Here is a 128722-nt window from a genome sequence, read left to right on the forward strand (position 1 = left end):
GTCACCCCTTAGCCTTCTCTTTGTTAAACTAAATAGATTGAGATCCTTGAGTCCAACACTATAAGGCAGGTTTTCCAACCCTTTCATCGGTCTTATGGCTCCTTTTTGAACCCTTTCCAATTTATCAACATCCTTTTTGAATTGTGGACACCAGAACTGGACACAGTATTTTAGAAACAGTCGCACCAGTGTGAAGTTATTTTCCAAGTCTAAATGATTTCTATGTTTAGTTCTCACAGAAACCATTGCTGAAAACCCAGGCTGACAGGAATAATTGGAGGCAAATGCAAGCCGCACTTCCACAGATTTATCATTGAGTTCTTCGTACTCTCCTTTAACAGAAATCCTGGTTTGGTAGCATGTGATCACTTGACATTTTAAGAGATTTTCTTGAGCTGAGATACTTAAAGTTGGAATGGAGTCAACTGTTACTGAGAACCAGCTTAGAATCCATTTGGTATCTGGAGATTCATGTTCAACTCCAGGCAAATATTAATCAAAACAGAAATACAATCCATAAAAATTCATTAATATTTGGTCTTTATAAAAGATTCACAGATTCCAAGGCCAGAAGGGATCATTGTGAGAATCCAATCTGACCTCCTGTGTAACACAGGCCAGAGACCTGCCCCCAAATATTTCCTAGAGGATATCAAGTAGAAAACATCCAATCTTGATTTTAAAAATTGCCAGTGATGGAGAATCCACCACGGTAAATTGGTTAATTACACTCACTTTAAAAATTACACCTTATTTCCAGTCTGAATTTGGCTAGCTTCATCTTCCAGCCATTGGATCATGCTATACTTTTCTCTGCTAGATTGAAGATCTTATTCTTAAATATTTGTTCCCCATGTAGATACCTATAGACTGTAATCAAGTCACCCCTTTACTTCCTCTTTCTTAAGCTAAATAGATTGTGCTCCTTGAGTCTGTCACTCTAAGGCCTGGTCTACACTAGAACATTAGGTCAACATAACTACATTTTTCTGGGGTGTGAAAAACACACATTCCAAGTGGCATAGTAAAGCTGATATGGTTAAGATGACGGTTCTTCTGACAGCCTAACTACTGCCTCTCAGAAAAGTGGATTACCTGCACCGATAGGAGAACCCCTTCCATTGGCGTAGATGTTGTCTACACTGAAGTGCCACAAGTGGCGCAGCTGCAGCTGCAGCGTTTCAAGTGTAGACAAACCCTAAGACATGTTTTCTAATCCCTTAAGCACTCTTGTGGCTCTTCTCTAAACCCTCTAATTTATCCACATCCTTCTTGAACTGTGGGCACTAGAACTGGCCATGCTATTCCAGCTGTGGTTGCACCAGGGCTTGATAAGAAAAGATGCATGATTCTCTGCTTCGGTCCCTTTCCCCTATCTGCTTCTGCTAATGATTACCGCACTGGAGGCCTCTCTTTTGCCCTCTGCTCCAGCATGGGGCTTTCAGCTGAGCGACTTCTTGCCGAATGCTTCCATCGACAGAGAGTCTCTCTTCAGGAACAGAGGGCACAGAGAGGCTCCCACCGAGCCCCTGCAGCAGCACAAGATGCAGATACAAAGATAAGATGCAGGAAATTTTTAAGACTTGTTTAATAACATCATAAAAAAAAATTGAAAAAGGCCCATCTATCAAAAAATTTCCCCCAAACATTTGTGACTGGCTCTTCCATGCCCTGGTTCCCCAAGAGAGCCTGAGGCTCATGGTTTGCGACATATTCCAGGATGGTGATTTCAATCCCTGCTTACATAACTGCACATCCTCGTTACATGGCCAATGCAGCCTTGCCCAGCCCCCTGAGATGTTATTCACTTGGCTCTTTTCTAGTCAGGTCACTTATGGGATCTCTGTCTTGCAGGGGCTTTCTGATGGCTAATGAAGGCTGAGAACTGACTGATGTTTTTCACACTCAGGACATTTGTAGGGTCTCTCTCCCATGTAGGATCTCCAGTGTGCAACAAGCTGCAGGTGCCAATTAAAGATATTACCACATTCAGGACATTCACAGGGTTGTTCTCCTGTGTAGATTCTGTGGTGTTCAATAGGGTGTGTCCTCTGGTGGAAGCTCTTCCCACACTCCAGGCACACGTGGGGTCTCTCTCCCATGTGGGGTGTAAGGCTCCAATTCATGCTGATACTTTCCCCACACTCTGGGCAATTATATGGTCTCTCTGCTGTGCAGATTCTCTCATGTCTGAGAATGCACGAGCTGCAGCTGGTGCTTTTCCCATATTCAGGGCACTTCTAGGGTCTCCTTCTTCCATGTGGATTCCCTGGTGCTCAATAAGGTGTGCATGGGGATTGTGGCTTTTCCCACACTCACTGCATTTGTAGGCGTTCCCTCTCATGTGAATCCTCTGCTTGGGGAGGTCTGAGCTGAGACTGATGCTTCTCCCACACTCACTGCATTCGTGAGGTCTCTCACCCTGTGTGGATTCTCTGGTGTAGAAAAGGGGATGATCTGTGAGTGAAGCTTTTCCCACAGTCACCGCACGTGTTGGGTCTCTCTCCCGTGGGGATTCTCTGAATAGTTTCTTTCACTTTCTTGACCACTCTGTTCCTTTCTTTCCTGGCTGGTTTCCCTGCTGCCTTTTTACCCTGTGCTGACTCTCATGGGCTTGTCCCTGCTTCAGATTCTGGGAAATATTCTCTTTGACTCTTCCTGATATCATCCCATGTGGTTCCACTTGCTCAATGCCTTCCTGCTCAGGATCCTCCTCCTTGTTCTCACACACTGTCCCACCTGCTGCTGGCACAGAGAGAGAATCCAGACAGGAGTCATTCATTCCCTGTGCCAGAGGGGAAGGGAACCTCAGAGAGGGGAATGGGAAAGACAGAATCTATGACCCAGGGACCATTGGTGCCAACTGGCAGAGAGCAAAGAGGGTGCATAGGGCTTTACAGGGATCCTCTTGGTTGCATACAGGCATAATAGTTCACCAAAGATTGCATGTGAGGTCTCTACCAAGAGCCAGTAGCCCGTTGGTTTTCATAATCATTGTGAAATGTATGTGTGGATAATATTTAAGGAGTTCTGTATCTATATTATATTGAGAATAATGTTCTGAAGGTCTCTGGAGTTAAGACAGGTCGCCAGGGGATGACATATTTCAGAGATGTTCCTTTCAGGTAGGAGGTAAACTGACACTTATCTCCCTTCTGGCTATTTGTGTGTTGTGTATTGTAGGCCTAGTTGTATACTAAGCCAGGTGCAAACTGAGTGACTGCAAAATCTACAAGGGAAGAAATCTACAGGAAGAAACCAACAGTATGGGGGTTTCCTGTTCTTGACTAAAGAAAAAGGTTTGGTCTGGTATATCCTGGAGTGCAGAAAGACCTATTGAAATCTTCACTGGGGGCCAAATGGACTGCATGCTTGTCTCATGAAAGGAGGGTCACAGCCAGCCTGGCTGGCAAGTGCTGCAGGGATTTTGGGAGAGCAATAACTTTATTAGATATGAGAGTATCTTGTGAATTAAGTCTAGGCTCTAGCATGTGTATGATTATTTTATGGTATATGTAACCATTTGTTCCCAATACTTCTACATGCTACTATTTGAATCTCTGGGCTTTGATAAATAAACTTAGATTTGTTTATAGTGGAATCAAGTATAAGTGCTCTGAGTTAAGCAGAGCAGTGACCTGAGGTGAAACTGGTAAGCTGGAGTGTACTGCTTCTTTGGAGGCAGCAGATGACTATTGCAAGTGTCCCGTGGACTCGGGGGGTGCTCAGAGGACATGGGGGTTGGTGTCTGTCTATTGCTAACCTGCAGGGTGACAGCAGGGCCTGTGAGGCCGAGGGGGCAGAGCTTGTGTGACCTGTGGCTGATGGAGTTGGGGAGCTGACCCTTGTCAGGCACAGACCAAGCTTCCTCACACTAAGGGCAGGTGGTAGCAAGCTGCCTTACAACCCCATCCCCAGGAAGCATCAAAGCACCAGCCCCAAATGACTGCTGGAGAGATCGAGATATCAGGAGCTGATTCCCACAGTCCCTTTCCAATAGGAGACGGAGCCCGGGATCAATTCTGCCTCCACATCCCACCTGAATATAGATGAGGGGAGGGACTATAGGGTCAGAGAGGACTGATTAGAACCCATGAGTGATGTTCACCATGAAGATACAAAAATTGGTTTCTGAGTCAGTTCAGCCAATTCCTCACCTGTGTGGGGATGTGGACACGCCCCTGTGAGGGGGGAGAGACAGTGTCCAGGGTTCTCCCTGTGGTTCCTTCTCAGAAGAGGACCACCCCTCCCAGCTATCCCTTGCCAGTAAGCAGCCTAGTCTTTCGCCCCAGCCCTTAGGCAGGGCAGGCAAGCAAGCAGGTCCGTTCTCAGGAGTGGTGAGGGGGGTGAGGCTCTTTCAGGGTGGCTAGGGAAGGGGGAAGGGGGACACAGGCCCACCCATCTCCACTGCATCCCAGCCCAGGGTCCTAGCAGCCACTGCATCAGCAGGGCTCCTGCCGCAACACGCCAACAGGGTTGCCCCTGACTCAGCCACTGTCTATGGCTATCCCTGGGCATCTTCCTCCCCATACCCCCAGGTACCTGACTCCTCCAGGTCACTGGGGTGTGGTAGTCCCACGAGGCCCTCATCATCAATGGGCAGCAGCTCCAGCAACTCCATGGGTTCCTCCATAGAGGACAGCTCCTCCAGCCCCCAGTTAAGGCCAGTAGGTTCTCCAGGTCCCAGGCTCAGTACTGCTCGGGTCAGCCTTCCTCCGGCTCCCAGGCAGCTCGGGTAGGTCCTCTGCCACTCCCCATCAGCATGGGCCTCTGGCCTGGTTCTAGCTGGGAGCCTCAGGAAGAGACATCCTTCTCCCTCAGCCATCCCACCTGACTGAGCTCACAGGCCGGGGAGGGGGCTGTTAAAGGCCTGGCTCCGCCCCCCCACTTCTGGTCAGGTGGTCTCTGTTTGGCTTCTGAAGGCGTGGGCCCACATACCTGCTTCTGGACAGGTGATCTTCTTCTGGGCTCTACCAGCCAGGGTGAATTTGGCTCTCCCTCTGGGTCTCTCTTGGCTACAGGGGGCCATTGAGGATCTCCCTTTCCTCGTAGCCCTGGAGACCACCTCAGGTTTGGAAATCTGAAATCCTGCCTGGGGAGCAAGGAAACAAGTGTGGATCATGTTAATTAAGAATGGGCTGTTACAGATCCAGCATCTGAGTAGCTCTCCAGTAGCTTCTTCCTCTCCCCCGGCCTACAGGGACTGGGCTATAAATGGTACAATATCCCATGATGCACTGGTTGGGAGAAAGACTACTGAATATTTCCCCCAAACAGGGGGGAGGGGTCCTCTCTGCTGAAGGCTCCCTGCAGGAATCCAGCACCACCAGCAGCAGCAGCAACATAGGACACAGACCCATAGATAAGACCCAGGTGATTTTTAAGCCTAGTTCGATAGCCTCTTACTTAGGAGGTTAAAAACAAGGGCATATCTATTAAACAGTGTCCCCAAACGCTTGTGGCTGGCTCCCCCAGAACCATTCCTGGCTCCCAGTTTGCCATGACTCACACCACTCTACACAATTCTAGTGCGGGATGGCGATTTCATTCTCTGCTTACATAAATACTGCATGTCCTCGTTACATGGCCACTCCAGCCTTGCCCACTCCTGTCAGCTTGGTGCAAATCAGCCAAAGTGCTGTTCATTTGGCCCATTGCAAGTCAGGTCACTTATGGGGTCTTATTGGTGGATTTTCTGATACCTAATACAAACTGAGACGTGACTGAAGCTTTTGCCATCCTCAGGAGATTTGCAGGGTCTCTCTCCAGTGTGGATTCTCAGGTGTTCAGTAAGGTGTGACTTCTTGTGGGAGCTTGTCCTAAACTCTGGGCAGTTCTAGTGTCTCTCTCTCATGTGGATGCTCTCATAGCTGAGAATGCATGAATTGCCGCTGGTGCTTTCCCCACATTCGGGGCATTTGTAAGGTCACTCTTCCAGGTGGATTCCCTGGTGCTCAATAAGGTGTGTCTGGTCATTGTAGCTTTTCCCACACTCGCTGCATTTGTAGGGGTTCCCTCCCATGTGAATCCTCTGATGCTTGGTGAGGTTTGAGCTGAGACTGAAGCTTTTCCAGTACTCATTTCATTTGTGAGGCCTCTCCCCCGTGTGAATTCCCTGGTATAGAAAAAGGGATGATCTGCAAGCGAAGCTTTTCCTGCCATCACCACACGTGTTGGGTCTCTCTCCAGTGGGGATTTTCTGTGTAGTTTCTTTCATTTTCTCAACCATTCTGCTTCTGTGAGTGGATTTTGCTCTTTCTCTTCCCTGACAGGATTCTCTGCTGCCTCTCTGCACTGTGCTGATACTTCTCCCTGATTAGGACTCTGGGAAATGTTCCCTTTGGCTCTTCCTGATATCATCCGATGAAGTTCCACTAGATTAGGGCTTTCCCACCGAAGATTCTCCTCTTTGTTCTCACTCACTGTCCCAACTCCTGGCTGGGCCAGAGAGAGAATAGAATGTGCCAGGGAAAAGGGAATCTCAGCGTGCGGAATGGGAAAGAAGGGGTCAAACCCAAGTAATTGTTCGAGAGATTGAAATATCAGGAGCTGAATTCCCCGGGCCCTTTCAAACAGGAAATAGAGCCCGGGACCTATTCTGTCTCCTTGTCCCATCCAAATGTAAGTGAGGGGCAGGACTATCAGGTCAGAAAGGACTGATGAAAACCCATGAGTGGTGTCTGTCATGAGGGTACATGGTGCCCCCCACTTCCAATCCCCCACTCCCCTGTTCCCTTCACAGGGTGCTCTGCACAGTGTGCCACTGCTCCACTGCCCAGCATAGTGTCTGGTCACCCCCGTGCCCCACATGGTGCCCCCTCCTGTCCCCATGGGGCCCCTAGTGGTGATCCTCCTCTCCTGCACCATGCCCCACTGCTTCCACAGTGCCCCTCACTCCTCCCTTACCCCACACGTAGCCCCTGCTGTCTTTTATCCCTTGCCTCCTGGTATGCCCCCTATGTCCGCCCGCCCCCTGCAGCGCCTTCTTCCTGTCTCCCATGGTCCCTCCCCACTTCCCCTGTTCCATTGCTCCCTCTGCCCTACACGATGCCCCCCCAGTCCTGCTGTCCCTCCCCCAATCCCCTGTTCCCAACAGTTCTCCCCATAGAGCCCCACACAGTGAGCCACTGTTCCTCCCTGCCTTTTTCCCTCGCGTGCTGCACTTCAGCCTCCTCCACGGTGCCCCATGTTGCCCACACATAGAGGCAAGGAGCTGGAATATGGGTTAACGCTCTTTAAAACTTTGGCTGCAAACACGTACTGCTTGAATATTATTTTTTTTTAAATTTAATGTTAACATGTTATAGTAAGGCTAGGCCTTAGTACAGGTTGTCAGAACTTCAAATTTTAAATAGGCTTATTTTTAAAAAGAAAGATGTTAAATAAAAGAAAATCTCAGGTTTAAATTAAAAAAAATATATTTAAAGCATTGATTTTTATCCAGCCTACTGCATTTTGGGGGGTGGGCTAGTGGTAGAAAGGCCTATTCTTTGTGAGTTACCACTGTCCACTGTTCTCCTCACTGTGGTGTGACATGGAATATTGAGCAAAAGGACTTGCTCTGGAATGTCGAAGCAGTGAAAGGTGTGTCCCAGAATGCAGAGGTGTCAAAGGGAAAGGGTGGCATCACAGTCCTTGTCCAGAGAATTGCCACATTCTTTTCTCTACTATCCCCAGTAGTTGTCTGTGACATCCTAATCATTTCCCCCTCCTCCTCTCTTGCCTCTTTGTCCTGCTTTAGAAACTTTCCACCCACTCCCCTGTCTTTTTAACCCTTGGTTAGGATGTGGACACAACTTCTTTGAACCTGTCACCTCTTGGGCGTCTCTTCCTCTGACATAGATTGGACAGCCGTTTGCTCAGTGTCAGCACTCCTGTCACAGGATTGCCATGTCTGTGGGTCCCCCCTGCACCTGTGATGGGAGAGGGGTGGCTGGGGTGTGTGTGTGATGTTGTTACAGTAAAGAGTTCAGATTCCAAAGCCAAAAGGGACCATTGTGAGCATCTAGTCTGACGTCCTGTCTAAAGGCCAGAGACCTGCCCCTGAATCGGTCCTAGAGCAGAGCTTTTAGAAAAACATTCCCTCTTGATTTAAAAATTGCCAGTGATGGAGAATCCACCATGACCCTTGGTAAATTGTCGCAATAGTTTATTACCCTATTATCCAAAATGCATACCTTATTTCTGGTCTGCATTTGTCTAGCTTCAGCTTCCAGCCATTGGATTGTGTTAGCCTTTTTTCTGTCGATGGAAGAGTGCAGTAACAAATATTTGTTTCCCATGTAGGTACTTGCAGACTGTGATCAAGTCACCATTTAATAAATGCCTGGGAAATTATGCAGGCTTCAGGTGGGCTGTGGGTGTTGGGGGAGGGAGGGGGAATGGCAGATGGCCAGCTAAAGAGGAGGCAGCAATGGCAGATGAGTAAATTACCTGTGATGACTGCCCATGGGACAGTGGTGGGGGAGTGAATGGTGGCAGCAGGTTAGTAATTGCATGTGCACCTGTGCAAACTGTCTTTCCTTTGGAGGATGTTACGCCGAGGTGTGTCCCCGAAAGGACTCTGTTCAAAAAGGCAATGGCCAAAGCGGGAAGATAATACTGCACAGCTGTTTTGTCAGGGTGGTGCTCCCACAGCTGGTACAGGGTGGGAGGAAACCACACACTCCATTAGCAGTGCTGAGGGGGCTGCATTCCCCTGCAACGTCCATGCCTGAACAGAGCTCTAGCTTTGGCTCGAGTTCTCTTTCGTAACCCCCGGGGAGCAGCACAAAGTGCCCTGCAAAGTGAATAGAATTTGGCAGTGAACCAAAGAGAAAGGAAATGCCTAAACATGCCTTACAAATGCCCATGTATTGTGAGCTGGGCAAATTACCTCATGGATTCTAAGGCTAGAAGGGACCATTATGATTCTCTGTCTGACCGCCTGCATAACACAGGCCTGCTTGCGTTGGCGCAGATCTTTTATCATACACAGCCAATCTCTCAGTGCCTCATTCTGGCTCAAAGCTGAGGGCATTAATGAAACCAAGAGCCAGGCAATTGATGTGAGTGCCTTTGCCTTCCTATAGCTGCTGTTACAGTAAAAATGCCTTTTCCTTCAAGTTGTCTCCTTGTTCACCTAGGCGGTGCCACTGCCTTGCCTGCAGGGGGATTGGTAGGAGGGTGGTTGTCAGAGCAATAAATAAAAGGGGAGGGGTGGGGGGTTGTATGGTCTCCGGTACAGTGTGTGAGCAATGGGCAGGCTGTTAAAAGCCCAGGAGGTGGAGAGAGGGCAGACCGGCCTGGCGGTGCCCTGACAGTACCTCATATTAAGTTGTTTAAATACCACCAGGCAGTTGTGTTATAGTATCTCCTACACCACTTACTGGAAGTGGCCCTGCCTGTGATTCAGGTGGATCCTGGGCCTTGCTGATGGGATCTCCAGAAACTGTACTGTCCAGCTACTCGAAGTTGCAGCCCCTGTGAGCTCTCCCTGAGGTCCCAACGTTGTCCTTACAGCCCAGCCTGGAACTCCTTTCCCTTACTGTGGCACAGGCTTGCGTCCCATTCGTATTCCCGCCCCTTCATTTAGTCGGACAGCTGTTCATAGCTCTGTGCTTCTTTCAGCTGTGCTTCTTTCCCCAGAGGAGAAACCCAGGACTTCAACATGGGCCCATGTCAATGCATGAGCCAGGGCCACTTGGTAATGAGGAGCATGACCCAGGGTGCGAACTCCCCAGGTGCTGGAATCGCAAAGGGACACTCTGGGCTGCGTGCCAGCATTTAAACAACGAGTAGACATCCAGTCAGGATGACAGGCTCCGGAGCAGCAGAGGGCTCGGAGGCAAACAGACAAGCCAACCCAGGTAGCCAGCAAAGCAGTGTGGGATGGCAAACATGCAGCAGCTGTCTCGGGATGGGCACGCATCCACTGAGCACCTCCCACAGCTCAGCGAATCAGTGTCCAAAGTGGGGTTAGTAACACGTGTTAAAATGCCAGATGATGCACAGCAAAAAGTGCAGTGGTGGCCTGGTACTTTAACACAACCTAACTCATGTTAACCCCCAATACAGTTTAAGCCAGACAAGCCCTAAAGGTGCTTAGACTCGTGTAGCTCATCCCCCTTCCTGTACAGGGCTAACTAGATGACTGTAAGCACCTTCTGGCTGCTATAACTGTGTCCACACTAGCAGACCTACAGTAGCAGTGTAGAGTGCTGTACTTACACCTTTTGACCACCAGGGGCTGCTGTGATGCCAGAAGAGAGGGCAGCTGACTTATGGCTGGAGCAGCCAGCCGCGAAGAGGGAGGGGTTGTGAGGCTGTGTTCCTCACAGCACCCTGTCCGTGGGGCCAGCTGAGAAGGCACAGAATATGGAGGGAACAGTGTGGGGCACATGGGGCTGTTAGGAGGTCATACGGAGTGGGATTCAGAAGGGCTAATGGGGGGATAGACTGAGCCAAGGGCACAGAAGCTAGTAGGGTGACTGGAAGTGGGGGTGCAGGGCCAGATGGGTGTGTGTGAGGGGAGGGGTATTGAGGGGAGGGGGAGTTGTAGGGACATATGGGGATGGAAGGTGCGGGGACAGGGCAGAAGTGCCTGACTGAATGAGAGAAGCTAGGGGTCAGCCAGGGTCCGCATGAGGAAGGGTCCACAACTCTCTAACAATCCCTTTCACCTTTCCCCCAAAAAACTCAACTCTTCCATACTTCTCCCACCCACACCTAACAACCCTCCAGGTTCACTCCCAGGCACCTATGCAGCACCTACTTCCCTCTCCCTCAGCTCCTCTGTTACCCTTGACTCCTCCAACCCGTTGCCCTGCTTCTGAGGGGTGCAGAAAATACGTTTCTGCATTGCAATTTAAATGAATTATTACTCAAAGTTCTCTATTGATATGCCTCGTAAGGATTTTATTCAGGAAGTGGTTTTTGACAAATCTTTTTAGTTGTCTATATTGTTACACATACTTTGCTGACAGGGATTTTGAAATAAATTACCAAAATAACTGAAACTAGTGTAATTATATTGTGTTGTTTTGCCAAATAAAATATGCAGAATTTTAAAATATTGTTCACAGAGTTTTTCATTTTTTTGGCACAGAATTCCCCCAGGAGTAATACCAAACACGCACTGTGCACCTGCCAATCACACAGTTCAGCAGGCCTCAAGAGCAGTTGGACCTTAGAACATTTTGGTTGGATCATCTTAAAGATTCACACTGGCATCTCCACATGCCATCTGAATGGATCAGCTTCTTTCATAGCAAAGAAACACCTGATTAGACAGACCTTTGTAACACATTAGGCACATGGTTCTTCTTCATTACATCTCTATTTAAAAGAAGTTCCTGAGTTTTCTTTCCATCACAAGGACCGGGCTGTCCTGCTCTACCCCTCAGACCAATCCATGCTGAGACAGGACTGCAAGTCCCACCCCTAGATGTCACCCATTGGCTGAAACTGAGGTAGGTGTTGGGGCAAGGTCCTGGCTGGGTCCTACCTGAGAGGCAGGGGGGAGTGGGGGAGAGGCAGGGAGGTTGTCCTGGCTCAATCCCAGTTAGATGTGTGCATGTGTGTGGGGGGGGGGGGAGAGAGACAGAGAGAGAGAGAGAGAGAGAGACCTGGCTGGATCCCAGCTACATGGGGGGGGGGGGGAAGGAATATCCTGGGTGGATCCCTTCTACATGGGGGGTGTCTCCCTAATAGAGTAGGCTGTGACCATCTACTCTAAATTCCCCCACCTGTCTGGTCTTCCCCATGCTGCTGAGCCGAGTTCCACTCCCTGCCCTACACGGTCCCTCTGCTGGGCATCATGGGGACAGGACCACTCCCTGGTCTACATCTGCTGGATCTCCGAGACCTTGGCGGTGGCAGAGGGGCACTGGTGTGAGTGACCTGGTGAGGTTGGTCAATGTAGTAAAGCCTTTGCTGCAGTCAGCACAGCTGTACGGCCGCTCACCCATGTGTGTGTGCTGATGGATTCTCAGGCTTAAGTTGTGTGCAAAGCCCTTGCCGCAGTCGGTGCAGTGGTACGGCCTCTGCCCAGTGTGCGCATGTTGGTGGTTGGTCAGAGTACTGGCATGGCTGAAGGTCTTGCCACAACTGTCACAGCGGTGTGGCCGCTCCCAGGTGTGCGTGCGCTGATGTATTCTCAGCTTTGAGCTCTGTGCAAAGCCCTTGCCGCAGTGTGCATGCACTGGTGCTTGGTCAGTATGCTGGCATGGCCGTAGCTCTTGCCGCACTCAGCACAGCAATACGGCCACTCCCCAGTGTGTGTGCGCTGGTGTACTCTCAGCTGTGAGATCTGTGCAAAGCCCTTGCCACAGTCAGTGCAGTGGTGTGGCTGCTCCCTGGTGTGCGTGTGCTGCACAGATACACAGTGACCAAGATCAGAGCCCTCTCGCTGCACAGACACACACACAGACACACACACACACACACAGATAATCCCTGCCCTGAAGTCCTCACAATCTAAATAGGCAGGAGACAAAAGGCAGGAAGGGAAACCAAGGGTCAGAGAGTGCCAGTGATTTGCCCAAGGTCACTAGGCAAGTCAGTGGCAGAGCTGAGATTTGAATCTGGGTGTCCTGGCACCTATGCCAGCATCCCCACCACTGGTGCACACTGCCCCACTGTACAGCACCAGAAACCCAGCTGCCCATCTGTGCTAGGTAGGAAACCTGCACCTTGTCTTCTGCTGAATCTAGCTCTACTAGGTAGTCTTATGCGAGAGAAATACCATCCCTCCATGCCCAGATCCTGAGGAACTATCCCAGACTGAGGTGTCAATAGAGGAGGTTTTGGAATAAAGCAATAAATGAAATAATAATAAGTCTACAGGACCAGATGGTATTCACCCCAGAGTTCTGGAAGAATTCAGATATGAAATTGCAGAACTGCTAACTATATGTAACCTATCAGCTCGGAACTAGATGATTGGTGGATAGCTAATGTAATGCCAATCTTTTTTTTAAAAAAAGGCTCCAGAGGCGATCCTGGCAATTACAGGTTGGTAAACTGTGACAGGCTGTATTCTCATGTTCACCCTTTTAAGATAAATTTTGTACAAAGTATGTCTTTTCATGTATCATTTGAAAACTCATAATCTGGTGAACACTGTTGTCCTGGTAAAATCTGTGTGGTAACATTGTATGTAAAGTTACAAGATTTTACTGTATGGCATTACTAAGTTTAGAAAAGCAGGTACAGACCAGTTCCTCAGAAACAAGAGGCAATTGATGCTTCAGCCTGATGTCAACATAATCAGATGGGTCATCATCTAGTTAAGCAGCCATTCTTCAGCAGGAAAAAGGGTGTGAGCCAGAAATTTACATATTGGCAAAGACACAGTTGGGGGTGGGGAGTCCATTACACAGATCTGCTGTCACTTGAATCCCAGCTGGAAATAATTCTCAAAGGGAGGAGGAAGGTATAAGAATGGAGAACAAATCCCATAAATTACCTCTTCTCCTCTCCACTCACAGTGACAGAAACATCTGAAAGAACACTGAACTGGGGGACTAGTCCTGGCTGGAGGGCAGCAAGCATGTGATGCGAAAGACCTTTGCTATGAATTCATTTAGCTTGATAAGTTATATGTTAGTTTGCATTTTACTTTTTATTTTTCCTTGTAACCAATCCTGATTTTTATGCCTCGTTATTTGTACTCACTTAAAATCCTCCTTTCTGTAATTAATAGACTTGTTTTATCTAGACCAATGTGTTTGGATTGAAGTGTCTGGAAACTCCACTTGAGATAACAGGGCTTGTGCATATTATTTTCCACTGATGAAATGATGGACCTATAGGAGATAGCATTATGTAGTAGAGAGCTGGGCAGTACGAGATGCACATTTGGGGGGAAGGGTGTGGGACTGAGTGCTTGCTGGTGTTTCCCTGTGATGTAATTCACTAATATCACTCATACTATGTAGCTGGGAGTGATTTACAGGTTGGAGGTAGTGTATGAACTGACTAGTAGTTGTTCTCACAGCAAAGCAGTGTAAAAAGCATCCCAGATTGGAGAACTGAGGGGACACAGATGTTCAACAGTCCAGATTGTATCCTGGGTAATGTCACATAAGCCTAAATTCAGTACCAGGCAAATTGGTTGAAACTATAGTAAATAATATAATTATCAGACACATAGATGAACATGATGTATTGGGGAAGAGTCAACACAGCTTTTGTAAAGGGAAATCATGCATCACCAATCTATTAGAATTCTTTGAGGGGGTTAACAAACATGTTGACAAAGGCAATCCAGTGAATAGAGTGTACCTGGACTTTCAGAAAGCCTTTGACAAGGTCCCCCACCAAAAGATAGAGGAAAGGTTCTCTCATGGATCAGAAACTGGTTAAAAGATAGGAAGCAAAGGGTAGGAATAAATGGTCAGTTTACACAATGGAAAAAGATAAATATTTAGCTCCACCAAGGATTTGTGGTGTTCAACATATTCATAAATGACCTGGAAAAAGAGGAAAACAATGAGGTGACAAAGTTTGCAGATGATACAATATTACTCAAGATAGTGAAGTCTAAACCTGACTGTGAAGAATTACAAAGGGCTCTCATAAAACTGGATGAGTGAGTGACAAAATGGCAGATGAAATTCAATGTTGATAAATGCAAAGTAATGCAGATTGGAAAACATAATTGCAACTATACATATAACATGATGGGGTCTAAATTAACTGTGTTTGTGTGAGAGAGAGAGAGCTTCTGTTTTTGTGTCTGACTTTGTGCCCCATATGTATATGTCTGCATGTGACATAGTTTGTGTGTGTTTGCATCCGTGTGATTTTCTGTGTGGAATTTCGTATATGTGTGTCTGTGTAAGAGTCTCTCTGACTGTGTTTCTCTGCATCCATGTGTTTGATTTTGTGTGTGTGTCCCATTCCCATAATGACCCTGTGGGTCGGCAGTGATGTGCATGAGTGATGATCAGCAGGCCCCAGACAAGGCAGCAGGAGTAATTGAGTAGGACATTAGATAATATCTCCTAGGGATAAACATTTTAAAATCAGCAGGCCTGGATAAGTCACACCCAAGAGTCCTGAAAGAGTTGGCTGAGGAGACATCTGGCCTGCTGATAATTTATAATAAATTGTTGAATACTGGAGAAATTCCAGAAAGCTGGATGTGTGGATGTTGTGCCAATATTAAAAAAAGTGCAAGTGGGATAACCTGTGTAATCATAGACTGGTTGGTATGACATGAATCCCAGGCAAAACAACAGGAAAGTTGATAGGGGATTCGGCTGATAAAGAATTAGGAATGGGAATAGAATTAATGCCAGTCAAGATGGTTTTATGAAAAATAAATACAACACAAACATGATTTCATTGTCTGATGAGATCACAAGTTTGGCTGGTAAAGGGAACTGCATAGACTATTGTAAGGCAACGGTGGGGGAAGTTTCTACTGGGGTCCCATAGGGATCAATTTTAGGTCCAATACTGTTCAGCATTTTTATTAGTAATCAGGATGATGTAAATATAAACGCATTGCTGATTAAATTGATTTCACATGAGAACGACACTATAAACTCTTCTCTTTCCCTCTTCACAACTCCCACTGCCCTGCGTGCAATGCTCCTGCCCGACTGGGCCCTGGAGTGCACTTGAGGCTTTGTTTCCCAGCTCACCTCAGTGCAAAAGCCCTTAACCAACATATCTATATATATCATTTTCACCCGCAGCCCTTACTGACAGCAACACAACAGTCCTGGAAGTTAATAGGCATTTCAATGGTTCCAGTCTTACCACTAGTCATGATATGTGGAGGTTTGCTTTAACTCCCAGGATGCCAAAGTCCTATGATTACAAGCACATTTCAATTTAAAAAACAAACAAACAAACAAAAAAACCTTTTCTAGCCCTCACGGCTAGGAAGAAGGGGTGGAATTGGTGACTCCTAACACCTTAAAACTCAGAAAGTGAGTACAAAAGAAACCTAACAGCTCTGCATTAGCTCACCCACAAGACATGGGTTGGATGCAGGAATCACAGGAGGAGAGTCTCTGCCCTGAGTAACAGATTAATAGATGTCAAAGCCAGAAGGGCCCATTGTGACCGTCCAGCCTGACCTGCATAACGCAGGCTGGAGAATCCCACCATGGAATATCACTTGGGATCAGGTCTTGGTGGCATCTCTGCCCAGCAATGGAGCAGAACCGCCCCATGTTGTCTCACCTTGGCCCTCCCTTCCTCCCAGAACTGCACCCGCGCGCTAAGCTACTCGGTGTCTGACGTCTGTCAGCAGGCGGTGCTGTGCCACACCAGCCAGCTGGCACCAACCTGGGTTGTCAGGCCACGTGGAGTCTCCTGTGCTGGTTGAGGTGCGCCTTCTGGCTGAAGGCCCTCCTGCACACAGGACACGTGAAGGGGCGCTCGCCCGTGTGGGTGCGCTGGTGCCTGATGAGCTTGGAGAACTTGCTGAAGCTTTTCCCGCACTGGAGGCACTTGTTGGGCTTCTTCCCTGCATGGCTGAGGTGATGCGCCTGCAGGTTGGACCTGGAGACGAAGCTCTTCCCACACTGGTGGCAAACATGCGGCCGGTTGGCCGTGCAGACCCCGTGCTTGAGGACAGTGGAGCTTCTGGTGACACTTTTGGGAGTCACGGTGCAGGAGCGGGCCACGCAGTGGTGCGTGATGGAGGTGCTTTGGCAGAGAATCTGGCTGCCGTCGGGGCCCTGGTAGGGCCATTCCCCTGCGTTCAGGGCCTGGTGCTTGCTGGACCGCAGGCCCTGCACTGGAATGGCTTCTCCCCAGAATGGCTCCTCTGGTGCATCTGCAGGGCCAAGAGGGTGAGGAAGCTTTTACCACATTTGGGGCAGAGAGGGCGCTGCTCCCATGTGCTTGGTAGCTGTAGGGAGGGGATATGGGACAGCGTCACCCTCTCAGGAGCTTTTTGCTGCCACCGCCTCAGCTCCTTGCCACCCATTGTGGCTCTGACGTCAGCTGGAACACAGGAAAGCCTGTCATGAGGAGTTGTCTAACTCTGCCCTGTCCTGGGAACCCTCCACCATTATGACAGACGACATCTTTGTAGCACACTGGGAAGCTTCATCCATCACAGCGGTCATTTTACTAACCTTCCCTGTGACAAAGCATGCTGGGAAATAAAATCCACCATGATGGCCACCTAAACAGTCTTGTCATGCTGGGAGAAAGGGCTGAGGGAATATGGTATAAAAACAAATCCTCTTTCAGTTGCCTAGGAAGAAGACTGAACTGAAGTGCCCAGGGTGGAAATCATAGTTTTGGGGTGAAATACCGACCTTTTACCTTTACCCAGCTGTCATTTTCAGCAGGGACAGGACTCAACAGGGAAGGGGAGCACAACAGGGACATCCATAGTGGGTCAGAGAAACCAGCTTCAGTCCCTTATTGTTTGACCTTCGATTCTACTTGGTCAACCACACATAAACCCGTGAGCCTTTTGGACTCAGCCCAAACAGTGTGGAATGGAAAAACATGGAAGGGGGCATTCAGGAATTACAGCCACTAGACCAATATATTTGATGGTATTCCAACCCTCCTGTTCCTGCAGTGGCATTCTCAGACTGCAGTTCTTAGGGCAGTGCATTGCCTTCCAGGCCAATATCTGCACAATGTCTGGAGTGACAGGGGCGCGCAATGCCACCACCTGCAAAATATAACTGTACAAAGTAGTTAGTAAATCAGCTCCATCACAAGTTATTTTCTTTTAATGCCAGGGCGCTGACTCTCTCTCTACGTCTCAGTTCCCCACCTATAAAACCAGGAAAATAATCCTTCCTTTCGTATTGTCTATTTAGATGGTAAACTCTCTGTGGCAGGGACGGTCTCTCACTGTATATCTCAGCAGTGCCCAGTGGCCTGATCCCAGGTACGATGTGTCTATGCAGCCCCTGGCACAACGGGGCTCTGATCTCAGTTAATCATACGATAATAATTCAAAGGGGATACGGCACGCCGTTTTTACGGTGGACAGAGAATGAACTGTTATCGGACACAGCTCAGGAATTTCCATTAGACACAGCTCAGGAATTTCCATTGAGTAGTTGGTTCCTGGCTCTGTGCTCACACAGTCCTTGATTCTCTCCAAACTGTGTAAAAAGGATTTCCCTGCAAACGCTGAGCCGTTCCCAACTGTGGAATCAAAATTGTAAGATTATAATTAGAGCTGAGTGAAAAACTGATTTTATGGTTCACGGGCTGAACAAAAAAAATTTTTTCAAAAATTTGTTCAAACTGAAGAACTTGAAATTGTTTTTGTTTCAGATCAACTGAAACCTTTTGCTTGACTTAAAATGGATTTTTTAAAAAAATGTTTCAATTGTGTTGTTTTTGGGTGTTTTTCACTCTTTTTTTTTTTTTTTTTTTTTTAATCGGACAAACTTGAAAAAAGTAGAAATGAAACATTTCAAAATGGTCAACACAAAACCTTTAGATTTTTTTTAAAAAGTGTTTTCATTGTTTTTTTCAGCTGAAACGACTAACTGAATTCAACCCAAATTCAGGAATAGTTTTGGAGCCACAAAAAATGCATTTTTCAGTAAAAAAAATCATACTCACCCCCCAAAATTCACCCCAATCTAGCTACAACGCCCCTTTGCAGCAGGGCTGGCTCGCTCTGGAGAGGCGGCTGGGGGCATGACAGCCTCTCTGGAGGAACCAGCTGGGGATGGAATACGAGTGGAAGAGCTGCATCCCAGCTCTGTACTCAAGATTTTGGTGGGTCTGAGTTGATCCAATGTTTCTTACCTTTAGTGTGGCCCTTTTTAGGGACGGGAGGGGGATCTGGGACCCACGGCGCCTGCCCTTGCTCCAGGCGGGTGATCACATCTGGCTTGGAAACGTGGAATCCTGTGCGTGGGGGAGAGAAAGGACGGAGGTGATGTGGGTGGGGTTCTCGGCACAGGGGGAAGTGCGATTCCCATGGGAGCGAAGCAGCATCTGGGACCCACTGGGAATGGTGGGACAGGGAAGCCATGTTCCCAGCCAGGGTATGGGTGTGTTGTGGCAGTAGGGGATGGACAGGGTAGTACATCCATTCTCCCCATCCCGACGACAGCCTGGCCAAGGGCCGGTACCAGAGCCCCTCCCCAAAAGCCACATATGAACAAGGACAGGCAGACATGGCACCCCCAGGGAGTTCCTGGGAAGGGGGATTTGCACCAGGCAGGTCCATTCCTGGATCTCCTTTTAGATGGGAAGTGACAGCCTCTCTGTAATGGACACTGAGCATGGGGGGTTGGGAGGGGCTGACCCCTAGAAATAAAGGGACTTGAAGGATGTGCCCACTCAGCCTGGCCTCCTGCCTAACTCGGCCAGAGAATCTCCTCCAGCGATTCCTGCCTCTGGCCCAGTACTCCTGGCTGTGCTAGAGCCGAGCTATGAGAGAGACGCCCCATCTCTCCTGAGGGGGAGGGAATCCACCCGGCTCAAGGGGAGCTCTCCCAATGGTTCATTCCCTTCCCTGGTAAACACGGGCTCCTTATTCCCAGGCTGAATGTGTCTCCCTTCAGCTCCCGGCCAGTGGATCTAGCTCTGCCTTTGTCTGGAGCTTAAAGAGCCCTCTGCTCCCAGCAACCCCTCCTCACGTCGGTGCTTATAGACCGGGATCACATCACCTCTCCACCTCCTCTGGGACAAACTGAACACACAGAGCCTTTAGTCTCTCCCCGGGCTGCTGGCTTCCCGGGGCTGAATTCCAGGCACCCAGAGTTGGCCCCAACTTCCCCTGAGACGCGCAGCCCCCTTACCCAGCGCCCGCAGGCTCCAGTAGTTCATCAGCATGATGTCCCGGTACAGGTCCCTCTGCTTCTCATCCAGCAGCTCCCACTCGGCCTCCGTGAAGGTCACGGACACGTCCTCAAACCGCACTGGCACCCGGGGCTCCCCACTCAGTGCTGGCTGCTCCAGGGACCCTCCCCCTGTCTCCAGCGAGGGTGAGGGATAGGAGTCCGGCTCAGGTAGTGGCACTGGAAACGTTGGAAGGAGGGAACAAAGCTGGGTGCAGCTCAGCTGGTAGCTGACATAGGTCAGCGATGGCCCTGGTGCCTGGCGCCCAGGCCTCCACTGCGCAGCAAGGGCAGGATCCATGGTGGCTGGGGACAAGGGAGGGTCAGTTGGGAGGAAAGGCAGGGGAGATGCAGCCTGGGCTAATGGGGCAGGCACTGGGGTGGGACTCAGGAGGCCTGGGTTCATTTCCTGGCTCCACCACTGAGCTGCCAGGTGAGCCTGGATACGTCACTGCCTCCCTCTATATTCCCTCCCACCTTTTGTCTGTTTAGACAAGAGCGTCCCAGGGCAGGGACTGCATGTGTGCAGTGCCCAGCGTAACGGGATCTCAGTCTAGGTCATCAGGTGTCTGAACAGCTCCTGGCATGACGGGGCCCCAATCCTGTACACAGACAAAGGGGGAGACGCCCTGCTCGAGGGTGGGGAACGAGGCTGGCCAGTCACATCCCCTCCCTGCACTGACTCCAGCAGACTCATGAATTATCCTGTGCCCCCCATATCCCCTCCCTGTCCCTTGTCAGCCCCCCCACTCTGCCCCATACTCTGCTTATTACCTATTTCCTGAAGGGGCTGGGGTGCCTCTCTGGGGACACATGGCAGCTCTTCCTGGGACACACACTCAGGATGGGGCTGCAGCTGCTCTAGTTGGGAGCCAGGATATTCCCATAATGCCCCAGGGGATGCCATCTTCTCTGAGGTCACTTTCTTGCCATTCACACCCACTGTGACCTGGGGAAGAGCCAAACACGTCAGCATGGAGCCGGGCCTGGGACCCTCCAGTCCAGTGGCTCTCAACCTTTCCAGACTATTGTACCCCTTTCAGGAGTCGGATTTGTCTTGTGTACCCTCAAGTTTCACCTCACTTATAAACTACTTGCTTACAAAATCAGACACAAAAATACAAAAGGGTCCCAGCACACTGTTACTGAGACATGGCTCACTTTCGCATTTTGACCATATGATTATGAAATAAATCAACTAGAATATAAATATTGTACTTACATTTCAGTGCATAGTACAGTATATAGAGCAGTACAAACAAGTCACTGGCTGTATGAAATTTTAGTTTGTACGAACTTCGCTAGTGCTTTTTATGTAGCCTCTTGTAAAACTAGGCAGATATCTAGATGAGTTGATGTACCCCCTGGAAGACCCCTGCGTACCCCCAGGGGTACGCGTATCCCTGGCTGAGAACTGCTGCTCTATGGAAAGTAGGGTCTGAGAGGGGAGATGGCAGGGATATGGAAGGGGTACAGACCCAAGGGCCAGCTGGGGGTGCTGCAGGGACTCATGGGAGAGAGAGAGGCCAAGAGTCCTGGCTAGAACCAGGCTGCATCTGTCAAAGTGTCCCCCGGAGACAGCTCTGCCAGTGCCCCTCATTCCCAATCTGCAGCCTCCCGGCCATCCCAGCCCTGGACACAAGTGGGTTAAGCTAACTCGGAGTAAGGCACTCTTATTCCGGAATAAGAGTGTCCACACATATACTTAATCAATAGTTAATCCATTTTAAATCCTCCCTCTCCCCCCAAACCCCCACCCATATACACCACTTTATTCTAGATTAATTACGTGTTTAGACAAGCCCTAATCTCTCACTCAATGGTATTTTTTCCAGCCTTTAAATCATTTTTGTGGCTCTTCTCTGCACCTGCTCCAATTTTTCAACACCCTTTTAAAAACGCTGACCCCAGAACCGGATGCAGTGTCCCAGTATCGATCTCACCAATGCCACATACACAGGTGAAATCACTTTCCTGCTGCTCCTTGCTACTCTCCTGTTTATACATCCAAGGGTCGCATTAGCCCTTTTTGCCACAGCATCACACTGGGAGCTCACGCTGAGTTGCTCATCCACTGACCCATAAATCCTTTTCAAAGCCACTGCTTTCCAGGATACAGTTCCTCATTCTGGGTAAGGTCTGCCTTCCTTGTTCCCAGTATGGCTTTGCATTTGGCACCATTGAATCCAGATCACTCTGTATAACTGTTCTGTCCTCATCATTATTACCCCTTACCAATCTTCGAGTCACCAGCACATTTTATCAGCAGTGATTTTGTATTTACTTCTAGATCATTAATGAAATAAAAGCGCTGGACTGATCCTTGCAGAACGTCACTAGAAACACCATCACTCAATGAAGATTCTCCATTAATGACTGAGATCTATCAGTCAACCAGTTTTTAAATCCATTTAGTGTTTGCTTAACGAATATTTGTATGGTGCTGAATTTTAAATCAAAATGTTGGACAGTACTAAATCAAATACCTTACCAAAGTCTACCTCTATTACATCTACGCAGTTACCTTTTTTGATCCAACTCGTAATCTCATCAAAGAATGAAATCAGATTTGTTTGACAAGACCCATTTTCCACAAAAACCATGCTGCCTGGCATTAGCTATATCCCATTCTTTAATTTTTATCAGACTTTATCTTCCATTCCCTTATTCTGCCCAGGATTGATGACAGGGTACCCTATCAGAGGAACCAGCCTATAATTACCCAGGGCATCCAACTTGCTCTTTTTAAAATATTGGCACAACATTAGCTCTCTTCCAGTCTTCTGGATTTTTCCCCAGTGTTCCAAGATTTATTATAAGTGAATGACAGTGGGCCACAGATCTCCTCACTCAACTCTTTTAGGACTTTTGCGTGTATGTTATCTGGGCCAGCTGATTTTTAAAAGTTTATCACTAGTAATTTTTTTTTTAACATCCTCCTTGGTTACAAATAGTCTGGAAAGTATCTGATCGTCCTTTGTAGGGTTGCCGATTTTTTAATTGCTGAAAACCAGACACTCCTGCCCCGTCCCCGAGGTCCTGCCTCTCCCGGCCGAGGTCCCGCCCCTTGCCCCACCTCTTCCCCTCCGCTTGCTCCTCTCCCCCCACACTTCATCACTTGCTCTGCCCACCCCTTTCCCCCGCCACTCACCTGCTGCTTGCAGAGCCAGGCTGGAAGGAGCTGACAGGGAGCCTGCCTGCCCGCCCACTCGGGACACAGCGGTTGGGCTCTGACTCAGAAAAAGAAGCATAGTTAGCACACTCGGAGCCTTTTAACACTCAGCTTTCCCATTCTCTATCTTTCAATGTACAATGCTATTCAACTTTTCCTAATTTCCCTAAGACCAGGTCTACACTACCACTGATGTCAGCAAAATTTATGTTGCTCAGGCATGTGGGAAAAAAACCACATCCCTGAGCAACGTACGTTTCACCAGCATAAGTGGTAGTGTGCCCAGCGCTATGTTGGTGGGAGACCTTCTCCCACCAACATAGATACCATAGCTCATTGGGGCGGTTTAATTATACTGACGGGAGAGCACTCTACCATTAACACCGAGTGGCTACATAAGAGATCTTACAGCACTGCAGCCTTAATCTCCCCATTGATTTATAATTAAATTAGAGCCTGGTAACATAGTACCAGGAAAATGATGGTGAGGTTTTACTGTTTGATTCGATCTGATCTGTGCAATAGTATTTGCACAAACCCAAGTAGATTTTTAATTACAATTTTCCAGGCATAAAAAAATTAGAACAGAATTCATAAAGGTATATTGAAATCAAATCGTTTATCAAGTCTAAAGGTAAAGACTATGGTCTGGATAAAACCTTTTAAACCTCACTGCCTAAAATGAGGCATTTCAATTGGACACTTTAATAAAGCTAAGTAGGTCTTCAGTCGTGCTGAACAGGCACAAAAATCTCTGAAAACCAGGCTGCTTTTTTCTGTGCGTTTTAATATACAGTTAGGTGCCAAGTTTTAAATTTTTGGACATGTCACCAGATGCTGCATAATCATTTCTTACAACTTTGTATTCTCTTTATACTTCAGGAGACGTTAAAAAACAAAACAAAAACAGGGCAAGAAACTACCTAGCATAGCCACAAAGAACTCTCGTGAGAATGGCAATTGAAATTACTTAAACTTATACTTCTGATCTTTTCTTGCTGCTGCCATAAGCTCCTTGGCGGCTCCTGTCTTCAAAAATCCAGCAAACTCGGCACATGTCATTTTATAGTTGAAGAGCACGAATAACTCAGCTCTCACCACGTCTACTTGGAGCCGATTTCTTTCCCCAGTCCACAAGCTCTTCATAACACTGAAAATGCGTTCCACAAATGCGTTGTTGGGAGGTACAGCAAGCACATGTTGTATAATTTTAAGTAAGTTCGGGGCCTCACAGCGCTTAAAGAATTCTACCCATACCTCACAGACACTGATTCGACTGCGGAGCTCTTGCTGCTGCTGACACAGTGTTGATTCAGCATCCTTTGTCGAACTCTTTAGGGTTGGTAGCACATCATTCAATGTACCCATTTCTGTAAATAATTCATGTTCGTCCACTTGAATGTCCAAGTGTGTAGTCAAAGCACACAATTTGTCTAGCTCAAGAGGTCTGTCCAGATTGAGTGGTGCACACAACTTATAAAAAGAGGTTTTGCTGAAATCAAACCACTTTTCCAGGTACTGTACCATGCGTGTGTAAGCTCGTTGGGCATCTCTGACAAATGTATTCTGCTTGTTAGGCGGTAGTTTCTTCAAGAACTGGGTCACCTTGTCCCCATAGAAGCCTCTCTTTTGTTGATTTTGAATCTCTTTTCTCAGCTTATTGAACGTAGCATAAAGTTCAGTTACCTGAATGTAATCACTTTCAAGAATCTTTATGGTGTTGGTAAATTGGCTCATAATGTTGTGCACAAAGTAGATGTACAGCTCAGGAAGTGTAATAGTTTCATTGTCGGACACTGCGTCCTCTTGCTCAGAAAGAAAGGCCCATATTGCGCGACACACGTTTTCCTCTCCTTTGCTCACAAAGTAAGACTTGAGTGCAGGCCAATTCTTCAGTAACCTGTCTATGGCAGTGAAAAGGGTCAGAAAACATGTAGGTATATGACGTAAGATTTCTGAATATTCTGTCTCCACGAAGTCAAAGAACTCTTTAAGTTCACTAATATTCTTTGCACGGGACGAGAATTCACTGAAAACCTTGATGACCAAGTGCTCTACATCGTAAGAGAGCATTTGCAAGCCATGTTTCGCTGTATTGTGTACTATGTAAGCACTGCAATGCCCTGGCAGAAGGTTCGGTAAATCCAACATTCGTTTTAGGTGCATGAAAACAGACTTGTGTTTTCCAAAACTGACAGATGTGTTGTCTGCTCCATATGCCACAATTTTATTAGGTATCAGACCGACACTTTGAAGACAACTTCTTAAGTTGTTTGCGATTGCCTCTGATGTTTCGTCTACATCTTCGAAAAAGTCTATGATACACGTGCAGCTTCCTTTATCTTTATTAAAGTAACGGATAGCAACCGGGAATAATTTTGTGTTCCCTTTATTAGAAGCACCTGTTACTATTGAGAACGACGTTGATCCAATGTCTTGCACAGCCAGTTTTAATGAATGGGGTGCTAATACATTCTTGATCAAAGTCTCTGCTTTTGTCCTTCCACAGTGAATTTTGGAAGCTATCTTGGAATCAGTGAAAATGGAGCGGTACAGCTTATTTCCACAATCTTGAGAATGGTAGCTGTGGTGATATTTAACTCCATGATATGTTAAAAGCAATTCAGCTGCGCACATGTGTTGTTCTTCGGAGGTATCACTCTTTATGAAGAATTTATCGATAGTACCGGACTGTACCTGTGCTCGTTCTTTGATTTTGTGACCTGCTGTCGCTGCATGATTCTTGATAGCTCTTACGGAATCATACTTAACCGTGAATTGAACGCGACAAATAGAACAATATCCTGCGTCTTCACTTGCCTTTGTAAGCCAATTCTGATACTCTGGGAGTTGCAACCACTTGTCTTTAAAAGAGCACAGACTTCGAATCTTTTTCTTTTCGGGTTCCACCATTTCACCTCGCACCGGTCTGACTGCCGCACACTTTAGCCACCAGATAAAAGATGTCGACTGTGGGTGCCGCGACTAACTACGTAGCGGACTGTTGAGGCCAGCTGACTGGGCACTTAACTCTTTAAAGGCCGACTGCTCCCGACTGCTTGTGGTTGCGCACTAAAAAAAGTTATTCAAAGAGACAATCAAATATATTGTTTTGACAGATATGTTATGCGAATTTCAGGTTTTATTTGTTACAGGACGCTAGAAGAAGATAGAAAATTGTGGTAACTAGACTTTTGGTGTCTGGTCAATACTTGTGAGTGGAGACTGCGCAGGTCCCCTTAAATCTGGACTTTTATATTAATTATATTATATTATCCTCTCTAATTTGTCATAAGATTTTTTCTGATTTCAGTGGAGCTAAAGTTAACATAGGTGTTTTGAGCAGCTTGTGTAATATGCAATTCTGCAAGGACATCTCTGTATATTTGCATCAGTTCAGTTAGCAGCACCCAGGGAACAGCACTAACTGCTGCAGCTGTGCATCAAACATAAAACTGCATGTTTACAGTTTCACCATTTTTCATGGTTGGTAGGGGTATTATTAAGCCATGACAAAATGGTGTGAAAACTATTAGATAATATCATTTACATTTGTCTCAGCTGCTCTCAAGATTAACAAAACAAGGCACTGACATGTTGATATATTAAGTCAACGGTATTAAAATAATATATTCTGAATTTTGTTTTAACCTTTAAGACTATAAAAAAAATCACGCAGAAGAGAGCATGCAAAGAATTTAGTTCATAATCTAATACCACATACTGATCACAGAAAATGTTGATATTTCCATATCAGTTACCAGTCATTCCTTACAATGCACAGTTCTGTATCTTCAAGTGATAGGAAGCTGTACTTGTCAGGTGTTTCTCAGGGCTATCTTCATTTTTCTATACTACATTGACTCTTAACACACAGGATCTGTTGTTCAAACTTTTGCTGCGAGTATGTCTACGCTGCTGGCTCTGTGGCAGTCGGTGCAGTGGAATCAATTGTAGGAGTCGTCTAGAGGCTGCTGGTTGATGCCATTAATCCACCTTCCCGAAAGGGGTCGCAGTGAAGAGGCCGTGGTATGGCAGTGTAGACCAGACCTGAGTGTTGTGCCAGAGAAGTTGGGCTGGGGGCAATTAGGGGGCAGTGGGGCAGAAGGGGGCTTGGTCCCCAGAATGAGGGGTAATTGGGACAGAAGGGGGCTCAGTTGCTGAAGCAAGGGATGGGGATAATTAGGGTGGGGGGCGGACTGTCCCTGGAGTGAGGAGCAGAGGCGGGGCCATTGGCAGAGGCACCATTTGGAGGGGCAAGGTGGGGCTCTAGCCCCATCTTAAATTTCGTACAGGAGGCCTGATCCAGGCTCATGTCCTAGGCCCAGGCAGAGCTCTTAACTGCAGAGCATCCTGAGGCCTGGTCTACATTGCCGCCGGCGGTCGATGGGAGATACGCAAGCTACGTATCTTCCGTCGACGTACTTACATTGCCATACCGCGGCGGCGTCATGGTGCTGTCGATGCAACCTTACTCCTTTCGGGGATGTAGATTATTGGTGTTGACCCATCTGGGATCGAACACTGTGGAACCCACAGTGTAGACATACCCTGAGTGTGGAATGAGAGTTCGCTGCTCTCAGCTTGTGCCCCTGAGACAAGGAGTCCGTATTTTGCTTACAGAGGCAGGGTGATTAAGATAAGAAAGGGATGGCGATCACAGTAAGGATCTGGAAATCTTAGATGAGCCTGTGAAACAGGAAGGGGAGGTGAGTTGGGGGGGAGAGGAGGGTTCAGGTGTATTCAGGCCAAATCCAGAACAAACAACAGAAATTGCATCCACAGAGTCCATAAAGTTGATTTTCTTTTTTTCTCCTGGTAAACAGGATTTCTCTTGAGTTTGACAGTACAGTAATACCCCGATTGCAAACACAGAAATAAAACATCCACAGGGAAAAATCACCACAGAATAAATCTTTTCTTTCCTCTATAAGAATCAGTGGTATTGGAAACATCGCATTTCAGAAAACGCACAGTCTATTTAAAAACCCTTACATTACACATTCCAGTAATCAAAACCCTGATTGGGTCTGTCTCCAGGAGCAACCAGACATTGAAGGAGATGCTTCCCTGCTGTTATTGGTCACTGCATTTGGGCCAAACACCCCTGTCCTGCTGATTATTGTCATGATTTGTATTATTCGCTGGGCACCATCTGTGTGCTCAGCAATGTTCAGAATATGTCAGAAGAGGCAGTCTCTGAGCCAATGCGTATAAAATGTGTAGCCCTGGATAAGATAGTTAAGTATGAAGTGTATAGTTAATGAGCACATATTAATATCTGTGAGTGCAGGTGCTGATGGCAAGAGAAGTTTTACCTGATTAAGGACTGGAAGATTTGATCCTCCAACTTTTCTTCAAGAGGAAAAGCTGCCCAGGGCTCCGGTGCCTGTTTATTTTCTTTTCCTGCCTGCAGTGGCCCTGATAGAGCTCAGAAGACTCAATTTTTTCCCTCAACTTTAAAATGTGGAATTTTCTTCGTGTTTGGTTTTAAATATTCTCCTGTGAGAACTGCAACTCAATCACTGCAGTGTTGTGTTTAAGAGCCTTCTGGAAAGTAACTAGCCGTGCTGCCAGCTCATGGTTTTGTCATGAGTCTCACCAGGATCATTATTGTTTTCCTTAGAGCCCTGGAGCCAAGTGGAGATGAATTGATTTCAGCCTTCAGTCTTAAAGAAAATAAGTTTCTAGCCCTCGTGGCTGTGGAGAAAGCTTGAAAATGTGACTCCCATGCATCCTAAAGGCTCAAAAAGCAGAAGGCAAATAAAAAGAACACCAGATCTATTATTTTTACATAATCTCATGATTTTTAAGACAGTTTTACGATTTTTGATGAGCCTGACTCATGATTTTTGAACATTTGGGGTTGTCAATACCGTGAAAGCGACTTGAAAGTGTCCATTTCATTCCTGTTTAAAGTCAGTTTCTAGTCTAGTATTTATAGTATGGTAACACCCCTATAGCCCCAGGCAGGTGCAGTGTAAACTCACAGAGCCATGCCCTAACTCTGTTTCCAAAAGTTAAATGATGTGGTCCAAGCTTGGTGAACTGCAAGAAGTAAGTAGCCTAAGCCATAGAAAGTCATCTAGATTTTTCTACCATTGTTTCAGTTGTTGTATTCCAGGGGTAGTAACAAAGGGCATTTAAAAAAAATTTAATCAGTATTAGAGGTGAGTGGGTCTAATATTTATTTTTCTTTCTTTATATAGGAATCAGAGATAGCTCATTTCTAAATTATTATCTGCAAAAAATTTTTTGTTTTCAGCTGCCTAAGTAGCCCCTGGAATCGCGGTTAAAGTTGCCCCTACACCAAAATCTGAAATCACGCTATTGGGACGGAAGGGGGCTCGGTCCCCTGAGCGAGTGGCCGGGGTGGGGAAACTGAGGCACGGCGGGGTAGCCCGGATCCCCCATCCCAGGCGGCGCTGCCTACCTTGGTCCTCCGGAGAGGCTGGAGCCAGGAGCGCCCCGGGTCACTCCAGCAGCAGCAGCTGAGCGCCGGCAGCTCCTCCTCCAGCAACGCATCAAAAACCCTCCTGCCGCCTTCGCTGCACGATCGTGATTCGCAATTTGACTGTCTAGCTTCTCCTTTGGCTCCTAATCCACTTTCAACCCTGCTCCAATGCTCCGCCCCGGAGCCGGCTTGGGGGGGGGGTCTCTCCGGTCCCACTCCCAGCCGGGGCTCAGCTCCCCTCTTCCCCGCAGCCAGCCGCTTCCTCCCGGCAGCAGTTCCCCAATTCCCTCCTCTGCTGCGGTTTGATTCTTTCCCTTCCCGCCCTGAGCCGCCTCTCCTATTACTCCGGGTCGGGGGGTGGGCTGGCACAGGAAGGTCCCTTCATTATTCCGTCCCCCCTCCATAAACACCGCCTGTTTTCCCCAGGCACTCAAAGATTTAGCCATCTCTCTCCTCCTCCTGGATGCTTTTAATCCTTCAACTTCCCGACGTCGGGAAACGACTCTTCATAGCCCCATTTGGGGCGTTTTGCTCAAATCCCCAGCTCCTGGAGTCATGTGATTCTGGGAGACTCTCTCCTCCCTCTGGGGTGACCAGATGTCCCGATTTAATAGGAACAATCCCGATATTCGAGGCTTTTTCTCATATAGGCACCAATTGCCCCCCCCCCCATCCTGATTTTTCACTTGCAATCGAGTCACCCTACCTCCCATCCCCCAAAAAGAAATGGCATTTTCTAACCTTGGTGGTTGTAGAATAAAGCTTGAAAATTTCACCCGCATTCCCCGTCAATATTCTGAAACCAGCAGGAGTGGCGGGGGAGGGAGGGAGCGGGCGGAGGGACGGGACATTATCCCCAGTGCCTCTGTTGTTGCCTGGAGTAGCAGCATGGCCAACTCTCTCAACATGACCCGATGTTGTCCTCTAAGTCCCAGCTCCTGGAGTTCTGTGATGACAAGAGAAGCTTGCTTTTTGGGAAAATCCGCTTTCCCCAGTGCTGCTTGGAGACAGTGGTGAAGGGGAAAGGACAGTTCAGTTTGCCCTGGGGCCCCTTTCTGAGAGGGTACCCAAACCGAGTGGTATTGTGTCCTGGCACATGAGGTCATAGTGTTGCCCCTCTGACACGACACGGGCCCAGTCCCAAGGGTCCGGAGCCATCACTGCAGAGTGAGCACAGAGCTGGCTTCCTCTCTAGCCACCCCTCATCCTCTCAGATTTTTGCCCTGGACTTCTGAAAACTTTTGTTCCGTCCTTTCTCCTAGCTCTCCTGGTTAGGGAGAAAAGCTTGAAAACATGACCTGAGTGCGAGCCTAAAGGCTCAGATACAGTGTGCCACAGAAGAGCCTCACATTTATTAGTTTTAGGATCATTGCATGATTTAGGGCCCGCGGGGAGGGGGGAGGGGGCTGGACGCGTGATTGTTCAGTGTTGGGGTTGGCCAGGCTGCCAAAAGGTCCTTGAAACTTTATTTGTCTCTGTGGATCCTCATTCCTTTCTCCCGGAATCTTTGAAATGTTCTTTCCTACAGATAATGGGATTTTCCACTGCATGCTCAGGCTTGGTCTACACCAGTGGCTCTTAACTTTTCCAGATGACTGGACCCCTTTCAGGAGTTGGATTTGTCTTGCAAACCCCCAAGTTTCACCTCACTTACAAACTACTTGCTTACAAAAGTCAGACATCAAAATACAAAAGTGTCAGAGCACAGTATTGCTGAGATATGGCTCACTTTCTCATTTTTACCATATAATTATAAAATAAATGGAGTGGATTATAAATATTGTATTTGCATTTCAGGGTATAATATATAGAGCAGTACAAACAAGTCATTGTCTGTATGAAACTTTAGTGTGTACTGACTTTGCTAGTGCATTTTATGTAGCCTGTTGTAAAATTAAGCAAATACCTAGATGAGTTGATGTACCCCCTGGAAGACCTCTGTGTACCTCCATGGGTACATGTACCCCTGGCTGAGAACCACTGTCTTACTGCAATAGTGCTGTGTGTGTAACCATCGAGACAAAGTACTTCAGGGAGAATGACCCTGAGACAACAAGCACGTCCACCTTACCTGGAATCCAGCCAACTCCCATGGGTCTAACTTCTCCCAGTCTAATTTTCCTTAGCTCTCAGAAACCTCTCTCTCTCCCTTGGGGGTGTGAGCCTCTTTGAGTTCCCCAAAGGTACCGAGCCATCCCTGGGCAAACCTGTCTGACAGGGGCTGAGCCAGGGCATCAAAGTTAATGGATCTGGCATTGTACTTTAAGTGTCTTTGAGAAACATATATCTGGATCCATATCCCCCTTCATGGGTGCCTTTCCTGACACCTCTGCTATCAAGCTGAGTATTAAGACAGTGAACTAACTTCACAGTAGCCGGTCAAGATATAGTATATCTAGAAATGGGTTTCTGTGGCTATATCTTGAGGTGGGTTTCTGACCACGAAAGCTTATGCCCAAATAAATGTGTTAGTCTTTAAGGTGCCACAAGACTCTCGCTGTTTTGCTAAAAACAGACTAACATGGGTACCTCTCTGGAACTATATCTAGATCATTATGGACAGCTCCAAATCTGTCACATCTGCTGTAGCAATTTTAACATCCTCTACGCCAGACTGTAAATTAGGCCAGTATATATATTTTTCCCCATGACAGATTTTCATTCCTGATTTTTGATGGGAGATTTAAAAATGAAATGAAGGTATTTTTTACATTCTGATTCAATGTGAAATTCCCCCTTTGGTTCAAATGATTCAGTGGCAGACTTAAAGAACTCCAGCTCCTTAGCTTTTCAAAGAGAAGATTGAGAAGTGACTTGATTACGGTGTATAAGTACCTTCACGGAGGAAAATCCTGGGTACTGACGGGATCTTTGATCTAGCAGAGAAAGGCAGAACAAGAACCAATGGCTGGGAACTGCAGCCGAACAGATTCAAATTAGATATAATAAGGCACAAATTATTAACACTGAGGGTGATTAACCACAAATGCATAAGGGTAGTGGTGGATGCTCCATCTCTTGATGGCTTTGAATCCAGATGGGACGCCTTTCTGGAAAATGTCAAGCACAAGTAATTAGGCTCAGAACAGAGGTAACTGGGTGAAATTCAATGGCTGTGCTATGCAGGAAGACAGACTAGAATCTAGTGGCCTTGGAATCGATTAATTTATTAAATAAAAAATGTTGGTTTGTTTCCCCTTTTGAAACCGGAATACAGGGGGAAGGTCAAACAATTGGGAGAAAATGGAGGGAAACTACCCCCTTCTCCCCACTTTCTGTTTTTAAAGCCGTTTTCAACTAGAAAAATGTAGGGAAAGGTTATTTGGCTGGTTGGTGTGTAAGTAGCACTCAGTTTTTCCTCAGTCCTGTTGTTTTTCTGACATCCCCCTGCAGGAAAAAGGGTAGGTTCAGAGTAAAATCATGTCAGAGTTCAAGAAGATCCACCTGTTCCTGACCGAGGAGCAGCTGCTGCTACAGAAGCTGGCAAAGGAAGAGAAGGACTTTGTGCAAAGTGTACAGGCAAACCTAGCTAACCTCTCGGAGCAGAGCACTGCCCTAGGCAAACTCATCACAGAGCTGGAGGAGAAGTGCCAGCAGTCATCTCTGGAGCTGCTAGAGGTGAGAGTATGTTAGACATTCAGGTGGGTGGCCGAGCGGCCAAGGGGGTACAGTACAGTACAGCGCAGCAATGTGGGAGATGTAGGTTTTAATCCCAGCCTGCTGCTGTGTGGCTTTTCCTTCTGTGAGCCTCAGTTTCCCCATCTGTTAAATGAGGCTAACTGGTAGAGCTGGTTGGGAAATAACTTGGGATTTTTCCCTTTGCTGAAAAAGATTTTTTTGGGGGTGGGAGTTTGGGAAAAAAACCCCAATGGAACATATTAGGGTTCACCAAAAAAACCTTTTTTGACAAAAAAAGGCAGTGCTGTCAGTTGACAGCAGACCCTGATTCTCCTCCGTTCCCCCTCTGCAGGGTGTGAGGCGTCCGCTGAGCAGGTAGGTGGCCATGGTCCACCTCTGTTCCATTTCTGCAGGGCAGCATGGCTGGGACGGGTCTGTGCAGCTGAACCCAGCAGTATCACAAAACCACAGCTATGGAGGGCTGGAAGGCACCTTGAGAATCATCAAGTCCAGCCCCCTGCGCTGAGGCAGGACCAAGTAAGCCTAGACCATACTTGACAGGGGTTTGTCCCTGTTCTTAACAACCACCAGTGACAGGGATTCCACAACCCCCCTTGGAAGCCTGTTCCAGTGCTAAACAACCTTTAAAGTTTATACCACCCTCCCCCCAACAGAATTCCCAGCACTGTGTTGCTTGTGGGAGTATTTAACACTGTGGGAAAACCTGCCCAAATCTTCCCAGGGTGTGATGGGAGTCAAGGGCTGAACTCCCACAATCCACTCCTGCCGTGAGCGTGGCTGAGGGGTTTTGGGTGCGGGTGAGTCCGTGGCACTGTTTGCTGGGCCCTAGGGTGTTTGCACACAGCTATAGGGTCCATACAGCTATAGGGTTTTGGGCAAGAAGGAAGCACAAGTCCGACCATGCAGACAGACGGTGTGAGGACTGTACGTTTGGATCAGCTATTGTGTCTGAATAAACTGGATTCTGCAGCCACAAAAGCTGGTCTCAGTCCAATGTGAGAAGGGAGCCCCCCTTGCCACCCCACCTAGGGGAAAGGCCCATATCACAAATTGATGCCAACTCCAGGGGTGCTGAGGCACCCATGGAAAAAAAATAGTGGGTGCTCAGCACCCACCCCGGGCACCGTTCTCCGCCGAGTGGCTCTTCCCCCACACAGCTGCTGCGAGCTGTTCAGCTGGCTAAACCTGCTGCCCCTGGATTAGCCTGATCTAATCAGCTATTGGACCATGCCTTCCTGCTGGGGCGGGGAGATGAGTCATCCCCCCTGAGGGAGCTGGGGTCACTGCTCTGGCAGTCAGGGGCCAGGGCCAGGAGGATGGGCCCCAGGGCCATATAACAAACAAACAATCAAAAAGCCTTAGGGATAGGGAGGGACGGGGTGTGTGACTGGTCAGGAAGCACTGGCCCGGGCTGGGCTGGGCTGGGGTTCAGCTCTCAGCCCCGGTTGCTGAGATGCTCACCCACCTGCTAGCCCACCCCTCCTGCAGTGCCTCCTCCTTGGCTACTGCAACTGCATCTATTCTGTGCGGGCAGCCCACAGTGAACGACCTCGACCGCTCGACCGCGTGCCTGCAGCAGCTCCCCCTCCCAGCCAGGCTCCGGGTCTGACTCTGAGTCTCCAGCCCCAGGCAGCGGATGAGTCCCTACTCCCCCTCGGGAGAGCCAGGGAGGCTGGGTGGGGGTAGTGGTGGCTCTGACTGGGCAGGAGCCCAGGCAGAAGCTGGGCAGGCAGGCAGGGGCCAAAGTCCCATCGCCACCTGCTGGCTAGGGGAGCCATGTGGACGGGATGGAGGGAGGACGCTGCCAGACCCGACCCCTGGCCCCCCTGGCAGAATTCGAGTGGGCGGGGGCAAAAGCGGCAAGCCCCACCACTGCCAGCTGACTGGAGAAGCCATGGGGCAGGGGGGTGCCTGACCTGACCTCTGGTCTCCCCGGGGCCTCAGGGGTGGGGTGGAGTGGAGTGGGGCGGGTCCTCGGGGGGGGCAGGGTAGGATACCCCCGGACAAAACCAAAAGTCAGGACCTGTACCCCCCAGCCAGCCAATCCCCACTCTGGAGCTGGATGGGAACCAGGCCCCAGCCAGTCCTCCCAAACTCTGCCTCCCCCCAGACCTGCAGTCCTTCAATGCGGTTCCCCCCACACAGGCGCTGCCCAGGCCAGGGTGTCATTGTTTATTTGAGTTGTGGTGGGGCCTACAGGCCAGGTGCCCATTGTGCGTATGAACACAGAACAAAGAGAGAGCATCTGCTCCAAAGAGCTCACAGTCTTCGGGGGCAACATCAACCCTGGATCAGGCCAGGGGCCCATCTAGCTTGATGCCCCAGCTCTGACCATGTCCAGGAGCAGCCAGTTCAGAGGGAGGAGCATGGGGCCTGCAATGGGCCATTGTGGGAGGAGCTGGTTTGCTCCCAGTCCGAGTTTTGCTCCTGGCCTGAGGCCAGGGTGTCAGGCTGTGAAGACAGGCCGGAAGTGATTAGTGAATGTTCCCGCTTCCCACCTGGGTGCTGAAGCCCAGCTCCTCTGTGAGTGTGAACCGCCCTCTTTCTGTCTGCCCCCAGTCCCTTCACTGAGACGTGTTCAGTTCTTGGACTCGGAAACATCAGGTGGCAATGAGTTCCACAGGGCATGGCAAAGGGCATTTCCTTTCACTGGCTGGCAACGGGTTGTCTTTTGTCAACATCCTGTTTGAAGTGTGGACACCAGGACAGGACACAGGATCCAGGACTGGTCTCCCCAGTGCCGCATGCAGCAGTAACACCCCTTCTCTGCTCTGGCTCCATATTTCCCGGCTCATACAACCCAGGATCAAGTTACCCTCTTAATCACTGCGTTGCATAGTGGAATTGCCTACATTCTTTTCAGGGTCTCTGCTTCTCAGGGTACAGCCCCCATTCTGCAGGTGTGGCCTGTGTTCCTTGGTCCGAGATAGACGACCTTGCATTTGGCTGTATTAAAACGCACCTCGTTCAAATGACTCCAACTGACCCTGATTGCTCATAGACTTTAAGGCGACAAGGGACCGTCATGATCATCTAGTCTGACCTCCTGCACAGTGCAGGCCACAGAACCCTATCCCCCACCCTGTAACTGACCTCTAACCTCTGGCTGAGTTACTGACATCCTCAAATCTTGATTTAAAGACTTCAGGTTATAAAGAATCCACCATGTACTCTCGTGCAAACCAGCATGTGCCCCACGCTGCAGAGGAGGGTGAAGAAAACCCAGGGCCTCTGCCAGTCTGACTTGGGGGAAAATTCCCTCCTGACCCCAAATATGGTGAAGAGTTAGACCGTGAGCATGTGGGCGAGATCCACAAGCCTGCCCTGACCCCACTGTTGTTCACCCTTCACCGCCAACCTTTGTGCCACTGGCAAGCTTTGTGCTGATGTGTGCGATACGTGTGCAGACTTCATATTTTACTTCACTTGACCCTCCTGCTCCCGCACTCGGCTCCTTCCTAATCCCCCACCCCACCGCCAAACTCTCCATCTAGGCCCTAGGTCCCTGCCCCAAAGCCCATTCCCAGCTTCCCAGTGCCCACACCAATCTGACCCCTCTCCTCTGCACCCGCCCCACCATCCCTCTGCCCCTCTTGATCCTTGCCATGAGCCAGCTGCTAGCCCGTGTGAGTCCTCTGGTGTCTGATCAGCGCCGAGCTCTGGCGGAAGCTCTTTCCACACTGGGTGCATTTGAAGGGCTTCTCCCCAGTGTGGGTCCTCAGGTGGGTGCTGAGAGCTGAGCTGTGCTGGAAGCTTTTCCCGCACTGGCGGCAGCTGTGCGGCCTCTGCTGGCTGTGAGTCCTCTGGTGCCTGCCAAGGGCAGCGCGGAGCCGGAAGGCTTTCCCGCAAGCCGCGCACCGGTGGGGTGTCTCCTCCCCGTGGGCACTGCTCTGGTGGTTCAGGAGCTCGGCGCTGGCACCGAAGCCAGCCCCGCAGTCGGGGCACTTGTGGGCCAGGGCCCCGACATCATGGGCCTGCCGGTGAGTGAGGAGATCAGAGCTGACGCTGAAGGCTTTGCTGCACTGTCCGCACTTGTAGGGCTTGTCTCCGGCGTGGACCCGCTGGTGGATGAGGAACCCTGAGTTCTGGGTGAAGCCTTTGCCACACTGGTGGCAGCGGTAGGGTTTCTCGCCGGTGTGGGTGCGCCAGTGCGCTGTCAGGGTGGAGCTCATGCCAAAGCGCTTGCCGCACACCGTGCACTGAAAGGGGCGCTCCCCGGTGTGGGTGCGCCGGTGAGCCACCAGGTCGGAGCGCTGGGTGAAGGCCTTGCCGCAGTCGGGGCAGGGGAAGGGGCGCTCGCCGGTGTGGGTGCGCCGGTGTGTGGCGATGTGGGAGCGCCGGGCAAAGCCTTTCCCGCACTGGGGGCAGCGGTGGGGCTTGTGGCCAGCGTGGCCGCGCAGGTGGGCGGCCAGGTTGGAGGAGTCGGTGAAACCCCGGCCACAGTCTGGGCAGCGGTAGGGGCGCTCGCCGGTGTGGGTGCCCTGGTGCTTCACCAGGTTGGAGCTGCGGCTGAAGCTCTTGCCGCACTCGCTGCACCGGAAGGGCCTCTCCCCGGTGTGCATGCGCCGGTGCTGCGCCAGGTGCGAGCTCCAGACGAAGCTCTTCCCGCACTCGGGGCATGTCTTCCGCCCCGCGCTCCCTGCACCATGTGTTCCATCCATCTCGGACCTGTGCCGGCCCTCGGACATCTCCCGCGACAACGCTTCATGCTGCCAGAGACTCCCTTCCTCGTCCCTGCGTAGCATCTCAGCACCTACGGGAAGGAAATGGGAGACAATGAACAACTGGGAGAGGGGGATCCTGGGAAAGAAAGAGATCACCTTGAGCAGGCACAGCGACTGAGATCGAGGTCATGCTGGGAACTGCACAGACACACAGCGATTGAGATCGGGGCCCTGTCACCCTGGGGGCTGCATAGACACACGGTGACCATAAAAATCATAGGAGATTAGGAGCAAGGTAACCTCAGAGAGCACAACCGCATTAAGTTAGGATCTTTAAAATACAGAGGCAGAGCAAGATCTAATGGCGGGGAGCTGAAGGGAGACAAACACAGGAATTAGGAGCCTGTGTTGACCAGGGAGGAGAATTCACCACTGGAACAGCTGCCCTAGGGACGGGGTGGATTCTCCCTCACCAGGCATCTGTCAGTGGAGATGGGGTGTCTCTCTCAAAGCTCCGCTCTAGCTCAGCCAGGAGTCACTGGGCCGGAGGCGGGAAGCACTGGGGGAGCTTCTCTGACCTGAGTTAGGCAGGAGGCCAGGCTGAATGGGCACAATGGGCCCCACTGTCCCTGACAGCTATGAAACTCTGTCATTATGCCATGGAAAGATTTTGTCCTTGTTGCCAACTTCCTGCATATAGAGATCTCCTGCTAGTGAGATTAAACAGGGCGGGAGTGAAATCTCTCCTCCCATGTAGTCTTTGCGCTCTGCTCCCCGCAGAGAAGTGGGAGGCACAGGGCTGGAGCTCCTGCCAGAAGTGAGTGAAGGTCAGTACAGTGCGTGCAAGCCATGGCCAGCAGGGAGTAAATGCTCCTATTACAATGAAAAACTAGTTCCACATAAAAACGTTCCTTTCACGGCTTCCAGTCTGCAGCGTTTTCTGTTGCTTCAAGATTCTTGGCCCCAGATGTCCATCACGGTCCTTAGCGACTTCTTTCGTCCACTGAAAAGCTGGGTGTTTCACACACATAAAAATCACTGGGGCCTGATAACCCGCTTCCCAGGCAATTTCAGCTGTGGGCAGTGGATGTTTTGAAAGGGCACATCTCCTGTTACTTCGTTAAAAGCAATTTATTTCAAGAGAGTCGCTGATTTTTTCCCCCACAAAAACCACTAAGAAGCTATAGGAAAACCCTGTCATTTGGAAACCAAGTTCTATGGGATGCTAGTAAACGTGCTGGGATGGGACAGAACTGGGGCTGTGGCAGGAAGCAGCTCACCCCCACCCCACTGGGATATTTACATGGCTCAGAGATGCTCTCTGAGCTTCTTCAATTCATCCCTCACCTCGATGGATTGCTGGCGGCCCATCCGTGTCCTCAGAGCCCTGGAGATCCGGGACGCACGGTGCTTCCATCCAGGAGCTGCTTCTGGGTTTGGGAATCAGGAATCCTGCCCCTGTGAGTAAGGGCAGAGCTAGCGGGAGATTTTCTCCTGGTGCTGAAATTTGTCAACTCCGGAAAGTTCTCAGGAAAAAACCCTTGAATTATTTTGCCAAACATGCAGGTGTGTGTATGTGTGATGCGCACATGGGGCGGAGTGGGGGGCGGGGGGGAGACTTTGCACAAAACCAGTTTCTTTTCGTTCTAAAATGTCCACGGAAAACAAGCCCCTAAACTGCAGCCAGCTCTAGTTAACAGACAGCAAACAGGGAGCAGAAAAAGCTCCTCCTGGCTTCAGAAAGGTTCAGGCATGCTCTGTTGTTTAGGATTCCAGGTTACATGTACGGCAAGGAGTGGGGTTTGCACAGGCCCTTGAGAATGATTACATACACACACACACACACACACACACCTGGCATTGCTTGCACAATCACCAAGAGCACCCCAGAGGGTGACTGGCTAAACCTCACTAGAGCAGAGAGGTGCACAACCCCTACAATGGCAAGCACTGACGCCCAGCTGCTACCCCTTCTCTAACCCACCAGACCCCACTCCTCTCCCAGAGTGGGGGACGGAACCCAAGAGTCTTGATTCCCCGCACCCGGTTGCAGAGGGCACAAATGCACTCCCAGGCGGCACCAGGGGATGCTCAGAGCTGGTTCTCGAGACCCCATAGCCCCCAGGCCCCACTGTGGCAGTCACAGTGCCCTGGCCTGTGGGGGAATGGGAGGGGGAGGCACAATGAGGAGGACTCGGAGACAGGAACTTGCACTGCATGACTGAGAAGTACAGAAGTGCATCCTGTGCTGACGAGACTGAGCGAGAGAGAAACACCAGCTTTGCCTCTCAAAGCCAGAGCCATCTAGTGGCTCCAGTCCTAGAACCGCACCCCCAATGCACCTGCCAGACAGACAGGGGCACCCACCAGCAAAACCAAAAGTCAGCATCCCAGGGATTCAGAGACTCTACAGTAAGAAGGAACCACCATGACCATCCAGGCTGTCCTTGCTGCACACAGGGACCATAGAACCTCTCTGAGAAGTTGGATTAAGGCAGAAAAAAAGAGAAAATTAATGAAATGTTGAAAACTGGGGGGGCCAAATTCAGATCTTAGTTGCACTAGTATCGATCCAGAGTGATTCTCCAGAAACCAATGGCGGCAGGGACAAAATCAGGTCTCAGTTCCAGTGGTGTCAATCTGAAGACTCTTCTGAAGTCAGTGCTGGGAGGGCCAATTTCTGATTTGCGTGACTCCCGGGTATATCTGGAATGAGTCCCCTGAAGTCAGTGGAGTTCGGTTGGATTCTGATCTCAGTGACCCTGGTGTAAATCCAGAGTGACCACTAAGCTTCAGCAAGCCACTGAATCTCTCTCTACCTCACTTTTCCCTTTTGTAAAATGGGGATCATCACATTTCCCTGCCTCATACGTGTTTCGTGAGGATAAATACAGTAACGATATTGAGGTTCTCAGATACTAGGAGCAATGAGAGTACTGAAGAGAGATGGATCTCAGCCAGGGGACACATGTATGTGTCCCCCACTAAACTTCGGTTACACAAGTACCCATTATAATTCCATTTTACTGCGAGAATAGTGGGCATTGACAGCAGAACTTCCACCTGTGGCTAATAAGAGATAAGATAAATATGCAAATCTGGACAATACTGGATGCCTGTATCTTGATTTGCTCCAGTTTGAAATAAAGGCACCAAACTGTAATAAAGCTGCTCAAACTAAAAATAAATCTTCATGTTTATAAGAGGACAATTTGAGGGTTAACTAAGCCCTGGTCTACACTGACCTGGGAGTTACGCAAGCTATGCAGAATAGCTTGCGTAACTCCCGTCGACTGCTGTGCTTCCTTTCTGCACACCGTCTTCACTGCACTGCGCCAACGGGAAACGTGTTCCCGTCAACGCAGCGCTACACTACTTGAGGGGGTAGTTTTACTGTGTCGACTTCCTGATCGATTGAGCGGGTCTTCACTGACCGCTCAATCGATCCAGAAAGATCGATCTGGCGGCGGCGACTTTGCCACCGTCAGTATAGACATGCCCTAAGACTCCTCATAAATCTAAACACAATCTTATTGTTACATCAATATAGCGAATGCCATTCAAACAACAACAACAAAAGTAGTGCCAAACAAACAGATTTCTTCAGTAGCAAATGGTGCACAGGCCACAGATCCTATGCATTTAAAGCATATGCTGCTGAGATGACATTAATGTCACACCGCCCGGAGCTGAACAAGCAGCAGTTCTTGAAACAGGCTGGCCGCCTTCTCTTTGTGCTTAGTTCCTTGCTGCACTTAGTAAAAGCAGGCCTGTGAGCATCAGCTACCAGGGCAGAGACCTGCACCTCCCCTCTAGTATGGCTGTCTGCCTCTGCGTCTGGCTGAACTAACTGAAGAGTTTGATGCCTTTTTTCTTTATATGTGGAAGTGGAATTTCCCCCTCCGTCCCCACACAAACACTCCCTCCTGAGCATGTGCTGAGGGTTCATAAACATTTTCCTCTGTTAACCTGCTTATCCCAGCATACAGCTGCTCCACTCTTCTGGTAGGGAAAAAAACAACAAAATTGACTACTGTTGTTGAAAAGAAAGCATGACAGAGACTCGGGTTACATTTACTTGGACATACAACAAGTCAGTCTATGTGTGTGCACGATGGGAAAAGCAGAATATCCTGCCAGAGGCCACTTCAGGCTTGGTGAGTGTGCCTGTGATGTCTTACTGTAAACATGAGCAAGGGAAAACCACTTTTTGTTCCAAATGTCCATTCTTGTCTTGCATGTTGTGCAGTATAGGCCCTTGAACTCCCAGCTCTCACATCTAACACATTTCCCCCTCAAGAGTTACATATAAACCCAGCCCTCAAGAATACATAAACCACTGGTTTAATTCAATGTACCCCAAAGATACTTGCAATTAATACAATCAGGTCTTCCAAGGCTATGGCAGAAAATTGCCATATCTGTCACACAGTGTATTTAGAGTGTGATCTCTTCACTCTGTGTATGTACAGCACCAGGCATGATGGAGCCCAGATGTTGTAAAATAAAATTGATGGCAATTTCACAATGGGTAGTTCTTTGGAACCAAAACAGGAAAATATTTCATTCAAAAAATGCCAAATCTAGCCACTTTGAATCTTTGGGGGGGAAAAAAAATCTCATTTTTTGGTAACTGCAAAATGCAGCAAAATCAACACGAATCATTTCATTTTTCCTAAATCTACTTTGTTTTTTGCCAGAACAGTTTGCCCAGCTCTAATAATAATTCTCCCTTTGTCTAAGTGGTCTATTTATAGTGTAAGCCCTCCAGAACAGGGACAGTGTCTTAAGTACTGAGCATGGGACAATGGAGCTGAAGTCCTAGGCACTACCATAGAAATAACAATGAGCCCTATGTGTACTATAGCTGTAATTGGGGAAGCAACATCGATGGTGATTTTCCTAGTGTAGACACAGCATGGGGCTAAGTCTACACTGCGGGGTAGTGTGGATGGGTGTGAGTTGCAGAGCGCGCTGAAGTGTTGTGCTGTAACTGCTCTGTATGGACACTGCTGGAGCAAACTACAGCTCCATTCAAACAGGACTACGTTAATGCAAACGAGGTAGTTTTTACTTTGCAGTGGCCACACGGAGAGCAGCTGGCGCGCAACTCTTTGGTGCGCTCTGCAATTCACACCCCTTATTCCACACTGCCACACAAACTAGAAAAGCCCTTAGTTAACAACATGTGAGAGCAGCACAATGTCACTCAGTTATAATTCCCAGAGTCATGGCAATCGAAAATAACCAGAAGAGTAGGGATGGCATATTGTATTCCAAAAGTGGGAATTAGTACAGCCAAAAGAACGTCTGATTATGTAGCTGTCATGGCAGCTGAACTAGTAGCAATAATGCTAGCATTAAACTGAATCTGGAATGTATGCCCAGCAGCAGTCAGTTTTTTGGATTCAATCTCAGGCTTCATGGTGATAAAAAAGGGTGTCTCAATATGTAGAAGTGATTTAATCAATGAAGTTATATGTCTAACAACAGAGTTACTACAGATTGGGATACACGTAGCATTAGCTTGGATCCCAGTGCTTATTGGGATAACAGGGAACAAAATGGCCAACAAAGCAGCTAAAAATATGTAAGAAATGGAAAAAGCCTGGTACAGAAAAATGTAAAGGAGGAATGGCAAAAAGCTTTCACTAATGAAAAAAGAGGAAGATGATTATCTGAACTGTGCCTTAGAGTTGAGGATTACGACATACTTCGGGGCTGGGTAGGGCGAAGGAAGTGTTTTTGTTTAGCACACGAACTGTCCGTTATGGCTTCAACAAAAATCTTTTTCAGATAAATAGACACAAAGATGGACTACGTGCGCCCTGTAAGGTGGAAGAAACAATCCATCACCTTTTAAGGGTATGTAAGGGCTTTGATAAAGAAAGGGAAAAGCTTTTCAAGGTGGTTACAGACCCTTCTGCCCCTGCTGCCCCCCCAATCCTATCTCCTATAATCCTTGCCCCCTTCCCACTATGCTCCATCAGTGCCTATCTGCCCTCAGACCCTGACCCTCCCACAGCTCCTCTTCCCTTCCCCCTCTGTGTTTCCTCCCAGCTATCATTTCCCTCCCACACACACTCCTACCAACCCTCTGGCTCCTGCAACCCCGTCTCCTCCTATTCCTCCCCCGACCCCGCAGTCCAAGTCAGGCTGCTTCATGATACCAATGCCTGTTTTACATAGCATTTCTCATCAGTAGATCTCAAAGCACTTCCCACCCAATGGTCAGTGTATTTAGCCTCACAGCCCCTTTGGGAGGCAGGGCTGTGCCATTATCCCCATCGTGCAGATAGGGACTTAGGCTTGGTCTACACTGCCGGTGAAATTCGGTGGCAGTTGACAGGAGATACACAACCTATGTAGAGTAGCTTGCGTGTCTCCCATCGATTTCCTAACTTCTGCTTACCGCGGCGTCTCCGCTATGCTGCGCCGACGGGAAATGTCCTCCCGTCGATGCAGCGTTAATCTTTCTGCAGGGGTGGATTAACACTGTTGACTTCCGGATCGCTTGAGTGGCTCTCCGCTGCCGCTCATTCGATCCCGCAGAATCGGTCCGGTGGCACCGCCATCAATATAGACATACTTTCAGGCACAGAGAGGCTACGTGATTTGATCTAAGTCACACAGGCAGTCCATAGCACAGCCAGCGAATGAACCTGGGTCCCCTATGGCCTAAGCCAGTGCCTTAACCCCTGTGCCTGGGCACCAGCGGCGGGGTGCTGGGAACACTGGCGAGACAATCATCCGGCTCTCAGTTCTGGTGTCAAGGATGCAGCAGCCAAGAGGAGTAATTGCAGAGAAAGTCTGGCTCAGTCACTGCAGCCCTGGCCTGGAGCACAGAATCATAGAAATGTAGGGTTGGAAGGGACCTTGACAGGTCATCAAGGCAGGGTTAAGACCTAGACCATCCCTGTCTAATGTGTCCTTAAAAACCTTCATTTATGGGGATTCTACAATCTCCCTAGGGAACTTGTTCTAGTGCTTACTTATCCATAGCATTAGAAAGTGTTTCCTAAATGCCCCTTGCTGCAAACTCCTTCTTGTCCTACCCAGGGTGGACATGGAGAATGATTGCTCACTGGCCTCACAATAGCAACCTTTGATATATTTGAAGGCTGTTATCATATCCACCCTCAGTCTTATGTACTCAAAGACTAAATGTGTCCAGTTCTTTCAACCTTCCCTCCTAGGCCAGGTTTTCTAAATCTTTGACCATTTATGCTGCTCTCCTCTAGACCCTCTCTAATTTGTCCACACCTTTCCTAAAGTGTGGCCCCTAGAATTGGACACAGTACTCCAGCTGAGGCTTCATGTCTTACATACAACACCCCTGTTAATGCACCACATCTGCCTTTTCCACAACAGCATCACACTGTTGACCCCTTTCAGTTGGTTATCCACTGTAACCTCCAGACCCTTTTCGGCAGTATGGCTGCCGAGCCAGTCATTCCCCAGTTGGTATTTGTGCACATCCCATCACTCAGGGAAGCGCAGTCCAGTCACGTGTAGGAGCTGTGTGGGGTTGGAGCATGTTCAATGCAGATGCAGTGGTTGGAGAATTTAGCAGCCGTTAACAAGTCTCCACTGAGCATATGTGACCTGAGCCGTTTTGTAAATCCAGTCCACCAAAAAAAAAAAAAAAAAAAAATCAAAGTTTTTCATTTCAGAAACATGGAAATGCTTCATTTTTCTTTTTCGGTTCAGTCTAAACTTTTCGCCGCAATCCACACGAATTCACAAATAGCTTCAGGGCGACCCAAACTGCATCTTTCAGTGAAAAAAAGCTATTTGTGCAAACAAGTTCACCCAGCATGATTCATCACTTGCACGCCAAGCTCCACTGCATCTGTGAAGCCCCATTCACCCAGGGGGAATTAACAGATACACCATATGGGGGTAGATGGAGGAAAGTAAAACCCCGGACTGGATTCCTTCCCCCCACAGCCTGTATTTCACTCCCTTTCCCTTCCCAAATGCTGAGTCTGACATGCTGGGATCAGCTTCCGTCCAAGGCACTTCCCCTGGAGTCCTGCCCCATAGGCTTCTAGAGGAGATGAGATCAGCCCCACCTAATGTCCCCAAATCCTTGGAAAGAGACACTTCCTCCTATGTAAAGATGAGCCTCCCCATGCTCTTGTCTGTGCCCTTCACATTTTGGGGTTAGAGGGTATGTTTACATGGCATCTGGGAGCGACCCTCCCCTCCCGGGTCCACAGACTTCCATTAGAGGGCTCGTGGTAGCATGCTAAAAAATAGCTGTGTAGACATGGTTTTGATGCTGCGGCGCGGGTTCTCATGCCTGGCTCCACACATGCCAGGTCAAGAGCCAGCGCAAGCTGCAATGGCTGCACAGCTAGTTACAGCGTGCTGCCCTGATGAGCCCAGCTTGCACAAGTGCAGAGACCCCAGCTCACTCCCAGCTGCACTGTTGACATAACCCTAAGGGGCATCCACTGGGGCTGGGTAAGTTTGGCTCGGGGTTCAGCCCCTAGTTATCGCAGACAGTGTCCTCACCCTCCAGCCCAGCCGCTGCTGATTCCTCCCGCCCCCCAAAACCCTCATTGCTACCATGACTGGTACCCATGAGTGACTGCCTGACTCTCAGACAGGTATCATCTTTTTAATTTAAATACAAAGGTAAAAAAGTTGTTCTTAGTTAAAACAATAAGAATAAGAATAAGACTCAGTCCCTATTGGGTTCACATGAGAATTACACTGGTTCCCCTTTCAGAAGGCTGGGTGACGGGCAGCCTCCTCCCCTGACATGTTCCTGAGAGGTCGGTGCAAGTGATAAGAATGGGGATGAGGCAAATGAACTACAACTCCCATAAGGCACCATGGCAACATATCCAAATCGAAATATTTCCGGTTTTGGCTAAAATATTTTTGATTTGGGTGTTTGGTTTTTCAACACTTTTTTTTCTCAGAAAACGTGATTTTCCACTAAAAAATAATTTCAAGGATGAATTTTCACACAGCTCTAGTCTTAAACAGTTGTGACATCTTTGGGAATACAGGGAAGAGCCAGAAATGGGCTTCCCTTCCTGGAACAGACACTGGATGCAAAGGGAAAGCATGGGGGGAGGGTTCATTCCATTCATTTCCCCTCCAGATCTTCGACAAGGTACTTGTATTTGTCCTTCAGTGCCTCGTAGAGCTGATCCTTGCAGTACCTGTTCCAGCTCGGCATGAACTCGTACAGCTTCCGCATTTTCATTGGATTGGTTCTCTCAGCTCTAATCATCTCGTATTGCTCATTGTCCAACACATTGTCCAGTAGCTTATCCAGGATGCCATCGACCAGGGTTACTCGCTGGATGAGCTGCTCTCGGTGCTGGTCGACAAAGTGCATCTCTGAGGAGAGAAAGAAGAACACAAGAGAGTAAAGAAATGGTCTGTATCACGCTCTCTGCTATCTACTGGACTTTGATTATCTACACCGTCTGTTACTTACTCTGTTATCTACCTGGTCTATTAGCTACTCCATTATCCGCGCATTCTATTTGATTATCCACACAGTCTATTAGCTACTCCACGAGATCTATATAATAATCCACATGGTCTGTTAACTACTTTATTATCCACAGAGTCTACTCGCTATTCCATTATCCACATGATCTATTTGATTTTCCACACAGTCTAGTCCCTGTATTTAGTCACGTCTCTATCCAGTTACCTGCCTGTTAATCATCTGCCCATCTTGATTAACTACCCAAATGCCGGTATTGCCATTGCCTCTTGCACTGGCTTGGTGCTTAGTCCCTAGCTATTGACCACCCTCAGGGGCCCTCTGTACTCATCTGAGGCTTCAGTGCTCTGTGACCAATCAGATTTTCTCTGCTCTGTGACCTCTCTCCCATGCATAATCCGGTTTCCCTTGTCATCCAAAACCAATCCCAACCCCTCCAGCTAAGCCCTGTCTCCCCTTCCCTCTACAACTTCATTCAATGTGCCACCAACAACCGCCCCGCCAGCTCCACACCAATTCCCTCCTCTAATTTGGCTTCCACCATCACCAAGGTCTCTGGCCCCCTCTTCCAAGCCCAGCTTCGGGGCTTTAACCCCATCCTCATCCTTGATTTCTCCACTGCTTCAGACACCATCCATCATACCCCTTTGTCCTATCTCAGGTTCTATGACTCCCTCTTCTGCTGACTTCCCTCCTACCTCTCTGGTTGCTCCAGTGATTAATCCGGTGGATCTCCTCCCCCACCACTCCCACTTGTCTCTGAGAGTTCCCCAGGGATTCCTCCTTTGCCCCCTCTTTTTCTCCCTGCTCTGAGCTGTTCCCATGGCTTTGGCTGCTATCTTCATGCCTGTGACTCTCAAATCTTCGCTCTTGTTCCCAATCCAACCCAATCTTCCTCTCAATCCTGTCTCTCTGAAGCCTTCTCCTCGATATCTCACTACCTGTTCACAGATCTTCCCTGCCAAGCCCTTTGTTCCCTCTTTCTATTGACAGCCACACTAGCGTCCTTCAAACCCACAGCCAAGATTTGGGTCAGATCCAAAGCTGGGAAGGGTGTGTTTTCATCACTGGGTTTAGATTTGGCCTAAGATGCTGGTAGGAAATCAAGGGCGAGCCACTGGCAAAACTCTGGCACTGTGGAATCTGACATCACCCTGATCTGGCCTTTAACCCCAAACTGCAGCCTATCCCTGAGCTGAACACACACTCCTGGGCCTATCTACCTCTCACCTCCACCCTCCATTCAGCTCTCTTCAATGTGATATAAAGACACTGCCCATCTAACCTTGTCACTCACCTTTTCTACTAGCTGTGTGTCCTCTGTCTTCCTCGGAAATGGGGGTAACTTCCCTGGAGTTGGAAGTAACTTCTTTGGAATCGGAGGCAACTTCTCTGGAAACAGGAGTAACTTCCCTAGAATCGGGGGCAACTTCTCTGGAAACAGGAGTAACTTCCCTGGAATCAGGGGCAACTTCTTTGGCAACAGGAGCAACTTCCCTGGAATCGGGGGTAACTTCTTTGGAAACAGGAGTAACTTCCCTGGGGTTGGGGGTAACTTTCCTGGAGTCAGGAGTAGCTACACCTGTTCAGAGACCCCAGAAAGCAGAGTTAGAGACCAGGAGATGACATTACAGAAGCTATTTCATCAGGCAAGGTTAGATTAACAATCCTTTCTTCTTGTAACGGATGCCTCATGGGGTATAGAGGTGACAGGCTCAGCAAACCCATATGTTTGTGTTGTTACTTGTCCCTATGCCCTAGCTAAAGATGGCCATCACATTTCTTTTGGAAAAACATAATCCTTTTAGTTTTTTTTTAAATTTCAGGTCCTTGCTTCCCAATTTTTTTTCTGGAAGGACTTTAGTCTGGACTTTTGTTCTCATCCCAGCTGAGCAGCACTTTAGAAGGTCCCAGGAAAAGTCAGGACTTGATACTATTGTTCATTATTTTGCTTAGGAACCCCACGCATGGATCAAGACCCCTTGCACTAGACATTGTACAAACACAGAACAAGAAGATGGCCTCTGCCCCAAAGATCATGGACCTAGGGGTCTGATCCAGGCAGCAGGGAGAGGGTAGGATACTGGGCTAGATGGGCCCATTGGTTTGATCCAAGGAAGTGTGGAGGGGGTGGGATACTATGCAAGGTATCCCATCTTCATTGGTTGGATCTGGAGCGGCAGTTCCTATGTCCCATCATTTTACTCCAGGAGAGCTCGATGGCTCTCTAGACCCCATCATGGATCTCTGTTGGGGAGGGAAAGGGAAACTAGCCCTCTCTGCTCAGCCCCACGTGGTGTCTGCTGAATCCACCAAGGGAGCCACTGACCCCGTGCAACACTCTGCATCATGCACAGAGAGGACTTCCAACTGCTCGGAGTCAGGCCTCTCCGTGGCAGAGGACGCTGGAGAAAGTGACAGAGAGAGAGGAGTGGGGGGTATTCCCACAGAGCCGATCCTATCTCAGGGCTAACGTGGGAGGAAACTACTGATAGGAGGCTTCATCCTGCAAAATCTCACTGGAATATCACTGGGCACAGCGCTTCCTGCTGGGAGAAGCCTCACTGAAGTGACCGGGATTGCTCACAGCTCCCCGCAATAGAAGCTCAAAGGTGAGTGACTATTTCCAAGCTACTAAATGCTACGGTGACTAGTGCCTGAAATATGGTCCAGACCAGCAAGCTGGGGTCTATGAGATGGCCCGGCCAGCTGGGGGCTGGGGAGATGGACAGACCGACCAGCGTAGCTCCACCCCGTTAAACTCAGACTGACCTCTGACCTCCAGCTTCCTGGTGCGCCTCTCAATGGGAGTCTGCAGGGCCACATGTCCCACCCGGCAGATGAATTCCGCCCCTTGGTCTCTCTGCACCGATGGGGTGAAGAACAGCGTCATCATCTGTTGGTAGGTCTCTCCATCTTGGGCGCAGGTCTCGTTGGGGATGATGGTGTAATCAGTGGAGTCCTCGATGGGCCTGGCCACACTGTCCCTGCTCTCCTTCCTGAGCCAGGTCACCGTTAGCTCCTGGGGGAAATACCCCGCGATAAAGCAGCTCAGGGCCACCTGGCTGCCCTCCATCAGCGGCTGAGACTGGAATATTTCTGACACCTCCGGCCTCCGCATGGCAACTGAGAAGTCAAACATATAGAGAGCAGGGCCGGATTAACCTTTTGTGGGCCCAGTGCCAAACATATTTGTGGGCCTCCATGGGACACTACAGCAGGAGCACAGAACCCGTTCTTTGCCTCTTTCCCTGCCCCCACCCTATCTCTTCCTCTCCAAGGCCTCACTGCATTTTTTCCTCCCCCTTCCCTGTTGCTCAGTCCTCTCCACTTCCCTTTCCCTCGCCCCAGGGGTTTAAGCAAAGTGAATGAAGTCACTGTATGCTTTATAGGTCCATAAACTTCCATTCTGACAAACAAGAACATTTAATCATGTGGACCAACTATCCACTTCCACGAAATGCAGACATAAATATGCATGAAACTTTTCCCCATAAATGATCCTAGTTGGGCCCTTCATAACCCCATACAATTTTTGATCACTCAGTGCATGGCACTTTCTAAAGCCTGACCTCAATTTCATTTATTTCTAAATAATCTGATAAATAAGAGTAGTGTTTAATTTCTTTGGCATACAAAAATCAAAGACTTCTGGACATGGTGACAAACTCTACATAATAGTAAAATTATCAAACAAAGCTATATTGTATATACACCAGAGCAGAATTAAAATTAAAATCCTTGAGATTTCAATATCTGCGCAGAGGATAAAATGCTCAACTTCCAGTAATGACAATAGAAAAGTCATGTCTAATGCTCTTCTCACTGTGCTGAAGACAATGGGCTTTTTATTTTATTTATTTATTTATTTATTGCCTCCATCTGTCACTATTCCTTAATTTCTACTTTGGGATCTGCTAATTCTGAAAACATTGCGAGAAGACAAAATACCTCAGCATTTTGCCAGGTTGCACATTGTGCTAGCTATATAAAAGGAACCTTTAAGATACAAAAATAGAATGACCGTGACAAAGAATTCCTTTATGAATTCGCCGTTGCAATTTCAATCTGCATTTCGGTCAAGTGGAGGCCCAGTTCAGCAAGAGGAAATTAGCTGTTCAAGGAAGCTCAGCTAACACTAGCTGAAACTGCAGCATTCTGAATTTATGACGGTAATTCCTGACATGTACCTTGAATGGGTTGTGTTTACATTTACTCTTTCTTGCAATTGGATTGCATAAATTGCTATGCAAACAGGAAATAATGTTTTCAAATAGACTCTTTGGCCCATTTATCTATAGCGCTATGATCTGCCAGAAGACTGGAAAAAAACTTTATTAAAATGTGAATGTCAGCTCCCTTGGGCATGCAACTCAGTACTAGCTTTGCTGACTCATACAAAGATCTACGCTTGGGAACATTAATTTTCTTAGAGGGGCCGGGGACAAGAGCACAGCAGGGCGGGGGGGTTGGTCCTCAAGCGAGACATGGGCTGGGGGCAAGCACACTGGGTGGGGAGTGGCGGACAGGATCCCCCCCAGGATAGCACAGAGCTGGTACCTACTTCCCCACTGACCACCCTCTTTGCGCCCAGCCCTAGGCCGCCGCGTTCTTCCTGCTCCACCGGAGTTACCCGCAAAGGGTGGAGTCTGTCCCTCTCCCACTGGGCCTCTCCCCGGCACGTTTCCAGATCGCTCAGCCACTCTCCCTGGCAGCCAGGTCCGGGCAGGGAGCCTAGGGGGTGGGACGGAGCCACTTCCCATGCCAGCTTAAGGTGGCTGCTCCGGGTCGCTGCTCTGTGCAGCACGGTGGCTGCCTGTGAGAGGCTGGCTGTGGAGGTGGCGGCAGCAGGCCACCCCCTGCCTGGCCTGGCTGCCTGGGACAGGGGTCAAGCAAGGCGGAAACGTGCCATTGCAGGAAGGGGACTCCAGCTCAATCGGCCCCTGTCCCCAGCAGCTGGGCCCGCCGCTACCTCCCCAGCCAGGCTCTTGTAGGCTGCTGCCATGCAGCGACCAGGAGCAGCCAGCAAGGGAAGCAGCTGGCCCCACCCCTTTTGCTCCCTGTCTGGGCCCGGCTGCCAGGGACTGGGGCCGAGCGTGCTGGGGGGCAGGCACAGTGAAGAAGGACAGAGTCCCTTTCCCTTCCCCCACGGCAGGCCAAGCAGATAGGTGGGGACACGGAAGAGGCCAAGTGGGAGCGAGGCCTTGGGGCGGAGTGAGGCAGGGCCATGGTCCAGGCACCAAGGCTCCTTCTGAGTGTGGGCCTGGGGCCATGGTACCACTGTAAACCTGGCACTGACAGAAAGAGAGGGAAGGAGAAATCTTCCCTCGGATGGGGACTTCCATCTGAAGCATCTGCTAATGGCCACTGTTGGAGTTGGACTATTGGACTAGCTGGGCCCGTTAGTCTGATCCAGAGTGGCAGGGAGGGGGCAGGATACCAGGCTAGATGGGCCCATCGGTGAGATCTGGAGTGACAGTTCCTATGTCCCATCATTACATGCCGGGAGAGTTTGACGTTTCTGGATCCGATGCGGATCTCTGTTGGGGAGAAGGGAACCCAGCCCTCTCTGCTCGGCCGCACACTGTGCCTACTTAATTCACCAAGGCAGGGCTTAAATTCAGCCAGAGCTGTCCGGAGCAGAGCTCCAGTAAATATTTTCCCTTGACTCCAGCCTGATGCTATTGGTTCCCAACCAGGGATCCCGGCCCTCTTGGGAGAGGTTGGGAGAGCTGGTTTGAGGGGGTCCGTGGGGCCCTCTGGTGCTGAAGCCCCGAGCCCTGGATGCCTTCCACGGGGTTGAAGCCCTGAGCCCAGAAGAGAGGGGGACCGGAGGGGCTACGGGAAATAGTCCATGAGAATTTAAGCCCTGCACCAAGGAAACCACTGACCTGTGTGTCCCTCTGCATTGTCCAGAGGGAGAATTTCTAACTGCTCAGAGTCAGGACTCTCTGTGGGAGGGAACTCTGGAGCACACGAGACAGAGAAAACGTCAATGCTGCAGAACAAATTGCATCTCAGAGCTGGAAGGCGTGGAGCCCACTCCCATTGAGCCTTCTGCCCCAAACACTTGCCATAGTGTCCCCAGGCACAGAGCTTCCTGCCCGAAGGCACTTACTTCTCAGTAATGTAATATCCACTACATAGGAAAAAATCTTCACCTGGCCTCTTTCTACAGGAGCCAGTGAAGAGTACAAACAAAGGGGTACCTGCTCTGCAGTTCACCACCAGTGCATGGGACAAGGAAATGGGGGTGACAGTCCCCCTAGATTTCTGAGCCAAAGCTGCCCAAGTGTCTCCGAGACTGGGATTTGGAAAGAGAATGCTCTGTCCCAGGCTGGGGGGAAAGGAATCCAGCCCTGGGCAGGACAATCCTCCTTTCAGCACCTTTCACACGCTTCTTGATCTGCATCCCACTCACCTGCTTCTCCAGCTGTGGCACCGGCAGGAAGGAGCTCGCTCTGTGCAGCAGTGTCTCCAGATTCAGGGGGCACTGGAGACAAAAGGGAGGGCAATCAATCTCGAGACCTGTGTTCAGCTCACAGAAGGGGACAGCATACACCCCACACGCTCCCTCCTCCTCCCATATACACATAGAAGACAAACTAGTTCTTATAGGCCAGAACAGGAGTGCGAGTGAGTGAGATATTGGAATGGGGGAGAGCTGGGGAAAAGGGAAGGATCAATAATTGCAGAGAAACAGGGGTTCAGAGGCTAAAGCAGGTGCTTCTGCCTCTCAGGTAGATTTGCTCCTTGACCTTCTAAATATCACGTTTTCTTTCGAGTGAATGCTGAACAGACCTGCTACAAATGGGGCTGCAGGGGAGGTCTGGTCCAGGGAACAGGATGGAAGGAGGAAAGATATGGCAATGGAAACAGGTCCACTGGGAAGGAATAGGGTCCATGCTGGTGCAGTCTGCAAGGGCTGCGTGGACACCAGTCATGGAGCAATTAATAATTTAAAAGAAAAAGTAAAGGGAAGTCCCCATTTAAAAAAAAACAACTTTGTTAACCTGCAGTTGGGGTGGAGATATTCTCTCACTTACTTTACCTAACACATCCCACAGAGCACTTTCAGCCCCATGAGAAGGGTTTCTCCAGGAACCTCTCTTCATGGGGTTGACAGCGGGACCCTAGCTGCCTGGGACTGAAAAAAATCATGAGATTTCAGAGTTCTATCGCAAGATCATGAGTGAGGCTTAATTCTACTTCGAAATCACGTCTCTCGCGATGAATCCGCAAGCATTGGTATGTCTGCACCTGCTGGGAGGCCCAGCCATGGACCGGCACCCCACTGCGCCAGGTGCTGTGCAAACCCAGAACAAAAAAGAGACTCCCTACCCCAAAGAGTGCACAATCAATGTGAGCTGGGGGGTAGGGGGGGAAGGGTAGTCCAAGGGGTTTAGTTAGTTTTGCTTGGCAAAGTGATGCTAAAGGAATAACACTGTATTCCCTTTCCTGCGTGTGTGTGTTGGGGGGAAGGCCTCAGAGAGTTTTGCCAATAGATCAACAACGTTGCTTTTTACGCATGAGCTGGGGGCAGGGGGGGGGGGGCAGTGTCTCACCTGGTGTAAATGGTCCCTACCTCTGCTGCAGCGGCTGACTCACACCAGTTCAGGATGTGGTCCCACTGTATTTGAATAGGAGCAGGGGAGCTGCAAGGGTGGGGAGGAGGGGCTGGGAGGGAAGAAGAGTGAAACTGAAAGCAGTTTGGCGCAGCAGGAGAGAAACCTGAGCCAGGAAAAGAATGAACAAATAAGGCAGATTGGAGGGGAGAAGGGGGGTTTGTTTCTAGCTCCCACAGACTCCTGCTGAGGGCGAGAGAGGGATTTCTCCCTGGCTGGGCTGGGCACAGAAAGAAGAGGGCAGGTTGCGGATGGGGTCTGATCTCTCCCGAGCCCCGCGGGTACCGTCTGTGCCGAGTCTCTCCGGCAGGTCTCTGCTGCGCTCGACGTCTGGCTGCACCTTCGTGGTCACCTCCACCCAGTCGAGGTCAAACCCGGTCTCGTTAACAGCTGGGGCAGCCGGGGCAGCCAGCTTCTCACCGGGGAGGAGCTTCTCCCCCTCCCTCAGCAGACACTTTTGAACCCGTTTGGAGACTCTCCTCAGCTCTTTCTCCCCCTTCTCTTCCAAGGGCTCCAAGAGCTTTTTCAGGAGCTGCGCCATGCCGGCCGGGACCGAAGGGAGTTAGGCGCCTGCTTCCTGTCTGTGCTGAGGGCGAAGTGGAAAGGGTTTCAACATCTGGCTCCCGTCCTGGCCGGAGATCTCTTTGCCCCACCCCTTGGGCATTTCCCGCTCTCGTCACTTTCTTCTGCTCTCCCAGATCGCTTGTTTTGTTCTCCGGATGTAGAAATCCAGTACATTTGTGCTGAGGCAGCCGGGGCGGGGGCTGAGCCCCGGCCCCTCTAAGCATGCCTTGTCAACTGTGGAAATTAAAAACGCCTTGAGCCCCACCCCCCGCCCCCGCCCCTCTTTCATTGCAAATTAAGCACGGTAGAAATATCAAATTCAATCAATGATGCCAAATTCATGGTAGCACCAAATTCCTGGTGCCACCAACTCCAAATTCACAGAGCCACCAAAAGCAGCGTCACCCCCCCACCCCCAAATTCAGTATAGCCAAATTCATGTCTGTTGCCAGCTCCAGATTCCACAAATAAAAATCATGTCTCAGGCCCCCAAGAGGTCATGAGATCCGCTTTAAAACCAATCACGAGATTTTTAAAATATAATACCTTTGAGGGTCTCTCTACTCCCCTTCCATGGTTTGAGCCTTTGTGGTGGGTTACATTTTCCAACTCTTTGTCCCATCCACGTGGGCTAGGGTTGGACTCTGTTTTCCAAGTGACAGCCACGAGTCTCACATAACCCCCTGACTCTGGGAGCTGGGGCTTTAAGAAAAAACACCCAACTTCATGAAACTCTCAATCAAATCATCAGAGTTAGTGACACTGTCAAGCTAAGACTAGCCGGAGGCTCAGAAATCTGGAGATTATGTACAAATGACTTAATGCTTTGATTTGCATGTCTGTATGTACACACCCATTTGCATGGATGAGTGGTCAGATTACTAGAGCCTAAGCCTGACAAGGCTGCAGCATGGAACGAGCACTGGGGAGCCATCTAGATGATCATAATGGTCCCTTCTGGTCTTAGACAGCTCCTGATCTCTGCGCTGCTCCCGACTGGCTCTGACCTCTTCTGAGGCTGCTGCCTGGGGAAGTTTGGTGGCTCCTTGAGGCTCTGCCACTGGCTGCTCATTGTCCTTGGTTGGGTGGAGGGCAGCTGTGGCCAGGTTGCTGGGCTCTGGTGCAGGGTGCTGCTTGCCAAGGTCTAGGAGGGGGCAAATGGCTACTTCCTGCCATTAGCTAGGTGGGGAAGCCCTGGCTGGGCTGCTTCCAGCTCTGGCTGCCCTGAGGCAGGTCAGGCTGGCAGTGGCTGGGGTGTAGGGGCTCAGGCTGTGCCTGGCTGGGGGCAAGGGTTGGCTCTACCGGCTGGTCCCTGGTTACAGCTCTCAGGCCCAGTGTTGCTCTCACCAAATTTCAGCTCCTCGGAGGAGCTGCTCAGGCAGGAGCTAAAACTGGCAGTGACTGAAACAAGATCCCCCGTCACCTTGTGCTCCCTGCCACCACCACACTGCCAACGTGTAGGAGCCAGAGCCTTCGGGCCTCTGACAGGGAGATGTAATATAGGGCTGTGCTGCACGTATGAGGTTTGAGCCCTGCTAAGGTCCCTATACTTTTCTGATGCCTTGGGAGAACTAATGTTGACCAGGAAACACAGGTGCCTGTCTAGATCATCATAGACTTCAACATCACCAGGGATCCTAGTTTTCCATGATAAACCACCCCCCCAAATTCTCCAATAATAAAGCATAAAAATCCATGTTTTTCCGCAGTTAAAATGAAACACTGTACTTTGGTTTCCCTAACCACAGTACACCCATTGAACACAATGTTTTTATTGATCTATTTACAATTTTAAAGCAAGTTCGAAGCCTCTTGTTTTCATTTCTTTTCATTCTGTTTATGTTTAGTGCTTTCCATTTATTCTACAATTATCTGTTTTCAAATGTAGTCTACAGCCTTGCTGCTTACTGCACAGAAGGGCGCACTGCCATCCATGTGAAATTTGTCCTTGCCAAAGTCAGTGACTCGGGTTTTAGGGGTGGTTTTTAAAGTTTTCATAACTTTAATTAGGCACGTCTGGAGGCTGAAGTAAAATTTCAGATCCCTTAAATCACGAACTTGCCGTTGAATAACCTCTATGCGCTGGAAGCAGTTTATTGGAGTATGTTTAGCTATGTGAATTTAAAGTGCATACAAAAATCAACCACAACTGGGGGAGTCTGCGCGCATTGAAAATGTGACACTGGAACTTTCAGTAACATTTATTTAATAGTTAATATCTGTTTTTATTTTTTCACAAAATGTAAAAACAAAAGGTTCTCTGTAAAAATGCAAATTCGGTGTTTTTCCACATTTTTTCGTGGCGAACGGATTTCTACAGTCCCTGGATATCACACAGCTTACAGTGCTGGCCTTTGTGTTGGCGGTCTTTCTCCATGTCCTGACATCTCTCACACAGCATCTTGGGACATCTCAGGTTTGTGCCCTCCATACATTCTGTGCTCAGGCAGAGTCAGCAGCTGTGCTGGCAAATGTGGCTTTTCTTAGGGTTATACGTAGCGTAGCAAAGGTCACAGAAATACCTTGCCCTATACAGAGTCTTCACATCCAGGACACCATTGTAATGATTATCATGCAAGAGGATAAACACTGTTTTAGTGACTGAAACCCCCCATTTCTCATGGGCCTTTCTCATCCGTCTACCAGCTCTGTGATGCTAAACGTCTTATCAGATAGTACCACTACCAGGCTTCCTTGAGTTACTGCTTACCCGGTGTCCTGGTTTCAATTTAGGGAAATATGGTCACTCTACCTAATACCTGGTTAAATTCCAGAGAAATTAGAACAGCTGCAAGATCATTCCCTGAATATTATATTTTGGGCTTCAAGTGGAGTAGTATTGTGCATGCACAAGCTTTGCTCTGAGTATCCCCAGGCAAGGACATTCTGAACTGAACTGACATTTTTTGATAATTAAGTAATTTATCTCCATGTCTAAATTCTACTTAGAATTGTTCTGGTTGAACTGACACAACTGACCTGTGAGTCCATAGTTCCCTGCCAGTAGCAAAATCACCCACCCAGACTGGGATAGAACTAAGATAAAAGTTTGTCTTGGTAATAAGGGTGTGATAAGATTTTGAATGACCCAAACTGATTAATTATTTCTTGAAAATTGTTAACATCCCATGGTGAGCTTAATTTTTGACACTATCAAACCATAAACCAGCTTTATTTTGCATTCTGTCATTTTTTACCTACTTTAAAAGCTATTTGGGTTAATAAATCTAACAAATGTACAATAACAATATTGCCACCCCCACGCATTTAAAAATCATGACTCAGACTACTGAAAAATCGTGGGATTTTCTGAAAGAATAAAAGAGTGTGTGTGTATGTGTGTGTGCATGTATGCACGCGCACTCCTGGGCAGGAAGTTATTTGGTTTCTGATTTTTGACGCTTTTAGGGGAAGCCGCCAGCCCCAAAATGAGCATGAGCTTTTAAGTGTCAAAATCCAGCCTTGAACACACAGGCAGACATATGCCTTTCCCCTGCTGCAGCAGACCAAGCTGAGGGAACTGTCACCGACCCCTCCATCTCCCAGCCCCAGAGCCCCCATAACACTGAAATCAGCCTCCTTCACCCCTCATTCTTCTGCAGGCTCCTTTTACAAGGCCTCCTTGCTTTTCACAGTCCCTGCGTCCTCACAGTGTCCTGTCTAGCCCCCGCTGCTGGAGCCATAGCATGGCAGCCATTTTGCCTGTGAGCCTGGCTTCTGTCACATTGAAGACAGTGGGAGATACCAGCCATCTTTATTAGGGGCAGCCTCATCTGCACATGCAGATGGGCTGCTGGCTTCAGCCCCACAGACAGTAAGGGAAGGCGGAGGCTGTCATAGATCAAGGCAACTGTTCCTGTGTTCCCCTCAGTGTCCCACCAAAGCCACCCACTTTCACCTTTTCAGGCTTGGTCCCCCAGCCGCCACATCTCTTGGGTGCAGACATATGTCTCTCTCCCTCCTCACCAGTGTTTTCAGATTGCACAGTGATCGCCTGCCTACACGGTAAGTTCCCCCGCAAGCCAGAGGGCCTAAAAGGCCAGCATCTGTGTCACACTGGCTGGATTGAGGAGGAGGGGGGGGGGCATTTATTATGTTATTTAACATCAATATGTCAAAATCATAATAATTCATATGAGATATGCCATGTCAGGTACTGTTAGAAAGGCTGTAATGTGCTAAGTAAGATGATAATGTTTATGTTCATGTGTTATATGTGTAATGTAAGTTATGGATATGGTTGCTATATCTGTATTTCAAATTGTGCTGTGTCTGGGCAACACCCCAGACAGGATGGTTGCAGCACTAGCCTGCTTAATGACCCATTAAGGAAACTCACAAGTACAATGGCCCAGGGTGAGAAGCCAGGGATATACCTGATAAGTCACCAGGACTTACTCATGTGACTCTGGACTCCATTTTATTCCTGTAAATTTCCACAAGCAGCGTGGCAAAGCCGAAAGGACATAAAAGGCAGCTGCACCACATCCATTTTGTCTTTTGTCTCCAGCCTACCTCTGGATCAACTCATCTACAACTGAACTGAACTGAAGCTGTGAAACAAAGGACTGAGACCCATCCAGGTACTGGATGTACACCAGAGGGACTATACAAACTCCACAATTCTTCTAGAAACCTGATGAATATGGACTTTCAAATCATTTGTATGGATCTGATTGCTTTAATCCTTTAACACTTCTCTTATCGCTTGTTTCTTTCTTTTTATAATAAACCTTTAGTTTTATTTACTAAAGGATTAGCTGGCAGCATGGTATTTTGGGTAAGATCCAAACTTATAGTGACCTGGTACTGTGGCTGACCCTTTGGGGTCAGGAGAAACCTTTTTGGTAAAGAGCATAGAGTTTAAATAACTGGTCTCTTTACTGGACCTAGTGGCTGATGGGAGCCGGAGACTGGAATGCAGTAAAGGGAGCTGTGTGTATTTGTATTTTGGCTTCTTGATAACCAGTGTGGGGAATCAGAAGCACTGTTTGTGGCTGGTTGGGAAGTCTGGTTTCAGTGTCACCCACCAGTGCTGGGAGAATCTGCTTTCCTTTATCAGCCTGCCCTGATCTTGGCATTTTCAGGTGGCTACCCTAGGCCCGGACAGGTCACAGTCTGTGCTTTGCTTTCTGAGGTAAAGGCTGCAACAGCTATTAACGATGTGCTGATCACGTACCACACCGAGAGCTAAAGGGTGGAGCTGGCCGTGAAGGTGCTGACAGACAGACATTGATCGCAGAGACCTGGCAGACTGTTCAGAATGAACTCAAGAGACATCAGAGTCTCCGAATGGGGGACCCATTGCATCTCCCCAGGAATAAATCCCTCTTTTGCCCTCAGCAGGAGTCTGCGCATTTCCCTCAACCTTGTCCCCTTCTGACCTTTCCCCTACAACCTGCCCCATCCTTGACTCTTCCTTAATCCAGCCCCAGTCTCTTTGCCCAGCCAGTCCCAGTTTCCCTGTCCTGCTCTTAGTTCACTGTCAGACCTGTTTCTCCTCCCCCACTGCCCTGGTCCCCCCATGGGTTCCTAGTCCCAGACATCTTGTCCAACCAGTCCCAGGCTCCCCCACACCAAGTCCAATCTCCCCTCACCCCCTTGTCAACTGGCTCCCAGTCCGTTTCATTTCCTTCCCTAGTTCCTTCTGTGACTTCAGTGTCAGTCGCCCGCACCAACTAGTCTCAGCCTCTCCTCCCATCCTGGCTCCCAGGCCGTTTCTCTCCCCTACCTCCATCCCCAGTCTTGCCAGACTCCTTGTACCCATCTACTCTTACCTTTGTCCCCTCTGCATTCGGATCAGATGGCTTCCTCCTCCACGCTGCCTGGATACCAGCAGGGGTGGGGTAGGACAACAGAGAGTCCAGGAGACAGGCTCCCTCCTCTCAGTTCCAGTGTCTAGCCTCACCCTGAGCCAGAGCAACAAATGCAGGCAAAGTCCAACTTCAGTCCCTGTTGCCCTGTGCTGGAGCATCATGCTCAGTCACTGTGGGGCTGGCCCATGTGCAATCGGGTCAGGAGGAGGAGCTGAGAAGGACTGGAGCATGCTCAGTGAGGATGGAATCTTCGCAGAGTTCAGCACCTAATGTCAGTCGTCTCTCTGAGCATGTGTGAGCTGCAAATTTTCAAAGGTTCATAACGTGGCCAAATGTGGGCAGAGTTTTGTGGAGGTATCAAAAGGCCAATCTTTGATGCAATGGTCAGCTGTCCTGCTAGCTGTCAAGTCCTGGCTCTAAAGCAGAAGGGTGATAGAGCATTTTAAAGGTATCAAAATTATTTAATATGGGCAAACAACATCTTTCCGTAGCCGCCTTCTCAAACGTGGATGAACCTTTTTGGCTGAAATTTGTCAGAAAAATTCAGCTTGAGGAAAACACCCAGCATAGAAAATTTCAGCCTAAACTGTGAAACAAAGGACTGAGACACATCCCAATACTGGATGTACACTAGAGGAACCATACAAGCCTGCAAATTCCACAATTCTACTGACAACCTGAATATATGGACTTTCAACTCATTTGTATGTATCTGATTACTTTAATCATATAATGCCTCTCACCTTGTTTCTTTCCTTTTATAATAAACCTTTAATTTTAGTTACTAAAGGATTGGCTGGCAGCGTGGTATTCTGGGTAAGATCCAAACTCACGTTGATCTGGCAGTGTGGCTGGCCCTTTGGAGTCGAGAAAACTTTTTGGTAAAGAGCACAAAGTTTAATACCTATCTCTTTACCGGACCTAGTGAATGATTGGGAGCCAGAGAGTGAAATGCAGTAAAGGGGGTGTGACCCATCTGTGCCCAGGGTAGCCACACAAGAATGCCAATGTCAGGGCAGGCTGCAAAAGGAGAGCAGATTCTCCCAGCGCTGGTGGGTGGCACTGAAACCTGGCTTCCCAACCAGCCACGAACTGCTTCTGATTCCCCTACACTGGTTATCAAGAAGCCAGTCCACAAATGCCCACAGCCCCCTTTACTGCATTCCAGTTCCTGGCTCCCAAATCAGCACTAGGCCCAGTAAAGAGACCAGTTACTTAAACTCTATGCTCTTTACTAAAAAGGTTCCCTCTGACCCCAAGGGGTCAGCCACAGTACCAGTTCAATATAAGTTTGGATCTTATCCAGAATACCACGCTGTCAGCCAATCCTTTAGTAACTAAAATTAAAGGTTTATTATAAAAAGAAAGAAAGAAACCATGAGAGAAATGTTAAAGGGTTAGAGCAATCAGATACATACAAATGATTAAAAGTCCATATACATCAGGTTGCTGGAAGAAAGGTAGAGTTACAGGCTTGTATAGTTCCCTCTGGTACACATCCAGTACCTGGATGGCTCTAAGTCCTTTGGTTCAGTTGTAAGATGAATTGATCCAGAGGTGTCTCTGCAGCTGGACAGGAACATAGACAAAATGGATTCTGTGATTTGATCTTATATACCCTCTGTCCTGTGAAGGGAAAACAAGATGGGATCTCTATTTTTGCTGAGAACTGATTTTAGAAATGGCTGTAAAAAGCCTGAGATAGAAAATGTTCTTTTAGCAGTTATTTAATCTTAGAATGTTTTGAAGTAATGAAATAGTTAAGAGGTCTAGATGCTAGTAGAGATGGAATGCAGAGAAAGACCTTGTAACTTAGATAAGGAAAGTTGCAAGTATTCAGTTAGAAAATTCCTAGATAATACTTTTTAGTATGTATGACCATGGAAACTGTGACGTGTAAAAACTTGTTTATACCACCCTATAAATACGGTCAGTTTTTTGGAAGCAAGTGTCGTTCCTTACATTTGAAGGGACCACCTTCTTTACGTAAAGAATAGACTTTGACTTTGCTAAATCTGTTGTTTGACTAATTCAGGACTATCCGCTGAGCAATGGACTTGTAAGTAAGGACCCCTGAGTTTGGGTTCTTCCACAGTCCCTGGCCATGCGGCCTGTGGAAAGTCACAAGAACTAAAACAGAGTCCAGAGTCACATGGGCCAATCCTGGTGACGCTTCAGGTATGCCTGGGGTCCAGAGTCACATGGGCCAATCATGGTAACTCTTCAGGTGTGCCTTTAGTTTCTTCCTGGGCCCCTCCCATCTGTGAGTGTCTTAATGGGCCATTAAGCAGGCTATTGTCCTGCCACCTCTCTGTCTGGGGTGTGTCCCAGCCAGTCCAAATTGACATACAGAGATATCAAATACATTCATAAATTCCATTTCACATATAATACATGAACATGAGTATTATTATCTTACTCAGCACGATATATCCCTCCTAACAGTACCTGACATGATATATCTCACACGAATCATCATGATTCTGCCATACTGATATCACACAATATACTAAATGCCCCCCCTCCCACTCAAGCCAGCCCACGTGACAGGGGGCTGTGTATCTTTTGTTCTAGCTTCTTGATAACCAGTGTGGGGGATAAGAAGCATTGTCTGTGGGTGGTTGGGAAGTCTCACTTCAGTGTTACCCACCAGTGCTGGGAGAAATTCCTCTCCTTTTGCAGCCTGCCCTCACCTGACATTTTCAGGTGGTCTACCCTAGGCATGGACGGGTCACAGTGACATTGTACGTACTTTCTCTAGTAGGGAGGGGAAAAGCTAATGTACTTTCTCTGTTATAAGCCCTTGAAGCCACCCCCCTGGAGAGAGATGCATATACTAGTTCAAACTGAATTCTCTATGGACCAAGGAACAAAGAAAGAATTTGTGGATCAACAGCCTGGTTTCAAACAGGCTCAGGGCCTTCTTTCTGATCTGCCCAAATGGACAGGACCCTTGGCCCACGGAAAGTCCCAATTCTTAAGGGAGGGTTGGGTGCTCGCTCGGAGCTGAAGCTGGGAGAAGCTGGTAACCACAATGAACCGCGTTGGGCAGGGGTTTGAAGGACTGCTTCTGCCAGAATCCATGGCAGGATTGGGGTAATCCTGATTTTGTTAGTATGCATGTAGATTGTTTTCTTGCTTTTATATTTTTTCTGTATTGCTTTGTACCTTAAGAAGAAAGCAGGCTTACGAGGAAACACTGGGTGATGCCTTTTAACTATAGCACTGACACTTGTTAACCGTCTCTGACAAGAAAGCCACCAGGTGCCTTGGGCAGCCTGCCCGTGCTGGGATAATGCAGTGATGGAGGGAACTGGGCAGCCTGGAAATACCCCGCTCAGAAGGGAGAGAGGCGAGTGTCTCCAGCCAAGAGAGGGAACAGCTGGGAGGCTGGAAGCCTGACAGCAGGTATCTGGTTGGGCCACTGAGGGCAAATACAGGTGCAATTGCTCTGAACTGTGACACCCACAGCCCAGCCCAGACCCTGACAGCCTTTCCCTGGGTGAGCCCAAGAACAAGGGGCCCCCAAGGCAGGTGCAACCAGGTAAGTGGTTCCTCCTGCCTCCCATCTGCCCCCTGCCCTAGTCCTCCTGCCCCTCTGCTCTCTGTGTCCTAACACCACTGCCTTAGCCTTCTTGTCTGCATCTCCCAACCATCTCATGTCCTATTTCATATGACCCACTGTGTCCCGTCCTCAAGTCTGGCCCCCTTCTCTGGCAATCTGCCACACTATGTCCTGTCTGCCTACCATGGGCCTCCTTCTCTGGCATCCTTCCCCATCTGCCTCTATGTCTTATCTCCCCACACCCTCTGCTCCTCACCTGCTGTTTTCCTAGCCCCTCCCATCTGCCCACCATGTCCTAGTCCCTCCACCCCATTTGTCTCCCATTGCATTCTGAACCCCCAACCCCATTTTTTCTCTGTGACCTGTCCCTCATCTCCACCCTGTGTCCAGACTGCAATCCCCCTGTATTACAGCCCCCCATTATTCCACCCATGTATTTCATGCCCCTGCTTCCCCGGCCTCATGTATGGGACCTCCCTTCACTAGCCTGACACAACTTCATCTGCACCCTAGGATGGTGTGACATTCCCCTCTACAATCTGGAGTGGTGAATCGCTGTGTCACCCCCAATCCTTCACTCCTGGAGCCTGTCTTGCCTTGCTTTGCTGTGAGAGTCCCCACTCCTGGGCAGCTCACGCACAGCCACCAGCAAGCAAGTTGCTCTAACTCAGTGGGTGAGTGCCTCTAGCCAGCCATTCAAGGGATTATGCAAGGATATGACCCCAGCCACTTTCCCCAGGCCCACATGCAGCCCTAGGAACTTCCGTTTTACAGTGTTCGGTGCTTCCCACTGCAAGCTCATTGGTTCGTCAATTTATCAAAGAGATTGATATGCTGTTGACGCGCCCCTGTGAGGGGCAGCACCTGGGCCCTCCCTCTGGGTCTTTCTCAGAGGGAGACCACCCCTCCCGGCTATCCCTTGCTGGGATGCAGTCTTTCACCCCCGCCCTTAGGCAGGGCTGGCGAGTAAGCAGTCCACTCTCTGGAGCTGTAAGGAGGGGAAGGCTCTCTCTCTCTCAGGGTGGCTAGGGAAGTGGGGAGGGGGACGCAGGCCCACCCATCTCCACTACATCCCAGCCCAGGGCCCCATCAGCGACAGGATGCCCCATCACTGGGTTGGCGGGGCTCCAGCCGAAACGCACCGACTCACAGGGAGCCACTACTCAGCCGCACCACTGTTGGCTTCCCTGGGCTTCTTCCTCCCGCCCCCTGTTTAAAGTACCTTTTCTCCATCACATGCCTCTGGGGTCCTGGGTTCGAGGGGGTGTGGTAGTTCCACAAAACCCCCTTTGTCAACCGGCGGCAGCTCCAGCAACTCCATGGGTTCTTCCACGGAGGGCAGTTCCTCTAGGTCCTCTGGCCTCCAGGCTGTGGGTAGGGCCGGTAGGTTCTCCAGGTCCCAGGCTCTGTACTGCTCAGATCAATCCTCCTCCAGCTTCCAGGTGGCAGGCCACTCGGGTAGGCATGAGCATTCCAAAAACATCTTACATGATATACCTTGCATTGAACAACACACAGTTCACTACCTGAGTGAACATGAATGATACACAATCACACCATAAGGGTGCACATGGGGGTGCAGTGCATCACAGGTGGCCTTCAGATTGAGACCCAGAGGGGTTTGGTGAGGATGGGGGGGGGGGGGGCAGATGAAGCCCCAAGCAATGAGTTCCAGCACATGCTGCTCTTGGGGATAGATCCCATGGCAGGGCTGCTGCCTCCTTGGAGTGAGGATCCCCGTGGGTCCTTCCAGGTAAGCCAGGTTATGGAGGAGCATGCTGCTGTCACCCCCAAAAGGGGAACTGACCTGGGGGGACAGGAGGCTGCAGGGGGTGTCCCCTTTTTAATGGGGGTGTTGTTTTAAAGGAGTCATTTAGATTCCACACACCTTTATACTAGATCATGGGTGGGGGTTGTTGGCTCAGTTACCCACCCACCCCAGTGAGGGCTGGAGCCAGGTGTAGCCCCACAGTGCAGTCTGTGTGGCCCAGGCTTTTCCTTGTGATCTTATTTTCCATTTTCCTCCAGCCTGGAGTGCTTCACTGCCCAGGTTTCCTACTATAGGGGGCTCTGCCCCTTGCACTGCATTGTGGGCTTCGTCCCCTGACCTGGGACCTGCCACAAACTGCACAAAGCCTGTGCCTGTGTCAAGGCCTTGTCCATGCAGGCAGGGTGCCCCTGGGCAGTGGCAGGGGGTGGCCGTGGCTGACCCTGTCATGTCCAAGAGCAGCAGATTATCATGAGCTGCCTCTGGCCAGTCCCTCCCCACATCCCTGCCCTTGGGCAGAAGCCCTAGCCAGCATCTTGCGCTGGCCGCTGGCAGCGCGAATAGCCGGGGCGGCGCCGTAGCTGGATTAGTGAGGGACCCCCCCCCGCCCAGCACAGGTCACGGTGGCCAGGGTCGGTGGGGCAGAGCTGGTAGGTCCCTGCACTGGGATTTTCCCGGCTGCTGGAGCTGGCGGCGCAGGTGCTGCTGGGTCCTTTGAGCCTGGACTGGATGGAGCTGTGCGTGGGTGGCGGGGCACGGTTCAGCCCGTGGAGCGTCCGGCAGTAGCCGCCCTAGAGCCGGCGCGTCCCGCAGCAATCCGGACTTTCCTGTGCCAGCCCGGGGTCCCTGGCGCGGCCCGGCCCGTGCGCAGAGCGAGTCCCGGCCACAGCCCCAGGGCGGGGAGCGGGCGCCGAATGCAGGGGACACGGCGAGAGGCGGCCCCGGGGAGGGAGAGACACAGCCGCGGAGGCAGGAAATCGCCGCCCGGATGAAGCGGCCGCGGGCCCGAGCCCGGCGATGGCTGCCCCGTCCTATGTGTCCCCCGCGGGCCGAGGACCCCGCCTCGCCCCCAACCCCGAAAACCCCAGACCACGGCGATGGCTGCAGCGGGGCCGGTGCAGGTGGGACGCGGGCCGGAAGCTCCCTGGAGGGCCGGGCCGGGCCGGGCTGATCCCGGCGGGGGGCGGCGGGGAGCCGGGACCCGGGACCCGGATCTCTCTGGCGCTGCTGACCCCGGTGCGGGCGGGCGGGCGAAGCAGCAGCTCCCGGGATTTGGCGCGGAGCCGGGCCAAGCGCTGCCCCAGGCCGGGAGCGGCTCAGCTCTGCGCGGCCAGGCTGGGTCTGGGGGTCCCGCTTTGCACCAGCGCTGCCCGGCGGGGTCAGGGGCTGTCAGCAGCCGGAGCGCTGGGAGCGGGGAGCGGCTCTGGGGCAAGGCTGGGACTCCGGGCTGGGGCTGGAGCGGAAGGTGCTGAGTGTGTAACGCTTGTGACGGCAGCTCCCGGTGGCGTTTGAGGACGTCGCTCTGTATTTCACCCGGGAGCAGTGGGAGCTCTTATCCCAGCCAGAGAAGCAGCTGTACCGGGACCAGATGCTGCGGAATTACTGGACCCTCGTTTCCCTGGGTAAGGACCCGTTTCCCTTCTTTTTATTCACAGTTAAATATCTGGGTTCCCTTGAAGTCTTGGCTGCCATGTGCCATTCCATGGCCAATCGGTGGCAAATGTCAGCCCTTTTCAGGTTGGCTTCCTGTTGGAGGAGATCTCCGGGCTACAGAGGTAATCTTAGCCTAACTTGTTGACTCGCACTATGTATGTACCTCAGTCCTGGCACAGAGGTGGTTCCCTTCATCCAACAGTCTCTTCCAGGAATCCCAGCCCAGACACCAATGACAGCAACTTTCCCTCAAGAACTGACTCTAGTTAGAGAAATAAGTCATGGAGAAAATTCTGCTGCTGCATGCAGGAGCTCCGCACCTCCCCCAAAACAATGAACATTGTAAATTTAACAACTGTACAGTTGAACAATGCTTGCATTGTAAGCAAAAGAACTGGTAGGTCTGTGTAACGGCACTAACTGGGGACACCTACCTTGATGCATTGTGGCCGATGCTTTAATGACATGCTGCAAAGTTTAGTGTTTTCAACAGCTATAAGATGGCAATGGAACGAAGTTTCCTTGTTCCCAAATCTTCTCCCAAATTTTTCAGGGGACAGTTGGGTAAGTGTATTGATGACTGGAGAGAAGGAAGTTGGGGACTTTCTACTCAGCCTGTCCCTTAATCTGAGAGTAATGGGGTGTTCAGTGGTATTTCAGCGGGTTAAAGGAAATCTATGCCACGCAGTTGGCTTATGGAACGTACTGCCACAAGATCTAACAGGGGCAAAGATGTGAGCAGGATGGGATATTTCTGTGGAACGTCTAGAGTTACCTTAGCAAGGATTTGAAATTCAGCTCCCACAGCAAATTGAGACAGGTCATAGACATTGCTGCTTCAGAGTATGAACTGAACCTGCCTGGTGGGAGATGGGATGAAATCTCCTCTAAGGAAAGTTTATTTAATTATTCTCCTGCTTGGGATCTCTTGCACAGACGCACCCTGACCGAGATCAGGGCCCGGTTGTGCTGGGCTGCACAAACACGTAATTGAGTCCCTGCACCCAAAACTTTAGTAATAAAACTGGTTCTTTCTCCCCAAAGAGGCTATTCCAGTTCCACACCAGACTTAATCCAGTGGATCGAGCTACGGGAGGCAGAGCTCTGGATCCAGGATGACCAAGACTCCAGGGAAAACTCAGGTCCTGAGAGCCCCTCCTCAGGTGAGTTGTAATAATCCAGTCCCTTCTGATTTACACAGCTGCTAGCGGAGGGCTCCTTAATGTAGAAGGCAAAGGCAGAGCGAGTGTCTCTCTCAAAGCTCTGCTCTAGCTCAGCCAGGAGTTACTGGGCCGGAGGCAGGAATCACTGGGGGAGATTCTCTGGCTGCAATACGCAGAAAGCCAGGCTGGATGGGCACAGTGAGATGGTCTGGCCTTGATAGCTATGAAACATAGAAATGTAGGACTAGACAGGACCTCGGTAGGTCCTGTAATCCACTCTCCTGCACAAAGTATTATCTATTCTAGACCATCCCTGACAGGTGTCTGTCTAACCTGTTCCTAGAAACCTCCAATAACGGAGATCACACAACCACTCTAGGTAATTTGTTCCACTCCTTAGCTACTCTTAGAATTAAGAAGTTTTTCCTAATGTCTAACCTAAATGTCTCTTGCTACAATTTAAACCCATTTCTTCTTGTCCTGGCCTCAATGGATAAGGAGCGCAATTTATCACCCTCCTCTTTGTAACAGCCTTTTACATACTTGAAGACTGTTATCACTCCCCCCCCCCCCCTCTTCTCCTCTCCAGACTAAACAAACACAATTTTTTCAATCTCGCCTAGGTCATGTTTTCTAGACCTTTAATCCTTCCTGTTGCTCTCCTCTGACCCTCTCCAATTTGTCCACATCCTTCCTGAAGTGTGAGGCCCACACCTGGACACGGTACTCCAGTTGAGGCCTTATCAGTGCTGAGAAGAGTGTTACTCACAACAATCCTGTTAATGCATCCCAGAATTATATTTGCTTTTTTTTTCAACAGGATTACAGTGTTGACTCCTGTTTACTCTGTGATCCACTATAACCCCAGATCCATTTCTGCTGTACTCATTCCTAGACAGTCACTTCCCATTCTGTGGTTGTGTAATTGATTATTCCTACTTAAGTGTAGTACTTTGTATATAGTTTTACTGAATTTAATCCTGTTTAATTCCAACCATTTCTCCAGTTTGTCAAGATAATTTTGAATTCTAACCCTGTCCTCCAAAGCCCTTGCAACCCCTCCCAGCTTGGAATCGTTCGTAAACTTTGCGTATATTCTCTATGCCATCATTCAAATCATTCATGAAGATATTGAATAGAACTGGAACCAGGACAGATCTCTGCAGGATCCCACTAATTATGCTTTTTCAGCTCGTTTGTGAACTCACCTTATATTAGATTTGCCTAGGCTATATTTCTCTTGTTTGTTTGTGGGACGGTCATGTAAGACAGTATCAAAAGCTTTACTAAAGTCAAGATATGTGACATTTTCTGCTTCTCCGCGATCCTCAAGGTTTGTTACCTGTTGAAGAATGATATTATGTTGCTTTGACATAATTTGTTCTTGACAAATCCATGTTGACTGTTGCTTTATTTCCTTCTAGGTGCTTACAAATAGAATGTTTGATTACTTGCTCCATTATCTTTCCATGAACAGAAGATAAAATGACTGGTCTGTAATTTCCTGGGTTCTCCTTATTCCCCTGTCTATAGAGAGAGGTACCATATTTGCCCTTTTCCAGTCCTCAGGTCTCTGTGCCATCCTCTACGAGTTCTCAGAGATAATCGCTAATAGCTCAGATCTCTTCAGCCAGTTCCTTAAGTATTCTAGGATATATTTCATCAAGCCCTACCAACTTGAAGACATCTAACTTTTCTAAGTAATTTGTAACTATTTATTTTCCTATTTTAGCCTTATTTACACTGATCTTCATTATTAGTCAACCGATCACTGCTAACTTTTTTGCAAAAACTGAAACACAAGAGGCATTTAACAGTTTGGCCATGGCTGCATTTTCTCTTACTGTCTTTCCATCCTCATTTAGTAATGGGCCTAGTCTGCCCTTGATCTTCCTCTTGCTTCCCATGTATGTGTAAAACGCTTTCTTCTTACCCTATATATCCCTAGCTAGTTTAATTTACTTTTTTGTCTTGGCCTTTCTGATTTTGTCCCTACCTGCTTTTGTGGGCTTTTTATATTCATCCTTTGTAATTTGACCTAGTTTCCATTTCTTGTATGTGTCTTTTTTGAGTTTCAGGACATTGAAGTTCTTGTTGATCCAGGGTGGCCTCTTACTGTACTTGCTATCTTTCCTATGCACTGGTGATCTCTGACCCAGGATGGGACCTAAAAATGTTGGAGCTTCAAAGCCATGACAGAGAAATGGACTGAAGATGGGGCTGTGATGAAATGGGAAGGGGGTGAAATAGTGATATAAGACAATGTGGGGTGGGAGATTTGAGGCATGTTGATGGAGGGGGAGAGAGCTCCCTGGTGGGGGAAGGTTATGGGGGCTGCATTACATAGTGGTTAGGACACTGCAATAGGATTCAGAAGATCTTGGTTCAGTGAGTCGCTACAGTTCCATCATGCCTCAGTTTCCCCACCTGCCTTATGGTGAGAGCATTGGGGCTGTGAGGACAAAATCCATCTGTGTATGTCAGTGGATTAGACACTGTGACAAGCCTGTCTGTTGATGTAACTGGACACCTTCTTCTAGGCTTCCCACACCTCAGAAAATCATAGCAAGGCAGTGATACCCTAGAGATTTTTCAAATGCTTTTCATGCCTCTGCCCCTTGTGGCTCCAGCTGTGTGTGCTGGTGTCCTGTGGCCCTGGGCACCTGGAGCCAGCCATAACTCAGACAGGGGCAAAAACCTGCTTACAGAGTCACTGGCCCTTGGCAGAGAATGAGCTGGTTAGCACCCCACCCCCTCTCTGCCACTTCACTACACACGTGACTTCTCAGACTGGAGAAACCTGTGCCCGGCCAATAAGGAGAAAGCTGGGGGTGACGTAGGGCAGAGCAGGATCAGTCATGTATGATGAGTGCGAGGTCATGCCATGCGGAGGACACCATTTTGCAGAGCAGGTCTCAGGCACTTGCAGTGTTTCACTGTAATGCCCTACAACTGCCAGGCGTCTCAGCAAGCTGCTGCTGTGGGAGTGGATATGTTTGGGGGCCAGATGAAATCATCCTGCTGGCCATGGCTTGAGTTACCCTGGTGTATGGGCTGGGTGAGAAGGGGAGGGTGCTGGGCTGGCCTCTGTCACATCCTCTTCTTCCCCTGCTCTCTCAGTGGCACGAAATCTTTGTCACTTACATTGCTTCAGGGTTAATGCTTAGCACAGCCCTCAGCCTCAGCCAGGTCTGTGACTGGCTGTGGATCAAAGGCCGACTGTGTGGCAGCCATTAACCCCTTCAGCTTAGTAGTGTCATTGACGGAGGGTGTAAAACAATACAAAAATGTTCTTCATGTTACATCACAGAAACCCTGAGTGACTTGTCATCCCCTCCCCCATAAGCCCCATAAAGAGCAATGCTCTGTGAGGATTTTAGTTTAGTTTTAGTTTTGCACAAAGAAACTAAACCTCAGACCCAGGGTGAATGACTTCTTTAAAAGGAATTCTCTGAAAGCGACTCACTCCCCCACAGGAATAAGCAACGTTGTTCTGAGCAGTTTTATACTGGTCTCACTGCGTCCACACAAGGGGATTGTAGCCCCTCAACAAAACTAGTTTCAAACCAATGTAGTTAAAACAGCACAAACCCTGGGGAACAGCCTCTTGCTATAAAAGAGGGGAAGTGAGGAACCAGCACCATGTAAATAAAAGCCTCTGATTGAAATAAAACTAAAATCAGTTTGAAAACAAACCATGGATCCTGTTTGGACCATGTTAGCATCTAGGGACCCTAGTTGTGGATCAGGGCTCTGCTGTGCCAGTACTGCCCGTTTCCTGGCAGGCTACAGTTTAAGCAGAAGATGAGAGGCGAGGTGCATGGTGCACGTGGGAGCAGGTACCAGGTGTTGCACAAATAATGTGAGCAGAACCAACATGACTCAGGCTGCAGACTTGACATGGCATTTTGTATAAAAAACAACGGAGCAGTCACAGTAAATTTAGGAAAAGTCTCAGGTCACTAAATTTACTGTGATGGCTCCATGATTTTTAACCAAACTTGGCCTCCTCCTCGCCCTGCCAAGGGGGAACCAACCACCCAAAGGAGCACGTTCCCCCCGCACTGCAACCCTAACCCCAGCTCCACCATAATGACTGGGAGTGGGGGCAAATCTGAGTGGCCCTGTAACCCCACACATTAGGTCTCAGCATCAGAGTGAGGTGCTGGGTCCTGCCCTGTGCGACAGGAGTCACCAGGGTGAGGCACACATCTAAAAAGCAGTCCCATGGAAATGGACTGTCCGTGACATTTTTCCTTCCTTCACAAACCTGCAGCCTTAACCATGAGCTAACACCGGGATTGCCTCTGCTCTCTCCAGCAGGCACAGGATTCTGGGAGGAACGAGGACACGGTCTGAATATTGGAATAATGTGGGAGGAAAGCAGGATCCCATAGTCCACAGGGAGATCCATGCAGAGGACTCAGTCCATCCCTGGGACGGATTCAGGCAGAGACCGGAGCTGGCGACACACCAGAGACTCCCTTTGGGGCGGTGCGGGACTCCCCATCGCTGCATTGACTGCAGCAAGAGGTTCAGGAACCCCTTTGCATTGAACCAGCACCAGCGCATACACATCGAGGAGCAGTCGTATCACTGTTTTGACTGTGGCAGGAGCGTCAGACCGTCTTTGAGCCTGAGAATACACTGGCGTACGCACACCGGGGAGCGGCCGTACCACTGTGACTGACTGAGGGGATAGCCAGGCCTGCCTGAGACCAGCCACCAACGCGCACACACCAGGGAGTGGCTGTACCCCTGCACCCACTGTGGCAAGGGATTTGCAGAGAGTTCAAGCCTGATAATACACCAGCGCATGCACACCAGAGAGCGGCTGTACTGCTGTGATGATTACGGCAAAGGATTTGCACGGATCTTAGATTTGCACTGACTGTGGCAAGGGCTTTGCACAGGGCTCAAACTTGAGAGTGCACCAGCAGACGCACACTGGGGAGTGGCCGCATCACTGTGCTGAATGTGACAAGGGCTTCGCACACAGCTCACAACTGAGAATACATCAGCACATGCACACCAGGGAGCAGCTGTACCACTGTGAAAATTGTGCCAAGACCTTCAGCCAGGCCAGTACACTGACCAACCACCAACGAAAACACACTGGGGGGCGGTTGCACTGACTGAAAAGGGCTTTGCTCACATCTCAAGTTTGAGATTACATCAGTGCATGCACACCAGGGAGCAGCCATACAGCTGTGACCATTGCAGCAAGAGCTTCAGCATCGCCGATGCACTGACCAACCACCAGCGCATGCACACCGGGGAACGGTCATTCCGATGCACCGACTGCAACAAGAGCTTTGCACAGGCCTCATCCCTGAGATCACATCTGCACATTCACAGCAAGGAGCGGCTGCACAGCTGTGCCGCCTGTGGCAAGTGGTTTGCTAGATTGGCCGACCTCACCTGTAACCAGGTCACTCACACCAAGGCCCCTCTGCCACCGCCAGGGCCTGGCACAGCGCCAGCAGATGCAGACCAGGGAGTGTTCCTGTCCCCATGACACTCAGCAGAGAGGCTGTGTGGGGCAGGGAAGGGGACTTGGCTGAGCAGTGTGGGGAAGAGCAGACAGGTGGGGGGAATTTAGAGCAGATGGTCACATTGTGACATTGGCCTCCAGGGGAGCCATGCTGGGATAATTTATACAGGGCAAACTGCAAAGCCCTAAATACTGGTGGTTTTTCTTCCATATAAGATACACCAAGCCAGCAACAAACAGCTTCTGATGACCTCACTGGCGTTCAGAACACAAAACACAGTTTCCTTAAAACTGTCCAGCCCTTTGGCTAGCACTCAGACCGCCAAGTCAAATATGATGGAGATTACTGAAAATCTTTATCCATCATATGTAAAAGAGTTCTACCAATGTCAAAGGATTGGACACATTGCCATATAGGTCAATGAATAGTTCAGATCTTAACCAAATACATGCTTAAAGCCAATGCTTATTAACTAAACTAATATATATTTAAAAAAGGAAAGAGAGTAATGGTTAAAAACTCAGTGTACATACACAGAGGAAAATAAAGTTATGAGTCAGTTTCAAAGTAAAGATGATAACTGAGTTGCAAAGTTCTTAAACTGCAAAATCTCTGAAATTACCCAAACATCTTTAGGGTCATCAGTCCTTGTTTAGAGCTTCTTTGTTAGAAATCCAGTCCAGAGAATTGAAGACTAAGTATTCAATGTGCAGAGTTTGTTCAAATTCTCCCATGAGAACTAGCAGGGCAATTCCAGGCTGGTGCTGGGATTCCAGTCTTGTGATCCAAACTTTCCCTGACAAGCTAGGACAGATTTGAGATGAAAAGGATCAGGCCTGAAGCTTCCTTTATAGTTGAAGCAAGGTGGGCACTTGCAGGTAACTCCCTCACGTGGGCTAAGTGAGCCCACAGTTTGGTCTTTACTCAATGGGTCCTTCCTCAGACAATCCAGTCAGCAATAGCCATTTACACTATCAAGACAGTCCACCAATATTTCCTTGAGTGGAGAATAGTAATGTATATTGTCCTTTGAAGTAAGACTTTCACTTCCTAGACACACATTGGTAATTAGCTGCATTAGCACAGTTAACAGTTTATTTAAACCTCAAAGAGTAATACAGCCAAATGATGTTACACCAAAGATTCATCTAGATGTTAACTGACAAGGCTGCAGCATGGAACAAGCACTGGGGAGCCGCCTAGATGATCATAATGGTCCCTTCTGGCCTTAGACAGCTCCCGATCTCTGCACTGCTCCTGGCTGGCTCTGACTTCCCCTGAGGCTGCTGCCTGGGGAAGTTTGGTGGCTCCTTGAGGCTCTGCCCCTGGTTGCTTATTGTCCTGAGTTGGGTGGAGGGCATCTGTGGCCAGGCTGCTGGGCTCTGGTGCTGGGTGCTGCTTGCCAAGGTCTAGGAGAGGTCAAATGGCTGCTTCCTGCCATTAGCTAGGTGGGGAAGCCCTGGCTGGGCTGCTCCCAGCTCTGGCTGCCCTGGGGCGGGTCAGGCTGGCAGTGGCTGGGGTGGAAGGGCTCAGGCTGTGCCTGGCTGGGTGGGGTGTTCAGGCTGCCCCTAACTGGGGGCAAGGGTTGGCTCTACCGGCTGCCCCCTGGTTAGAGCTCTCAGGCCCAGTGTTGCTCTCCCCAAATTTCAGCAACTAGGAGGAGCTGCTCAGGCAGGAGCTAAAATTGGCAGTGACTGAAACAGGATTCTCTATTGCCCTGTGCTCCCTGCCACCACCACACTGCCAACGTGTAGGAGCCAGAGCCTTCAGGCCTCTGACAGGGAGATATAATATGGACCTGTGCTGCATGGCTGGGGTTTGAGCCATGCTGGGATCCATGTGTCCTAGTCCCCACACTGCTTGGCCTCTCCTGGGGTGAGAATCTGCCCAGTGAGCTGGATGCAGGGAGCCCTGATGATTCTTCTTACTCCCCTCCCCCACACAGAACCTAGGGGGGCACGGAGGAACATTGGGGGGTGGGTGAGGAAAATCTGTGAGTCACTGCTTGTTCCCCCCAGTCCCAATGTTCCTTCACTGGGATGAAGCAGGGAGAAATCTAGGCACAACCTCCGCCCTCTCCTCCCCCCCCATGGTGCTTCTCTGCCAGCCAGGAGCAGTTTCTGACACCACACTGGCAGCACTCACCTCTGCGCTGCCATATGGTGCCCTGGGCGGTCCCCAGGTGGCCCACCCTAAGGCTGGCCCTGCTAATAACTGAGAAAAGTCTTATTCATGTTTCAAAACCATAGAGCAGGATGATTCTCTCCTTGTTATGGAAGTTCTGTGATTTGTAGAGGAGCCTTTCAAGTTGAACTTTTCACAGTTCCCCACATTCAGTGTAAACCTTGAACCTTCATGTAGGCCTTTCTCCCCGACACCCTGTATCTGTAGGTGCTCATCCCTGCTGATGTCAATTCAGTGATGTGCTGATCTGGCTCTTGCTGGGCAGCTCCCCTAAACGATTGCCCAGCGTAACGAGTGCCTTGTTGCTGTGTATCTTAACCCACTTTGAAAGCTGAACCAGAACAAGGTGCTCTTCAGTCTTATCTACATGGGGAAGTTTTGCCAGTTATACTGCTAGAGTTCAACCGCTATAGTGATACTGGTAGGAAGCCTGGTCTACACTACAAAATTTTGCTGGCATAGTTATGTCAGTTAGACGTATGAAAAAAAAATCACAGACCCTAAGCAACATCCTTGTGCCCCAGTGTAGATGAAGCTGTGCTGGCATAATGCTTATCTCAGCTAATGTGGTTGGAGAGATGGTATAGTTAGTTACGCATGCAGAACTCCTGCTTTACACCCAGTGCTTTCACCCAGCTTCATTAGATGCTCTGCCCACATAGGGTTAACGACAATGACACCAAGGCTCTGTAGACAAGCCCTGGGTTAAGCTAAAGCAGAACAAGCCATTCTTAAGGGCTTGTCTACATAGCACTCACTGCCTACGCTCAAAATTATAAAGAGGCACAACTGCTTAGCTGCAGTGCTTGTGCTTCAGTGTAGACACTACACCAGCGGGAGGGATTCCCCCACTGACATAAGTAATCCACCTTGCCGAGAGGTGATAGCTAGCATAATGGAAGAATTTTTCCATCAACTTTGCGCTGTGTATATGGGCATTTGGATTGGCTTAAATACATTGCTCAGGGTTATGGATTTTTCACACCTCTGAGCAACACAGCTATAGCGACCTAATTTTCTAGTGTAGACCAGGCCTAAACCAGCTGAATTAACCCACTGAATTAACTTGGCAACCTACTGCCGCCCATGGTGGTGGATGAAACCAGCTCCCATTTACTTTGATGCATCTCAGCCAAACCCATGGGAGTGAATGAGCTACTTCTTTACCTTCCAGAGAAATTCAGTCAACCTCTTCAACGTCCAGAAGAGCTTGTTTACATAGGGATACTCAGGAAGATGAATCCAATGAACTTTTAAAGCAGATAAAACACATTAAATCTCTGTGTGGACACTCATTCAGAATTTAAGTGACCTTAATTTGTTTTAGCTTAATTCATTTTGGAAGTGAATTCAGCTAAAATGAATTAAGGACACTTTAATTCTGCATGTGATGGTCTACCCAGAGTTGAATGGAGTCTAACTAAATAACACCAAATTCACACTTTTCATAAATTTTGGATTAATTTTCCTGTGTCTCTGTGTAGATAAGCCCTAAGAGGATCGTGGCTAAGTCTCTACTAGAAAGAGTTTTCCAGGATAGCTATATCAACAGATGCTTATGGCTGTCCATCTTAACTGATGATGATGTTATGGCATCTCAGGCGGGCTGTGTGGTCTGATCTTTGAGGAACAAGACCATGAGCAGATACCACCCAGGAATGTGCCGGCTCCCACTGAAGACTTGGAATGATGCTTGGCCTTTTTTTTTTTTTTGGATCCATTCTTCACAGCTATCTTCCTTCGTGTGTTTATGGCCTTTGTGATAGTTGCTCCCCATTCCGATCTGTCCAGGATGTGTCTCTAAAGTTATCCATATGTATGCTGGATGAGATGAGATTCTCATTAAGAGTGTCTTTGAGGTGAATTCATTGACCACCTTCTGGCACTTTCCAAGTTTCAGCTCTCCCTAGAAAACTTTTTTTGGGCATCTGTCATCGCCCATTCTGATAACATGACCTCCTAGCTCAGACATGGTTTATATGGCAAAGATATACTTTTGCTGGTATAGCTTATACCAGTTCCCCGAGCAAAATCAACTATAACGGAAAAAGCAGTTATTAAGCTAGTATAACTGCATCTAATGTAGGGTTTTTGTGGGTATAGAACTATCATAAATATCACAGCTTTACCTGAAATTAGAAACATTAGATGTGATTGAGCCTGCGTGTTGTAAGAGTATGACAGTTGATAGCACCAAATCTGATGAAATAATGAATGTTCAGACTTAATAATCACTCAGACATTTGCAGGTTCCAGGCATAACATCCACCCTGCCACCCACATACGCACACACACATGCTCTGCCTCTTTTCTCCCAGTGCAGACTGGAAGTAGTGTACTGAATCTCTTTGAGCATAGCCGGTGGCATGGAGAAGACAGGGAAAAAGCTGCTGTGGCAGACCCTGGAAGAGCAGTGGGAGAGAGAGCTGAGGAGATATAAGAGCAGGCTGCAAATGGCCCTGCTGGAGAAGAGGGGGTTGAAGCACGTCCTTGGTGACAAGCTGGAGGTAGGGGCTGCCACACAACAGCTATTAATGATGCACGGAATCCGTACTGTGTCAAGCGCTGTGGGGTGGAGGTGACCGTGAAGGTTCTGACGGACATCGACCACAGAGGTCTGGCAGGGAGACTCGGCCAAGACGGTACTGAATGAGCTCAGGAGACATCCGAGTCCCCGAAATGGGGGACCCACTGCACCTCCCCACGCCCAACCTGCCCTCTTATTTCTGTTCACAGCCCAGCTAAGGATAAATCCCTCTCTCGTCCTCAGCTGAAGTCTGCCTAGTCCCCCAATCTTGTCCCCTTCTGACCTGCCCCCTCCAACCTGTCCCAGTTCTGCCTCTTCCCCACTCATGGTTTCTCAATCCAGCCCCAGTTCCCCCAACCCAGCATCTTGTTTGATCTGTATCTCCCCTCCCTCCCACTGGTTCCTAGTCCCAGTCTCCTTGTCCAGCCAGGCTCAGGACCCCCACATGAGGTGGAAAAGGGTACACTTTATCAGGGCCTGGAGGCTGGGGGGAGGGACGGGGGGGATGGGGGACAGCCTAGCCCAGTTTGCAACCCCTATTATCATGAGGAAAAAATTTTCATGGCTCATGAGATTCTATGTATGGGATGAGGGATTGTGGTGTGTGTGTGTGTGTGTGTGGGAGGGGGCCAGTGTTACAAGTTTGTACCAGGCCTGAAAAAATTATGCTTTGGGCCCTGGGCAGGCTCACCCCAACTCCATCACCTTGTTCAGTCTCCCCGCCGATCCATTGGCTTCCAGACCCTTTTCATTTTGGCTCCCGAGTGAGTCCCGCACAGGGGGGAGCCGGGGGTCGTGACTGGGTTCCCAGGCTGCCCACGCTTCCCCCGTTTCCAGCTCCGGGGAGCCTCCGGGCGCGCCCCATGCCGCTGGGAGAAGAAGGGGGCGGGCGGCCCCGGACCGTCGGTCTTCCTCCAGCCCAGCCCGGCTCGTGGCCAGCGGCGCAGAGCTCTGTCTGCGGGCTACTGGCGGCGCGGGCACGGGTAGTGGGGGCTGCGCAGTGTCCGGCCCGGCGGGGGTGGGGGTCAGGTCTGTGCGGCGCAGGGCCAGGGCGGGTTAAACTAAGCTGGGGACAGGGAGCTGCTTCCGCGCTGGAGCAGGCGGGGCGGGGCCTTCCCGCGGTGCCAGGCCAGCTCGGACACATGGGGCCATCCCGGCCCGTGCGCAGGGCGGGTCCCTGCAGCAGCTTCTGCCTGGCGGGGACGGGAGCCGCGGCTCCGGAGAGGGACTGGGAGGGAGCGCGGCGAGGCAGGAAATCGCTGCCGGAGGACGCGGCTGCAGGCCCGGGGGGAGATCGGGCTTCCCTGGGAACTGACCAGGCCCCGTTTCTCCTCTCTCCAGAGTGTCTGTCTGAAGGGACCCGCCTGCCCCGTCCTATCCGTCCCCCGCGGGCCGAGGACCCGGCCTCGCCCCCAACCCCGAAAACGCCAGACCGCGGCGATGGCTGCAGCGGGGCCGGCGCAGGTGGGAAGCGGGCCGGGGGCTCCCTGGGGGGCCGGGCCGGGCCGATCCCGGCGGGGGGCGGCGGGGAGCCGGGACCCGGATCCCTCCGGCGCTGCTGACCCCGGTGCGGGCGGGCGGGCGGAGCAGCAGCTCCCGGGGGTTGGCGCGGAGCCGGGCCAAGCGCTGCCCCAGGCCGGGAGCGGCTCAGCTCTGCGCGGCCAGGCAGGGTCTGGGGGTCCCGCTTTGCACCAGCGCTGCCTGGCGGGGTCAGGGGCTGTCAGCAGCCGGAGCGCTGGGAGCGGGGAGCGGCTCTGGGGCAAGGCTGGGACCCCGCCCCCACAGCAGGGAGCGTCCCGGGCACTAGGGAGGGGAGGCCCCGGCCGTGCGGACACGCGGGGAGCGGCGCGTCCCCTTGGCGCCGGGGCGCAGCCTGGCAGAGCGGCCCTGAGGCGCCTGAGCTGGGGCGGGAGCTGGCGCTGAGGACAGGCCTGGGGCTGAGGTGGGGACTCGGGCCGGGCGCGCGCGGAGGGGAGCCTGTTCCCTGTGTCCCTGCCCTAGGCTTCGTGCCCCTCCCTGCGCCCGAGCCCCCTGGGCAGCAAAGGGCGACTCCTGTCCTCTGCCAGCAGGGCCCCGAGGTCCCTGGGGGAGCTGTGTGCGGGGGAGGGGAGAGTGTCCCTGGCTCCCAGCTGCTGGGCTGGGTGTTATCCCTGTGAGCCGCCCCACAGAAACCGCGTCCCCCGCTGAGACTCGGCTGGGGGCTGGAGCGGAAGGTGCTGAGTGTGTAACGCTTGTGACGGCAGCTCCCGGTGGCGTTTGAGGACGTCGCTCTGTATTTCACCCGGGAGCAGTGGGAGCTCTTATCCCAACCAGAGAAGCAGCTGTACCGGGACCAGATGCTGCGGAATTACTTGACCCTCGTTTCTCTAGGTAGGACCGTTTTCCCTTCCATATTGAGAAGAAAATCTGTGTCCTGTGGAACACACTGCTGCTAGATAGCACTGAGGCAAAGATGGTAGCAGGACAGAATATTTCTCTGGATCATTTAGAGTTACCCTAACTGATGATTTAAAAAATAAGTATCTCTTTCAAATTGAGGAGGATTATATAGACATTGCTGCTTCAGAGTATGAACTAAGCTTGCCCGGAGGGAGATGGGAAGGTATCTCCTCTAAGGAAGGTTTATTTCATTATTCTCCTGCTTGGGATCTTTTGTATTTTCTTCTAAAGCAGTGACTGAGATTAGGGCCCCATCATGCTACTTGCTGCACAGACACACAGCGCCCGAGATCAGGTCCCTGTCGCACCTGCTGCACAGGCATATTGTAAATGTAGGTCTCCGTCCCCAGAAGCTTAGTAATAAAATCAATTCATTCTTCCCAAACAGGCTATTCAGGTTCCAAACCTGATTTAATCCTCCGGATCGAGCTAGAGGAGGCAGAGCTCTGGGTCCGGGATGCCGAGGACTCCAGGGAAAGCTCAGGGCCTGAGAGCCCCTCCTCAGGTGAGCAGCCATAATCCAGTCCCTTCTGATTTACCCACCTGTGAGCAGAGGGCTCCTTAATGTAGAAGGCAAAGGCAGAGTGAGATCCACTGGCTTTGAGATGAAGGGAGACAAATTCAGGCTGGGAATAAGGGACCAGTGTTTACCCATGAGGGGAATGAACCACTGGAACAGCTCCCCTCAGTGGAGATGGGGCATCTTTCTCTCCAAGCTCTGTTCATGCTCAGCCAGGAGTTCTTTGGTTGGAGGCAGGAATCACTGGGGAGATTCTCTGGCCTGCAGTAGGCAGGAGGCCAGGCTGGATGGGCACAGCAGGTTACTCTAGGCTTGACATCTATGACCCAAAGAGGGGACGTAAGAGCGATGGGATGTCAAAGCAGTGAAACAGATGGGGAGGGGATGAGAGGGGATGAGGGATGGGAGAGTGGTATGGGACAGTGTGTGGGGGTTGGAGATTAGAGGGGTGCTGAGGGAAAGAGAGAGCTCTCCCTTGGGGAAGAACATGGAGACTGCATTTGCACAGAGGTAGGGCATTGGAGTGGATTCAGAAGATCTGGATTCAATTCGTAAAGCACATCACTGCAGCTCTCCCTGTTTATCAGTTTCACCCCCTGTGCAATGGAGAGGGCAGTGGGGCTGTGAGGATAAAATCTAACTGTGTGTATCAGAGGATCAGACACTGCAGTGCTGGAGGGTGAGACAGGCCTGCTGGTCCTAGTCCACAAAGCCTTCTTCTAGACTTACTTGCAGACAGGACTCCCTCTAGAGCATGAGTTCTCTGCCATTTCCCCCTCCCAATTAGCCAGGACCCAGAAATATGGGAAGGGCATGGTGGCATTGACCCCAGGTCTAGGATTTACGTGATGGGTGTGAGGGAGGGTGGTGGGACAACCTTTCTCTCGTCACCCTCTCTTCCTGCACCCTCTGTGGCACAAAATCTTTGTCACTTTAAACTAAGGCCTGGTCTACACTAAAGTCAGCTTAGGTTGACAGAACAGAGGCGGTGTACGCGCTGCAATCAACCCCGCACCGACGCAACTGCCCTGTTTTTTCAACAAAATAAAACCACCTCCACAAGAGGTGTAGGGCTCATGTTGGCTTAGAGTGATGCACTGTCAATGTAGACGCTGTCCCCCGCTTACATGAGGGGGAAAAAATCTTCTATTGAGAGTTTTAGTTTAGTTTTGCACAAAGAATGAAACCTGAGGCCCAGGGTGAAAGACTTCTTTAGAAGGAATTCCTTGAAAAAATTCCACAGGAATAAGCTACGTTGTTCTAAGCACCTTTATACTGGTCTAACTGTGTCCACATTAGAGGGTTGAAGCTCTTTAGCCAAACGGGTTTCAAAGCGATATGGTTAAAACAGCAACAAAATGGGGGAGCCGGCCTCATGCTACAAAACGAGGAGAAAGTGAAAAACCAACAACGTAAAATCCTCTGATTGAAATAAAACCAAAATCAGCTTGTAAAGAAAAACCGGACCCTGTTTGAACCATGTTAGCACCTAGGAGCCCTCGGCCTGGATCAGGGCCCCGTTGTGCCAGGTGCTGCCGTTTCCTGGGCAGGCTACAACTTAAGCATAAAATGAGACACAGGAGGTGCATGGCACACATGGGAGCAGGCAGTGCACAATGTAGACTAGAACCACCCTGAATCAGGCTGCAGATTTGTCATGCCATTTTGTATCAAATGGGCACCGACCGTCCACAGCAGCACCCTACGCCCTGCACCGCAACCCTCATCCCAGCTTGGAGTGGCGAGACTAGGGGGGCACTCGAGCGAGCCTGCCCCATGTTCACCCCGCCATGGTGGTTTCTGCAGCTTCTGGCCGCGGGGCTGGTCCTGATTCCCTGCATTCACCCCACAGCAACAGCTCCTGTCCTGTGGGGCTCAGATTTGATCTGTCGTGGCTGGGGCAGACGGGCAAACCTGAGTGGCACTTTTGCCCTGGATGCCAGGTCACGCTGCCTGGTGCAGGGCTTTGGGCCCTGCCCCATGGGACAGGAGCCACTTCTGCAGGGGGAGTCACTGAGAAATGGGAAAATTGTGCTATCCATGGGATTTTTCTCACCTTGATAAACCTGCAGCCCTAACCGTGAGCTAACACCAGGATTGTCTCTGCTCTTTCCAGCAGGGCATGGGATCCCAGGAGGGTCAAGGAGATGGTCTGAGTGTGAGAAGAGCATGGGAGGAAAGCAAGATCCCCCGGTCCATGGAGGCGGTGCTGGACAGGATGGAGTCAAACCCCGTGCCGAGGGTGGGGATGGATTCAGCCAGAGACCGGACCGGGCTGTATGCCAAAGGCTCGCCGTAGTGCAGCAATCCCACCACTGCGCTGACTGCGGCAAGAGCTTCAGCAATGCCTCTGCCTTGAACCAGCACCGGCGCACGCACAGCGGGGAACGGCCGTACCGCTGCACTGACTGCGGCAAAGGCTTTATCCGGGCCTCCGCCCTGAACCAGCACTGGCGCACCCACACCGGGGAGCGGCCGTACTGCTGTGCGGAGTGCGGCAAGGACTTTGCGCAGCTCTCGCACCTGACGGCACATCAGCACACGCACACCGGGGAGCGACTGTACCGCTGTGCCGACTGCGGCCAGAGCTTCTGCTGGGCCAAGTCGCTGCACCGGCACCGGCGCACGCACACCAGGGAATGGCCGTACCACTGCACTGACTGCAGCAAGAACTTCAGTGATGCAGCCTCGCTGAAGCGGCATCAGCGCACGCACACTGGGGAGCGGCCCTACCTCTGCGCTGACTGTGGCAAGAGCTTTGGCAGCACCTGGACGCTGACCCAGCACCGGCGCACGCACACCGGGGAGCGGCCCTACCGCTGCAGTGATTGTGGCAAGGGCTTCAGCAACGCCAGCACACTGACCCAGCACCGGCGCATGCATACCGGGGAGCGGCCCTACCGCTGTGCCGACTGCGGCAAGGGCTTCAGCAACGCCAGCACACTGACCCAGCACTGGCGCACGCACACCGGGGAGCGGCCCTACCGCTGCACTGACTGCGGCAAGGGCTTCAGCAACGCCAGCACGCTGAGCAAGCACTGGCGCACGCACACCGGGGCGCAGCCGTACCGCTGTGCCGACTGCGGCAAGGACTTCAGCCAACGGGCCAACCTCACCAGGCACCAGGCCACACACGCTAATGCCTCTCCACCTGCACCAGGGCCTGCGGGGCTTCTGGGAGCCAGTGGGCCTGGCACGGTGCCAATGGATGCAGACCAGGTTAGGGTCCTGTTCCCATGATGCCCAATGGAGATCCCATGTAGGGGCAAAGAAAGGGAATTTGGCTGAGCACTCTGGGAAGAAAGGGCAGACAGGTGGGTTGTGGAGATGCTAATGAGTTTATTGTGCTTTTAGAGCAACTGGTCACGGCCTACTCCATTAGGGCAGCCCTCCCGCCTCATTTAGCTGAGATCCAGCCAGGATGTTCTCTGCCCTGCCGTCTAGCCAGGATCTAACCTTGTCTCTTTCTCTGTCTCTCACACACATGCACATCTAACTGGGACTCAGCCAGGAACTCCCCTCCCACAGATATGTAGCTCCATTCCAGCCAAGATGTTCCAGAAATGGGATTTGCAGTCCCATCTCAGTGTGGAGTAGTCTGAGGGACAGGGTGGGACAGCCCGGTCCGTTTGCTTGAAAGAAGGTTCAGGAACTGCTCATGCTGTCTATTTTAAGTAGAAATTCGATCGATAAGAAATATATAATGAATCTTTAACAAAGGTCTGTTTAACTCGGTGTTTCTTTGCTATGAAAGAAGCTGATCCATCCAGATGGCCTGTGAAGTGTAAATCTTTAAGGTTTGAAGGCCTAATTGACTATGAGGCCTGATGAAGGGTGTGACTGGCAGATGGAGTTTCACCTGTGAAGTGTGTAGGAAATAACTCCTGGTATGGAGGTGCATAGAGCCGTCTTGTGTTATTTCACTAAGGCCTTGTCTACCCTGCAGAGTTCTGTCAACAAAAGTCAGCTTTCGTCGACAAAACAGTGGAGGTGTGTGCTCTACAGGGCTCTTTCCACTGACAAAACTCTCCTGCTTTTCTGACAAAATTAAAACCACCTTGACGAGTGGCATAGAGCTTTTTGCAGCAAAGTTATATTGACAGACTGTCAGCGTGGACACTGTGTTTGGTTATGTCGCTGTAAATGGCCTCCAGGAGGTGTCCCACAATGCCCATCCTGACCGCTCTGGTCAGCAGTTCGAACTCCACTGCCCTGCACCCAGGTGCACAGACATCCATCCCTCCCCCTTTAAAGGCCTAAGAATTTTTGAAATTCCACTTCCTGTTTGTTCAGCATGCAGCATCTTCCTAACTGACCACACTGGCTCCATGCATCAGACGCTCTCCCGCTTGGAGCATGCCAGAGCTGTTGGATCTGCTGAGTATGTGGGGAGAGGAGGCTGTGCAATCCCAGCTCTGTTCTAGCCATAGGAACTGCGATACCGATGGTCAGATTTCTTGTGGCACGTTGGAGAAGGGCTACAAATGGGACACTCATCAGAACTGTGCGAAGATAAAGGAGGTGAGGCAGGCATGCCAGAAGGCAAGGGAGTCAAACTGTCGCTTTGGTGCTGCACCAATACCTGCTGCTTCTACAACAAGCTGGATGCCATCTTTGGCAGTGACCCTACCTTCATCCCAAAGAGCCCCCTGGATACTTTCAGTGGGACTGGAGACAGCAGACAGCTGTCTCAACCCCGAGGACAAAGTCGTGGACGAAGAGGTTGAGTTGGAAGATGAGATGGGACAGGCAACAGAGTTGTCTTGTTCTGTGGAGAGCCAGGACCTCTTCTTGACCCCAGGGCATTCGAGCCAGTCCCCACACTCTGTCTCTGGCACATGTGGTGTAGGAGAGATCTGGTAAGTGATCTTTTTGAGTTGATGCTGCTCGGTTATATGAGGTAGAGCAGTCCTTTGCTTTGTTATATTCTAGAAATGGGTGAAGGGATAGAAATGTACAAGTTTAGCTGTATTTTGCATGTGCTTCACATTCCCCTGTGCAGGTAAGCAGTTGACGGAAAAGCGTGTTAATGCACACCCAAGATTTCACGGGAATCCTCCAGAGGGATCTCTAGGAAACTTTCCTGGAGGTACTTGCCAATCCTCTGCTGAAGTTTCCTCAGCCAAACTGCTTTGTTCCTTCTCCCATTGTAGGAAACTTTCCCGGGCCAACTGGCAAAAACTTGTGCAGGGACCAAAGTGGCACACAGGCAAGCAGCATAGGGACCTGGTCTGAAGCTGCTCACATGCAGGAGATGCACCCTTGCTTACCCTTGGGAGTGAGATATTGGCTTCTATGACCCCCACCTATGAAAAATGGCGGCAGAATTTACAGTTTTGTCCCTAGTCATCTGCTATGTTCCCCTCACAAAACTATCTAGACCCTTTGTCCCTTCTTGAATGCCCCCCCTTGGGGGCCGAACTCACCATGTTTAGGGCATTCACCCTGCTGTGTGCTTGCCAAGTGACAGTGAGAAACTGATTCGTATTAAAATACCTCTTTTTAACTATAATCATGCGATGCTGTGAGTGTGCTAACAATCATACATATGTTTGTTGTTTCTTGTGCTTCTGCAGATGTGACCTTCAGGGGAACCCCCTATAAGCTGGCGGAGCGCCTTCGCCAGATAAGGAGGTGACCGAGGAGAAGCAAGGAAGACATGTTTCGAGAGGTACTCCAAACTTCAGAAGCTGAAAAACAAGACTGCAAGGTGCTGAGAGAGACTTTAAATGAAAATTATCGTATAGACAGGCAGGACAGAAAGGAGAGCCAGGAGCGAATTTTAATGGGCCAGGAGCAGATGATAAAAGTGATGGAGGACGAAATGGAGATATTGAAACCCTAATCACAAAATGCCTCCCTGTAATGAAAGATTTGGTGTTACTGTTAAGTCTCACGGTAATGAGTTTGATGCTAAGGGTGAACCTTATGGCACAGAATTTGGTACGGATGGTAAATCCCATAAACATGCATGATGTTAGGGAAAAGCTTTTGCACATGCTAAGTGGGGAAAACAAGAACACACCGTGTTAAAAGGCCCTATGGCAATACTGCTTCTCAGCTAATACCTGTAAACAAGCATGAAGCTTGTCACAGCAGGGAAACCATATTGAACCTGGTCTGCTGTCTGGAAGGGGAAACTGAGGTACACCCCCGATAGCCTTAATGGCTAAATGCCGAGACACCTACACTCTAGAAATGCGTCACAGATACAAAGAAATGCTTTTTAGCAACCCTGAAAAGGTACACTGCTTCTACATTAATCCGTGACTAACGCTCCTGCAGTAGACTAAGGGGGGAGGTGTAACACTCTGTGTCTGAAAACAACACCCCAGCATATCTGCAAATGTGATATAATTATGGTATGTTCTGTACAAAGTATGCCTTGTGTGGCATTATTTTAAAAGTCTTGAGCTACTAAACATTAGGATCCTGGTGAACTGTACGTGTGATCATTGTATGTGAAGTTATGAAATATTGTTGGATATGCAACTAGAACATGTGAGTTGGGAAACACCCACTTACCTGCTTTCCAGGAACAAAGATGAAGTGACCAGATGTGCTAATGGCCCATCAAGGTGAGATCCTAGAGATATACAATGGGAGCATGACAGAGAAAAATACTTAGGCAATGGAAACTTACTGACCCATGAGGATGACCCTGCAGGCTACAAGCATTGATTGTTCCAGCAAGCTGGAGAAGACTATGAAAGAAGGGGAGTGATGACATCACTTGGCTTCTGTCTCTTCCTCCCCCCCAGCTCAACACCTGAAGACAAGATTGAAAAACAAAGAACTGGGGTAGGGTGAAGAAAGCAGTTTGCCTGTGAACTGAAGTTCTGTTACCTGCTGGTACCATCTCTGAGTGAGATATTTCTAGATTCAGATCCTGGTAGAATTTACACTATGATCTTATTTTTATTTCTTTGGTACATGCCACCCTGTGGTGAACCATTTGTGACATACCAGGGTACAATTCAGACCAGTGGGGGGCTGTCACCCCTGCCCTGGGATGGGGGGGTGACCTTTACACTGCTTTGCTGCTGTGGCTTCTAACCTGGACTGCTCACAAGTTGCCACCAGCATGCAGGTCCCTCCCAGTTACATCTCTGTGCTGCAGTCAGCCAGCCACACCTTTGTTCTCATCCACCTGGATTATTATCGCAGGGTGACCCCGATGCACTCCCAATCCCAGATTTTCCTTCAGAAATGTACGTCTTGCACTGTCCAACCCTCTCCCTGACAGTCCAGAAATACTAAGTCTGTTATTCCTTTAAGGGAATAATATACACCAGCTTATTATCATAAATGAAGTTACCCTGACACTTTAATTTAAACACATGGGATTAGATGAAACAATCAAACAAGTTTATTAACAGCAAAGAGAGATTTTAAGTGAGTACAGGCAATGAAGCATAACAGTCAGAAAAGGTTACAAGAATAATAAAGATGAAATGCTGCTTAGTGCCTACTTAACAAACTATATTCGATTCAAAGCAAAGTTTCTCACCACCTGCTTCCAGCAGCATTTCTGACCAAAGGGTTTAGGTGAGCACCCCACACCAGAGTCCAACAGCTGTTTCCTTTGTCTTCTCAGCTGCAGAGAAGGAACTGGTGTGATGAAGTGGAGATATTCTTGGAGTTTTCTCTGAGTGCTGTGTGTGGGCCTCAGTCTCCATATATTACTCATGTATTTCGGTGATGGGACCTGGGGGTGTGATCATTTCAGAGACCATTAGAGGGAGGATGGGCCTCCCCCAGCCATACCTACGCAGACCTAGCCAGGACCCCCTGCCCTGGCCCAATCAGCTGCAACAGCTTATGGCAGGTGGAGACCAAGAGGGGAGGCCACCTTGCCTGGGAAGGAGACGAGAGGGTGGGGGGTCTAGCTGGAAGGGCTAAGTCCCTAAGGCAGTGAGGCACAACTCGCCCTCCCTTGCTCTGGGCTGCCGCTTTGCAGACTGACTGATTGATTGCCAACGTCCCGACAGAGCCCTCTGACTGCAAGCAGAACCAGGGAAAACCCCTGAGGAGCTAAAGAGACCATGGCTAGAGGTCAGAACGTGCTCAGTGCCAGTATCAATCTCACCAATGCTATCCACAGGGGGGATGCTCCCTCCCAACTCACTGCTCCTCAAGGATTGCAGTAGCCCTGTGCATACCTTGAGCATGACAGGAATGTGAATAGCATGTGTAGTGTCCAGAACGCAGTCAGCTCGGGGAAAAAAGAAATGACCAATTAACGTCAGCACAAAGGACAGGGGTCTTCTTTAAACCACCGAGACAATTTACCAGAGCTCAAACCTGGCACAGCAAACGGCTGATATGTCTTGCTCTCCTAGCCCCATCACTCACTCGTGGGGCCCATTGGGAACATCCAGCCTCCTGGGCAGCCTGCAGTAAAGGATCCAACATGGATTTCACTGAGGGATGGGAGAGCGAGGACTGACCTGTAACCCCAGTTCCCTGCCACCGTTCAGCACAGTCAGGCCCTCCTGGATCCCCGTGCAGGGGGGGATCGCCTGGTCCCCTGCATTTCTGCTCTCACTAGTGCAATGAATGTGTGGGTTCTCTCAGGGGAGCCTGCATTTCAATAATCTGCAGGGGAGGGGGTGGCAGCTAGTTCAGGTCAGGAGGGGGTGACAGCTTGCTTAGGGGGAGGTGGAAACTCTACTCTGGGGGAGACGTATCCCCACCAGCTCCCAGTTCTGAGGGGAAGGTTTGCAGAAGGAGCCCTATTGGCTGGTGGGATCCCAGAGCCCCTATGCTGGGCACTGATTGGAGCCCCCACCCCAAAGCTGTAGGGAGAGTGGGGAGCATGGTGCAGATGGGGACACCGGGGCTGGGGGTCCGTAACCCAGTCTGTGTGGCTGGGATAGCAAGGGGCAGTCATTTTAACCCCTCCATGCCCAGTGCTGGCTTTGCTACCCCACAATGACACCCCCCCCCAGTTTTCAGCAGCTCACTTTAAAAACTATGTGGAGAAATTGGAGCGAGTCCAGAGGAGAGCTATGAAATGATCAGCGATTTAGAAAACCTGGCCTCTGCGGAAAGGTTAAAAGAAGTAGGTATGATCAGTGTAGAGAAGGGGAGGCTGAGGGAGGGGATCAAAAGAACAATCTGCAAATATGGCAAAGGTTGTTATAAAAAGGACGGTGATCAATTCTTTGCCATGGCCACCGAGGGTGGGACAAAAACGAATCAGCTTAGTTTGCAGCAAGGGTGGTGCAGTGGCTTGGAGCAGTTCCTCCCGGTTAGCGTCAGTGGGAGGCCACTCCACCTCGTTATGCCACCAAGCGGCTGGGAGCCGATGGCCAGGGGATTAGTGCCAATAACAGGCTGTAGCCAGCCCTCTGGCTGGGGCAGGCAGCAACACAGTCAGGCTCAGCCCTCTGGGTGGGGCCAAGCAATCTCAAGCAGTCATGGGGCTCTGGCCCTCAGGCAGGGCAGAGCAAATAAGCAGTCTATGGCCCAGCTCTCTGGCTGGGGCAGACAGCAAACAGAGGCAGGCTCTCCAGCCTAGGGCTGGGGTTGGCAGCAAGGAGTAAGGGGACCCAGGCCCACCCTACTCCACCAGCTCCCAACCCAAAGCCCTATCAGTGGCAGGGAATCCCACCATTGGGTCAGCGGGGATCCTGCTGAAACACACTGACCTTAGTTTCAGCAACACAACCGAACGAATGACTGGTTTCCCCCCCCCCCCCCCGGGCCACTTCCTACCCCTACCTGTTCACAGGGCTTCGTCATTTACAGGTCCTCAAGGTATTCAGCAACCAGCAGGTCTAGCAGCTCCTTGGGGTACTCACCTGGTGGCCGCTTTTCCAAGTATTAATTCAGAGGCAGGAGTGGATACGGCTCAGTCCCTGGTCCAGGGGGCAGCAGCATCCAACGCTTTTCCTGGCTCGCTCTCAATTGAGCTGGTGGAGGCCCCACATCTTATACTTCTTGTTCCGCTCCTTGGCTTCTGGTGCAAGGGATGGACCCAGCCTGGCTCTGCCCACCAGGGGGCGGGGAGTGGTTCCTCCCCAAGCCACTCTGCCCGGCTAGAGTTGAGTGTTAGGAAAAACTTTCCAGCTGTTAGGCTAGGTAAGCCTTTGAACAGGGTCCCTGGGGAGGCTGTGGGATCCCCATCACTGGAGGTTTGTAAGAGCAGGTGGGACAAACATCTCTCAGGGGTGGTCTAAGTTTACATGGTCCTGCCTCAGTGCAGGGGGCTGAACTAGAACTAGATGACCTCTCACAATCCCTTCCAACCCGGCATGTCTATGATTTTTGGCTGACACTTTCCAGACACTTTCAGCCTGAGGCAGGCATCCAGCATGAAAACTCTCAGTCCAAGCGGCTAAAGTTTGCACAGTTATAAGCAAATGAAGACAGGGTCTAAAGTGGCAGCGTCAGGCAACCTTAACTCTAGGCATCGCTGCCAGTTCTGCCTATGATGTGACTCCTGCTTACAGCAGGGGAATGGCAACAGCTAGTGGCGACGAGTGGAGGAGACTCACATGGCTGCTTGAGGAGCCGTGTCCCCTCCACACAGGACCTGGGCAGATTCACATTCCAGGAGAGGCTGAGCAGTGTGGGGACTAAGACACATGGACCCCAGCAGGGCTCAAACCCCAGACATGCAGCACAGCCCCATATTATATCTCCCTGTCAGAGGTCCAAAGGCTCTGGCTCCTACATTTGGCCGTGTCATGGTGGCAGGAGGGTGGGGGCGGGTACAGTGACTTGTTTCAGTCACTGCCAGTTTTAGCTCTTAGTTGCTGAGATCTGGGGAGAGTGACACTGGGCCTGAGAGCTGTAACCAGGGGGCAGCCAGCAGAGTCATCCCTTGCCCCCAGCTAAGGGCAGCCTAAACACCTCACCCAGCCAGGCGTAGTCTGAGCCCCTACAGCCCAGTCACTGCCAGCCTGACCCACCCCAGGGCAGCCAGAGCTAGGAGCAGCCCAGCCAGGGCTTTCCCACCTAGCTAAAGGCAGGAAGCAGCCATTTTCCCCCTCCTAGATCTTGGCAAGCAGCACCCAACACCAGAGCCCAGCAGATGCCCTCCACCCAACCAAGGATAATGAGCAGCCAGGGGCAAAGCCTCAAGGAGCCACCAAACTTCCCAAGACACCAGCCTCAGAGAAGGTCAGAGCCAGCCAGGAGAAGCACAGAGATCAGGAGCTGTCTAAGGCCAGAAGGGACCGTTATGATCATCTAGGCAGCTCCCCCAGCTCCCCAATGCTTGTTCCATGCTTCAGCCTTGTCAGTTAAGCTCTGGAGACCGCTTCTTTATGCAAACAAGATCTTATGTATTCATATATGCAAACTGTGATATTAAGTAACTTGTACATAGTCTCCAGATTTCTGCCTCTAGCTGGTCTTAGCTTGACAGTGTCACTAACTCTCATGATTTGATTGTGAGTTTTATGAAGTTGGGTGTTTTTTCTTAAAGTCCCAGATCCCAGAGTTTGGGGATTAAGTGAGAATCTTGGCTGTCACTTTAAAAAAAAAAAAAGAGTCCAACCCTAATCCTCATAGTTGGAAAGAAAAGTCGGAAAATGTAACCCATCCCGAAAGGCTCAAACCACAGAAGGGATATAAAGAGACCCCCAAATACATTATATTTTTACAATCTCATGATTTTTTGGGTGAGGGGAGGGGCATTGCATAATTTTTTGTTTGTGAATTTGGGGCTGCCAAGACTGAGAATTTGGAGATACTGTGACTTTGTTGACACTGTGCACTCGGTGACACCATGAATTTGGAGTTGGTGACGCCGTGAATTTGGTGATACTGTGAATTTGCGGGTTCTACATTCATAGATTTTTAAGTCCAGAAGGGACCATTATATCATCTAGTCTGCCCTCCTGTGTAACACAGACCAGAGGATCTCACCCAGTTACTCTGTTTTGAACCCGATAATTGGTTTGTCTGAAGCATGGTCCAGAAAGGCATCCGGTCTGGATCTGAAGACACCAGGAGATGGAGAATCAGCCACTTCTCTCTGTGACATTGAGATCAGAATGAATCTCAGAGAGCAGAAGAAAGCGACGAGAGCAGGAAATGCCCCAGGGGTGGGGCGAAGGGACCTTGGACAGGACAGGAGACAGATGTTCAAATCACTTCCACTTCTCTCCCAGCACAGACTGGTAGCAACAGCCTGACTCTCTTTGGGCAGAGCTGGCATGGAGAAGACATGGAAAAAGCTGCTGGGGCAGGCCCTGGCAGAGCAGGGGGAGAGAGAGCTGGGGAGATCTGAGCACAGGCTGCAAGTGGCCCTGCTGCAGAAGGGGGTGAAGCACATCTCTGGCAACATGCTGAATGTAGCGGCTGCCACGGCTATTAGCGATGCGCTGATGAGGTACCGCCCTGAGCACTACGGCGTGGAGGTGGCCATGAAGTTGCTGACAGACACTGACCGCAGTGACAGTACAGAATGAGCTCAGGAGAGATCAGACCCCCTGTATAGGGGGGGACACATGTCACACACCCCGACCTGCCCTCATTTCTTTGCACGGCCCAGCCAGGGAAGGGATAAATCTTCTGATGTTAATTTACCATGCAGGCTGATTGCGATGCATCTTGCAGCCAGGCCCCTCCTTTGGGTAGGTGTCAGTCTTTGATGTTGGTTGGAAAATGGATTCCACAGGAGAGCCCAGAGACAAAGATGCCTCTTTCTTTTAACAAGTTTCCTCGGCCCCCTGGGGTCAGATGATTGCTCATGTCCAGCAATGGACGTGATTCCTTCCACTGGAGCCAAAGTGCTCACAGGTGCTTAGGACAGTCCATTGTTCCTGTATGCGTGCCTCTGCTGGGCATGGAAACACAGCTTTGTGTTCGTCTGCATCTATTCAAGCTGTGTGAGAGACACATTTGGGGATATGACATAGCAGGGTTTCATATCTGTACATATGTATGACATTGCTGGAAACATGCTACCATAACAACAATGTTCAGTGTGTCATAAGCATTCCAAAAACACCTTACATGGCATACTTTGCATTAGACAATACCCAATCACACTATAAGGGTGTACATGGGGTATAGTGTGTCACAAGGAGGATCTGGAGAACTACAGACCAGTCAGCCTCATTTCAGTGCCCGGAAAAATCATGGAGCAGGTCCTCAAAGAATCCATTTTGAAGCACTTGGGAGAGGAACAGTCAGCATGGATTCATCAAGGGCAAGTCATGCCTGAACAACCCAATTGTCCTTTATGATGAGATGACTGGCTCTTGGATGGGGGGAAAGAGGTGGATGTGATATACCTTGACTTCTGCAAAGCTTTTGATACAGTCTCCCACAGTATTCTTGCCAGATAATTAAAGAAGTATGGGTTGGATGAATGGATTATAAGGTGGATAGAAAGCTGGCTAGATCATCGGGCTCAATGGGTAATGATCAACGTCCTGATCTCTAGCGGACAGCTAGTAACAAGCGGAGTACCCTAAGGGTTGGCCCTGGTGCCAGTTTTGTTCAACATCTTCATTAAATGATCTGGAGGATGGGGTGAATTGCACCCTCAGCAAGTTTGCAGATGACACTAAGCTGGGGGAGTGGAAGATGTGCTGGAGGGTAGGGATAGGATAGAGTGATCTAGACAAACTGGGCCAAAACAAAATCTGATGAGGTTCAACAAGAACAAATGCAGAGTCCTGCACTTAGGACAGAAGAATCCCATGCACAGCTACAGACTGGGGACAGACGGACTAGGCAGCAGTTCTGCAGAAAAGGACGTGGGGGTTAGAGTGGACAAGAAACTGAATATGCATCAAGAGTGTGCCCTTATTGCCAAGACTAATGGCATATTGGGCTGCATTTGTAGGAGCATTGCCAGCAGATCGAGGCAAGTGATTAATCCCCTCTGTTCAGCATTGGTGAGGTCACTTTTGTAGTATTGTGTCCAGTTCTGAGCCCTCCCCTACAGGAAGAATGTGGACAAACTGCAGAGAGTCCAGCGGAGAGCAACAAAAATGATTAGGGGGCTGGAGCACAAGACTTATGAGAAAAGGCTGAGGGAACTAGGCTTGTTTAGTCTGCAGAAGAAAATGGTGAGGGGGGATTTGATAGCAGCCTTTAACTACTTGACGGGGGGAGGGGGTTCCAGGGAGGATGGGGCTGTTTTGGTGGCAGATGACAGAACTAGGAGCAATGGTCTCAAGTTGCAGTGGGGGAGGTCTAGGTTGGATATTAGGAAAAGCTTTTTCACTAGGAGGGTGGTGAAGCACTGGAATGGGTTACCTAGGGAGGTGGTGGAATCTTCATCTTTAGAGATTTTTAAGGCCCAGCTTGACAAATCTCTGGCTGGGATGATTTAGTTGGGGTTGGTTTTCCTTTGAGCAGGGGGCTGGAGTAGGTGACCTCCTGAGGTCCCGTTCAACCCTCACCTTCTATAATTCTATGATTGTCAGTCTGTCACAGTGGGCTCCATCCTGGCTGCCCTACTGGGCTGGGCCCTTCAGCCACATAGTCTGTCCCAAGTCCTCGGTGTATGTGTTAATATGCACTGGTCAGGTTCTTGGTGTGACCCCCCCAGGCAACTGGCTCCCACTGTTGTTTGCAGAATTTTTAGTTTTTTGGCACCGAATTCCACCAGGAGTAATTGCAAAACTCTCTCTGTGCACCTGCCAGTCACACCACTCACGGGGCCTCCTGATCTGATAGACCTTAGAACATTTTGGTTCGATCATCTTACAGATTCACACTTCACCCTGGCTTCTCCACGTGCCATCTGAATAGATCAGCTTCTTTAATAGCAAAGAAACACCGAGTCAGAGACACCTTTGTTACACATTAGGCACATAGCTCTTCATCACTTTTCTATTCAAAATAGACAGCATGAGCCCTTCCTGAGTCTTCTTACTATCACACGCACTGGGCTGTCCTGCCCGCCCCTCCGACCAAGCCATACTGAGACAGGACTGCAAATCCCACCTCCAGATGTCACCCAAGAGTCACCCCCTGGCTAGAACAGAGGTAGGTGTGTGTGTGGAGGGAGTTTCTGGCTGGGTCTCATCTGGGGGGGAGCGGGGTGGGTTGTCCTGGTTATATCCCAGCTAGATGTGTGAGTGTGGGGGGGAAAGAAAGAGAGAGAGACCAGCCTGGATCCCAGGGGTCCCCTGATGGAGTAGCCTGTGTCCATCTGCTCTAAATTGCCCCCACCTATCTGCTCTTCCACACGCTGCTCAGCCAAGTCCCCTTCCCTGCCCCACACAGTCTCTCTGCTGGGCATCATGGGGACAGGACCACTCCTAGGTCTGCATCTGCTGGCGCTGTGCCAGGCCTACTGGTTACCAGAAGCCCCTCAGGCCCTTGCAGTGGCAGAGGGGCCTTGGTGTGAGTGACCTGGTGCCGGGTGAGGTCGGTGAATCTAGTAAAGTGCTTGTCACAGTCAGCACAGCTGTAAAGCCGCTCTCTGGTGTGAACGTGCCGATGTGATGTCAGGGATGAGGCCCGTGCAAAGCTCTTGCCACAGTCGGTGCATCGGAATGGCTGCTCTCCGGTATGCGTGCACTGATGTATTCTCAGGCTTGAGCTATGTGCATAGCACTTACCACAGTTGTTGCAGTGGTACGGCCACTCCCCGGCGTGCGTGCGCTGATGTATTCTCAGGTTTGTGATCTGTGTAAAGTCCTTGCCACATTCAGAACATCGGTGCGGCCGTTCCCTGGTGTGCATTCCCTGATGTCTTCTCAGGTGTGCAATCTGTGCAAAAACCTTGCCACAGTCGTTGCAGCAGAGCAGCCACTCCCTGATGTGTGTCTGCCGGTGTGTTCTCAGGTGTGCATTCTGCAAAAAGCTCTTGCCACAATCAGTGCAATGGTATGGCCGTTCCCCGTTGTGAATGCGCTGATGTGATCTCAGGGATGAGGCCCATGCAAAGCTCTTGCCGCAGTCAGTGCACGGGAACCGCTGCTCCCCTGTGTGTTTGCGTTGGTGGTTGGTCAGCGCATCGTTGTTGCAGAAGCTCTTGCCACAATGGTCACAGAGGCATGGCTGTTCCCTGGTGTGTGCACATTGGTGCCGAGTCAGCGTGCTGTCATGGCGGAATCTCTTACCGCAGTTGACACAGCTGTACGGCCGCTCCCCTGTGTAGTCTCAGGTGTGTAGGCTGTGCAAAGACCTTACCGCAATCAGTGCAGAGGTATGGCCACTCCCCAGTGTGCGTGTGTTGGTGGTTGGTGAGCGTACCAGCATGGCTGAAGCTCTTGCCACAATCGCCACAGAGGTACGGCTGCTCCCCAGTGTGCATGCGCTGATGTATTCTCAGCTTTGTGGAGTCTGGAAAGCCCTTGCCACAGTTGTTGCAGTGGTACGGCTGCTCCCCGGTGTGTGTGCGCTGGTGCATTTTCAGGTGTGCAGGCTGTGCAAAGCTCTTGTCACAGTCAGTGCCTCGGAATGGCCGCTCCCCGGTGTGCATGCGCTGATGTATTCTCAGGCTTGAGCTACGTGCAAAGCCCTTGCCGCAGTCGGTGCAGTGGTACAGACGTACCTCTGTGTGTGTGCGCTGGTGCTTCGTCAGCTTACTGATGTGGCTGAAGCTCTTTTCACAATGGTCACAGCGGTACGGCCGCTCCCCGATGTGCATGCGCTGATGTATTCTCAGGCTTGAGTTGTGTGCAAAGCACTTGCCACAGTTGTTGCAGCAATGCGGCCGCTCCCCGGTGTGCGTGCTCTGGTGTCTTTTCAGGTGTGCATTTTGCGCAAAGCCCTTGCCACAGTGGGTGCAGTGGTACGGCCGCTCCCTTGTGTCTGTGCATTGATGGTCGGTCAGCGTATCAGCCTTGCTGAAGCTCTTTTCACAATGGTCAGAGCGGTACAGCCGCTCCCCGGTGTGCATGCGCTGATGTGATCTCAGGTGTGTGATCTGTACAAAGCTCTTGCCACAGTCAGTGCAGTAGTGTGGCCGCTCCCTGGTGTGCGTGCACTGGTGTCTTTTCAGGTGTGCAGTCTGTGCAAAGCCCTTGCTACAATTGATGCAGCGGTGCAGCCGCTCCCTTGTCTGTGGATTGATGGTCGGTCAGTTTATCAGCCTGGCTGAAGCTCTTGCCACAATCGTCACAGCAGTACGGCTGCTCTCTGGTGTGTGCACCCTGGTGCTGGTTTAGTGCAGAGGGGTTCCTGAACATCTTGCCGCAATTGGTGCGGTGATGTGAATGCCGTCCCAGGGGGAATCTCTGGAGTGTAGCCAGGTCCGGTCTCTGGCTGAGTCCACCCCAGGGATGGATGGCGTCATGTGCATGGGTCCCCCTGTGGCCCAGGAACCTGATTTCCTCCCATACTCTCCCCATCTTCAGACCGTGTCCTTGTTCCTCCCAGGACCCTGTGCCCGGCTGGAGGGAGCAGAGGCAATCTCAGTGTTAGTTCACGGTTAAGACTGCAGGTTTGTCAAGGAAGGAAAAACGTCACGGACAGTGCCATTTCCCCATTTGTCCGTGACTGTTTTTTGGATGTGCGCCTCACCCTGGCGACTCCTGTCGCACAAGGCTGGACCCAGCACCTCACTCTGGCACTGAGACCTGGCGTGTGGGGTTACAGGCTACTCAGATTTGCCCCCACCCCCAGTCATGATGATGGGGGAGGCTGGGGTAAGGGTTGCAGTGTGGGGGTAGCATGCTCCTTTGGGTGGTTGGTGCCAGCTTGGCAGGGTGAGGAGGAGGACAGGTGTTGCTAATATAAATAGAGCAGCCACAGTAAATTCAGTGACCTGGGACTTTTACTAAATTTACTCTAACTGCTCTGTAATTTTTGATATAAAATGCCATGACAAATCTGCTGCCTGACTCAGGGTGCTTCTCCCCATGTTGTTTGTGCAGCACCTAGTGCCTGCTCCCATGTGACAAATGCACCTCTTGGGTCTTGTTTTATGCTTAAATTGTAGCATTCCCAGGAAACCAGGGCCTTTAGGTGCTAACGTGGTACAAACAGGGTCCGGGTTTTCTTTTCAAACTGATTTTAGTTTTATTTCAATCAGAGGTTTTTATTTACATGGTGCTGGTTCCTCACTTTCTCCTGTTTTATAGCAAAGGCCGTTCCCCAGGGTTTGTGCTGTTTTAACTATAATGGTTTGAAACTAGTTTAGTTGAGAGGCTACAATCCCCTCATGTGGACACAGTGAGACTGGGATAAAGCTGCTTAGAACAAATTATCTTATTCCTGTGGGGCAGTGAGTCCCTTTCAGAGAATTCCTCTTAAAGAAGTCATTCATCCTGGGCCTGAGGTTTCATTCTTTGTGCAAAACTAAACAAACTCTCAAGCCGGTTGTTTTTTTGTGGGGGTGGGGAGGCGGTTGAGGGGATGACAAGTCACTCAGGGTTCATATGATGTAACATGAAGAACATTTTTGTATTGTTTTACACCCCCCATCAATGACACTGCTAAGCTGAAGGGGTTAATGGCTCCCACACAGCCGGCCTTTGATCCAAAGCCAGTCACAGACCTGAGGCTGAGGGCTGTGCTAAGCATTAACCCTGAAGCAATGTAAGTGACAAAGATTTCGTGCCACTGAGAGAGCAGGGGAAGAAGAGGATGTGACAGAGGCCAGCCCAGCACCCTCCCCCTCACACTCAGCCCATACAGCAGGGTAACCCAAGTCATGGCCGGCAGGATGATTTCATCTGGCCCCCAAACATATCCACTCCCACAGCAGCAGCAGCTCGCTGAGACGCCTGGCAGTTGCAGAGCATTACAGTGAAACACTGTAAGTGCCTGAGACCTGCTCTACACAATGGTGTCCTCCGCATGGCGTGACCTCGCACTCACCGTACGGGACTGATCCTGCTCTGCCCTACGTCACCCCCAGCTTTCTCCTTATTGGCCGGGCACAGGTTTCTCCAGTCTGAGAAGTCACGTGTGTAGTGAAGTGGCAGAGAGGGGGTGGGGTGCTAACCAGCTCATTCTCTGCCAAGGGCCAGTGACTCTGGGATGCTCTCCCAGGCTGCGAGCAGGTTTTTGCCCCTGTCTGAATTATGTCTGGCTCCAGGTGCCCAGAGCCACAGGACACCAGCACACACAGCTGGAGCCACAAGGGGCAGAGACATGAAAACCATTTGAAAAATCTCTAGGGCACCACTACCTTGCTATGATTTTCTGAGGTGTGGGAAGCCTAGAAGAAGGTGTCCAGTTACATCAGACAGACTTGTCTTGTCTTGTCTGCCCCCCCCCTCCCCGGCCTCAGGGTCTAATTCACTGACATACACAGATGGAGTTCATCCTCACAAGTCCAACCCCCTCTCCATAACACAGGTGGGGAAACTAAGGCACGTGGAAATGTAGTGACTCACTTCTAGAACTGAATCAAGCAAGATCTTCTGATTTCTACTGCAGTGTCCTACCCTCTCTCCCTCCCACAACATGCCTCAAATATCCCACCCCATATTGTCCCGTATCACTATTCTACCCCTCTTCCCATTTCATCACAGCCCCATCTCCAGTCCAGTTCTCTGTCATGGCTTTGAGGCTTCAACATCTTTAGGTCCCGTCCCAGTTGGAGATCACCAGTGCATAGAAAAGATAGGAAGTATCATAAGAGACCACCCTGGATCAACAAGAAGAACTTCAATGACCTGAGGCTCAAAAAAGAGTCAGACAAGAAGCAGGTAGGAACAAACTTCGAAAGGCCAAGGCAAAAACTCAAATTAAACTAGCTAGGGATATATAGGGTAAGAAGAAAGCATTTTACAAATACATGGGAATCAAGAGGAAGACCAAGGGCAGGCTAGGCCCATTGCTAAATGAGGAGGGAAAAGAGAAAACGCAGCAATGGCCAAACTGTTAAATGCCTCTTGTGTTTCAGCTTTCATCAAAAAAGTTAGCAGTGATCAGACAACTAACATAGTGAACATCAGGGTAAATGGGGTCACATCTGAGACTAAAATAGGAAGAGAAATAGTTACAAATTACTTAGATAAGTTAGATGTCTTCAAGTTGGCAGGGCCTGAAGAAATGCATCCTAGAATATTTAAGGAACTGGCTGAAGAGATCTCTGAGCCATTAGCGATTTTCTCTGAGAACACATGGAGGATGGTAGAGAGACCTAACGACTGGGAAAGGGCAAATATAGTATGTCTCTTTAGAGAAAGGGGAATAAGGACAACCAAGGGAATAACTGACCAGTCATCTTAATTTCAGCACCTGGAAAGATAATGCAGCAAGTAATCAAACATTCTATTTGTAAACACTCAGAAAGAAATAAAGCAACAATCAACATGGATTTGTCAAGAATAGATTATGTCAAAACAGCCCATTATCCTTTGACAGGTAACAAGCCGTGTGGATAGGGGAGAAACAGTAGATGTCACATATCTTGACTTTACTAAGGCTTTTGATACTGCCTATTCAATATCTTCATGAATGATTTATACGATGGCATAGAGAATTCCCTCAAAAAGGTTACAGATGATTCCAAGCTGGGAGGGGCTGCAGGTGCTTTAAGAGGACAGGATTAAAATTCAAAATCATTTTGACAAACTGGAGAAATGGTGGGAATTAAATAGGATATAATTCAATAACACCATATGCAAAGTACTACACTTAGGAAGGAATGATCAATTACACAATTACAGAATGGAAAGTGATTGCCTAAGAAGGAGTACTGCAGAAAAGAATCTGGGGGGTATAGTGTATCACAAATTAAATGTGACTCAACTACGTAATATTGTTGGGGAAAAAAATCAAGTATCGTTCTAGGATGTATTAGCAGGAGTGTTGTGAGTAACGCTCTATGCAGCATTGATATGGCCTCAACTGGAGAAATGTGTCCAGTTCTGGGCCCCATACTTCAGGAAGGATGTGGACAAATTGGAGAGGGTCAGAGGAGAGCAACACAGATGATTAAAGGTCTAGAAAACATGACCTATGAGGCAAGATTGAAAACATTGTGTTTGTTTAGTCTGGAGAAGAGAAGACAGAGGGGGAAGTGATAACAGTCTTCAAGTATATAAAAGGTTGTTACAAAGAGGAGGATAAATTGTTCGCCATATCCACTGAGGTTAGGACAAGAAGAAATGGTCTTACACTGCAACAAGGGAGGTTTAGATTAGACATTAGGAAAATCTTCGTAACTCTAAGGGTAGCTAAGCCCTGGAACAAATTACCTAGGGAGGTTCTGGAATCTCCAGCATTGCAAGTTTCTAAGAACAGGTTAGACAGACAGGGATGGTCTAAGTAATATTTAGTCCTCCCTCGGTGTGGGGATTGGACTAGATGACATACCAAGGTCTGTCTAGTCCTACATTTCTAGGATTCATAGCTATCAAGGCCAGTCTGGCTCATTGTGCCCACCCAGCCTGGCTTCCTGCCTATCCCAGCCAGAGAATCTTCCCAAGCAATTCCTGCCTCCAGCCCAGTAACTCCTGGCTGAGCTAGAGCAGAGCTCTGAGAGAGAGACACCCCATCTCCACTGACAGACGCCCAGTGAGGGACAATGCACCCCATTCCGACGGGAGCTCTCCCATGGTTCATTCCCCTCCCAGATAAATTCTGGGCCCTAATTCCCAGCCTGAATTTGTTTCCCTTCAGCTCCCAGGCAGTGGATCTCACTCTGCCTTTGCCTTCTACATTAAGGAGCCCTCCGCTAGCAGCAGTGTAAATCAGAAGGGATTGGATTATGATGACTCACCTGAGGAGGGGCTCTCAGGTCCTGAGCTTTCCCTGGAGTCCTGGGCATCCTGGATCCAGAGCTCTGCCTCCCCTCGCTCGATCTGCTGTATTAAGTTTGGTGCGGAACCTGAATAGCCTGTTTGGGGGGAAGAACCAATTTTATTACTAAAGTTTTGTGGGCAGGGACTCATTTATGTGTTTGTGCAGCTCAGCACAACCAGGCCAGATCTTGGTCAGGGTGTGTCTGCACAGCATCTGACCTGACAGGATCCCAATCTCAGATGCTGCTTCACAGGAAAGCACAAGAGATCCCAAGCAGGACATAAATCTTCCTTGGAGAAGATTTCTTCCAATCTCCCACCAGGCAAGTTTAGTTAATTTGCTGAACCACCCATGTCTATGATATGTCTCAACTTGCTGTGGGGCTGAGTTTTAAATCCTTACTAAGGTAACAATAATTGTACCAGAGAAATACCCCATCCTGCTCACATATTGGCCTCTATGCGATCTAGTGGCAGAACATTCCCTAAGACAACAGTGTGACATGGGTTTCCTTTAACCCCCTGAAATACCATTGAACATCCCATTACTCTCAGATTAAGAGACAGGGAGAGTAGAAAGTCCCCAACTTCCTTCTCTCTGGTCATTATTTCACTTACCCAACTGTCTCCTGAAAAATTTTTCACGGGAGAAGACTTTGGAAGAAGGAAACTTCGCTCCTTTGTCCTCTTATAGCTGTTCAAAACTCAACACTTTGCAGCATGTCATAATGGCATTGGCCACAACGTGTCGTCATAGGTGTCATCATGTTGTGTTGTTACACAAACCTACCAGTTCTTTTGCTTATGGTGCAAGCATTGTTCAACTGCACTGTTGTTAAATTTACCATGTTCATGCTTTTGGGGGAGGTGGGGAGCTGTTGTAAATAGAAGGTGAGTTTTTTGCCTACTTTATTTCTCTAATTAAAGTCAGTTCTGGAGGCAGAGTTGCTGGCAGCAGTGTCTGGGCTAGGATTTCTGGAACTGATTTTTGCTCATGTGCTATTTGCTACCACCTCTGTGCCAAGATTAAGGTACGTAATTCAAGTAAACCAGTTACACCGAGATTAGCACCAGGCTCTGTAGCCCTGATTTCTTCTCCAACAGGAAGCCAACCTCAAAGGGGCTGACAACATCTGCCATCAATTGCCTGCTGGGTGGCACATGGCAGCCGAGGCTTAGAGGGAACCCAGACATTTCACAGCTGTGAATAGAAAAAGTGAAACGACTCCTTACCCAGGGAAACAAGGGTCTAGTAATTCCAAAGTATCTGGTCCCGGTACAGCTGCTTCTCTGGCTGGGATAAGAGCTCCCACTGCTCCCGGGTGAAATACAGAGCGACGTCCTCAAACGCCACCGCGAGCTGCAGTCGCAAGCGTTACACACTCAGCACCTTCCGCTCCAGCCCCCAGCCCCAGCCTTGCTTCTCTGGCTGCAAAGCGGGACCCCCAGACCCTGCCTGGCCGCGCAGAAGCTCCCGGCCTGGGGCAGCGCTTGGCCCGGCTCCGCGCCAAACCCCGGGAGCTGCTGCTCCGCCCGCCCGCACCGGGGTCAGCAGCGCCGGCGGGATCCGGGTCCCGGCTCCCCGCCGCCCCCGCCAGGATCAGCCCGGCCCGGCCCCCGGAAGCTCCCGGCCCGCGTCCCACCTGCGCCGGCCCACGCTGCAGCCATCGCCGGGCTCGGCCCCGGGCCCGCGGCCGCTTCGTCCGGGCGGCGAGCCTCCGCGGCTCTTTCTCTCCCTCCCCGGGGCAGTCTCTCGCCGCGTCCTCGGAGCCGCTCCGCGCCCTGGGGCTCCGGCCGGGGACTCGCCGTGCGCACGGGCCGGGCTGCGCCGGGGACCCCAGTGTCCGGGCTGGCACAGGAAGGCCCGGCCCGGCTCGGCTCGGCTCGGCTCGCGGGGCGGGGCGCTCCGACTCCGGCTCCGGCTCCAGCCCTACTGCTGCGGGTCGCTCCCGGGCCTTAGCCGCGCCGCTCCCCACCAGCTTCTCCAGGCTCGAAGGACCCAGCAGGCAGGCAGCAGTGCCCGCGCTTGTGCCGCCGGGGGCGGGACCCGGGCCGAGGAAGCACCAATAAGGTCGACTGTGGAAGCCCCTCTCCTGCGCCTGGCTGCGACCCCGCTTATCGCCGCCCGATCCGCGCTGCCACTGCCGGTCTCGGCCCCCCGTCCGGCTGGGCCCTCTGCCTGCATGGACATGGCCTGGACACAGGCACCGGCGTTGTGCTGTTTGTGGCAGGTCCCAGGCCAGGGGACGAAGCCCTCCCCGCGCTGCAAGGGGCAGAGACCCCCATACTTGGAGACCTGAGGGTGAAGCCCCCCAGGTAGGCGAAAAATGGAAAATAATGTCACACGGGGAAGTCTGGGCTACACAGACTGCACGGTGCTACATCTGGCTCTGGCTCTATACTGCCCCGACCACCCTGTGATCTGGTCATTCATTTAATACAACAACCCTGGCTGCTTGCTGTACCTCCCAGGTCAGTTACCCTTTTGGGGTGACAACAGCGAATACAGCAGCATGGTCCTTCATAAACAGGCTTTGGTGGAAGGACTCACTGGGTGGAAGGACTGCCGTGGCAATGAATTTGCAGATCGAGCTGTAAAGGCTGCAGCCAGGAACGCCTTTCCCGCTCCGGATATACAGGAGGTCTGTGCCTCCTTTTCTGTCTCCCCTTCGGAGATTTATGTTTCAGTTCCATCTTCAGAGTTGGACAATTATAAAAAACTCTTAGGGCAACTTTTTTTTAAAACAATGTATGGTGGTCACCTGATGGCCGACCAATGGCCCCTAGGACTCTTTTGCCTAAACTTGCCCGCTTTGTCCACCAAGGTGGCCATTCATGCAAAGGGGGGGATAGCTGATCAAATTCTGCAATTTTAGTGTGCTCCAGATATTCATCAAGTGGCTAAACAAGTATCTCAAGGTTACCTGCCAAAAGTATAACGTGGGATGTCACCAGCCACAACTACTGGGGGCACCAGAATGGGTCTATGGCCCATTCCAGCATTTGCTGATAGACTATATGGACTTGCCTGCTTGTAAGGGTTTTAAACATGTGCTGGTAATAGTATGTGTTTTTTCAAAATGGATTGAAGCTTTCCCCACCATCTGACAAGGTGGCTGTCATAAAAGCATTAGTAAAATATGTAATTCCAAGTTTTGGCTGCCCTCTCGTGGTAGAATCTGATAGAGGAAGTCATTTTACTAATCAAGTAATGCAATTTTTGATGAAAGCACTGGGAATAATTCAAAAGTTACATACTCCATATAGACCTCAGTCATCAGGCATAGTTGAAAGATCTAATGCAAAATTGAAGAATCAGCTATCTAAGGTTATGGATGATACCGTATTACGCTGGGTGGATGCATTACCGTTAGCTTTAATGCATCTAAAAACTATGCCAATTAGAAAGACAAATGTATCTCTCTATGAGGTTTTTTTTGGGAAACCATTTCAGCTGGGGGGAAGCCTGACACCTGCACACGCCAGTCTCATGGGTGAAGATAAGAAGTTGGTTGCATACGTTATAAAATTACAAAAGATACTTACTGCTATTTTTAAGTTTTCCAGAGACGCTCAGATGCAAAGTCTGGTACCACTGCACCCATCTAAAAAAAGTATAATCACCTCATGCTAATCTTCAAAAAAAGCAAATTTCCAAGTGCAACAAGGGAGCTCTGCTGGACCGAGGTCCCAGAAGTAAACGTGAAAGGGTAAAGAACCACGGGCAATCCCCTTGTGGTTGCTCTGAAGCAAACGGTTGACAAAGTCAAAAGTGCACCAGAAAAAAAATACTAATGGACTTTATTATTTTTACAATATTTTTAATCACTTTGTTAATTATTTTGTGGTGTGTTTGTTATATTAAGGAAATAAATTGTTTTAAAATTAGTGTAAAAGATGGATTTGTTATTCTTAATGATGTTTCTAATTAATTTAAACATGGGCAATGCAGATTTTAAAGCCAATTCATTTTATATGTTAATAAAAAATTTAACTGCATCTTGGGAGGTCAAGGATTATTGGGTGTGCTCCTTTATGGCAACCCATCATTGGGAAGGAATACCCCTAATACCAAGTCCTGTGTCAGTTAATGTATGGAAAAGTTTGGCGTGGATTAATCCCATGAAAACAGTAATAGGAAAAAAACACCAGTTGGGAATGAGGGTTAATCCCAAAGACTTAATTCTCCTGGAAAGAAAACCAGCAGCACCAATATGTGTGCAGTGGACTCAATCTGTACCGGTAACAGAAACAGATAAACCCTGGTTAAATGTTACCTGTAAAGTAAAAAATGTAGAAAAATATTCAAAATGCAAATATATTGTCCATCTACCTACGGTGGAAGGGGGAAAAAAATCAGCAAAACTTTAATACAGAAATGGGGATCAAATGCCACTCAATTAAATAAAAAAACAGTTTATAATTGTATGCTAAATGCCACCCAAGAAATTAAGTGTAACAAAACCCACAAATGAATAAAGTTAAAAAATATAAATTTATATGAAAATAACCGGTTTAAAAAAAAGGTCTAAAAAATTCAAAAGGCTAGTACCCTCAATCAATATGCAAATAATACCTGGTTTGCATGGGCTAACATCATGCTACATGTGCTATACCAAGCCCATTCCAACAGTTGCAAAAAAGTTACTCCAATAAAAGATGTATGGTGGGCATGTGAAAATTGGGCAGGAAAAAACTTTACCACCAAGGTGGAGGGGAAGATGTACCCTGGTATATCTCTGGCCTGCAGGTGTGCATCCAGTTCCTCTACATAAGGTTGTGTATAATCACCGGCCTAAAAAAATTTTTAGGCCCACCTTGGATGCTCACCATTATAACCCATTAATTGAACACTCTTCAGCATTCTGGAGAAAATAAAAAATGTTTTGGCCATGGCAAATGAGGAATTTGGAGTATGCACTAAAAAAATTTTCAGTTGAATTTAAAATATTTGCCAATGTAACTGAAAATGCTATTTTAAAATTACAGGCTAAAATTAAAACGTTGGCACAAATAAGAATTCAAAATAGGTTAGCCCTAGACCAATTATTAGCTCAACAAGGAGGAGTTTGTGTAATGTTGAATCAAACCTGTTGTTTTTATAAAAAATAAATCAGGTCAAATCAAAATGGATGTACACAAAATTTAAAATGTCAGCAAATTTTTCCATGAATTCGCTGACCCTCCAATGTCATTGTCTGGCATTGATATTTCATGGTCATCCATCTGAAATGCTCTGACTTCTTGGTTACCAGACTTATCCTGGCTTAAAAAATTGTTTGAAGGTATAGTAGCATTTATAATAATATTAATGTTAATGTTTTGTTGTATGCAATGTTGCTGTTCATTATTTCAGCAAAAAAGGTTTAAACCCCCTAGAAAACAAATGGTGCAAAGGTCAATACGATATTGGTATATTGCCAAGGGCAATACAAAAATATATCATAATTGTGTTTCTAGTAGTAGAATTAATAGAAACAAAGGGAGGGACTGTAGAGGGAAAAAAAAGGAGGAAAATTGTGCTTTTAGCAGCTGATATTACTATCAAACGTTGTGCATCCCTAAACCCAGCTACGCTGTTACCAATTCTCACTGAAGGGGAACCTCATAATTGTGATTATGTTATTTCTCAGAGCACTACACCCCACCCTGCTCTTCAAGGAGCCAGCAGCCTTGCCCTCCCCAGCCCTGCATTGGGGAGCTGTCCCCAAGAGCAGCATGTGCTGGAACTCTGTTGCCTGGGGCTCTGCCCCTTCCCCCATCCTGAGTCTCTCTCCCTTCTGAGCAGGGTATTTCCGGGCTACCCAGTTCCCTTCCTTCACTGTGTTATCCCAGCTCCAACTTCTGTCATCTACTACCACCGAAAAGAGCCTAGCTCCATCCTCCCTCAAACCCCCCTAAGCCTCAAGTTGCGGTGAAGGAGGTCTAGGTCGGATATTAGGAAAAACTTTTTCACTAGGAGGGTGGTGAAACAATGGAATGGGGTACCTAGGGAGGTGGTGGAATCTCCATCCTTAGAGGTTTTTAAGGCAAAGACCTGGCTGGGATGATTTACTTGGGGTTGGTTCTCCTTTGAACGGGGTTGGCCTAGATGACCTCCTGAGCTCCCTTCCAATCCTAATCTTCTATGACTGCCAGTCTGTCACAATGAGCTCCATCCAGGCTGCCCTGCTTGGTCAGGCCCTCCAGCCACATGGTCTGTCCTGAGTCCCCTGTGTATATGTTAATATGCACTGGTCAGGTGCACCCTCTGTACACCCTGTGTTACTCGGGGTTCTATCAACCAAAAGCTCTTGGTAACCTTGTGCAAGATGGTGTCAGGAAATAAATCAAATGGAGACACAGCCATCCAGCCAATAGTTGGACTGGTAGAAACAGTATAATACAAGCGTGCTCTCACTGTAAAACTATACTTTACTTAGTTTGAAGCACTTACACACATGCATGCATAGATCAGCTTCCTGCATTTCTCCTAAATCACTGATCTCAGCACGTCCACCAGAGACTTCACAGGTAGGGAGGGGACCCAGAGTCAGATAAGGTTGAGAAAAAGGGTCCCCTCCCCTCCTGGCTTAGTCATGCTAAGGCTGCACAGGCCTGCAGAAAGGCCTATCGATATTGGCTACTGTTAGTGTAATATTGATTATCATGCTTGTTGCTATCAAGTGGTCTCTGGCCCTTTTACTGGTCTATCAAAATCTCCCCGTACACCTGCTGATGCACTCAAACAATTTGTAAATGCACCTCATCTAGTCCCGTTTGAAAGAGGACTAGATCAATGTGCATTAAGGAACAGTGACTGCACATCAGGATGCAGTTAGTCCACACCACAGCAGGCTAGCTGAGGGAGGATTACACCCCAGCTTGCCGCAAATCTACCTCCCTAGGCAGCTGATTAACTTGCCCAGACTTGGAGCAGTCGTAGGTGTTGCACAAGAATAAAGCTTGGGCCAGCTACTTCAGAACAGGCTAATGGCCCAGGGACATGGTGTCGCAAGACATATTTGGTCAGTGACAGCCACACAAAGCCCACATCCTCACTCCAGAGCCATTTGCAAATTGGAGGGGAGGTATGAATCTTGTGATATTTGGGGGTTGAATGAGGGACTCGTTAGTTCTATTCCACGCTGAATAGGCCTCAGCTTGAATATTGTATCCAGCTCAGGGCACCACATTTCAAGAAAGATATGGACAAACTGGAGAAAGTCCAGAGAAGAGCAGTAAAAATTATTAAAGGTCTAGAAAATACAACCTATGAAGGAAGATTGAAAAAATTGGGTTTGTTTAGTCTCGGGGAGAGAGGATGAAAGGAGACATAACAGTTTTCAAGTACATAAAAGGTTGTTACAAAGAGACGGGAGGTAAATTGGTCTCGTTAACCTCTGAGGTTAAGACAAGAAGCAATGGGCTTAAATTGCAGCAAGGGCAGTTTAGGCTGGACATTAGGAAAAACTTCTTAAGTGTCCGAGTATTTAAGCACTGGAATAAATTGCCTAGGGAGGTAGTGGAATCTCCTCATCTCCACAATCTCTTCTGGAGATTTTTAAGAGCAGGTTAGATAACCACCTGTCAGGGATGGTCTAGAGATAATACTTAGTCCTGCCTTGAGTGCAGGCAACTGGACTAAATGACCCCTTGAAGTCCCTTCCTACGATTAAATACTTTTCAGGCCTTTGAAATACTTTGTGGCAGCAAAAACGAGAGTCCTGTAGCACCTTAAAGAGTCATTAAAGTGCTACAGGACTCCCGTTGTTTTTGCTATATACAGACTAACACGGCTACCCCTCTGGAACTTTGTGGCAGGGCGCCTACCCCGCAATGACCAGGAGAGGTTAAGGACTGGGTGAGGAGCAGCCAATGGGCAGGAGTGATGGGGCAGCCAAACAGGACCCAGGAGCCCAGTATAAAAAAGAGAGTAGCAAGCGGTGCCAACTCCCAGGAGCTCAGGAAGGGAAGGTTGGCTGCCTGGTAAGTTGAGAGATGGTCAGCACCCTGAGCAGGTAAGTGGCTGACTTCCCTGTGTCTGGGTGAGAGCAGGAGGCCCTGATACGAGGGTGGAGGAGGTACTGGGGCTGTGGGGAAGTGGCCCAGGGAAAGTTATAGAGGAGTTGGAGGGGAGGTAGGGGAAGGCTGCTGGGCTATATCTCATCTCCTCTAAGCCGCCAGTGGAGTGGTGGCGGACAATAGCGGCCACTGAAATAAGTGGTGGGAACGGGACTGTAGAATCTCCCCAGAAAGGGCGGGAACAGGCATGTGGCTTGGCCGGAGGGCTGAACCTCGAAGACAGCAGGAAGGGAAGAGTGATGGAGCACAGGTTGCGGATGGGGGTGTTGCCATGAGCTAATTCCCAGAACACTACCAGGAGGTGCCCAACGGGCGGTGAGTGGCAGACAGTCCGTCACACTCTTGCACCCCCATGCTTTAGAACCGAGACTTGACAGCTGACCATTGCATCCAAGATCGGCCTTTTGATACCTCCACAAAACTCTGCCCACATTTGGCCACGTTATAAGCCTTTGAAAATTTGCAGCTCACACACGCTCAGAGAGATGACTGACATTAGGCACTGAACTCCGCGAAGATTCCATCCTCACTGAGCATGCTCCAGCCCCTTTCAGCTCCTCCTACTGACCCGATTGCACATGGGCCAGCCCCACAGTGACTAAGCATGATGCTCCAGCACAGGGCGACAGGGACTGAAGTTGGACTTTGCCTGCATTTGTTGCTCCGGCAGCAACAATGAGGACATTTTCTTTGTTTCTAAAAAAAAAAAAATTGTGCTAGAGAATGCCAATCACGTGTTGTCTGCTCTGCCTGAGGATATTGGCGCAGGTTGGAGCTGTTGGCAGCCCTTGTAAATATCCTTTTGTCAAATGTGTGGAGAGATCCCCTGGGACTTTTAATGATGAGCCCTTGTTCTTGGCCAGTAAAGTAAATCTGATTGTGGCAGATGATTGGGTGGACTCTGTAAAAGGGATGACAGGGAGAGAACCTTCACCTGTTTTCTTCATGGCCCACACAGAAGTGAGTTAAAAACATAAAATACTCTTGCTGAAGGTTGTATTGTGTGACATTACTCTATTGCTTAGAATTCAGACTGATAACACCCAGGAACCCACAACAGCAGGAGACAAAGCAGGCTGCTCCCTAGGACAGTGAGGCACAACTCACCCTCCCTTGCTCTTGGCTGCTTCTTTGCAGACTGACTGATTGCCCACTTCCTGACAGAGCCCTCTGACTGCAAGCAAAACCAGGGAAAATCCCTGAGGAGTTAACGTGATGGATGACAATTATAACACAGTTTTATCTTTTTGGCACCGATTCCCCAGGAATAACGCCAAACGCGCACTGTGCACCTGCCAGTCACAGTTCAGCAGGCCTCAAGGTCATTTGGGCCTTAGAACATTTTGGTTGGATCATTTAAAAAGATTCACACTGGCATCTCCACATGCCATCTGAATGGATCAGCTTCTTTAATAGCAAAGAAACACTCAGACAGACAGATCTGTGTTACACATTAGGCACATAGCTCTTCTTCATCACATTTCTATTCAAAATAGACCGCATGAGCCGTTCCTGAGTCTTCTTACTATCACACACACTGGGCTGTCCCGCCAATCCCTCCGACCAAGCCATGCTGAGATAGGACTGCAAATCCCACCTCTAGATGTCACTCAAGAGTCACCCCCCTGGCTGGAAACGGCTGGGTCCCAGCTAGATATTTGGGGGGGGGGTGGGGAGAAGAAGGGAGAGGCAGGGATTGTCCTGGCTGCATCCCATCTAAATGTGTGAGTGTGGGGGGATAGAAAGAGAGAGACCAGCCTGGATCCCAGCTGGATGCAGGGGCTCCCTAATGGAGTAGTCTGTGTCCATCTGCTCTAAATTCCCCCCACCCGTCTGCTCTTCCACACGCTGCTCAGCCAAGTCCCCTTCCCTGCCCCACACAATCTCTCTGCTGGGCATCATGGGGACAGGACTATTCCCTGGTCTGCAGTTGTTGGCGCTGTGCCAGGCCCCCCAGCTGCCAGCAGCCCCTCAGGCCCTGGCGGTGGCAGAGGGGCACTGGTTTGGGTGACCTGGTGCCGGGTGAGGTCGGCCAATCTGGGAAAGCATTTGTCACAGGCAGCACAGCTGTAAGGCCGCTCCCCTGGTGTGAACACGCCGATGTGATGTCAGAGATGAGGCCCGTGCAAAGCTCTTGCCACAGTCGGTGCATTGGAATGGCCGCTCCCCGGTGTGCGTGCGCTGGTGGTTGGTCAGTGCATCAGCATTGCTGAAGCACTTGCCACAACTGTCGCAGTGGTATAGCTGTTCCCTGTTGTGCATGCGCTGATGTATTCTCAGGCTTGAGCTGTGAGCATAGCCCTTGCCGCAGTCAGCACAGCGGTACGGCCGCTCCCCGGTGTGTGTGCGTTGGTGGTTGGTCAGCGTACTGGCCTGGCTGAAGCTCTTCCCGCAAAGGTCACAGCGGTACGGCCGCTCCCCGGTGTGCGTGCGCTGATGTATTCGCAGCTTTGAGCTCTCTGAAAAGCTCTTGCCACAGTCAGAGCAGTGGTGTGGCCGCTCGCCAGTGTGCACACGCTGGTGTATTCTCAGGTGTGCAATCCGTGTAAAGTCTTTGCCGCAGTCAGTGCAGCAGTGCGGCCGCTCCCCGGTGTGCATGCGCTGGTGCAATCTCAGTTTTGAGCTCTCTGCAAAGCCCTTGCCACAGTCAGCACAGTGATGCGGACGCTCCCCGGTGTGTGTGCGCTGGTGTATTCTCAGGTGTGCGAGCTGTGCAAAGCCCTTCCCACAGTCAGTGCAGTGGTGCGGCCGCTCCCCAGTGTGCGTGCGCTGGTGTATTCTCAGTTGCGTGATCTGTGCAAAGCCCTTGCCACAGTCAGCACAGCGGTGCGGCCGCTCCCCCGTGTGCACACGCTGGTGTATTCTCAACTTTGAGCTCTGCACAAATCCCTTGCCGCAGTCAGTGCAGCGGTACGGGCGCTCCCCCGTGTGCGTGCGCTGGTGTATTCTCAGGCTTGAGCTCAGAGCAAAGCCCTTCCCGCAGTCAGCACAGCGGTACGGGCGCTCCCCGGTGTGCGTGCGCTGGTGCTTGGTCAGCGTGCTGGCCTGGCTGAAGCTCTTGCCACAATCATTACAGCGGTGCGGTTGCTCGCCAGTGTGTGTGTGCTGGTGTCTTCTCAGGTGAGCGCTCTGTGCAAACCCCTTCCCACAGTCAGCACATCGGTGCAGCCACTCCCTGGTGTGCGCGCGCTGGTGCATTCTCGGCTTTGAACTCTGTGCAGAGCCCTTGCTGCAGTCGGTGCAGCGGTACGGTCGCTCCCCGGTGTGCGCGCGTTGGTGGTTGGTCAGCGTACTGGCCTGGCTGAAGCTCCTGCCACAGTCAGCACAGGGGTATCGCTGCTCCACCGTGTGTATGAGCCAGTGCTGGTTCAATGCGAAGGGATTACTGAACATCTTGCCACAATGATGAGGAGTCCCGCACTGCCTGATAGGGAGTCTCTGGTGCATCCCCAGCTCCGGCCTGTGGCTGAGTCCGTCCCAGGGATGGACTGTGTCCTCTGCACGGATCCACCTGTGGGCCATGGCATCCTGCTTTCCTCCCACGCTATTCCAACATTCAGACTGTATCCTTGTTCCTCCCAGGAGCTTGTGCCCTGCTGGAGAGAGCAGATGCAACCCCATTGTTAGCTCATGGTTAAGGCTGCAGGTTTGTCAAGGAAGGAAAAACATCACAGACGGTGCCATTTCCCCATTTGTATGGGACTGTTTTTTTTAATGGGACGTGCGCCTCACCCTAGAAGGGCGGCTCCTGTCTCACAGGGCTGGACCCAACACCTCGTCTTGGCATTGAGACCGTGTGTGCAGGGTTACAGTGCCACTGAGATTTGCCCCCACCCCGAGTCATGATGGTGCGGGAGGCAGGCCGAACATCAGTGAATGGCATTGCCACAAAGATCCCCTCTACTCTGCCCCACCCCCCTCTGATCAGGCTGGGGCTCGGGTTGCACGTAGGGTGCTCCTTTGGGTGGCTGGTGGCCCATTGGCAAGGCAAAGGCAAGTTTTATTAAGATTCATGGAGCAGTCACAGAACTTTTAGTGACCTGTGACTTTTACTAAATTTACTGTGACTGCTCCGTAATTTTTTATACAAAATGCTCTGACAAATCTGCAGCCTGAGACATGTTGGTTCTCGCCCCGTTGTTTGTGCAGCGCCTAGCGCCTACCCCCATGTGCACCTCGAGTCTCATTTTATGCTTAAATTGTCGCCTGACCAGAAACTGGGCAGAGCCTGACCTGCGGGGCCCCAATCCAACACAAGGGCCCCTCGGTGCTCACACAGTACAAATGATGTCCAAGTTTTTTTTACAAACTGATTTTGTTTTTAATTTAATCAGTGGTTTTTATTTACATGTTGCTGGTTCTTCCCTTTGTCCTGTCTTATAGCGTGGGGCCTCTTCCCCCCTGTTTGTGCTGTTTTAACTATATTGGTTGGAAACTAGTTTAGTTGAGGGGCTACAGTCCCCTTGTGTGGACACAGTGAGACTTAGAGATCTTTAAGGCCCAGCTTGACAAAGCCCTGGCTGGGATGATTTAGTTGGGCTTGGTCCTGCTTTGAGCAGGAGGTCGGACTAGATACCTCCTGAGGTCCCTTCCAACCATCATCTTCTATGAGTCTATTAACCGGTATAAAGCTGCTTAGAACAAAGTAGCTTATTCCTCTGGGGGAGTGAGTCCCTTTCAGAGAATTCCTCTTAAAGAAGTCATTCACCCTGGGCCTGAGCTTTCATTTTTTGTGCAAAACTAAACTAAAATTCTCCTGAGGGTTGGTTATCTGTGTGTTTTTTTTTGTTTTGTTTTGTTTTTTGGGGTGGGGGCAGGTGGATGAGGGGATGACAAGTCACTCAGGGTTTCTGTGCTGTAACATGAAGAACATTTTTGTATTATTTTACACCCCAATGAGTAACACGGCTAAGCTGAAGGGGTTAATGGCTCCCACACAGCCAGCCTTTCATCCACAGCCAGTCACAGACCTGGTTAAGGCTGAGGGCTGTGCTAAGCATTAACTCTGAAGCAATGTAAGTGACAAAGGTTACATGCCACTGAGAGAGCAGGAGGAGAAGGGGATGTGACAGAGGCCAGCCCAGCACCCTCTCACTCACACTCAGCCCATATACCAGGGTAACCCATATCGTGGCCAGCAGGATGATTTCGTCTGGCCTCCAAACATGTCCACTCCCCACAGCTGCTGGGGACATGTGGCAATTGTAGAGCATTGCAGTGAAACGCTGCAAGTGCCTGAGACCTGCTCTACAAAATGGCGTCCTCCGCATGGCGTGACCTTGAACTCATCATACGTGACTGATCCTGCTCTGCCCGGAGTTGTTCCCAACTTTCTCCCTGCTCGCTAGGTACAGGTTTCTCCAGTCTGAGAGGTGACATGTGCAGTGAAGTGGCAGAGAGAGGGTAGGGTGCTAATCAGCACATTCTCTGCCAAGGGCCAGCGACTCTGGGATGCTCTCCCAGAGTGTGAGCAGGTTTTTGCCCTTGTCTGAATTAAGTCTGGATCCAGGTGCCCAGGACCTTAGGACACCAGCACACACAGCTTGAGCTAGAAGGGGCAAAGGCATAAAAAGCATGCGAAAAAAATCTCTCGGGCAGCATTATCTTGATATGATTTTCTGAGCTGTGGGAAGCCTAGAAGTGTTGTATTCCATGGTCAGACAGGTTTGGATTGTCTGCCTCTCTCTGCCACAGTGCCTGATCCATCGACATACACAGATGGATTTTATCCTCACAGCCTTCTCCATTATACAGGAGGGGAAACTGAGATATGGTGGAGCTGTAGGGACTCAGTTCAGTTCTAGATCTTCTGATTCCTACTGCAGTGTCCTACCCACTATGTAATGCAGCCCCCCAACCTCCTCCCACCACGGACCTCTCTCTCCCACCCCACATTGTCCCATATAACTATTCCACCCCTCATCCCCTTTCATCACAGCCCCATCTCCAGTCCATTTTTTTGTCATGGCTTTGAGGCTTAGTGATTTTTAGGTCCCATTTTAGGTCAGAGATTACCAATGTGTAGGAAAGATAGCAAGCATGGTAAGAGGCCATCCTGGCTTAAACAGGAGATCTTAAATGACTTGAAACTCAAAACAGAGGGAGACAAGAAATGGAAATAGGTCAAATTACAAAGGGAAAGCAGGTAGAGACAAAGTGCCAAGGCATAAAAGGAAATATAAAGGGTAAGAAGAAAGCATTATACAATTCATGGGAAGCAAGATGAAGACCAAGGATGGGCTAGGCCCATTGCTAAATGAGGAGGGAAAAGACACAGAGGAACTCAGCCATGGCCAAACTGTTAAATGCCTTTTGTGTTTCAGTTTTCACCAAAAAAGTTAGCAGTGATCAGACAACTAACATAGTGAACATCAGGGTAAATGGGGTCACTTCTGAGATTAAAATAGGAAGAGAAATAGTTACAAATTGCTTAGGTAAGTTAGATGTTTTCAAGTTGGCAGGGCCTGAAGAAATGCATCCTGGAATATTTAAGCAACTGGTTGAAGAGATCTCTGAGCCATTAGCAATCATCTCTGAGAACTTGTGGAGGATGACAGAGAGACTCTATGACTGGAAAAGGGCCAATATAGTACATCTCTCCAGAAAAAGGGGAATAAGGAGAACCCAGGGAATTATAGACCAGGCAGGTTAACTTCAGTACCCGGAAAAATAATGGAACAAATAATCAAAATTCTATTTGTAAGTAGAACAATAGAATTTCTTTGTAGAAGAAAATAAAGCAATATTCAACATGGATTTGTCAAGAACAAATTATGTCAACCTAACCCAATATCCCTTCTTTGACAGTTAACAAGCCTTGAGGATAGGGAAGAAACAGAAAATGTCACATATCTTGAGTTTAGTAAAGCTTCTGATACTGTCTTACTGTCATAAACAAACGAGAACTATAGCCTAGGCAAACCTACTAAAAGGTGGGTGCACAACTGGTTGGAAAACTACTCAGAGTAGTTATTATGGTTCACAAAATGAGCTGAAAAGACATATAGAGTGGGATCATATTGAGATCTGTCCTGGGTCCGGTTATATTCAATATCTTCATCAATGATGGCATAGAGAATACATTCAAAGTTTATGGATGATTCCAAGCTGGGAGTGGCTGCTAGCACTTTAGAGGACAGGATTAGAAATCAAAAGGATCTTGACAAACTGGAGAAATGGTGGGAATTAAATAGGATGAAATTCAATAACACCATATGCAAATTACTACACTAAGGTAGGAATAATCAGTTACACAAATATAGAATGGGAAATGACTGTCTAGGAAGGAGTACTGCAGAAAAGGATCTGTGGGTTATAGTGGATCTCAAATTAAATAGGAGTCAACACTGTAATCCTGTTGCAAAAAAAGCAAATATCATTCTGGGATGCATTAAGAGGATTGTTGTGAGTAACACTCTACTCAGCACTGATAAGGCCTCAACTGGAGAATTGTGTCCAGTTCAGACCCCACACTTCAGGAAGGATGTGGACAAATTGGAGAGAGTCAGAGGAGAGCAACAAGAAGGATTAAAGGTCTAGAAAACATGACCTCTGAGGCAAGATTGAAAAAATTGTGTTTGTTTGGTCTGGAGAGGAGAAGACTGAGGGGGGAAGAGATAACAGTCTTCAAGTATGTAAAAGGCTGTTACAAAGAGGAGCAATAAATTGCTCTCCTTATCCACTGAGGCGAGGACAAGAAGAAATGGGCTTAAATTGTAGCAAGAGACAGGTTAGACAGGAAAAACACACTAAGAGTAGCTAAGCAGTGGAACAAATTACCTAGAGAGGCTGTGTGATCTCCATTATTGGAGGTTTCTAGGAACAGGTTAGACAGACACCTGTCAGGGATGGTCTAGAATAGATAATACTTTGTGCAGGAGAGTGGATTACAGGACCTACCGAGGTCCTGTCTAGTCCTACATTTTTATGTTTCATAGCTATCAAGGCCAGACCATCTCACTGTGCCCATCCAGCCTGGCTTCCTGCCTATCGCAGCCAGAGAATCTCCCCCAGCGATTCCTGCCTCCAGCCCAGTAACTCCTGGCTGAGCTAGAGCAGAGCTTTGAGAGAGACACCGCATCTCCACTGACAGACACCCAGTGAGGGAGAATATACCCCGCCTCAAGGGGAGCTCTCCCAATGGTTCATTCCCCTCCCAGATAAATATTGGCCCCTAATTCCCAGCCTGAATTTGTCTCCCTTCAGTTCCCAGCCAGTGGATCTCGTTCTGCCTTTGCATTCTACATTAAGGAGCCCTCTGCTAGCAGCAGTGTAAATCAGAAGGGACTGGATTATTACAACTCACCTGAGGAGAGGCTCTCAGGCCCTGAGCTTTCCCTGTAGTCCTGGGCATCCCGGATCCAGAGCTCTGCCTCCCTTCGCTCGATCCGCCGGATTAAGTCTGGTGTGGAACCGGAATAGCCTGTTTGGGGGGAAAAGAACCAGTTTTATTACTAAAGTTTTCGGGGCAGGGACTCATTTACATGTTTGTGCAGCCCAACATAACAGGGCCAGATCTTGGTCAGGGTGTGTCTGCGCAGCACCAGGTACGACAGGGCCCCAATCTCAGTTGCTGCTTCAGAGGAAAGCATAAGAGATGCCAAGCAGGAGAATTCTAAAATCTTCCTTAGAGGAGATTTCTTCCCATTTCCCACCAGGCAAGTTTAGTTCATACTCTGACACCACAATGTCTATGACCTGTCCCAATTTGCTGTGGGGGCTGAGTTTTAAATCCTTACTAGGATAACTCTAGATGTACCAGACAAATATCCCATCCTGCTCACACGTTGGCCTCTATGAGAACTTGCAGCAGTACATTCCATAGGACAACTGTGTGAGATGGATTTCCTTTAACCTGCTGAACTACCACTGAACATCCAGTAAGATTAAGAGACAGGCTGAGGAGAACGTTCCCAACTTCCTTTCCTCCATCATTATTTCACTTACCCAACTGTCTCCTGAAAAATGTATCATGGGAGAAGACTTTGGAAGAAGGGAACTTCGTTCCTTTGCCATCTTATAGCTGTTGAAAACAACACTTTGCAGCATGTCATAAAGGCATCGGCCACAACGTGTCTTGGTAGGTGTCCTCAGTTAGTGCCGGTACACAGACCTACCAGTTCTTTTCCTTAGGTTCAATTGCACAGTTGTTAAATTTACAATGTTCATTCTTTTGGGGGAGGTGCGGAGCTGTTACAAGCAGCAGGAAAGTTCTCTCACTACTTATTTCTCAAACTAAAGTCAATTTGAGGCAGAGTTACTTCCATGAGTGTCTTGGCTGGGATTCTTGGAAGAGGTTGTTGCTCATGTGCTGTTTGCTACCACCTCTGTGCCAGGACTGAAGTACATAATTCAAGTAAACAAGTTACATTAAGATTAGCTTCAGGTTCCGTAGCCCTGATTTCTTCTCCAACTGGACGCCAACCTGAAAGGGGCTGACATCTGCCACCACTTGGCTGCTGGGTGGCACATGGCAACTGAAGCTTTGAGGGAACCCAGACATTTCACAGCTGTGAATAGAAAAAGTGAAACGGGTCCTTACCCAGGGAAACGAGGGTCCAGTAATTCCGCAGCATCTGGTCCCGGTACAGCTGCTTCTCTGGCTGTGATAAGAGCTCCCACTGCTCCCGGGTGAAATACAGAGCGACGTCCTCAAACGCCACCGGGAGCTGCCGTCACAAGCGTTACACACTCAGCACCTTCCGCTCCAGCCCCCAGCCCCAGCCTTGCCCCAGAGCCGCTCCCAGCGCTCCGGCTGCTGACAGCCCCTGACCCCGCCGGGCAGCGCTGGTGCAAAGCGGGACCCCCAGACCCTGCCTGGCCGCGCAGAGCTGAGCCGCTCCCGGCCTGGGGCAGCGCTTGGCCCGGCTCCGCGCCAAACCCCGGGAGCTGCTGCTCCGCCCGCCCGCACCGGGGTCAGCAGCGCCGGAGGGATCCGGGTCCCGGCTCCCCGCCGCCCCCCGCCGGGATCAGCCCAGCCCGGCCCCCCAGGGAGCTCCCGGCCCGCGTCCCACCTGCGCCGGCCCCGCTGCAGCCATCGCCGGGCTCGGCCCCGGGCCCGCGGCCGCTTCGTCCAGGCGGCGATTTCCTGCCTCCGCGGCTGTTTCTCTAGCTCCCCGGGGCCGCCTCTCGCCGCCTCCCCTGCGCCTGGCGCCTGCTCCCCGCCCTGGGGCTGCGGCCCGGACTCGCTCTGCGCACGGCCGGGGGGGTCCCTCCGTCGCCTTTGGGGCTCCAAGTCGCGCTGGATCCAGCCCTGCTGCGCTCGTCGTCGGCCCGCTCAGTTGCCCACCGGCTCTAAGGGATCCCAGAGCTAAAGGACCCAGCGCCTGCGCCAGCTCCAAACCGAGAACTAGACGGGCCCCCAGCGCAGCGCAGGGGGAGGGGCCTTCCGTGTTCCGGCAAGTTCCGCCCCCCTCTTCCCCCCGAACACCTGGGTCCTGGCTCCCGACGGATTCGGCGGCGCTCCTGTCCCAAACAGGCTACCCAGCAACCCGCCCCGGGGTGGGGTCCCCTGCAGTGCTGTGCCTTGAGGAGCCGGCTAGGGCTGGGAGCCAGGACTCCTGGGTTCTCTCCCGGCTCTGGGAGGGGAGCGGGGACTAGTGGGTACAAGAGGGCACAGGCCAGGCTGAGCAGCCTGTGAGTGTCACAGTAAGACACGGGTCGGGCTGTGCAGTGTGGCTATTGCCAGGCTGGGTGATGTTGGTGTATGTGTCACAGGAGAGCAGACCACAGGTGGGCGTGTATGGTGCATAGGCCTGAGTGTTACAGGAAGGCTGTGACATGAGTGTAACACATCATACCCTGGCTGTGCAGTCTGCGTGTGTGTCTGTGCAATGAGTGTGTTTCAGGAGGGCTGTGTATATATGTGTGTTTGTGACAGAAGTTCACCCCTGGCTGTGCAGTGTGTATGTATGTGTGTTACAGGAGCTCCCAGCCAGCTGTGTAACGTGTGTGTGTGTGTGTGTTTCAGGAGCTCACACCCAGTGCCCATGGCCCTATCCAGGGCCATGGGAGGCAGCTGCCCTAAACAGATGCCATGTTCTGGCCTTGGTGCTGGCGCTGCAGGAACTGATGCCCTGGCTTGCTGCCCTTGGCCCCTGCCCGGCTGCCCCTGGTCCCCGCCCATCAGGCCAGCCCCTGCACACCACGGGTGCCTCACCCTCTGGCCACAACAAATGGTTCAAAGTCAAACACATCAAGGGTCTGCGGGAAGCTGAGGGCAGCTGGTTTTTTCAGAAGCTCCCCATGCTGCCTGTGAAAGGTACCCAGGTGGGAGGGAAAGGATCCTGTGTGTGACACAGCACCAGGCAAAGAGGGTGAATCCCTGGAGAGAGGAAATTTACAGGAAGAAGTAAACCAGCAGGGGGCAGCCCCATTGACAAGTGAACACAATGTGTTTTGGGGATATAACTGTAGGTATGCAGGGTATTTCTAGGTTGCCCAGTTCCTTCCTGCACTGCGTTATCCCAACACAGCCAGGCTGGGGAGGTGGATTACGTGTGCCAATGGGAGAAGCCCTTCTGTCGTCTTACATAGAGAGACTAAGGGCTTGTCCACACTTAACACTACAGTGGCACAGCTGTACTGCCATAGCACTTCAGTGTAGACACTACCTAAGATGACAGAAGGGCTTCTCCCATTGGCATACGTAATCCACTTAGACAAAGGAGGGCACTCCATCAACACCTGACTGAGTGGGAGGTGCTGCTGGTTGGACTAGAGGATCCACTGACTCCCTGGTGGGGCCCCAGAAGAAAGCCGTTCCTGTGAACAGCCTTCTGAGTGACTGCTTAGCTCTCCAGGCTTAGCGAGTATGATATACTGTAGTTAATTTTAGGCTTTATATCTAACTAGTATATTTATAGAAAACCTTGCACATTAAACCTTATTGATCTGCAAATCGGGTGTACCGTGTCTCACTGGTATCCACACTGATCACAAAGTGTCCAGAACCAACACTGACCAGAGGAAACTCTGTCAGTGGCTCTCCCCCTGCATTTTCTTGTACTTAATAAAAGTGTCTCTGACGAGCCTCAACTAACTAAACACAGAGTGAAGCTTTATTTCTTCCACAATTCTTGGTGTCATGACTCGGATCGCTAAATGCCCAGTCAGCACCCAACAGGCTGCGGGCCGTCTCCCTCTGAACCCCAGGGCATCACACCAAGGTAAGAGACCTTTTGAAATCTCTGTTGGGGTGTTCGGTGGAGGACTGCCCGTGGGGTTGGAAATCCTGAACAGTGGCTGACGCGATCCGAACTTTTGAAAGGAGGCTCATCAGACATACTGGTTAAGGTATAAAAGTGACTAGTCAAAAAGGGATTTCTGAGAAGCTGGGGTGTGTGACTGAGATTATAACCAGTGTGTGAATTGAAATTATAACCGCTGACCATGTCTAGGACTTAAGTCGAGTCTAGCCTCCCCAGGACTGTCTGAAAGGCAGCTCTGAAAGCAAGGGGGCTCGGTGGAATCCTGTGACCCAGTGGGAATGAGTGACTTTCTTTCCTCCCCTTTATCCATGGTAATGAGCCTGAAGCCACAGTAGGAGACGCCGTTGGAGAGCCTTTGGCATATCTCTCGGACACGCCCTGTTGGCAACAGGACTCCCTTTATGAACTTTCCTGTGTGATTGTACCCATGTGAATTGAGGAAATGGGGGGCGGAGGGTCAAAGGATGTCCCCGTCTCGCCAAAGGGAACCCCAGCATTTTATATGTACACACGTTATGGCCAAAAGACTTGCAGATATTTGGCTAAGTGGAATTGGTATACCAGAGATGATCCTAGTAAGCAGTTTCCTTTGACTGGTACTTTTGATTTAGATAAAATTGTACACCTCCTTGGAGCCCTAGAGTCACCATCACAGACTCAATGGGATGCGTATTTTGCTTGGTATGAGGAAACTATTAAAAGGCTGCATGTATCCCAGGTGCGGAGTCTTAAGGACTCCCAAGAAAAACTGAAAATTCAGACAAAGGAGCTGAAGACCCAATGTAAACCTGGCCAGGAGTAGTACAAAGTCCCTCCCAACAATCAAATATTAACCCCACACACCTGGGGGTGGAAGTCCTGCCCCATCCGCCCCTGTCACCGGAAGTACTGTGCCATCTGGTCACCTGACATCTGCCCCGCCCCAGGAGGTCCCGCCCCTTGACACATAGGCCCCGCCCCTTGCACATTAGGCCCCGCCCCTTCACCAGAAGTCCTGCCCAGCAGGTCACCTGACATCCGGTCCCGTCTTGGGTTATGACTTCCTGGTCAAGATGGGCACCTGACCGGAAGCGGGTGGTTCGACCTCTCCGAGAACGCCTCCTGCCCGCTCCCCACCAATGGAAGAGGGTTTCACCCTAAGAGCAGGATTGGACCCCAGATGGCCACCTGAGCGGAAGGGGTGGTGCAATCCCTCCGCCAATCGGCGTGCATTTCACACCAAGTACGGGATTGGTCCAGATAGGGCATGGGGAGGAGGAGGGCGCACCAATCGGAGCGGGCTTATGCCATCCCAGAAGGGAAAGGTGCATCAATGGGGTTGGTTGGGTGGCAGCACCACACTCGAAAGTCTTGGGACCTTTAAAGCATCTCGTTTTTGAGACCCGTGCTTCACATCTTGTGGAAAAAACGCCAAGAGGAGAATATGGATGCCTTTACCACTCCCGTGAGGCCTTCAGAATTTGTTTTGGCTCCTAAGATCTTGGCCCCCCAGGTGTAGAAAGCGCTACATTAGCGACAGTTCCGAGGAGGACAGCCCTTTGGCTCAGCCTTTGTTCGACACGCCGGAACCCGAAACCTGAGAACCCGATGAGCCTGACAGCCTTACATTGTCCGTCCCCATGGAGTCGCCGGCAGGACAGGCCAAAGGAAGAAACGAGTCGCAGGTAAAGGAACGAGCATGGTTGGGGTGTGTGGTGAGGTTAGTAACCGAGCCGGGTAGTGTAGATCTAAAAACAAAAACAAAAGCCAAGCCGTAGAGACTTACAGCTATTTCTTTTCTGAAAATTTTTTGGCAGGTGACCACAAACAATGTTGCATCAGACAGCGTAGATGAATCAGGCCCGTCTTGTTTCTGCTCAACGCCGATACAAATCGATGAAGAGGATGACTCCGAGGATGATGCCTATATGGAGTTTAAGAGGAGTCTTGGCATGGAACGAACTGAGCCAGTGCCACGTCATGAGCGTAAAAAAGCCATGCGGGCTATTGTATGTGTTGCTGTTTATGCTACCCTTAATCACTGTCTTAGGGAAAAGCTTTTCGAAGATTGTGAGGGCTGTGTCATAGATGCTCCAGGCCAACGGGACCATGACTGCGTGACTTGGACTTCAGAGGATATAAACTACAAGCTTCGGGACCTGTGTGCTGAACTATGTTTTGAAAGTTTGTTGAACTCTGTTATTGCCATAAGTTATGTTATGCAATGTCTCTGCTTAACTCAAGAACATTTAGCACGAGGGGTGACTTTGGTAAAGGCTGTGCAATTCAGTCAAGACCCATGTGGTATTTTAAAGAAAATGACCAAACCGGAGGATGCCTGCATAGAGCGTTATATGGACCATTTGATCCGCACAAAAAATTACAGAGCCTTACTTAGGAAGCAGACTTTTTGTAAGAAATCCAAAAGGATTAAATTAGAGAATGGTGAGGGGCCCTACATGTGATATCAGGCTTGTTAGTTGTAAATAAAAGTATTGAAAAGGGACTTTGTGACTATCTGTGTTTCTGTAAGATGGCCTGTGTGGGCCTTATATATATATATATATATATATATATATATATATATATATATGATAAATGTTTCAAGGTGGCTGCATGTCTTTTAAATAAAAAAAAAAAAGTTTTTGTGAGAACCCAGCTATTGTGTCTTTGTGTATTTACAGCAAAATGCTGAAATGTGTGTAGTAGAAGCCTGTGGGAAAAAACAAACAAACAAAAAAAAGTGTTAAAAAAAAACAACCCAGGAATGTTTGAGACATGGGTCTGACTTACCAACACCCCACTGAATTCCAAAAAGCCAACCAGGGGCTAGAGTTATCAGGTAATAGGTCTGCGGGGTCTCGCTTACAGTGGGGGGGAGGGGGGGAAGGGGGGAGGTAATTGAATGCTATTGGACAGTTTAAAATAAAGCCTCAGGAATTGGTGGGTCATTTTTTTCCTAGCAACTCAAAGTCATGACAGGCTTAAAATAGTATATTAACAACAACCAAAATAAAAATCACATACCTTTCATATTTTTAAAAAAGCATTTGTTGTAATAACAACCAATGTTATTTGTAGAGTGTGTACTGTGGTTGTGGTACAACCATTTTATTTTAAAAATATTTTAAGGTTTCAGCATATTTTTATTTAAAAATTGTTGTAAAAACAATCAAACATTTAAAAGCTATGGGTGTTTACTATGACTGTGGTACACCTATTTTTTATTTTTAAAACTTTTAAGCATTAAAAAAAAAAAAAAACCCAAGCCATTCATTAATATCTGCAAGGTCCTGCAGTCAGAGGAGGAGTGGGGGTTTACAAAGTAATATTAAGGACTGTTATGTATGGCCATTATTGTTTAATACTATAAGAAGACCCTACAGTTTTATTTAAACAGGAAAATGTTTTTTTTTTTCATTTAAAAAGTACCCCAGTTGTACAGATCTTAAAAAACCAGTTGTGCATGTTACCAAAGGGAACAATTGGGGGTGGGGTATAGTGATCAGATCACCTTGCTAATGGACTTTGAAAGACTCAGAATGGTATAAAAACCTTAACTTTTCTTTTGGAGACTGTTCTTTTTTCCTAACAGACACTATTTGAACTGCTGGAATAGGTATGTTACTTATTTTTAACTTTGAAAACTGTATATATTGTAGGAGAGTAAAGAATTTAAAGCTGGACAAGTAGCCAGGCCTAAATTACAGGAAACTTCGTTTTTGTGAATCTTAGTTAGAGTTTGTTATTTCCTTCCTTCCAGGCAACCTGTGAAGGGGATAAGTTTATGGGCATCCCCTGTGCAAGGTAATTTGGTGGGAAGGAAGTATTATTATCTTCTTCCCACTGGCAGGCCTTTATTTTAAAGAATGTTAGTGGAAAATTTATAGGTTTTAAGGTGAACGGTAATCCTGTAAACAAGAAACAGGGGCGGGTATAATTGTATGCATTATGTAGTTGTTAATATTCATTTATAGGTGCCATTGTAACCAAATAAGGGTCTATGGGGAGCTGCTGGAAATGTATACATTTATATACTGTTATGGATAAAAGAATTGTAAAGTAACCCCCCTCATTGCTTACTCCCGGAGTGGAGGCGGAAAGAGCAGGCAATAAAGGGTGCCGTCTTCCCAATCTGCCACAGGGACAGCCTGTTTGATTATTTTTAACATATATTATCATAGAATCATAGAATATTAGAGTTGGAAGGGACCTCAGGAGGTCATTTAGTCCAACCCCCTGCTCAAAGCAGGACTACTTCAACTATATCATCCCAGCCAGGGCTTTGTCAAGCCTCAGCTTAAAAACTTCTAAAGATGGAGATTCCACCACCTCCCTAGGTAGCC

The 128722-nt window shown here is 49.8% G+C and overlaps 3 protein-coding genes and 1 pseudogene across 3 annotated transcripts; 2 read left to right on the plus strand and 2 right to left on the minus strand.

Moving 5' to 3' along the window:
- Positions 1–15442: 15442 nt before the first annotated feature.
- On the minus strand, positions 15443–115788 carry LOC137154825 (zinc finger protein 585A-like). The gene is made up of 5 exons (XM_067550677.1): positions 114305–115788; positions 98681–99345; positions 97910–98190; positions 36663–37611; positions 15443–16465 (listed from the first exon to the last, which is right to left on the minus strand). The coding sequence occupies exons 1-5, from the start codon at positions 115708–115710 to the stop codon at positions 16293–16295; spliced, it is 3474 nt and encodes a 1157-aa protein (XP_067406778.1). The 5' UTR covers positions 115711–115788; the 3' UTR covers positions 15443–16292.
- Positions 46361–55481, minus strand: LOC137154824 (uncharacterized). The gene is made up of 5 exons (XM_067550676.1): positions 55090–55481; positions 53601–53672; positions 49952–50305; positions 48477–48761; positions 46361–47064 (listed from the first exon to the last, which is right to left on the minus strand). The coding sequence occupies exons 1-5, from the start codon at positions 55343–55345 to the stop codon at positions 46808–46810; spliced, it is 1224 nt and encodes a 407-aa protein (XP_067406777.1). The 5' UTR covers positions 55346–55481; the 3' UTR covers positions 46361–46807.
- Positions 74181–74851, plus strand: LOC137154827 (zinc finger protein 239-like; annotated as a pseudogene).
- On the plus strand, positions 79379–88933 carry LOC137154828 (zinc finger protein 154-like). Its single transcript, XM_067550680.1, has 5 exons — positions 79379–79519; positions 81783–81909; positions 82367–82483; positions 84615–87357; positions 88075–88933. The coding sequence occupies exons 1-4, from the start codon at positions 79379–79381 to the stop codon at positions 85736–85738; spliced, it is 1509 nt and encodes a 502-aa protein (XP_067406781.1). The 3' UTR covers positions 85739–87357; positions 88075–88933.
- Positions 115789–128722: the final 12934 nt, after the last annotated feature.

This window comes from Emydura macquarii, unplaced genomic scaffold, assembly GCF_026122565.2.
Source record: "Emydura macquarii macquarii isolate MOO-44397 ecotype Brisbane River unplaced genomic scaffold, CSIRO-AGI_Emac_v2 contig_1305, whole genome shotgun sequence".
Lineage (NCBI taxonomy): Eukaryota > Metazoa > Chordata > Testudines > Chelidae > Emydura > Emydura macquarii.

What these genes read in the sequence shown, in the direction of transcription:
- LOC137154828 (XM_067550680.1), top strand. Translation starts at nt 79,379, where the DNA reads ATGGAGAAGACAGGGAAAAAGCTGCTGTGGCAGACCCTGGAAGAGCAG. An exon ending in TCCTTGGTGACAAGCTGGAG is followed by an intron (nt 79,520 to 81,782) that starts GTAGGGGCTGCC and finishes TTGTGACGGCAG; the next exon opens with CTCCCGGTGGCGTTTGAGGA. An exon ending in GCCTGAGAGCCCCTCCTCAG is followed by an intron (nt 82,484 to 84,614) that starts GTGAGCAGCCAT and finishes TGCTCTTTCCAG; the next exon opens with CAGGGCATGGGATCCCAGGA.
- LOC137154824 (XM_067550676.1), bottom strand. Translation starts at nt 55,345, where the DNA reads ATGGCGCAGCTCCTGAAAAAGCTCTTGGAGCCCTTGGAAGAGAAGGGG. An exon ending in TGCCACAGCTGGAGAAGCAG is followed by an intron (nt 50,306 to 53,600) that starts GTGAGTGGGATG and finishes TTGACTTCTCAG; the next exon opens with TTGCCATGCGGAGGCCGGAG. An exon ending in ACACACAGCTAGTAGAAAAG is followed by an intron (nt 47,065 to 48,476) that starts GTGAGTGACAAG and finishes TTCTCTCCTCAG; the next exon opens with AGATGCACTTTGTCGACCAG.
- LOC137154825 (XM_067550677.1), bottom strand. Translation starts at nt 115,710, where the DNA reads ATGGCCCACAGGTGGATCCGTGCAGAGGACACAGTCCATCCCTGGGAC. An exon ending in TTGTGGCAAGAGCTTCAGCC is followed by an intron (nt 98,191 to 98,680) that starts ATGCTGGTACGC and finishes AGGTTTTTGCAC; the next exon opens with AGATTGCACACCTGAGAAGA. An exon ending in CCCTGACATCACATCGGCAC is followed by an intron (nt 37,612 to 97,909) that starts GTTCACACCAGA and finishes CACCTGGCGCAG; the next exon opens with CACCGGCGCATGCACACCGG.